Source organism: Kogia breviceps, chromosome X (assembly GCF_026419965.1).
Source record: "Kogia breviceps isolate mKogBre1 chromosome X, mKogBre1 haplotype 1, whole genome shotgun sequence".
Lineage (NCBI taxonomy): Eukaryota > Metazoa > Chordata > Mammalia > Artiodactyla > Physeteridae > Kogia > Kogia breviceps.
In genome coordinates, this window is record NC_081330.1 from 89,243,601 (window position 1) to 89,381,090 (window position 137,490).

Below are 137,490 nucleotides of genomic sequence, written 5' to 3' on the forward strand. Positions count from 1 at the left end.
TTCCTCCCTTCCCTTGTGGCATGGGCTCACTATCCATGTAGTCACACTGGAAGTCAGAGAGGCTTCCAAGACAGACTGAACCCTACTCCTCCACCACCAAATCCTTATAGACGTCGGACTCTGAGCTCAGCTCTCTGATGCCACTTGATGACTCCTCCCTGCTTTCTTATTAGGCCTTTATACCTTTCCTGTTATTGTTTTCTGGAATATGGGTGAGGCTTTACTGATACTTCGGGACATCTCTTCCATCAATGATGTCCTTTTTTGTCCCAGATCCCCACCACTCCTCTGGGCTCTCCTGGCACTCTGCATTTACCGCTGTCCTCTGACCCTGCACTCCCCAGCTAGTCCTTCACAATCGCTTACTCAGGTCATGCTGTGCAAAAGAATGGATTTGTCCTGGGCTTTCTGCACATCCCTGTTTCTGCTCTCTTATACAGGTATATAGTGTTTGAAGGAGAAGAAGGGCAGGATGCTGGAGGGCTCCTGCGGGAGTGGTATATGATCATCTCTCGGGAGATGTTTAATCCTATGTATGCCTTGTTCCGTACCTCACCTGGTGATCGGGTCACATACACCATCAATCCATCTTCCCACTGCAACCCCAACCACCTTAGCTACTTCAAGTTTGTCGGACGCATCGTGGCCAAAGCTGTATATGACAACCGCCTCCTGGAGTGCTACTTTACTCGGTCCTTCTACAAACACATCTTGGGCAAGTCTGTCAGGTGAGGATGTGGCACAAACCTGGGACTGTCTTCAGTCCTGGAAATCTGGTCCCTTTTCTTGTGTCCCATCACTAGGCTGCCTCTTCTCCACCCCAACCCATGGCCCTAATTTTGTTTATCTAGATATACTGATATGGAGAGCGAAGATTACCACTTCTACCAGGGCCTGGTTTATCTGCTGGAAAATGATGTCTCCACACTAGGCTACGACCTCACCTTCAGCACTGAGGTAGGTCAGGAGATCCTGACCATGGCATATCGCAGCTAGTCTAGGAAACCCATTATGGGGTTGTCCTTGAACTGGCATTGGATAACCTGTAATGCTTCTAAGGAAGTATCTTGATGTCTTAAGTCCCATTCCCTGTTCCCCATCTGGCAGAGAGCAGTGGATATTTGCATGAGATGGCACAAACAGAAAAACCAGAATTTGTAAAACAATCCAGGCTGTTTCCTAGTTTCCTCTATATTTTGAAAAAATGCTCTAGTACATTATTCTTCATTCCCAGAAGCAGTTCACTCTAGAAAAATTATACAAATTGACATAAATGAAAAACAAAAAAAATTCAAGATTACTCTTCCCCCAAATTGCTTTCCATAAAGATTCTGTTGTGTTACATTATGTATGTTATCCATGCTCTTTTTCCCTTTTACTGTTGATAGTTTTTGTATGTTTTAGGACCAAACCCTTGGCCTTTCCCTATTAGGGATTTATGAGCTCATGAGAAAAGTCACTGTTTTTTATGACCTTGCTTCATCTCCTTGCCCAGGATACAGCAAAGAGTTTAGGGTGTGTTTCCAGGTATCTATGTAAGTTCCATCCTAGACCAAGCCTGATTCATATTATTGGTTTTGGGTATCCTAGGTCCAAGAGTTTGGAGTGTGTGAAGTTCGTGACCTCAAACCCAACGGGGCCAACATCTTGGTAACAGAGGAGAATAAGAAGGAGTATGTACACCTGGTGTGCCAGATGAGAATGACAGGTAGGGGAAATGTCGGTTAGACCCCCTAGTTGCTCAGTATGGGGCAAGGTCAGGCGTCACTCATTTCACAGACATTGTTTCTTCTCTTCCCCTATGCCAGCCACAAATGCCTTGCATAAAAGGAGTCCAAAAACCTGACCAAAAAATATTTCCCTTCATCCACCCTCATATGGGGGCCTAGAAACAGAGTGGTAGGTGAGGTAGGCAGATCAGTCAGCATCCTGCCAGATTGGGGATCTCTGACCTCTAACAGTTGTATGAGTTCAGATGCCACGTGGCTTGTTGGTTCTCTCCCCAGGAGCCATCCGAAAACAGCTGGCGGCTTTCTTAGAAGGTTTCTATGAGATCATTCCAAAGCGCCTCATTTCCATCTTCACTGAGCAGGAGTTAGAGCTGCTCATATCAGGACTGCCCACAATTGACATTGACGATTTGAAATCCAACACTGAATACCACAAGTACCAGTCCAACTCTATTCAGGTGAGCTGCTGCTGGCATTCCTCCCTGTATCCTTAAGCAGTGTTAGTTTATATGACACCAAATAAAGTACTCTTAGGGGAAGGGAGTTTTGAGTGACAGCTTACCTGTACCTAACTCTTCACTCTTTTGGAGTTTCAGTTTTCAGGTGATCTTGCTCATCTTGTGAATGGAGGAACTGAAACCTGTCTCACAGAAGGGACTTGCCTAACATTCCAAATCCCATCCCCCTTTCTTCCAAAAGCTCTCTACCTAACACTGGCTTCTTGTGTTCATTCCTGTAGATCCAGTGGTTCTGGAGAGCATTGCGTTCTTTCGATCAAGCTGACCGTGCCAAGTTCCTCCAGTTTGTCACGGGTACTTCCAAGGTGCCCCTGCAAGGTTTTGCTGCCCTTGAAGGCATGAATGGCATTCAGAAGTTTCAGATCCATCGAGATGACAGGTCCACAGACCGCCTGCCTTCAGCTCACACATGGTAAGAGGAAGGGTTTGTTCTCCTTTTCAGCATTTAGATTGAATTTGCGTATTTCCTACTTCTAGGCCCCTACCCGTGGTCAGGAGCTCAAATCTAGCCCCGGGTACCCTGGACCTGGGGTAACTCACAATTTGGTGGTTTTTGTGGAGAAGATGATATTTGAAATGAGAAGCTGGCCCAGACTCACAGTGGGGCTGGGGTGACATTGCAGGTGAACACTGCCATGTGAGAACAAGGTGTATTCCTTGGAATACACCTTGGACTCAACATAGCCAGAGCAAGGAGTTGCAGGGAGCAGAATGCTAAAGAACTCGGCAGGGGTGACCAGTGACCCTGAATGCCTCCTTGGAGCTTTCATGTAGGGCCGTGGTGTTTAAGGAGGAGTGACAGAGTCAGATTATGTTTTAGGTGCCTGGTGGCCAGTATTGGGGCCAGATTAGAGGAGGGCAGACAAGGCTAGGACAGGATTGGGAGTCTACGAGCAGAAGTCAAGTGGGCACCATGGGAACACAGATTTGGTTATCATCTTTTGTCACTAATTGATCTTTTTTCTTTCCCTAGTTTTAATCAGCTGGACCTGCCTGCCTATGAGAGCTTTGAGAAGCTCCGCCACATGCTACTATTGGCCATCCAGGAGTGCTCTGAAGGCTTTGGGCTGGCCTAATAAGGCCCCGCCCACCACTGTGGGGTTTTTCTACCATTGTTGGACCTGGGAAGGGGGGAAATGAAAACAAAAAAGAACCAGAAAGAAAATGTCAAAAACCAGTAAATGAAAACCCACCAACTCACCATGTGTGTGTCCCAGCTGCCCCATCTTCCCCAGCGCATACCCGTTCCCCCTTTCCTGCTCATTCTCTCTCCCCGCTCCCTTTTCCTCACCTCCTCTCCCCGTTCCATGCCGTCCATGATCCCTCACCCCGTGTATTAAAAAGGCAATAGCCTTTACAGGGACCCGTTTGTCCCAACTGTTTGAACAGTGTGCTCCTCAGATTCTGTGTTCAGAAGGATTTGCTGCATTGAGACTTGAAACCTTTGGATAGGGGAAAAAATTATATATATATATATTTTTTTGTTCTGTTTGCATTTCTTAATTTGTGCTTGGAATGTGTTGATGTGCACAGCTAATGATTCAATGCGAGACAAGATTGGCGTCTGTGTTGTGGAGGTTTCAAATAAAGAGCACTCTTCATAACTCACTTTTCACAGTGGAGTTTTTTTCAAGTTTAAAAAGAAATAAACACCTCTTGAGCACATGCTAGATGGCTAGAGAAGAAATCCAAATGGACTCTCCAGAAAGCCATCTCTCACCACACGGGTGCATCCTCCTCCTTCAGAGTCATCAGGAACTGGGGGGATCTTTTTCAGAATGGAATCTGGATTGGGGGTGGTGATGGTGTTAGAGATTGTAGCCAAGGACAAAGCATCGCCTTGCTCTAGGGGAACAAACCAGCAGGTTGTAAGAGAATTCACTCAACCCAACCGAAGGTTCTATTTCCTGAGCCTTTATAACAGTTTCAAGCCTGGAGCTCAGTTTAAAATTTTGATTTCATTTATTAATGTTTTAGTTTATTTCTAACAAATTTTAATAAGCAAATAATTTGACTAGCTCCCCAGAACAGTCTTTCCATCCTTTTTGGTTTTGTTTTGTCATCTGCTTGTTTGCCAGTCTGTTCACAGATCGCCCAACAGTCTTTTGTGGTTTTTTTTTTACTCCATCCAGCACTTAAAGTTGATCGAAGGACTTTGATGGGTCCAGCCTTCAAAGAAAAAAGTAATAAAAGTTTAGTTAGAAAAATAACCTCAAGTGGTACTTGCTTTGTGTGGTTTTTCTCATTCTCCGAGGCTCTACTTCTTAGAGGCTTTCCCCTTGACCATGTCCCAAAGTGTGGATCTAGGAAAGCAGTGGTGTGTCTGTCCTTAACCTAATCCCTTGGTCCTGATGGAAATGGCTGCTAATCATTTTTTTTTCTTCCAATGTTCACACTTGTCTGTTCCTGGCCCTCCTGACCACTGAGAAGACAGATGAATCAACCCTGTCCCTCCTATTGAGCTTCTAGTCAAGGGGTGGAGACAGATCAGTTCTATGACCAGGTGTAGGAAGGGGGTCTGGGTGCCCAGCAGAAGTACCTGGTATAGCCTGGGAGATCAGGAAAGGCTTTCTATCGTCAGTGGCATTTGGGTTGAATCATAAGGCTGTGTGAGAGTGAAGATTAAGAACAGGATAATCTAGCTCAAGGCAGCAAGAGGCCAGTTGATAGGGCAAGGCTTGAGCAAAGGATAGTGGCCTGAGATGAGGCTGGGAGTCCACCAGGGCTTTAAAATAAGTATGGGCTTCCCTGGTGGCGCAGTGGTTGAGAGTCCGCCTGCCGATGCACGGGACACAGGTTCGTGCCCCGGTCCAGGAGGATCCCACGTGCCGCAGAGCGGCTGGGCCCATGAGCCATGGCCGCTGGGCCTACGCGTCCAGAGCCTGTGCTCCGCCACGGGAGAGGCCACAACAGTGAGAGGCCCGCGTACTGCAAAAAAATAATAAAAGGAACAAATAAGCAGAAATATAGTAGAATTGACCAATACACTTAAGAACTGGTTCTTTGAAAAAGTAGAATAAAGCTCTGACCATTTAAATTTGAAAGGGGTGCAAGGGTTGGGAGTCGGGTGTGGGCTTGTGGAAGTTCCGAGTACAGATGGAATAATCCTGAAGGAAATAAATGAATCTAACTCAATGGCATACCACAAAAACCTAATGTGACTGAGTATGATTTGCCTTTGGGATACTCATCACCTCGATGTCAAAAGAGAAAAACCTTTTGACAGTAGATGCAAGGCATTTGCCAACTAACTATTCCTGGTAACTTGTAAAGATACTACCTTGATAAGGTAGCATCAGACCAACAGTCAACATCACACTGCAAGCATAAAGTGGTCAGTTACCACTGTTCTGCAAGTTTTAGCCATTTCCATAAAGCAGGAAACAAGGTATAGCTGTTGAAGAGAAACTATTTTGCTAAACCAAGAGAATCAGAAGTTATTAGAACTTAAGTGAGTCCAGCAAGAGGCCTGTTATAATGAACAAAACATTCGTGTAAACGTTGTCCAACACGTATAATTTGATAAATTAATATAAAGAAATCCTATACAATAGTAAAAATATCCATTGCATATATCAACATACACAATCTCAAAGATAAGCAAAAATGTATGAGACCTGCCTGTTTAAAAATTGCAAAACAATACTACATATGTGTATACCAAGAACATGAAAAACCACATCCACATGTATGAAGAGTGGAAGCCCATGCATAAGTATGACAGTACTGCACGATGTTCAGGATAAGCTATGGGGGACAAAAGGGGATGCAGTTGGGAAGAGGTACATTACCCAGAGGGCTTAAATTAAATGTTTTATTTCTTAAGCTGGGTGGTGCTGGGTACATAAGTATTTCTTATAATACTATAATACTTTATAACTTTTCTACACCTGAGATATTTCAAAATAAGTTTTTTGAGATGGACAATTTAATAGTTCCAAATGCATTTGAGGCAGGTATCAGGGAAGTCAATAACAGGCCTATTTCTACGTGAAGGCTAGTTAATAGATGCTTTCATTATATGATTAAACGTCTCTTTTTGCCTCCTAATAATTCCCTCCACTGATGTGTGTGTTACAGTTACTACTGGTTATCTCCTTATTAAAATAGTCCCCTTTTCTTATAATTAGGGTGACCATATAACTTATCATTCAAAGTTGGGCAAATTTAAAAATAAAAAGGGTGTTATTAATTATGCTGTGGGACTTCCCTGGTAGTCCAGTGGTTAGTACTCCATGCTTCCATTGCAGGGGGCGTGGGTTCAATCCCTGGTCAGGGAACTAAGATTCCTACATGCCACATGGCACAGCTACCAAAAATAATAAATTATGCTGGGCCACAAGTGCAAACAAACCCAGATAAACTGGGATGTATGGATCTATACTTATGAAACATAATATGTCTTGGCTGGAGAAACAGTTATTACCCAACATAAACATTTTTACTAAGTGCTTACCATGTACTGACAACACTGAGAAGTCACTGCTTTCCAAAAACTCACCGAAGGGAAGGGGGTTAGGTGTTGGGAAAGTTCAGGGAGCAATGCATACACAAAGACTCGATAGGCAGGGGTAGCAGGATTAAACATTTTCTCAAATACAAGCAAAGACCAGTTAGAAAACAACAGGAAATAGATTCCCTTCACAACAGTAACAAAATACCTAGGAATAAGCTTAAGAAGCAGTGTTTGGGATCCATGTGAAGAAGGATGCTGCAAAACTTGTGAGAAGCACAAAAAGAGGCAAATAAATGAACAGGCTTACCGTCTTCATTTGCAAGTATAGCTGTCCTTGAGACTTTGGGAAACAGACATGCTAAGCAAGGTGGAAGCTGAAATGAGCAGACCTGACAGAATGGCTTCAAGCCGTGACTCTTCAGTGTGCTATGGTCTACTGTAAAGAAAATGAAGCACCAAGAGCCAGTTGGGGAAGGAATAGCTTTGTCAGTGTTAAGTTTGGGAAACTTGCCTAAGTATTGGAAGGGGGAGAAATAGAAAGTTTGCTCTGCAATTCACACTAAATAAATTCCAAATGGAAGATTCAAGTGTGAAAAACGTGAACTTATTTTGGGGGGCAAATAACAAGTGATCTGGGATATGGAAAATCTAACACTAAAAACTACAAAAGACATTGTAATGGAAAAGACTGATGTATTTGACTACTAAAACATTGGCAACACCATGAGAAGAATTAAAAAGCAATGGCAATCTAGGAAAAAATACATCTCTAATGGGCAATGGGTTAATCCTTACTGTGTGTGTGTATATATATATATATATATATATATATATATATATATATATATATATATATATTTACAAATCACTAACAAACTCCCCAACAGAAAAACATCCAAGGACATGAAAAGGCAATTCAGAAAAGAAGAAACACAAATAACAGATGGCCAACAAACACATGAAAAGATGCTCAACATCACTATTACAGAAATGCAAATCAAAACTACCAGGAGGAATCACCTAACACCAGTCAGAATGGCCATCATTAAAAAATCTACAGGAACTTCCCTTGGTGGTTCACTGGTTAAGAATCTTCCAGCCAATGCACGGGACACGGGTTCGATCCCTGCTCTGGGAAGATCCCACATGCCGTGGAGCAATGAAGCCTGTGGCCACAACTACTGAGCCTGCGCTCTAGAGCCTGCAAGGCACAACTACTGAGCCTGTGTGCCACAACTACTGAAGCCCGCGTGCCTAGACCCCGTGCTCTGCAACAAGAGAAGCCACCACAATGAGAAGCCTGTGCACCACAACAAAGAGTAGTCCCCACTCACCACAATTAGAGAAAGCCTGCACACAGCAACGAAGACCCAACGCAGCCAGAAATAAATAAATAAATTTATTAAAATTAATAAATAAATAATTAAAAATCTACAAACAGGGACTTCCCTGGTGGTCTAGTGGTAAAGAATTTACCTTGCAATGCAGGGGATGCGGGTTCAATCCCTGTTCAGGGAACTAAGATCCAACGTGCCTCACGGCTACTAAGCCCACCCACCACAACTACTGAGCTCGTGAGCCTCAACTAAAGAGCGTGCGTGCCACAAACTACAGAGCCCACACGATCTGGAGCCTGCACGCCACAACTAGAGAAGAAAACCTGTACACCGCAACTAGAGAGAAGATTGCACGCCACAACGAAAGATCCCGCGTGCCTCAACGAAGATCCTGCATGCCGCAACTAAGACCTGATGCAGCCAAAACTAAATAAACAAAAAAGTTTTGTTTAAATCTACAAACAATAAATGCTGGAGAGGGTGTGGAGAAAAGCGAACCTTCTTGCACTGTTGGTGGGAATGTAAATTGATACAGCTACTATAGAGAACAGTATGGAGGTTCCTTAAAAAACTAAAAATAGAACTACCATATAACCCACAAATCCCACTACTGGGCATGTACCCAGAGAAAACCATAATTCAAAAGGATACATGCACCCCAGTGTTCATTGCAGCACTATTTACAATAGCCAGGACAAGGAAGAAACCTAAATGTCCATCAACAGATAAATGGATAAAGAAGATGTGGCACATATATACAATGGAATACTACTCAGCCATAAAAAGAACAAAATAACACCATTTGCAGCAACATTGATGGATGGACCTAGAGGGTATTATGCTAAGTGAAATAAATCAGAGAGAAAGGCAAATATCATGTGATTTCACTTATATGTAGAATCTCAAAAACAAAACAGACAAGCAAAACAAAACAGAAACAGGGACTTCTCTGGTGGTCCAGTGGTTAAGACACCATGCTTCCACTGCAGGGGGCACAGGTTCGATCCCTAGTCAGGGAACTAAGATCCTGCGTGCCCCACAGCGTAGTCAAAAAATAGGAAAACAAAAACAAAAAACAGAAACAGACTTACAGACACAGAGAGCAAACTGGACAGCTACATGGAAAAGAATGAAATTAGAACACTCCCTAACACCATACACAAAAATAAACTCCAGGGCTTCCCTGGTGGCGCGGTGGTTGAGAGTCCGCCTGCCGATGCAAGGGACGCAGGTTCGTGCCCCGGTCCGGGAAGATCCCACATGCCGCGGAGCGGCTGGGCCCGTGAGCCATGGCCGCTGAGCCGGCGCGTCCGGAGCCTATGCTCCGCAACGGGAGAGGCCACAACAGTGAGAGGCCCGCGTACCGCAAAAAGGAAAAAAAAAAAAAAAAAAAAACTCCACATGGATTGAAGGCCTAAATGTAAGGCCAGACACTATCAAACTCTTAGAGGAAAACATAGGCAGAACACTCTATGGCATCAATCACAGCAAGATCCTTTTTGACCCACCTCCTAGAGAAATGGAAGTAAAAACAAAAATAAACAAATGGGACCTAATGAAACTTTAAAACTTTTGCACAGCAAAGGAAAACATAAACAAGATGAAAAGACAACCTTCAGAATGGGAGAAAATATTTGCAAATGAAGCAACTGACAAAGGATTAATCTCCAAAATTAACAATCAGCTCATGCAGCTCAATATCAAAAAAGACAAACAACCCAATCCAAAAATGGACAGAAGACCTAAATAGACATTTCTCCAAAGAAGATATACAGATTGCCAACAAACACATGAAAGAATGCTCAACATCATTAATCATTAGAGAAATGCAAATCAAAACTTCAATGAATTGGCCATCATCAAAAACTCTAGAAACAATAAATGCTGGAGAGGGTGTGGAGAAAAGGGAACACTCTTGCACTGCTGGTGGGAATGTAAATTGATACAGCCACTATGGAGAACAGTATGGAGGTTCCTTAAAAAACTACAAATAGAACTACCATATGACCCCACAATCCCACTACTAGGCATATACCCTGAGGAAACCATAATTCAAAAAGTCATGTACCAAAATGTTTATTGCAGCTCTATTTACGATAGCCAGGACATGGAATCAACCTAAATGTCCATCAACAGATGAATGGATAAAGAAGATGTGGCACATATATACAATGGAATATTACTCAGCCATAAAAAGAAATGAAACTGAGTTATTTGTAATGAGGTGGATAGACCTGGAGTCTGTCATACAGAGTGAAGTAAGTCAGAAGGAGAAAAACAAATACCGTATGCTAACACATATATATGGAATCTAAGAAAAAAAAATGTCATGAAGAGATTAGTGGTAGGATGGAAATAAAACACAGACCTACTAGAGCATGGACTTGAGGATATGGGGAGGGGGAAGGGTAAGCAGTGACGATGTGAGAGAGTGGCAGGGACATATACACACTACCAAATGTAAATTAGATAGCTAGTGGGAAGCTGCTGCATAGCACAGGGAGTTCACCTCTGTGCTTTGTGACCACCTAGAGGGGTGGGATAGGGAGGGTGGGAGGGAGGGTGATGCAAGAGGGAAGAGATATGGGAACATATGTATATGTATAACTGATTCACTTTGTTGTAAAGGAGAAACTAACACACTATTGTAAAACAGTTATACTCAAATAAAGATGTTATAAATAAATAAATAAATAAATAAATAAAAACTTCAATGAGGTATCACCTCACACTGGTCAGAATGGCCATCATCAAAAAACCTACAAACAATAAATGCCGGAGAGGGTGTGGAGAAAAGGGAACCCTCTTGCACTGTTGGTGGGGATGTAAATTGATACAGCCACTATGGAGAACAGCATGGAGGTTCCTTAAAAAACTACAAATATAACTACCATATGATCCAGCAATCCCACTACTGGGCATATACCCAGAGAAAACCATAATTCAAAAAGACACATGCAGGGCTTCCCTGGTGGCGCAGTGGTTGGGAGTCCGCCTGCCGATGCAGGGGACACGTGTTCGTGCCCTGGTCCGGGAGGATCCCACATGCCGCGGAGCGGCTGAGCCCGTGAGCCATGGCCGCTGAGCCTGCGCGTCCGGAGCCTGTGCTCCGCAACGGGAGGGGCCACAACAGTGAGAGGCCCGCATACCGCAAAAAAAAAAAAAAAAAAAAAAAAAAGACACATGCACCCCAATGCTCACTGCAACACTATTTACAATAGCCAGGTCATGGAAACAACCTAAGTGTCCTTTGACAGATGAATGGATAAAGAAGATGTGGCACATATATACAATGGAATATTACTCAGCCATAAAAAGAAACGAAATCGAGTTATTTGTAGTGAGGTGGATGGATCTAGAGACTGTCATACAGAGTGAAGTAAGTCAGAAAGAGAAAAACAAATATCGTATGCTCACACATATATATGGAATCTAAAAAAAAAAGGGTTCTGACTAACCTTGGGGCAGGACAGGAATAAAGATGTAGACGTAGAGAATGGACTTGAGGATACAGGGAGGGGGAAGGGTAAGGTGGGACGAAGTGAGAGAGTGGCATGGACATATATACACTACCAAATGTAAAATAGACAGCTAGTGGGAAGCAGCCACATAGCACAGGGAGATCAGCTCGGTGCTTTGTGACCACCTAGAGGTGTGGGATAGGGAAGGTGGGAGGGAGATGCAAGAGGGAAAAGATATGAGAATATATGTATATGTATAGCTGATTCACTTTGTTATAAAGCAGAAACTAACACACCATTGTAAAGCAATTATACTCCAATAAAGATGTTAAAAATATCTAAAACATCACATATACCACTGTTTTCGGTGTAGCTTTAGATATTTGGGAAGAGGAAAATTCAAATCTGTTATCAGTGTTTTTCTCTTCCCCTTCAACTTCTACATTTTCTGGTTTTTAGATTAAAAAAAATAAATACCTTTCAGAAGCAATGAAGATCATATTCTTGAAATTTTTATAAATATGTATAAAAATTCTTAGTTTTGGGGGTGAGGTTTTGCCAATTTTGTTTACAGAATGAAATGTAAATATTAACAATAAAGGTGATGTTTGCATTTTCTACAGAATTGAATACCTATTCTAGAAAAATTGTAGAATAAACTTGTGACCCATCTTAAAAAAAAAGATGTTAAAAATATATAAATAAATATAAATAAATAAATAAACAGCCTCAGGACTTCCCTGGTGGTCCAGTGGTAAAGAATCCGCCTTGCAATGCAAGGGATGCGGGTTCGATCCCTGGTCGGGGAACTAAGATCCCACATGCCACGGGGCAACTAAGCCCACAGGCGACTACTGAGCTCGCGCGCCTCAACTAGAGGCTGCGTGCCGCAAACTACAGAGCCCACGCACCCTGGAGCCTGCACACCACAACTAGAGAGAGACAACCTGCATGCCACAACTAGAGAGAAGCTTGCGCTCCACAATGAAGAGCCCTTGTGCCCCAATGAAAGATCTCACATGCCTCAAAGAAAATCCCACATGCTGCAACTAAGACCCGATGCAGCCCAAAATAAATAAATTAAAATAAATAATAAATAAATCTTTTAAAAAAATATACAGCCTAGGGAATTCCCTGGCGGTCCAGTGGTTACGACTTGGTGCTCTCTCTGCAGCGGCCCAGGTTCGATCCCCGGTCAGGGAACTAAGACCTCGCAGCCTAACCTACAAGGACCTACTGTATAACACAAGGAACTCTGCTCAATATTCTGTAATAACCTAAATGGGAAAAGAATTTGAAAAAAAAATAGATACATGTATATGTATAACTGAATCACTTTGCTGTACACCTGAAACTAACACAACACTATTAATCAACTATACTCCAATACAGTATAAAATTAAAATTAAACAGCCTACCACCTAGTGAGAGAGCAGTCTGAGGTCTTGGCCCCGTGGACTCGGCCAGAGCCGCAGCCCCAGGTAAGCAGGCATCAGCAAGGGACGGAGGGAAGGAGGGAAGGAAGGAAAGAAGGGAGGGAGGGAGGAAGAGAGGAAGGAAGGAAGGATTAAAGCATCCCATCCATATGATATTACTTATAGGTGGAATCTAAAATATGACACAGGGCTTCCCTGGTGGCGCAGTGGTTGAGTCCGCCTGCTGATGCAGGGGACACGGGTTCGTGCCCCAGTCTGGGAAGATCCCACATGCCGCGGAGCGGTTGGGCCCGTGAGCCACGGCCGCTGAGCCTGCGCGTCTGGAGCCTGTGCTCCGCAACGGGAGAGGCCACAACAGTGAAAGGCCTGCGTACCGCAAAAAAAGTAAAAATAAAAAATAAAATAAAATATGACACAAATGAACTTATCTATAAAACAGAAACAGGCTTACAGACATAGAGAACAGACTTGTGGTTGCCAAGGTGGGGGGATGGATTGGGAGTTTGGGATTAGCAGATGCAAACTATTATATATAGAATGGATAAACAAGGTCCTACTGTATAGCCTAGAGAACTGTATTCAATATTCTGTGATAAACCATGATGGAAGAGAATATTTTAAAAAGAATATATATATATATATATATATATATATATATATATATAACTGAATCACTTTGCTGTACAACAGAAATTAACACAACATTGTAAATCAACTATATTTCAATTTAAAAAAGAATGAGGGGGCTTCCCTGGTGGCGCAGTGGTTGAGAATCCGCCTGCCGATGCAGGAGACACGGGTTCGTGCCCTGGTCCGGGAAGATCCCACATGCCGCGGAGCAGCTAGGCCCGTGAGCCATGGCCGCTAGGCCTGCGTGTCCGGAGCCTGTGCTCCGCAACGGGAGAGGCCACAACAGTGAGAGGCCCGCATACCGCAAAAAAAAAAAAAAAAAAAAAAAAAAAAAAAAAAAAAAAAAAAAAAAAAAAAGAATGAGGGAGTTCCCTGGTGGTCCAGTGGTTAGGACTCGGCGCTTTCACTGCCGTGGCCCCAAGTTTAATCCCTGGTCAGGGAACTAAGATCCTGCAAGCCACGCGGCGTGGCCAAAAAAAAAAAAAAAATGAATGAAATTAGCTATAGTTTTTGTGTAGGTGCCCTTTATCAGATTAAAGAAGTCCCCAAATTCCTAAATTTCTAAGAGATTGTTTATTGCTTCTTTTTTATTTTATTTTATCAGAAATGGATGTTGGATTTTGTCAAATGCTTTACTGGCATCAATCAAGATGATCATATGGTTTTTCTTTATTAGTTCATTAATACGGTGAATTACATTGATTGGTTTTCAAGTGCTAAACCAACCTTGTATTCTGGGGATTAAAACCCACTTGGTCATTATGTATTATTTTTTCATATATTGTGTTGGATTTGATTTGCTCAAATTTTGTTAAAAACTGATGTATCTGTGGGTTTTTTTCAGCTTTATTGAGGTATAATTGACAAATAAAATTGTAATGTATTTAAAGTGTACAATATGATGATTTTATATCTATATACATTGTGAAAGGATCCCCACAACTGTCTACTCTCTTTTTTTTTTGAAGTAACATTGGTTTATAACGTTATATAATTTTCATGTGTACAACATTACAATTTGACTTCTGTATACCCTAGAGCATGCTCACCACCAAAAGTCTAGGTTCTATCCATCACCATACAATTGACCTCCATTACCCATTTCTCCCTCTCCCCACACCTGTTCCCCTCTGGTAACCACCAGTCTGTTCTCTGTATCTATGAGTTTGTTCTTGTTTTGTTTGTTCATTTATTTTGTTTTTTAAATATTCCACATATGAGTGAAATCATACAGTGTATGTCTTTCTCTGACTTATTTCACTTAGCATAATACCCTCATCCATGTTGTCACAAATGGAAAGATTTCATTCTTTTTTAAGGCTGAGTAGTATTCCATTGTAAATATATATACCACATCTTTTTTTATCCATACATTTGTGTATCTATGTTTATGAGGGATATTGATCTGTAGTTTTCTTTGATTTTTTAATAGACTTTACTTTTAAAGCAGTTTTAGATTCATAGCAAAATTGAGAGGAAGGTACAGAGATTTCCCATATACCCCCTGCCCCCACACATGCATAGCCTCCCCCATTAACAACATTCTGCACCAGAGGGGTACATTTGTTACCATTGATGAACCTACATTAGCACTTCATAATCACTCAAAGTCCATAGCTTACATTAGAGTTCACTCTTCGTGCTGTACACTCTGTGGGTTTGGACAAATATGTAATGACATGTATCCATTACAGTATCATACAAAGTATATTCACTTCACAAAATCCTCTGTGCTCTGCCTCTTTATCCCTCACTCCTTCCCCCTAGCCCCTGGCAACCACTGATCTTTTTACTGTCTCCATAGTTTTGCCTTTTCCAGAATGTCATATAGTTGGAATCATACCTTTTCAGATCAGCTTCTTTAACTTAGTAATACACATTTAAAGTTCCTCCATATCTTTTCATGGCTTGATAGCTCATTTCTATTTAGCACTGAATAGTATTTCATTGTCTGGATGTACCACAGTTTATAAATCCATTCACCCACTGAAGGACATCTTGGTTGCTTCCAAGTTTTGGTAATTTCCATGTGCAGTTTTTTGTATGGACATAAGTTTTCAATCCCTTTGGGTGAATACCAAGGAGTGTGATTGCCAGATGATGTGGTAAGAGTATCTTTAGCTTTGTAAGAAACTAACAAACTGTCTTCCAAAGTTGTTGTACCATTTTCCATTCCCACCAGGAATGAATGAGAGTTCCTATTGCTCCGCATCTTAGCCAGCATTTGGTGTTGTCAACATTCTGGATTTGGGCCATTCTGATAGGTGGTAGTGACATCTCATTACTGTTTTCATTTGCATTTCCCTAATGACATAGGATGTGGATCATCTTTTCATATGCTTATTTGCCATTTGTATGTCTTCTTTGGTGAGGTGTCTGTTAAGGTTTTTGGCTCATTTTTTAATTGGGTTGTTCATTTTCTTACTGTTGAGTTTTAAGAATTATTTGTGTATTTAATATAATAGCCCTTTACCAGATATCTCTTTTTCAAATATTTTCTCCCAGTTTGTGACTGTTTTTTTCATTCTCCTGACAGTGTCTTTCACAGAGCAGAAGTTTTTAATTTTAATGAAGTCCAGCTTGTAAATTTTTTCTTACATGGATCATGCATTTGGTGTTGTATCTAAAAAGTCATTGCCAAACCCAAAGTCGTCTAGATTTTTCTCCTATGGTATCTTCTAGGAGTTCTATAGTTTTGCATTTTACATTTTGGTCTGAGTTAATTTTTGTGAACGGTGTAAGTTCTGTGTCTAGATTACTTTTTTGGCATGTGAATGCCCAGTTGTTTCAGCACAATTTATTTTATTGTGATAAGAACTCTTTTACATGAGATCTACCCCATTAACAAATTTTTAAGTGTACAAATTATTATTGCTGACTATATAGGTACAAAGTTGCACAGTAGCTCTCTAAAGATTATTCATCTTGTTTGACTGAAACTTTACACCCATTGATTAGTAACTCTCATTGCCCCCTCACCCCAGCCCTTGACAACCACCATTCCATTCCTTGATTCTATGAATTTGACTACTTAAGATACCTCATATGAGTAGATTCATGTAGTATTTGTCTTACTGTGACTGGCTTATTTCACTTAGCATAATGTCCTCAGAGTTCATCCATGTTGTTGCATATTGCAGTTGTTGCATATTGCCATATGATCCAGCAATCCCACTCTTGGGCATATACCCAGACAAAACTATAATTCAAAAGGATATATGCACCACTATGTTCACAGCAGCACTATTTACAATAGCCAAGACATGAAAACAACTTAAATGTCCACTAACAGATGAATGGATAAAGGAGATGTGGTACATATATACAATGGACTATTACTCAGCCATCAAAAAGAATGAAATAATGCCATTTGCATCAACATGGATGGACCTAGAGATTATCATACTAAGTGAAGTGAGTCAGAAAGAGAAAGACAAATACCATATGATATCACTTATATGTAGAATTTAAAATACGATACAAATCAACATATCTATAAAACAAAAACAGAGTCACAGATATAGAGAACATACTTGTGGCTGCCAGGGCAGGGGGGGCGGTAGGGGAGGGAAGGAATGGGAGTTTGGGATTAGCAGAGGCAAACTATTATATATAGGATGGATAAACAACAAGGTCATTCTGTATAGCACAGGGGAACTATATTCAATATTCTGTGACAAACCATAATGGAAAAGAATATATACATATATATATATATATATATATATATATATATATATATATATAAAACTGAGTCACTTTGCTGTACACAACAAATTAACACAACATTGTAAATCAACTATACTTCAAGAAAAATTTAAAAATAAATAACATCCCTTTATTATTATCTTAATTTCTGTAGGATCTGTAGTGTTGTCCAAAATCTCATTCCTAATATTAGGCATTTGGGTCTTCTCTCCTTTTTCCCTCATCAATCTGGCTAGAGGTTTATCAGTTTTATTGGTCTTCCCAAAGAGCCAGCTATTGGTTTCTTTGCTTTTCTCCATTTTTTTTTTTGTTTTCTACTTCAGTGATTTCTGCTCTTGATTATTTTCTTTCTTCTGCTTATTTTAGCTTTGATTTCCTCTTTTTATCATAATTTCTTAAGGTAGAAGCTGAGGTCATTGGTCTGAGACTACTCTTCTAATATAAGCATTTAATGCTATAATTTTCTTTCTAAGCACTGCTTTTGCTGCATTCCATATATTTTGATGCATTATATTTTCATTTAAATTTCATTCAAAATACTTTCTAATTTTTCTTAGGATTTCTTGTTTGACCCATGGTGTGCTGGTTATCGATTTATTGCCTCTCAGCTTCAAATTCACCCTTTCTGCCTATTCTGTGATAATGAAGCAATTTTAACTATTTTTCCTTTGACAGCTGGCACTGAAACTTTCTCAGTAGAGGGTGCTAGAGAGATATTGCAAGAGGAAAAGAGGTTTCCTTCCTGACTCCTGCATGTTCGCTTGACAGGCTCCTTCTGCATGGCTTTTTCTAGAATCAGACTCCTGCAGTGCTCACAACTCTTCCAGTGCCTGATTTCTACCGTGCATGGTGGTCAGTAGTACCCAGTGATCGGCAGCTTTCCTCTCCCTCCAGAACTCACCCTCAGGAAGTTTGGTAGCAAGCAGAATGCTTCTGGATCTTGATGCACTCACAGCTTCCCCAGGGCCTGGCTCTTGTGGTGCACAGAGGCCAGCAGCACTCAGTGAACAGCTTTCTCCTGCCTCCCAGCAGGCAGACTTTCCACCAGTGCAGCACCACAATGACTTCTCTGCCCTGCAGTGAACTACAGTCATGCCTCTTCAACAAGATCTGTATCTCAGCCCCAGGGGCATTCTATGGCAGCCTAGGGATAGTGACTAATTCCTTTGCCACACTGCATAGCTTATTGGATCTTAGTTCCCTGACCAAGGATCGAACCCAGCCCTTGGCAGTGAAACTGCCGAGTCCTAACCACTGGATCACCAGGGAATTCCCTTGTGACTACTTCTTATATCTGCTATTTCTATATTCTTTCGAATTCTCTTCACATCTCACTAACCAATCCCTCATTATTCCAATCCCCTGTTATAGGCAATTCCTTATATTAACTTTCCCTGTTCAAATTACTGTGTTACTCTTCTCTCCAGATAGGACTCAGACTGATACAGAATTGTTACCAGGAGTGGTGCCAGGAAAGAGATCTGCAGAGATGGAACTTTGAGATTGATTTGTTCACACCTCTGGCTTATGCACAGTGCTGAACTCCTTGCCAATGAGAGATGGATGCTAGTAATCCATGGCATGACGTTGCATCACAATTAATCAACCTGTGGTTGATTGTGATGAAGTGCCAACTGAAGCACATTCCCTGGAAGCCGAAATGGCTGCTGCAGTTGACTATTATGGCCATGATCATGACTATGAAGACCGTGATGGAGGATAGATTATTTTGAATGCACTTGAGCACTTACAAAGAGAAAAATAACAAGCTTGGGTCTGTTAATTTCTCAGCTCAAGTCACAGCCTAAGAACCAGAGAACTTTCATGATGCCTAGCGACAGGGCTAATATTGATGAACATCAAACACAACATTTAATCGTATAACTTGTTGAATTACAACGACAGTTGAATTCACAGTCTTGACAATTTTCCATGTGAAAGTTATGGTATTGACTGTTAAAGAATGAGATCCTGAAACTTGGAATGGGGACATCTGTTTGGTCCCAAATGAAACTCACAGTCTTGAACTACCAAGTCACTCTGAGCCTTCCTTACTAATGGAAGTAGCTTGCCCTTCAGTGTCCAAAACTAACCTTTCTCTCCTTGAAAATGCTGTGATAAACTCACCTGGTCCAGGTGCCTTGAAAAGGGATACTCATTCTCCTCAAGACCCACCACAACCACCCCTACTGCTGATAGACCCATGACTGAGGTCAAATCTCAGCATGGTCCAGGAGAAAAAGTGCACACTATGACCAAGTTGGAAATTGCTTATACACCAAAATAATTGCAAGATTTTGCTAATATATATTGGCAGAAATCTGGGGAATATATGCAGAAGAGGACTCTAAGGGTGTTAGATGAAGGAGGGCAGAATATAACTCTAGATTAGGCAGAATTCGTTGATATAGGGACACTTACTAGAGATTCTGGATTTAATGCGTCAGCACATGCTCTAGGGGTTTACTTGGTTGGCTGACTGAAACTGAGACTCAATTGTGGCCTACAATTAATGAGGTTGAGATGCCAGAGGTGTCCTGGAGTGATATGGAGGAGGGAATCCAAAGGCTTTGGGCGATGGGAACGTTGGACAGAACTTATCATGTATGACTTGAATGCAACCCCCAACTATGTTCCATGACAAGGCTCAGAAGACACTACTTTCACTGAGACATTGAGAAAGCATTAGTGAGAAGCGCACCTGCAACCTTGGAAAGCTCTGTGGTTGCTCTCTTCTGTAGGCCAGGAATAATGTAGGGGAAGAATGACCCTGAAGACAATCCAGAGAGCATCAGGGCTGCTCTTCTGATCACAGGCCCACAGTGCAAGGGCCCTGGGGGCAGAGTAATTTCAAAGGAGGAGCCACTGGCACACTGCCCAGCACCGCCTCACATGGTGGTGGGTTCTGCTACTGCACTCAGCACTGGGCTCCCCAACTGCCCCAGGTGCAGCTCCAGTGGCCTGGGGTGGTATGGGCTACATCCAGCAGAACCAAGGGGACATGGTGCCTCCACCTTGATTTCAAAGGACTGGGCCTCCTGGCAGAGCTGCAGGCCCAGGACTCCAGATGCAAGACCCATGGTGCCGTGGCAGAGAACAACCTGGGAGCTGGCTGTCTGAAGCCTTGGGGGCCCAGCCCTTGCCCAGCAAAGCCACACCATTGTGCTTCACCCCAGTGTATCTGGAAGGTGGGCCTCCACCCCAGTGGGCCTGGAGAGCAGAGCACCTGGACAAAGAGGACTTGCTCAGGCCCTTGTCACTCCTTTCTTCTCTCCTATTTCTCCATTTTGGAATAGGAATGTCTACCCTATGCCTGTCCTAACATCATATTTTGGAAGCATGTAACTTGTTGGATTCACAGCTGGAGGGCAATTTTCCTCACGATGAACTGTACTTTGAGTCTCACCCATATCTGATTTAGATGATATTTAGATGAGACTTTGGAATTTAGACTTTAGAGTTGATGCTGGAATGAATTAAGACTTTTCAGGCTGTTGGGATGGAATGAATGTATTTTGCATGTGAGAAGGATGTGAATTTGGAGGGGCCAGGGGAAGAATGTTATATACTGAATATGTCTCCCCCCCAGTTCATATGCTGAAACCTAATCCCCAATGTGATAGTATTTGGAGATGGAGGCCTTTGGAAGGTGATTAGGTCATGAGAGTGGAGCCCTCATGAATGGGATTAGTGCCCTTATAAAAGAGGCTCCAGAGAGATCTCTAGCCCTTTCCACCATGTGAGGACACAGGAAGAAGACAACCATCTATGAACGAGGAAGCTGGCCCTCACTGAATCTGCCAGTGCTTTTATCTTGGACTTCCCGGCCTCCAAAACTATGAGAAGTAAATTTCTGTTGTTAATAAGCCACCAGTCTATGAAATTCTGTTATAGCAGCCAGAACAGGCTAAGGTAGGCTTCCTGGCTTCAATGGTGATGATGGAAACCCAGAGAAGCAGAGGCCAAGTAGCAGCACTTAACTGCCAAAGACAAAGTGGGCACATCTGTAAAGGGCAGCATGGATGTACAGGCAAATTGATCATGATGTCCCTAGCAATAAAATAGATGAATAGCCTACTAGAATATCACTCAATCTATATGATAGGAGAAGTTCTAGATCTAGTAGCTAAAAATCTGACTCAAGTCACCACAGTGGAGAGTCAGCCTCTCACTGTTTTCAGAAGTCAGTTCACTGACCCAGAGCCCCTTGATTGAAGGAGATGCCAGGTCCACTCGAGGAAGGAGCCTGTACCATTGCTGTAAGAACATACTATAAATCTTCCTCCAAGCCTTTCCCAGAGGGCCCTGTGGCCATTTAATAGAGTGAGTGAGCATTGGGGAAAAGGAAATACCCAGACCTTATGAGGATTACTAGATAGTGGCTCTGATTTGACACTAATTCCTGGGGACCTGAAATGCTACTGTGGCCCAACAGCGAAAGTGGGGGGATTTACGATGGTCAGGTGATTGAGTCTTAGCTCAGATCCAATTCCCATTGAGCCCAGTTGGTCCATTAACCCACCTTGTAGTTATTTCTCCAATTCCTGAATTTATCCCTGGAATAAACATACTTAGAAACTGGCATAATCCCCACATCAGTTTGCTGATAAGAATGAGAGCCATTATGGTAAGAAGAGCTAAATGGAAGTGAATTTCCACTCCCTTCAAAGTTAGTAAACCAGAAATGATAACGCATCCCTAGGGGAATGCAGAGCTTAATGGCTCTGTAGAAGAAGTTAAAGAAGTAGATGTGCTGACACCTCCCACATCTCCATTTAACTCACCAGTTTGGCCTGTGTAGAAGTCAGATGAATCTTGCATAATGACCATAGACTATGATAAATTTAATCAGATGGTGACTCCAATTGTAGCTGCTGTTCCAGCTATAGTATATTTACTGGAACAACTCAACATAACCCCTGGAACTCGGTATGCAGGTATTGGCCTGGCTAATGACTCTTCCTCCATACCAATTTTCAAGGACTTCCAGAAACCATTTGCTTTTACCTGATAAGAACAACAGTATAACTTTAAGGTGTTGCCTCAGGGCTATGTCAAATCTCTCGATCTCTGCCATAATACAGTCTGCAGAGATCTCCATAACATTGACACTCAACAAAACATCACGCTGGGCTACTACATTGATGACATGTTGATTGGATCTGGTGAGCAGGAAGTAACAAGTACTTTAGATGCCTTAGTAAGAATGAAAGTGTTGGGTGATGGTTAACCTTAAGGGTCAATATGGCTGGGCCAGTGCCCAGATATTTGGCCCAACATTATTCTGGATGTTTCTGTGAAGGTGATTTTTTTGGATGACATTAACATTTAAATCGGTGGGGAGTTCCCTGGTGGTCCAGTGGTTAGGACTCCGTGCTTCCACCACAGGGGGCATGGGTTCGATCCCTGGTGGGGGAACTAAGATCCCGCATGCCGCGTGGCGTGGCCAAAATAAACAATTGGTTGACTTTTAATAAAACAGATCATCCTCCATAATGTGGGTGGACATCATCCAATCAGCTGAAGAACTAACCTTCCTGAGCTAGAAGGAATTCTGCCAGCAGATGGCCTTCATACTTGAACTTTAACATTGGTTTTTCCCTGGGTCTCCAGCCTGACAGTCCACCCTGCAGATTTTAGACTTGGTAGCCTCCATAATCATATGAGTCAATTCCTCATGATAAAGCTCTGTCTAATATATACACATCCTATTTGTTCTGTTTTCCTGGAGAAGCCTGATGAATACAGTTGTATATAAAACCTGCAAAAATTCAGGGGCCTGCTGCCTCAATGAAGTCTCTAGGAATAAATGGTCTAGAGCATGTTGAAAAATTCCCTCCAAGGGGAAAGACAAGCTGCCACACTTCAAACCTTCTACCACAAAGAGGTATAATTCTTGTGCTATAGTCTGAATGTTTGTGTCCCCCCCAAAATTTGTATGTTGAAATGCTAATTCCCAGTGTGACAGTATTAGGAGGTGCTTTGGAAGGTACTTAGGTCATGAGGATGGAGCCCTCATGAATGGGACTAGTGCTCTTATGAAAATAAGACCCCACAGAGCTCCCTCACTCCTTCTACCATGTGAGGTTACAGTGAGAAGATGGCTGTCAACGACGAAGCGGGCTGTTACCAGACACTGAATCTGCCAGCGCCATGATCTTGGACTTCTGGCCTCCAGAACTGTGAGAAATAAGTGTATGTTCTTTTTTTTAATATAAATTTATTTATTTTACTTTTGGCTGCATTGGGTCTTCGTTGATGCACGGGGGCTTTCTTAGTTGTGGAGAGCGGGGGCTACTCTTCGTTGCTGTGCATGGACTTCTCATTGTGGTGGCTTCTCTTGTTGCAGAGGACAGGCTCTAGGCAGGCGGGCTTCAGTAGCTGTGGCAGGTGGGCTCAGTAGTTGTGGCTTGCAGGCTCTAGAGCACAGGCTCAGTAGTTGTGGCGCACGGGCTAAGTTGCTCCGCAGCATGTGGGATCTTCCCGGACAAGGGCTTGAACCCGTGTCCCCTGAATTGGCAGGTGGGTTCTTAACCACTGCGCCACCAGGGAAGCCCCTAAGTGTTTGTTCTTTATAAGCCACCCAAGCTGTGGTATTTTGTTATAGCAGCCTGAACGGACTAAGATACTTTTGCAGGCTTCTTTGGATTTTGGAAGCAACATTTGAGTGTGTTACTTTGAACCTATCTACAGAGTTGCCCACAAGCTTTCCAGTTTTGAATGGGACCAGAACAAGCTAAAGCTCTGCAGTTCAGGCTGCAGGACAAGCTGCTCTTCAAGTTGGACCTTATGATCCAGCAGATCCAATGATACTCAAAGTGTCTATGACAAAAGAGAATGCCATATGACATTTCTGGTAAGCACTAATGAAAGAATCACAGCGTTAGCCTCCAGGATTTTAGAGCAATTTGAGCCCTCTTTTGCAGATAACTATTCTCCTTTTGAGAAACAGCTGCTGGCTTAGTACTGGACCTTGGTAGAGACTGAACACCTAACCATGAGATAGCAGGTAACCATACAGCCTAAGATCCCCACGTAGGTGTCTTGTGTGAACCACACAGCCATAGGGCCATAATAAGCCATGTGTAGCAGCAATCTAATATCAAATGAAAATGGTATAGAAGAGACCAAGTTGGGCAGGTCCAGAAGGTCCAAGTAAGTTGCCTGAGCAAGTGGCTCAGACTATTTTGACACCAACTCCTGTTGTATTGCCTCCTCTCCTTCAGTTGATGTCTATGGTGTCATGGGGTGTTCCTTAGGGCCAGTTAACTGAAGATGAAAAGACTCAAGCCTGACTTACATACGCATCTGCATGATATGCTTGTACCATCTGAAAATGGACAGATGCACATCACAGCTCTACTCGGGTGACCCTGAATGACCGTAGTGAAGGAAAATCCTCTCCAGTGAGCAGAACACAGAGCAATATATTCACTGTCCACTGTGTCTAGAGTGAGAGATGGCCAAAAGTACAGATTTGTGCTGATGTGTGGTCAGGGACTTGGAAGGAACAGGACTGGAATATTAGTGACAAGGAAGTCTAGTGAGGAGAGAGGTGAATGGACCTCTGAATGGACACAGACAGTGGAGATATTTGTGTCCCATGCGAATGCCCACCAAAAGGCACACACTGCAGAGGAGACTCAATAATTGGGTGGATAAAATGATATGCTCTCTGCCTATCAATCAGCCACTTTCACCATCCTCTCCAGTGTTTGGTAAAAGAAACAATGGGCCCATGTATATTCAGGCGACCATAACAGAAGTACCATAGATGGGGTGGCTTAAACATCAGAAACATATTTCTCATAGTTCTGGAGGCTGGGAAGTTCCACCATCTGGGTGCAGGCTGATTTGGTTTGTGGTGAGATCCCTCTTCCTGACTTACAGGTAACCATCTCCTTGCTGTGTCTTCACATAGTGGACAGAAAGAGCTCTCTCATGTCTCTTCTTATAAAGACACTAATCTCATCATGAGGGCTCCACCCTCATGACTTAATTACCTTCCAAAGGCCCCATCTCCAAAAACCATCACATTGGGGTTTAGGGTTTCAACATATGATTTTGAGGAACACAATTCAGTCCATAAAAGCCCATGAACAAAGTGGCAGCGATGGAAACTATGCCCAGGCTCAACAACACGGTCTTCATGTTACTGAGGGTGGTATGGTTAATGCTACTACAGAGTGACTAATCTGCCATCAATGGAAAACAAAGTTGAGTCCCAAATATGGCACTATTCTGTGTGGGGACCAGCCAGCCACCTGGTGGCAGGTTAATTATATTGGACCTTTTCAGCAAGAGGGGGACAGAGACTCATCTTCACAGGAATAGACACATTTTCTGGATACGGTTTTCCTTTCCCCACCCATAATGCTTGTGCCAGCACCACCACCTGTGGACTCTTCTGCACAGCACTGCATTTAATCCAGAAACTCAGTTCACAGCAAAGGACGTGTAGCAAAGTGTTCATGCCTATGGAATTAACTGGTCTTACCACATGCAACACCATCTAGAACCAGCTAGCCTAATTGAGAGGTGGAATGGCTTTGAAGACTCAGTTATGATGCTAGTTGGGAAACAACACCCTAAAAGGATGGGATTCTGTTTTATAGGATGCAGTATATACTTTGAATCAAAGACCATTATATGGTGCTGTCTCCCCCCATAGCCAGTTATAAATGGGTCCTGAAATCAAGGGGTAGAATTAGGAGTGGTCCCTCTAAGTAGTAAACTTAATAACTCACTCACAGAATTTTTGTTTCCCATCTTGGCAAATTTGATCTCTGCTAGTTTCTATATCTAAGTCCCTCTGATTTTTTTAAAACATTTTTATTGGAGTATAATTGCTTTACAATGGTGTGCTAGTTTCTGCTTTATAACAAAGTGAATCAGTTATACATATACATATACATATATCCCCATATCTCTACCCTCTTGCGTCTCCCTCCCTCCCACCCTCCCTATCCCACTCTTCTAGCTGGTCACAAAGCACCAAGCTGATCTCCCTGTGCTTTGCGACTGCTTCCCACTGGCTATCTATTTTACATTTGGTAGTGTATATATGTCCATATATACACTACCACTCTCTCACTTTGTCCCAGCTTACCCTTCCTCCTCCCTGTGTCCTCAAGTCCATTCTCTAGTAGTTCTGCGTCTTTATTCCCGTGTTCTCCCTAGGTTCTTCATGACCATATTTTTTTTAGCTTCCATATATATGTGTTAGCATATGGTATTTGTTTTTCTCTTTCTGACTTACTTCATTCTGTATGACAGACTCTAGGTCCATCCACCTCACTACAAATAACTCAATTACGTTTCTTTTTATGGCTGAGCAATATTCCATTGTATATATGTGCCACATCTTCTTTATCCAATCATTGTCGATGGACACTTAGGCTGCTTTCAAGTCCTGGCTATTGTAAACAGAGCTGCAATGAACATTGTGGTACATGATTCTTTTTGAATTATGGTTTTCTCAGGGTATATGCCTAGTAGTGGGATTGTGGGGTCATATGGTAGTTCTATTTGTAGTTTTTTAAGGAACCTCCATACTGCTCTCCATAGTGGCTGTATTAATTGACATTCCCACCAACAGTGCAGGAGGGTTCCTTTCCTCCACACCCTCTCCAGCATTTATTGTTTCTATATTTTTGGATGATGGCCATTCTGACTGGTGTGAGATGATATCGCATTGTAGTTTTGGGGTTTTTTTAAACATCTTTATTGGAGTATAATTGCTTTACAATGGTGTGTTAGTTTCTGCTTTACAACAAAGCAAATCAGCTATACATACACATATGTTCCCATATCTCTTCCCTCTTGCGTCTCCCTCCCCTCCACCCTCCCTATCCCACCCCTCTAGGTGGTCACAAAGCACTGAGCTGATCTCCCTGTGCCACGCGGCTGCTTCCCACTCGCTATCCACCCTACCTTTGGTAGTGTATATATGACCATGCCACTCTCTCACTTCGTCACAGCTTACCCTTTCCCCTCCCCATATCCTCAAGTCCATGCTCTAGTAGGTCTGTGTTTTATTCCTGTCCTACCCCAGGTCTCTTCATGACATTTTTTTTCTTAGATTCCATATATATGTGTTAGCATATGGTATTAGTTTTTCTCCTTCTGACTTACTTCACTTCGTATGAAAGACTCCAGGTCCATCCACCTCACTACAAATAACTCAGTTTCATTTCTTTTTATGGCTGAGTAATATTCCATTGTATATATGTGCCACATCTTCATTATCCATTCATCTGTTGATGGACACTTAGGTTGATTCCATGTCCTGGCTATTGTAAATAGAGCTGCAATGAACATTTTGGTACATGACTCTTTTTGAATTATGGTTTTCTCAGGGTGTATGCCCAGTAGTAGGATTGCTGGGTCGTATGGTAGTTCTATTTGTAGTTTTTTAAGGAACCTCCATACTGTTCTCCATAGTGGCTGTATCAATTTACATTCTCACCAGCAGTGCAAGAGGGTTCCCTTTTCTCCACACCCTCTCCAGCACTTATTGTTTCTAGATTTTTGGATGATAGCCATTCTGACCAGTGTGGGATGATATGTCATTGTAGTTTTGTTTTATTTTTTTTGTGGTAGGCGGGCCTCTCACTGTTGTGGCCTCTCCCGCTGAGGAGCACAGGCTCCGCACGCGCAGGCTCAGCGGCCGTGGCTCACGGGCCCAGCCACTCCGCGGCAGGTGGGATCCTCCCAGACTGGGGCATGAACTCGTGTCCCCTGAACCGGCAGGTGGACTCTCAACCACTGTGCCACCAGGGAAGCCCTCATTGTAGTTTTGATATGCATTTCTCTAATGATTAATGATGTTGAGCATTCTTTCATGTGTTTGTTGGCAATCTGTATATCTTCTTTGGAGAAATGTCTATTTAGGTCTTCTGCCCATTTTTGGATTGGGTTGTTTGTCTTTTTTGATATTGAGCTGCATGAGCTGATTGTTAATTTTGGAGATTAATCCTTTGTCAGTTGCTTCATTTGCAAATATTTTCTCCCATTCTGAAGGTTGTCTTTTCGTCTTGTTTATGTTTTCCTTTGCTGTGCAAAAGTTTTAAAGTTTCATTAGGTCCCATTTGTTTATTTTTGTTTTTATTTCCATTTCTCTAGGAGGTGGGTCAAAAAGGATCTTGCTGTGATTTATGTCATAGAGTGTTCTGCCTATGTTTTCCTCTAAGAATTTGATAGTGTCTGGCCTTACATTTAGGCCTTTAATCCATTTGGAGTTTATTTTTGTGTATGGTGTTAGGGAGTGTTCTAATTTCATTCTTTTCCATGTAGCTGTCCAGTTTTCCCAGCACCACTTATTGAAGAGGCTGTCTTTTCTCCATTGTATATTCTTGCCTCCTTTATCAAAGATAAGGTGACCATATGTGTGTGGGTTTATCTCTGGGCTTTCTATCCTGTTCCACTGATCTATATTTCTGTTTTTGTGCCAGTACCTTACTGTCTTGATTACTGTAGCTTTGTAGTATAGTCTGAAGTCAGGGAGCCTGATTCCTCCACCTCCGTTTTTCTTTCTCAAGATTGCTTTGGCTATTCGGCATCTTTTGTGTTTCCATACAAATTGTGAAATTTTTGGTTCTAGTTCTGTGAAAAATGCCAGTGGTAGTTTGATAGGGATTGCATTGAATCTGTAGATTGCTTTGGGCAGTAGAGTCATTTTCACAATGTTGATTCTTCCAATCCAAGAACATGGTATATCTCTCCATCTATTTGTATCATCTTTAATTTCTTTCATCAGTGTCTTATAATTTTCTGCATACAGGTCTTTTGTCTCCTTAGGTAGGTTTATTCCTAGGTATTTTATTCTTTTTGTTGCAATGGTAAATGGGACTGTTTTCTTAATTTCACTTTCAAGTCCCTCTGATTTTTATGTGTCAACTTGACAGGGCCATGGAGTGCCCAGGTAGTTGGTTAAATATTATTCTGTGTATGCCTTTGAGACTGTTTCTGGATGAGATTAACATTTGACTTGGTAGACTGAGTAAAGCAGGTTGCCCTCCCCAATGTGAGCTGGCCTCATCCAATCAACTGAAATCTTGACTAGAACCAGAAGGCTGAGTGATGGAGAATTCAATCCCTCACTGCCTGACTATCTTTGAGCTGGAATCAGTCTTCTTCTGAAAAATCAAATGCAGAATCTCCTCCTGTGACTGGCTGAATTACAATGCAAGTTGAACTCCTAGCCTTGCAGGGTGTCTACTATTAAACTGGAGGCACTGATGGGGAAGGAATAGGATCCTGTAAGATAGAATGGGTACATGTGGGAAGACCCTAACGAAGCTGGGGGCATTGTGCCCTGAATTCTGATGAGTCTTCTCTGCCAGTGGGAGAGGCCTCTACCAGGAGGCACATCAATGGGTCCACTGAATGGGAAGGTGAGACATTTTAGGCTCTATGCCAATGAAACTAGAAGCAAAAATAATGGGAGGAGGTAGAGTTAATTTACTGGCTGGAATGATTGATCTTCATTACCAAGGGGAAATTGGTTTGCTGCTACACAACACAGGCAAGGAGGACTATGCCTGCAACCCAGAGGATTATTTAGGGTGCCTCTTAGTACTTCCATGCCCAATAATAAAAAGTAATAGAGAACTACAGCAACTAAAAACTGGCAGGATGATTGACGACTCAGGAATAAAAGTTTGAGTCACTCCATCAGGTGAAAAAGCATCTGAGGTTCTGGAAGAAGGCAGGGGGAAATACAGAATGGATAGTGGAAGAAAGAAGAAGGAAGCCATCGATGGCAATTATAGCCTCATGATCAAATACAGAAATGAGTACTATTGTAGCTTTGCCAATTTTCTTTTTGCTTGTTATATTTATGTATTTATTTTTATATGCTAGCCATTTTCTTTTTCTCTCTCCTTCCCATTTTTATTTTATATACAAATAGTTGTTGGAAGTTAATTTTACAATTTAGCCTTTAGATAATAGAATATCAGTGGAACTGTGACTAAATTTGAGGAAAAATTAACAGCCAGTAATGGATACAATGACTTTTGGAACTGTGTGGTGTCTCCTCATTTGGGGGAGAGAGTGATAACTTCCTCTCTTACGAGAAGAATAGTTATATCTTGTTAGGAAGAAATAAAATTGTTTTGTTGTGCAAGAATTCAAAACGGGTGCACACAGAAGCTGAGTAGTCAAAGGGGTGGACTGTGCCACTTACTGGTTTTTGCATCTTGGCTTCAAATCCACTCTTTATGCCTGCTCTGCGCAAATGGATCTGGTCCATTTAAATATCTTTTCCTTTGCCAGCCCGTACTGAAGCTTTGCCAGTAGAGGGCGCTAGAGAGGCATTGCAAGGTGGAAAATGGTTTTGCTTACTTGTTCTGGGGTGTCCATTCAGCAGGGTCCTGCAGCACACACAGCTTTCTCCAGCACCAGGGGCCTGAAGCACCCACACATTTTCCAGTGCCTGGCTCCTGCAGTGTGCGGTGACCACCAGCACCCAGTGGCCAGCAGCTCCTCCCTGGAATTCCCCATCAGCCAGCTCACTAGCAGTTTGCCTCTGGCTTCTGAAGCACTCACACAGTATCTTCATTCTCCAGTTCTTGCAACGCGCACGCGTAACAGCCAGAAGTGCCCGGAGGCCGGCCACTCCCTCCACCACCACCACCACCCCCGCACCCTCCCTCAGGTAGTTTTGTAGCAGAGTGCCTCTGATGACACACCTCCCCATGAACAACCTTCTTTGGCACCCTAGAGGGTGGATTTCTGCCAAGTTCCAGAAAGCAGATTTCCAGCAAGTTCCACCATTCAGAGAACCACGACCATATTCTCTCCAACAAGGACTGGATCTCAGTTTGGGAGAAGCAGGAGCAGAGTAAGGTCTTCCTTGGGTGCTGTATTTCAGCCCTGCTCACACTCTCCGCTACCTTCTTGAACGTATGGATTATATTTGTGATAGCTGTTTTAATGTCCTTTTGTCTATTGCTTCTCTCATCTGGGTCATTTTCTATGAATTCTTTATCTCCTCATTATGGGTGTATTTTCCTGCTTCTTTTTTTTATTGGGTGCCTGACATTGTAAATTTTACCTTGCTGAGTGCTTTTTAAAAATTTTTGGTACTTAAAAAATTGGGGGACGGGGGTGGGCTTTGTTCTAGGACACAGTTAATCAATTTAATCCTTTGGAGGCTTGCTTTTAAGTTTTTTTAGGCAGGACCTGAATAGCCTTTAGTCCAGGGCTAATTTGACTGTTAGTCTAGAGCTACTTTAGTACTGAGGCAATACGTTTCTGAGGAGGTTTTTCCACTCAGGCTGATTTGGAAATGAACTATTCCTGCCTCTGAGGATGTTCCTCCTGATCCTTTTCAGTGGCCTTTCCTTGGCCTCAGGCAGTTTTATCACATATGCGTGCTGATCGGTACTTGGTTGAAGACTTGAAGGGAATCGTCTGTTAAGTCTCCACAGCTTTCTCTCTGTGTGCAGCTCTCTCTTCCATAGCACTCTGACCTGTCCTGCAAATTCTAGCTGCTGTGACCTCCACAAACTCTTAACTGTGTCTTCTAAACTCAGGGAGACCACCAGGCTCCTTCTGAGTCCTCCCCGCCACATCCTTGCACTGCACATGGAAATTCTCTCCAGGTAATCATATGGTTTATTTGTGTTTCCCTTCTCTGAGGAAACATTGTCCCATGTTTCCTGTTGTCTAATATCTATAAGCCATCATTCCATATATTTGATCTGGTTTTTTAGTTGTTTAAGGCAAGAAACTAACTCTAGTCCCTGTTCCTGCATCATGGCTGGAAACAGAAGTCCCCAAACTCTCTTTTCTGACCCGTCTCTTGAGATGTTCCCTTCTGGAACTCACACTTAGTCATCAGCAGAATCCCTCCATCCTCAACCTCTTCTCTGAAGGTTGAGTTTGCCTTCTCACTCCAGTGGGAACATGAATCTTCCTGGACCATAGTGCAGCCCTCTTGAGCAGTGAATTCGCTCCCACAGCTCTCAGACCACCGATCTAGGAGGCATAAATGTCCTTGCACTTCACACACAGCCCCCAGATCATGTTCCCTTCCTACTCAGGAAGTCCTCCAGCTCCTCCTCCAGAATGAGGCACAAGAGCATCAGTCTACAAGGCCTTCTCTGCATCTTTGTTACAGTCATCTACCACACCCCTCATCACTCTTCTTTAGGTTTTGAGGGGTTTTTTTCCCTGGTTCACTGTCACTCTCTCCAGTTCCTCTCTTGTTCAGAACCTTGGTGATTTCAAAATCCACATGATGGTGGATTCAAAATACACATTCCAAACCTCTGGCCTCTCTGTTCCATGAGCTCTTCTTCTCCATTAATATTGTGCCCACCCTCCTTCAGCCACCCACTCCCATCATTATACCCTAACCTGTATGGATAACATTAAGTGCAGCCTCTCTACAATATCAATTTCAAGGTTCTCACTCTTTGGGACTTCCCTGGCAGTCCAGTGGTAAAGAATCCACCTTACAGTGCAGGGGACGTGGGTTCGATCCCTGGTCGGGGAACTAAGATCCCACATGCCACGGGGCAATTAAGCCCGCACGCCACAACTACTGGGCTTGTGCACCTCAACTAGAGAAGAGAAAACCTGCACGCCACAACTAGAGAGAAGCTTGCGCACCACAATGAAGAGCCAGCGCACCGCAACAAAAGATTCCACATGCTTCAACGAAGATCCTGCATGCGTGTCGCAAATAAGACCTGACGCAGCCATAAGTAAATAAATAAATAAACAAACAATAAATCTTAAAAGAAAAAAGGCTCTCATTCTTTGACCACCACCTCTTCTTCCAACTCACTTTCATTTTGTATTAGTCAGCGTTCTCCAGAGAAACAGAACCGATAGGATTTATATAGAGGGATTTATGATAAGGAATTGGTCTATGCAATTATGGAGGCTGACAAGTCCCAAGATCTTCACGGTGGTGACTCAGCAATCTGGAGAGCCAGGGGAGCCAATAGTGTAGTTCCAGTACAACCTTGAAGTCCTGAGAACCAGGAGAACTGTTGGTGTAGTTCCAGTTCAAAGGCCAGCAAGCTCAAGACCCAGGAAGAGTAGATATTTCAGTTCACAGCCAGAGGCAGGGAAAGGTGATGTCCCACTTCAAAGGCAGTCAGGCAGGAGGATTTCTTTTTTACCTGTGGGGAGAGTCAGCCTTTTTGTTCTATTCAGGCCTTCAATGTATTAGATGAGGCCCACTCACATCAGAGAGGGCAATCTGCTTTACTCAGTGTACCGATTTAAATATTAATCTCATCCAAAAACACCCTCACAGAAACCTAGAATAAAGTGTCACTAAATATCTGGGTACCCCATGGCCCAGTCGAATTGACATATAAAATTAACCATCACAAGTCCACCCCTTGTCAACTTGACACACATACACATCTCCTTAAGTCATACTTAACCTCCAAATGAAGGTAATAACAAGGTTATCCTTCTACCTAACATGATTCAGCTATCCTGCGTACACCAAAAATGCACTAACTCCTTCCCCAAAAGAGGAGGTAAAGTCCTTGGGTGATGTTTAATCTTCTCCTTGATATCCCATAACTTAAATACTATGATATAAAGTTAACGATACTTAAATACTATGATAGAAAATGAATACATCTTATGTTCCATGATAAAAGAATACGAGCGGGAAGAAAAGGATATTTCACACACACACACACACACACACACACACACATACACATTCATAACAAAATGTCTTATTCCATTTGGGCTGCTATAACAAAAATACCATAGCCTGGGTGGTTTACAAACAATATTTACTTCTTACAGTTCTGGAGGCTGGGAGGTCCAAGATGAAGGTGCTGGTAGATTCAGTGTCCAGTGAGGACCTGCTTCCTGGTTTATAGATGTTCATCTTCTCACTGTGTCCTCACATGGTGGAAGGGGCAAGGGAGCTCTCTGGAGTTTCTTTTATAAGGCCATTTATCCCATTCCCTTTACAAGGGCTCCACCCTCATGACCTAATTGCCTCCCAAAGGCCCCACATCCAAAGTCCAACACACTGGGGAGAACGAACTTATGGTTACCAGTGGGGAAGGGTGGGGGGGAGGGATAGATTGGGGGTTTGGGACTGACATGTACACACTGCTGTACTTAAAATAGATAACCAACAAGGACCTACTGTATAGCACAGGAAACTCTACTCAGTACTCTGTAATAACCTAAATGGGAAAAGAATTTGAAAAAGAATAGATACATGTATATGTATAAGTAAATCACTTTGCTGTACACCTGAAACTAACACAACATTGTTAATCAGCTATATTCCAATATAAAATTTAAAAATTATTTTAAAAATAAATAAAATAAAATTTCAAAAAAAAAGTCCAACACATTGGGGATTAGGGTTGCAACATATGAATTTTGAGGGGTACAAAAATTCAGTACAGCACAAAATAAGGAGGAAGTACTCACAATTACAGTCGTCATTTCTGTAACTGGTCATGCGCTTGTAGCTGGTATTCATAACCACCTTCTTCCACAGCCCATCCCATATTCCTTTTGCTTTTAGCAAGAACCTCAGCTTGTTGTGGTTCTTTACCTTCATTCTTGAAGGATCTGGGCCATTAGTGGCCCTGCCTGAATTGGGTTGTTGTAGTTTTCCATTGTCCTCAATCGCAGGGCATGGTAATACTAAGGGATCACCTGTATTCCAGACATACTCTTTCTTACCTCCATTGTGAAGTAGTGGTCCAATGTCCCCTTGGTAGTGAGGATTCACTCCAGCCAGCACAGTAATTCCCTTCTTTGACTGTTGATTCAGAGACACAAAAGGACCAAAGAGGTGGGGCAGCAGTATTAACTTTCATTTTAATGGAATTACTGTTGCATCTCCTTGTGGAAGCATTCCTCCCTTTTGAGCTAAGGCCTCTGGGCCAGCAGAGCACACGGTGTGGGAACAGGAAGCACCCCATGGTCCAGTCAAGTTGACACATAAAATGAACCATCGCACCCTTCAACCCCATTAGGACCCAGAATTTATTGATGCCACTACCTTTTCACTGTTCCAGACCTCTCTCATGTCCTCACTTTCCTCCTTACCCAGCTTAAATTCTATGGTCCATAATTATGTTTGATTGTACCTCTCTTACTTCATTGGATTCACTACAGCAGTGATCACTAATGATTGCCACATCCCAAAAAGAGACATACTGGATATCACCAGATGTGAAAACTATATTCCATTCTGTGTACCTGTGTCTGACAGTGTGTTTTAGGAGAATTTCTATGGCTGCTTCTGGGTGTGTGTGACCCCAGTCTGCATGCCCCTTTGTTTCTCAGCACCTTTGCTTGTGTATGTACCTGTGTGACTGTGTCTGTATAGGTCTGGTTTGGCATTGCTGTGCGTTAGCCTGCATGGGCTCTGCTCATACCTGTGCTCACAGGCTGTGTGTCCACATGGCATGTGAGTCTCTATGGGATTTGTGTCTCTTTGTGAGTGACTAATGGTCACTATACTGCGTGTCTCTGGGTGACTGTATCTGCAGGTGTCTGTGTTTGCTGTTGCCATGTGTCAGAGTGTGTGTGCCTATGTCTGGGTGTGTGTGCCGTGGGTGTGTGAGTAACTCATGGTCACTGTACGTGGGTGTGTCTGGGTTACTCAGGGGGCTGTGTCTGTACCTCTGACCGAAAGAGAGAGATAGCAAGAAGACTGTGATCTAGAATTTTCTCCCCTCCCACTCCCATAGGCCAAGGCATGCACTGCAAGAGTCAGGTGATCCACTAGTGGGAAGCACCTGCCACCTGTGATAAACCATAATGGAAAAGAATATGAAAAAGAATGTATAGGGAGTTCCCTGGTTGCCTAGTGGTTAGGATTCTGGGCTTTCACTTCCATGGCCCGGGTTCAATCCCTGGTCGGGGAAGATCCTGCAAGCTGCGTGGTGCGGCCAAAAAAACCCCCAAAACAAAAAGTATATAAATATCTTAATCATTTTGCTGTACAGCAGAAATTAACATGTAAATCAACTATACTTCAATGAAAAAATTTTTTTAAAAAGAAAATGAATTCTTAGGTATAACACCAAAATTACAGAAAACAAAAGAAAAAATAGATGAATTGGGTTTCATAAACATTAAAAACTTTTGTGGATCAAAGACCATTATCAAGAAAGTGAGGGCTTCCCTGGTGGCGCAGTGGTTGAGAGTCCGCCTGCCGATGCGGGGGGCACGGGTTCGTGCCCCGGTCTGGGAAGATCCCACATGCCGCGGAGCGGCTGGGCCCGTGAGCCATGGCCGCTGAGCCTGCGCGTCCGGAGCCTGTGCTCCGCAACGGGAGAGGCCACAGCAGTGAGAGGCCCGCATACCGCAGGAAAAAAAAAAAAGTGAGAAGACAACCTATGGAAAGTGTTTGCAAATCATATGTCTGATAAGGGTCTAATATCCAGAATATATTTTGTAAAAGTTTTACAACTCAAGAACAACAAAAAGAAAATCTGATTTTTAAAATGGGCAAAGGACTTGAATAGACATTTCTCCAAAGAAGATATTCAAATGGCTAGAAAGCACACGAAAAGATGCTCAACATCATTCATCATTAGGAAAATGCAAATCAAACCCACAATGAGGTACCATTCCCAATAGGACTGCTATAATTTTAAAAAAACAAACAAAGAAAACCAAAACGGAAAATAAATGTTGGTGAGGATGTGGAGAAATTGGAACCCCTGTACACTGCTAGTGGAAATGTAAAATGGTTCAGCCACGGTGGAAACAGTTTGGCGGTTCCTCAAAAAGCTAAACAAACAAACAAAAAAGCTAAATATAGAATTACCACCTGATCCAGCAATTCCACTTCTAGGTAGACACACAAAAGAACTGAAAACTCGTACTCAACAAATAGATATGCATACATGTTAATAGCATAATTATTCACACCCAAAATATGGAAACAGCCCATATGTTCACCAACAGATGAATGGATAAACAAAATGTGGTATATACATACAAAGGAATATTATTCAGTCATAAAAAGTTATGAAGTACATACTATATATGTTACAACGTGGATGAATCTTGAAAACATTATGCTATGTGAAAGAAGCCAGACATAAAAGGTCACATATTGTATGATTCTAGAATGGGTAAATACACAGAGATAGAACACAGACTGGTGGTTGTCAGGGGCTGGGAGGGTAGCAGGGATTGAATGGGGAGCAATGGCTTAATGTGTACAAAGTTTCCTTATGAGGGTGATGAAAATGTTTTGGAACTAGATAGAGGTAGTGGCTGCATAATATTGTGAATATACTAGTTGTCACTGAATTGCTCACTTTATAATAGTTAATTTTATGTTATGTGAACTTCACCTCAATTTTAAAAAGAAAGCAAAAAAAGGGGGGAAGGAGGAGGAGGAGGAAAGAAGGGGAAGGAGGAGAGAATCTAACTCTCTGATGGGGCCTGGGGGAGTGGGTTTTCCTTCAGACATTTTTTCCAGCTTTATTGAGATGTAACTGACATACAATATTGTGTAAGTTTAAGAAGTACAATGTGATGGTTTGATACACTTATATATTATGAAATGCTTATCACAGTAAGGTTAGTTAATGCATCCTTTATCTCACATGATGACCATTTTGTTGTTGTTATGGTGAGAACATAAAAACTACTCTCATAGCAACTTTCAAGTATACAGTACAGTACTGTTAACTATAGTCATTTTGCTGTACATTATATCCCCAGAATTTACTCATAAGTGAAATTTTGTACCTTTGACCTTCAGACATTTTCATCACAGTAATTCATGAGCATGGGAATAAGTCCCACAGTCCTGAGGGACTTTTGGTGAAAAACAAGGTTTCTGCGTGACCCTCCTCACCCCATATTTCAGGCCCAGAGACAACCATTTATACCTCTTCAACCTCTTTCTGGCTTTAGTTCTTCCAGTGCTTTCTTCCATAACTCTAGAGCAGCACTGTCCAATAAAACATTCTGAATGATGAAAGTGTTCTATTTTTACACTGTCCAATATGGCAGCCACTAGCCATATATGGCTTTTGAGGACTTAAATGTGGCAAGTGTGACTGAGGAACTGAATTCTTACTTTAATTTTTTTTATTGTGGTAAAATATATAAAATTTACCATCTTAACCATTTTTAAGTATACAGTTGAGTAGTATGAAGTACATTCACATTGCTGTGCAACCATCACTACCATCCGTCTCCTGAACTCTTTTCCTCTTGCAAAACTGAAACTCTGTACCTATTAAACAATCACTCCCCATTATCTTCTCCCCCAGCCCCTGGCAACCATCATTCTACTTTCTGTCTCTATAAATTTGACCACTCTAGGTACTTCATATAAGTGGAATCATACAGTATTTGTCCTTTTGTGACTGACTTATTGCACTTAGCATAATTTCCTCAAGATTCATCCATGTTGTAGCATGTGTCAAATACTTTTAATTAATTTATTTGCAAATAGACACATGTAGCTAGTGGCTACCATATTAGACAGTGCAGCTCTAGATAATATGCTTCCATCACTTTGTCTCAAACTTGATATAAACTGTTCTAGAGTAGAGAAAAAGGAAATTCCCAATGGACTCGTTGTGGTTCAAGTAACTCTATGTACTAGGAATTCACCTAAAGAATGTTGATAGAATTTTTTAAAATTTAATCCAAATCATTTATTTAATCCAAAATTAAATTGGTGGTAAGGAAATAGACGGTTACATGACACAAGATAAAAAGCCTAATTCTATATTTTTTTAAAAAATCAAACCTTGGGAAGTCCCTGGCGGTCCAGTGGTTAGGACTGGGTTCAATCCCTGGCTGGGGAGCTGAGATCCCACAAGCCGCTGGGTGCAACAACAACAACAAAAATCAAACCTTTTAATAGTATTGAAAATTACCATCACCTCGTGTTGTGTGCATGAGCACCACAGGGTCAGGGATGCAGCAGCTGTCAGGTGGGCAGGGAGGAGGCCGAGGCCTCAGCTTGAGGGACACCGCAGCCCCTCTGTGCCTATGTCTGGCAGAGCCGGTGTGAGATGAAGAGGCAACCCTTCCCAGCAGCCCAGGTAATCAAGAGTTTGGGCCGGACCTTTGAGCACACACCAAGATAGTGAGGAGGAGCCAGACGAAAAGCACAGACTATGGTGCTGAAATGAATTAATAAGGAACTTAGTGATTTGGCCCATGACCCTCCGGCACAATGTTCTGTAGGCCCAGTTGGGGATGATGTTTCATTGACAAGTCACAATTATGGGACCTAATGACAACCCATGTCAATGTGGTGTATTCTTTTTGACGATTCATCTTCCTACAGACTACCCCTTCAAACCAGGTTGCATTTACCATAAGAATTTATCATCCAAATATCAACAGGAATGGCTACATTTGTCTCAATATTCTAAGATCACAGGGGTCACCTGCTTTAACTATTTTTTTTTAGGCTTAACAGAGAATTCTTTATTTTGTCCAAAACAGCAGAATAAAAACATCCTCAACAATACACAAACCTATGTATAAAATATAGAATATCTCCAGTATATCTCCTTTTCATGGGATCATGCCAAGTATAGGCAAGAGAAAACTGATTTAGGCAATGACCTAATTAGCCAGGCATTAACATTCAAAGACCAGGTAAACAATAATTTTATCCAGAAAAGCAGTATGAATGAGTTCCTATGAAGCCGAGATTCACATACTATATTCTCTGTTCCTGGTCATTTCATGCACAAGTTGACTATCCTTAACCGTGGTTCTTCGCCTTCTTTCACAGAAGAATGATTATTTGGAGGAGTGGTACTATAAGGGTACAGGGAATACCTATCCCAATACCAAATTTTCACCATGAAAAATTATAGTGACAAAGCTTAAAAAAACCACACACAAACAAAACACGTGGGATTTCAGAAGTATATACCCTAATAATTTTTAAGAAAGTTCACCATAAATACTTCCAAAAACAACAGGCTTTACAAAAGACTGTACAATATCCTGTGTATAGGAGTAAACATCTATTCAGGCCATTTGCCAGATTCGTTCAGTAATATGTTTCTGGTGTATGCTTTCATTTCAGGAAGGTCAATAATCATCTGATTTCTTCTTGACCTAATGATCTGTTGTTAGCCTACTCCTGATAATGGAAGAGGAAACTGATACAAGTTGTAAGTCAGCTGGTTCTCCTTAAGTCTCAAGGTTTCTATTATATTTCAACACCATGTTATTGTGCACTTACAGAAGCAATCTCTCAGTCATGAAAAATAAAACATCAGTTGCAGAACTTACAAAGTAAAAAGGGAAATTCTTTCCCAAACTCTTTTTTGCTTAAAAAGTTAAATTAAATTCAAATGTATAAGACCAAGCACAGGCACTTTCCAAAAATCAAAAATGAAGCCAAACCATGAAATTTCTCAATAGTTACAGAAGACAGCTCTGATTTTGGAGGGTCCTCTCTGGTTGCCTCGGCACAAGCACTGGTCTTTGGCTGCCCTGGCATTTCCTCCTCTTTTTCTGTCAGCCCACCAAGAGACCCCAAGGGAAAAGTGCTTTCACAATTCTGGGTCGAGGAGACCTGTGACATTACAGGCATCTGAACAGAAGAGCTGTTTTCAAAACTGTGTTCTCCAAGATCATATTGAACAAGGGTCTCTTCTTGCTCCTGGTTTAAGTAGTCCGGTACTACGAAATCACTTCATGCTTTACGCGATGCATCTTTAGCGAGTAAGCCCTGGTGAATTTTTTCCCACAGCTGTCACACTGAAATGGTTTAATTCCTGAGTGGATGAGCATGTGCTGTTTCAGGTTCTGAATACCGGTGAATCGCACCCCACATGTTGGACACTGAAAAGGTCTATCTGGACCATTTGGACTTGGCCGTTCTGTGCTGCGATCATCATCATCTGCGTGAGCACTGGTGCTAGAAGTGCTCTGAAGTGTAGGTAACCCTTCAGTGACGCCTTCATCTACTCAACCTGCGGGCGGCGGTGCCAGGGCGCGGAGGCCTGCTCTTCCTCCTCCCCGCCAGACTGAGGCGGCGAGGGGGTGGTGGCGGCGGGGGTGGTGGCGGCGGCAGCCCGGGGGGAGGGGGCGGAGCGCGCTGCCAGCTCCCTCTCTCCTCCCCCGCGAGGCGGAGGAGACGCTATCCCGGGCCGCCGCGCCTAGGCCGGTGGACAGCCTGCGGGTTGGGAGGGAGCCGCCGCCGCGGGCGTGCGGGCCGGCGCCGCCGCAGTTGCTGCTCCGCTCACTCCAGCCTGTTTCTGCTTTAACTATTTTTAAAGTTGTTGATAGAATTTTATTCCACACCTACCCCCACTCCAGGAAAAGAGAAGCAGAAGTTATATTTATTGTGTTTGGATTGAGGAAGTATGTTTTATGACAAAGGTACAATAGCCTTTGAAGTTGAGCTGTGAGCCCACATCTGCCTTAACATCCTTGGGGTGGGGAGAAGGGCCTTCTGATGGACAGAAAGCAGGTGGGAGAATTATCATGAGCGCTGAGCTGGGCTAGAACTACTGCTCTGATGCTCTGCCAGATCCATTCATTCACGCATGCATGTACTCCACAGATGCTTATGCATTGCTTAACTCTGTACCCGGCCATGTTCTGGCTGCTGGGGACACACAACACAGCAACCAGACAAAGCCCCTGCCTTCATAAATGTCACTTTCTCACAAGACAGAGACAAATAATAAATGAGCAATAAAAATAAGAAACTCAGATGATGATACTGAGTGCAAATCAGAGCAAAGGGAAAGGGAGTGCCAGGTCGTTGAGATAGGGAGGGCTTGTTATTTTATATGACATGGTCAGGGCAGATCTCACTGAGGAAGTGACATTCAAGCAGAGACCTGAAGGAAGCCTGGATTATTAGGCTGACTGCTTCCTATCGTCTAGTTTAACATGTTCTTCTGACGCCTGGAGATCTATAAACTGGTAGTTGGATCTAGAAATTGACCTTCTACACATTCAGTTTTGAGGCAAGAATCCTTCATAGGTGATGCTGTGAGGTCTTCCATCAGGAGGCATGTACGTCCGGTTCTCTCTTGTGACTCTGTGGCCCTAGATAGCCATTGCCTGGATCCACTGTTTCATTAGTGGTGTGCAAAGTGATGAGAGTCCATCATTCCTTCTTCAGTATAAGAGGGGTTTTTTTGTTTTGTTTTGTTTTGTTTTTTGCGGTACACGGACCTCTCACTGTCGTCGCCTCTCCCGCTGCAGAGCACAGGTTCCGGACACGGATGCGCAGGCTCAGAGGCCATGGCTCACGGGCCCAGCCACTCCGCGGCATGTGGGATCTTCCCGGACCGGGGCACGAACACGTGTCCCCTGCATCGGCAGGCGGACTCTCAACCACTGCACCACCAGGGAAGCCCCCAAATCAGTTTTTGAATGAAACTTAAATCAACCTTTGCCTTGCAAATGTCTACTAAATAACCCATTAGAGCCTATCAGGTGACTGGGTCAGCTTATAGTGTATTGTCAAAACCAGGAAACCAACTGGCACAACGCAATTAACTAGACTACAGATCTTAACTCATATTTTACCAGTTGTTGCATGCAATCATTTATTTTGTATGCTTGTGGATCATTCAATGACATTTTATCACATGTATATATTTGTATAACCACCACCACAATCAAGATGTGTTCCGTCACCACAAAGATCTCCCTCATGCTACCCCTTTATGGTCACAATTTTTATGGGGGCACATACTCAGCCTTCTCCTCCATTCTTGGCTTTATCTGGTTGTAGGTGCTAAGCAGTGCCTTTGTTGACTACCTGTCTATTTTGCCTCCTAAGCATGCCATGTTCACCATCTCCACAACACCCTACATCGCAAGCCCCCTTGGCTCCTCTTCTGACTTAAAGATATTGTCAGTCATTATGGTGACTGCAGCCTCCTGGCTTCTGGCAGTTAATTGCTGCCGCCTGGCTCTGTTAATTCAAGGCTCCATGATTCCCATGGACATTAATGAGCAGTAACCACCTCTCCTACCCTCAGCCCTAGCCAGCAAGTGAGAGCCACCCCTGAGCTTCTTAGTGATGCTGGTGCCCCTCTCACCAGTACATTCCTGATGGCCTTGGTGAATACTGAGTTTTCTTGGACCCCCATGGAACATAATCTTCTGGTAGTATTTCTGACCTCACAACGTCTGTCCACTGCAACATGTTCAATTCCTTCAGCCTCTCTATTCCTTCCTCTACCATCCTCCAGGTAACACAGGCATTTCCACTTCATCTAGCATGAGCCTTTGTCTACTCAAGGCTTCTAAGAGCCACCCCAGCAGTGACTTTGCCCCATCCCTGGGGTGCCTGCCAGGGTGTTAAATCAACCTCCTAAGAAAGTAGCCTCAAATTGATAAATTCTTGCTTCTTCAATGTTATGTTCCAGCTACCTTATGTTCCAGCTACCGCCAGCAGCTCAAAATCTAGTCCCAGTGGTAGTCACTGAGTAAGTACTCACTAAGTACTCAGGGGTACTTAAACTGGCTCATGCCAATCTGTGTTAGCTAATTCTTCCAGCTCCTTCAGTATACAATCTATTTCCTTCTTTATCAGGCCCAGCATATCTCCAGTTGGGTTATGCTGGGATTTAACACAGATTATTATCTTGGCAGCCAGGAGAAAAGATTGGGGCAGCTCCTGAAAGGGAAACCATTTGTTTTGTGGGGTGAGGACTTGTTGACATCTTCTAGCATGAGAGATGTGCTAGTTCTTACTAGGGAAGGGTGAGCTACCTCTGCAGTTTCTGAGAGTTCAGTTTCTACAGAGCCAACATCTTAGAAGTATCCATCCAGATGTCTCCATCCTACTTTTCAGGTCCCAGATTTTTCCAACCAGGGCTCTGACTTTATAGCATGACAGACTTGCCTGGGATAGGCATTTAATCATCTTGAGGCTTTTGCTATCAAGTCTAGAGTCTGCTCCTCTGATGTGTCTGCTTGGTACTGAGTCCACACTCTTACCGCTCACCGCACAGCAGGCCAATAAATCAAGAGACAAGTTGTTGGGGCAAGGGATAGCGACTTTATTCTGAAAGTCAGCAGACCAAGAAGATGGTGCACTGGTGTCCCAAAGTACCATCTTGCCTGGGTTTGGATGCTAGTTTCTTTTACAGAGGAAAGGGGTGGGGGGAGGTGAGGAGGTAAAGTAAGAAAGGCAATAAGTTGTTGTAACTATTTCCTGGTTCCAGCCAGACTGGGGAGGGGATGTGTTAATTTCATCTTTCCTGCAGCCATTCACAGGTGGCCCCGGGTCAGGATGTTTCTTGTGAGCTTAAACAAAGGTATTTCAGCTTAACACTCAGGCATGGGAAGGCAGTGTTCTGGGAGATGCACATTATGTATACTTTAAGCTATAGGCAACATTCCTTTAGTGATTAACTTGTAGCAAAAGCAATAGAATACAAAGGTTAAAGTAAAGGAAACAGATCCAATATGGAGTCGTTTTGTTTTGTTTTTGCAGTACGTGGGCCTCTCACTGTCGTAGCCTCTCCTGCTTGCGGAGCACAGGCTCTGGACGCGCAGGCTCAGCAGCCATGGCTCACGGGCCCAGCTGCTCCACGGCATGTGGGATCTTCCCGGACCGGGGCACGAACCCGTGTCCCCTGCATCAGCAGGCGGACTCTCAACCACTGCGCCACGAGAGAAGCCCAAGAGTTATTTTTTAAATCCTTGTTACACAGAGATTACTTTCAAACAATTCTGCCTCCCTTTGTCCTAAAGCCCCTCAGTTCAAAAAAAAATTTTTTTATTGAATGAAAGATTCTTTAAATTCTATAGTGCTTTATAATTTTCAAAAGTTTCACACAGGGACTTCCCTGGTGGCGCAGTGGTTAAGAATCCACCTGCCAATGCAGGGGACACGGATTCGATCCCTGGTCCGGGAGGATCCCACATGCCACGGAGCAACTAAGTCCATGCGCCACAATTACTAAGCCTGCATTCTAGAGCCTGCAAGCCACAACTACTGAAGCCCGCGCACCTAGAGCCCACGCACTGCAACAAAGAGTAGCCCCCGCTTGCCACAACTAGAGAAAGCCTGCATGCAGCAAAAAAGACCCAATGCAGCCAAAAATAAAAATAAATAAATAAATTTATATAAAAAGATGTTTCACAGACATAATTTCCTATAATCCCATAATAACCCTTTTTTCCCCTACCCCTATATTATCCCTCCCCCCAAAGCCCCTCAGTTTCAATCCTCATGTTACAAGAGTCCCAATTTGGTCAAAGTCATCTACCAACTCTTATTTCTCTGGAATTTTAGCTCCTAGATTGCTATGCCTCTCTCCAATATCACCCCTCCCTTGAACCTTACTGATTTCATTTCCACTTAAATGACCCTTCCATTTCCACACAGAGACCTGGCCTCCCTTCCTTGACTTTCTCTCCTCCAGAGATCTTCTCAGTCACTCACTCCCACAGAAATAACCTTGACATCATCACCCAAACTGGAAAATGTACAATATTAAGTTCATGCATCCCACTCTCAGACAACTTCTTCCCATTGCTTCAGCCCATTCCCTCTAGTACCCCAACCAATCACGCTAAAAAACAGACACCAAAACATCTTAAAGACTTGGCACCCATGGATACAGACACCTAGGCATATCAGAGACAAGTCACCATGAAAACATTCCCCCAAATCTTTATGACTTCAAATCCTGACAAAGATCCATGAAAATCTCAGAAACCTCCCACATGGACTGAACCCCCAAAATTCATAACCCCCTAATCCCCCAGTGCCTCACACCCTGGGACCAAGACCCCCCCCCCCGAAAAAGTACAGGAATTTCACAACCTGGAGTACAGACCACCAATAGCACAGACCTCATCCTCCAAAACACACCAGCAAACAACTTAGATACCTCATACATTAGACACATAGTCCCCAAGAGTCCTGAGACCTCCAATCCTGACACAAGCCTGCCTGTTTAAACCTCTGAGGCCCCAATTACCTCTGACACCTCACACATCAGACACAAATCCTCAGAGAGCTCAGAGGTATCTCACACCAGTGATCTTCTCAGTTGGTGATCTATCCCAAACACCTTAGAAACTACACACCCTGAAACACAGATCCACCAAAAGCTCATAGGCCACATATGGTGGGCACAGACCCCCAAAAGCCTACACATCTCATACCATGGACACAGAATCCCAAACACATTTGAGACCTTACGCCTTGGGACACAGAAACCCTGAAAGAACACAAACATCAGATCCTAAGACAGAAAACTTAAATCAGTTCAAAGATCCTCATTACGTGGCCCATCTCCACAAAAGCATCATAGAGAACTTAACGCCCAGAGACACAGCCCTAGAAAGAGTTCAGACAGCACATCCTGGAAACAGATCTCAAACAGAGGAGAGACATCTCATTCTACGACAAAATCCCCCAAACAACTGTAGATGCCACACATCCAAGGATACAGACCCACAAACTGCTTGGGCACTATGATCTTGAACAGAAACCCAGACAGCTGAGTGACCTCACATTCTGGACATAGGTACTAAATCAGCACAGCTCAGAGGCCTGAAACATACCTCTGAACAGGAGCCAGGAGTGAAAACCTTAAAATCAGAGCCTACATACTCAGGGACACAGACCCACAGAATATCAAAACCTCACCATCAGGGAGAGTCTCACAAAAGTTTAGAGTCCCCACACCCTGGATAGCAAAAGCACAAAGGGCTCAGAGGCCTCAAACCCAGGTAGAAAATGGACAAATCAGCTTGAAGAATTCACAACCTAGAAAACAGGACACCAGGGATTCCCTGGCTGTCCAGTGGTTAAGACTCTGTGCTTCCAGTGCAGGGGGCACGGGTTCTAACCCTGATCGGGGAACTAAGATCCTGCGTGCTGCTCAGTGTGGCCAAGAAAAGAGAAAAAAAATAGAAAACAGGACACCAAACAACGTAGAGACCTCATACTTAGGACACAGATCCCCAAAAAGCCCAGAGACCTCACACCATGGGACACAGAAGAGCTCAGAGATTTCACTCTGTGGAACGAAGACCCAAGTAACTCAGATACCACACACCATGGTATTGAGACTCTACATATCAAACTATAGATTAAGGACTTCCCTGGTGGTCCAGTGGCTAAGACTTCGTGCTCCCAATGCAGGGAGTCCGGGTTCGATCTCTGATCAGGGAACTAGATCCCACATGCCACAACTAAGAGTTCACATGCCACACTAAGAGTTCACATGCTGCAACTAAAGATCCTGCATGCCACGACTGAAGATCCCACACGCGGCAACGAAGATCTCGCATGCCACAACTAAGACCCAGCACAGCCAAATAAATAAATAAATATTTTAAAAATAAAATAAACTACAGATTAAAGATATCATGATGTAGACGAAGGCCCTCAAGCAGCTCACACCCTGGGACACAGAGCCCCTAAACACCTAGTATCACTGTATGATAAAATGCCCCCATCAGCATTTGAGATTTCACAACTTGGAAGACAGACTCCCAAAATTACTTGTACATTTAACATCCTGCAGAGAGACTAAAAAGCTTATTGACCTCACATTTTGGACATAATTGCTAAATCAGCTCAGAAACCTGACACATGGCTAAACGCCACCTTAGAACAGCAACGTGGCCTCAAATTCAAGGAGAGAACCTCAAAAATTCAGAGATGTTTATAGTCAGGAATGCCAACCCTCAAAATATCAAACACCTCACAACCATGGAAATGGACCCATAAAGACTTCATAAACTCATGCCATGGTCAAAAACAAATCAGCTCAGAGATTGCACATGCTAGGAAGTGTGAGATGTCACACGTTGAGAAGTAGAACCCCAAAGGGTTCAGAGGCCTCACAGCCTGAGATACAACCTAGAGACCTCACACTCCCAGACACAGACCCCCAGACATCCCAAGGAATTCACAGCCTGAGACAAAGAAACACAAATATCTCAGTGACCTCACATCCTGTGACAATGACTCCCAAACATCTCAGAACCTCAGACTGTGGGTCAGTAACCCCCAAATACTTCAGAGGGCTCATACCCTGGACACATAGACCAAAGTACTCAAAGTCTTCACATACTGAGAAGCAGAGCCCGAAACAGTTCATGGACCCCACGCCCTAGGACACAGATCCCCAAAGAACTAAGAGATCTCACACCTGGGACACTGCCCCTTAGCCAGTCTAGAACCTTACTCTTCCCCCTGCAGGTAAGGGGACAGTGTAGGTGGTCTGGTGTTGTGGCTGCTGTCTCCCTCCTCCCGCCATGGGGCCAGGGAGGGAACTTTCTCCAGATTATCCCTTATCCTTCCTGTGAGAGTTTGGTGGGGTTCCTGAGGTTAAAACCTGCACTGCAGCCCCCAGAAGCTTCACACTCTGTCCCTAGCCTGCACTCAGCCTCCAGCAATCTGTCAAAATTTCTGGTTTAATGTTCCTCTCAGCTTATATAGCTTCCAGTGGCTTCTGCCCCAGGTGAGCAAATGCTCTGGTCCTGTGTCTCCCTGCAGGCACTAGTTTCTCTCCAGATTTCAGGATGACCATCTGTCTTGTGGTCTCAGTTCTCTGATAAGTTCACACTGTTGTTAATTTTCTCTCTGTCCAACTTATTTCTTGTTGTAAGGACGGGAGCTTCTTTTCTTCAGTTCCTTTAATGTCCAAGTTGAAACCAGAAGTCTTTTCATTTATTTATTTATTTTACTTTTGGCTGCGTTAGGTCTTTGTTGCTATGCACAGGCTTTCTCTAGTTGTGGCGAGGGGGGCTACTCTTCATTGCAATGGGCGGGCTTCTCATTGCGGTGGCCTCTCCTGTTGGTGGAACACGGGCTCCAGGCACACGGGCTTCAGGAGTTGTGGTGCATGGGCTTAGCTGCTCTGTGGCATGTGGGTTCTTCCCGGACCAGGGCTCGAACCCATGTCCCCTGCATTGGCAGGTGGATTCTTACCCACTGAGCCACCAGGGAAGTCCCTTTTTCATTTATTTTTTATCTTAACAGCATTCCTCTTTTTCATCTATTTCTCTTAAGCCATTATCTGTTGTGTTTATTTGTTCTTATATTCCTTCTAGTTTAGTCGTTTCTGAAATGAGTTTTTGTTTTGTTTCTAATTCTTTAATTCTATTACTTCATTTATGAATTTTTCTCTTTTTTAAAATTTATTTATTTATTTATTTTTGGCTGCATTGGGTCTTCATTGCTGCACGCGGGCTCTCTCTAGTTGCCGCAAGTGGGGGCTACTCTTCATTGTGGTAGCTTCTTTTGTTGTGGAGCATGGGTTCTAGGTACGCAGGCTTCAGTAGTTGTGGCACACAGGCTCAGCAGCTGTGGCTCGTGGGCTCTAGAGAACAGGCTCAGTAGTTGTGGCACACGGGCTTAGTTGCTCTGTGCCATGTGGGATCTTCCCGGACCAGGGCTCAAGCCCATGTCCCCTGCATTGGCAGGCAGATTCTTTTTTTTTTTTTTTTCCAGTAAGCAGGCCTCTCACTGTTGTGGCCTCTCCCGCTGCGGAGCACAGGCTCCAACGCGCAGGCTTAGCGGCCATGGCTCACGGGCCCAGCTGCTCCGCGGCATGTGGGATTCTTCCAGACCGGGGCACGAACCCATGTCCCCTGCATCGGCAGGCGGACTCCCAACCACTGCGCCACCAGGGAAGCCCTGGCAGGCGGATTCTTAACCACTGCACCACCAGGGAAGTCCGATTTCTGGATTTTTCTCATTCTGATTTATGCTGCTTTTTCATATCTTGTATCACTTGTTAATCTCTTAGCTCATTTGGAAATACCAGTATGGAATTTTCATTGGTTTCGTAGGCATGTCTTTCTGGCATTCTCTCATTATCCATAGGGATGTTATCCTGCTCCTTATCCTCTGTTTTCTTATAATAACATTATATGGGATTTGACCTCCTTTCTTTCATATGAAATCAATTTTCTTGAATGTTTAGAAGGGAAGCATGGTTCAGGATGGCTTTCTTAACTTCATGGCTCTATAGCTCCCTCTTCTATTTTTTGTGAAGAGCTCAAAACTATGGGTACTTGCTCTCTGAGATATTGGGCTTTCTGTTATCCTCCCTCACTTTTATCTGGACCTTCTTTTTCCTTTAACACTATGTTCCTCCTACTCACATTGGATTCTATTCCCAGTGTTTCCAGTGTGGTTGTTTTGACAGTTCATAGGACTCAGACTGTTCCTCCTTTTCAGAACTATTATTTATCTTTGTGTATGTATGAAAAGTTCTATTAATAAATTTTTAAAAAATCCCTATGAGAGAGAGAGAGAGTTGGGGCGGGGGGTGTGTGTGGTGAGAGAATGAAAACATTAGAATATTATTAATAAAGAATAATGTTAGGGAATACCCTGGTGGTCCAGTGGTTAGGACTCCGCACTCTCAGTGCCAAGGGTCCAGGTTCAATCCCTGGTCAGGGAATTAAGATCCCACAAGCCTTGTGGCAAAAAAAAAGAATAATGTTAATGTTGGGGAAGGTGGACGTTGGGTAGATGGACAGTGATGGCAGGAAGTTTTCCACTGCACACCATTTTTTTTTTTTTTTGCCATACTGTGTGGCATACAGGATCTTAGTTCCCTGACCAGGGATCAAACCCGTGCCCCCTGCATTGGAAGCACAGAGTCTTAACCACTGGACCACCAGGGAAGTCTGTCCACTGCACACCTTTTAATCTTCATTTTTGAAGTAAATGCATATCACCTATTCCAAATTTAAGTAATTCTTTAAATTGTGCCTACAAAAAAAAAAAGACCTCAACCCATAAGGACAAAAAGAATTATACAAGAAAATTCTGGAATGTATTTTGGTATGTGGGAGGCATATGGATGAGTGGTAATAGATATAGCAGACCAGAGAAAGCAAAATTATATACTAGCAGTTGGGAGGGTAAAAATCAGCATAATATTGAAAGTGGAATCCCCAAAAGACTCCAAAATTAACAGTATCAGGTACCTCTGGAAGTAGGAGTGCATCCAAAAACACGAAAAGGTGCTCAACATTGTTAATCGTTAGAGACATGCAAATCAAAACCACAATGAGATTTCACCTCATACCTGTCAGAATGTCTATCATCAAGAACAGACCACAAATAACAAATGTTGGTTAGGATGTAGAGAAAAGGGAAACCTTGTACACTGTTGTTGGGAATATAAATTGGTGCAGCCATTATGGAAAACAGCATGGAGGTTTCTCAAAAAAACAAAAATAGAACTATCACATGACCCAGAAATTCCACTCCTGGGTATTTAACTGAAAAAAAAGCAAAAACACTAATTAGAAAAGATACATGCGCCCCAATGTTCATAGCAGCATTATTTGCAATAGCCAAGACATGGAAGCAATCTAAGTGTCCATCAACAGATGAATGGATAAAGAAGATGTGGTACGTATATATAATGAAATACTACTCAGCCATAAAAAAGAATGAAATTCTGCCATTTGCAACAACATGGAGAGACTTGGAGGGTATGATGAAGTGGAATGTCAGACAAAGAAAGACAAATACTGTATGATATCACTTACATGTGGAATCTAAAAAATAAAACAACTAGTGAATATAACAAAAAAGAAACAGACTCACAGATACAGAGAACAAACTAGTGGTTACCAGTGGAGAGAGGGAAGGGGTGGCAAGAGAGGGGTAGGGGATTAAGAGGTAGAAACTACTATGTATAAAATAAATAAGCTACAAGGATATATTGTACAGCACAAGGAATATAGCCAATATTTTATAGTAACTATAAATGGGGTATAACCTTTAAAATTTTTGAATCACTATGTTGTACACCTGAAACTTACATTATACATTAACCATACTTCAATATAAAAAATAAGAACTTAGACCCAAACATCTCCAGTTCCACTCCATGAATCTGGAAGGATATAAAATATCTGAACAACTATTAATAATTGACATAGGGACTTCCCTGATGGCACAGTGGTTAAGAATCTGCCTGCCAATGCAGGGGACACAGCGGAGCAGCTAAGCCCGTGCACCACAACTACTGAGCCTGCGCTGTAGCGCCCGCGAGCCACAACTACTAAGCCCACATGCCACAACTACTGAAGCCCGTGTGCCCTAGATCCCTCGTGCCACAACTACTGAGCCCATGCACCACAACTACTGAAGCCCATGAGCCTAGGGCCCGTGGTCCATAGCAAGAGAAGCCACCACTCGCCTCAACTAGAGAAAGCCCACATGCAGCAATGAAGACCCAACACAGCCAAAAAATAAATAAAATTAAAAGAAGAAAAACACCCACCTTTTTTAAAAAAATTGACATATACAGGACACCAAAGCCAATGAAGACAGAATAAACTTTTTGAAATGCATATAGAACATTTACCAAAATTAGCCATATCCAGAGCTATAGAGTAAGCTTAATAAATTTCAAAGTATTGAAATAATTCAGAGCACATTCTCTGATCATAGTAGAAATATGTGGTATCATAAATAACAATATGATAACTAGAAAATCCAGAACTGCTGGGAAATTAAGTAGTACATCGCTAAATAACAGAAGGGTCAATGTAGAAATCAAATGAGAAATTAGAAAACCAAGGCAGTAGCAAAAAAAAAAAAAAGGAAGTACAGAAAACAAACACATAGAAAACAAATGTACACAAAATATATATTAATAACCAAGAGTTGGTTGTTAGAAAACGTATTTTTAAAATTGATAAGGGCTTCCCTAGTGGTGCAGTGGTTAAGAGTCCACCTACCAGTGCAGGCGACACAGGTTCAAGCCCTGGTCCAGGAAGATCCCACATGCCGGAGAGCAACTAAGCCCGTGCGCCGCAACTACTGCCCCTGTGCTCTAGAGCCCGCATGCCACAACTACTGAAGCCTGGGTGCCTAGAGCCCGTGCTCCACAACAAGAGAAGCCACTGCAATGAGAAGCCCGTGTACCTCAAGGAAGAGTAGCCCCTGCTCGCCGCAACTAGAGAAAGCCCGCGCAAAGCAACAAAGACCCAACACAGCCAAAAATTAAAAAAATTTAAAAATTAAAAAAATGGATAAACACCTAGAAAAACTAATCAAGAATAAAGAGAGAAGATATTAATAACAAATATTGGGAATAAAAAGGACATCCCTACAGGGGACCGCCCTGGCAGTCCAGTGGTTAAAACTCCATGCTTCCAGTGCAGGGGGCACAGGTTCAATCCCTGGTCAGAGAGCTAAGACCCTGCATGCCATGCAGTGTGGCCAAAAAAAAATAGATAAATAATTTTTTTTTTAAAAGGACATCACTACAGATCTTATAGACATTGCAAGTATGAAAACATGGTTATGAAAAATTTTATGCAAATAAATTTCACAATTTAGATTAAAATAGATAAATTCCTTGAAAAACACAGCTCTCCAAATGAACATGAGAAGATATAGACAATCAAGTTTTGGTCACAGTAAGCTGAAATAAAATGAGGTAAGTAAGATATATCCCCTTATTCTCCATTTTCTGTAAATAACCATGTAGGATTGATATTTCCTCCTTAAATGTTAGATAGCATTCACTGGTGAAGCCATCTGGGCCTAGAGTTTTTTGTGGGGGAATGTTGTTGAATCCAATTTCTTTAACAGTTATAGAACAATTAAGAGTTTCTGTTTCTTCTAATGTCAATCTTAGTCATTTTATTTTTGGGGGACTTGCCCATTTTATGTAAGATATCAAATTGTTCAAGTTGTTTATTGTATTTACTTATTATCCTTCATATATCTGTAGGATATGTAGTGATATCCTAATTTTTATAGCTGGTGTTAGTAATTTGAATTCTCACTTTTTTCTCTTGATCAGTCCTGCTAGAAATTTTTCAATTTTTTTGACCTTTGAAATGATTAGTAAAACTTATTTCATGAAAAAAAATGTGCCTACATACTGTCAGGTATGTAGGTATGCCTACCTACATTGCAGGTAGGAATGCAAAATAATACAGGACCTATGGAGAAAAACTTGGCAGTATTCATTGAAATTACAAATGCACATATACCCCTTGACCCAGCAATTTCATTTCTGGAAATGTACAAAACAATGCATATGTGATTATTCATGACAGCATTTTGATAGTTAGAAACAGAGGACAACTCAAGAATAAGTAAATTATCGTACATACACACAAACAAATGCTCAGGAACTGTAAAAAAAGAATGAGAAAGTTCTCTATGTATTGATTTGTAAAGATTTCCAGGATATATGGTTAATAAAGCAATATGCAAAACAGTATATCTAGTATGCTAACTTTTGTGTAAGAAAGGGGGGAATATGTATTCATACTTGCTTGTACATGCATAAAGGTATTCTGGACAGATACACACTAAACTAATAAAGATGGTTACAGAAGAAAACCCAAGCTCTTTGGCCTGGACTACAAATCCTTCTAGGATATGCTTTGAAGCCAGATTGCCTGCCACTTACTTTGGTCAAATTACTCTTTCTTCACGTGCAACACAGGATAATAGTACCTATCCTCATAGGGTTATGAGGATAAAATGGACTAATGGAGTGTCTGGTGCATAGTTAACATTCAATAAACGTTAGCTCATTTATCATCACAAGTGTCTGGCTCTAGCCTACCTTCCCACCCACGTCCTCAACAATTTCCCTACAGCTGTGGCTTTCAAGCCCAACTGCGTATTAGGATCACAGGGATTTTTTTAAAAAATACTGAGGCCTGGACCCCACCCCCACCCCAGACCATATTAATCAGAATCTCTAGGGAAGTGGGTTAGTGGAGCCCAGGCATTGACATTTTCAAACAGCACCCCAGATGATTTTGATCATGCCTACCAGATTATGGATTCCCTCAATGCACCTGACACATGTCAGGCTCATTCCTGCCTCCACACCTTTTCTCACACTATTCCCCATCCCACTCCCACCCCGGCTTGGAAAACCTTCTTCTCCATCCCACATCCCTGCCTGTTGAATTTCTGCTCATATTCCAAGACCTAATTTAGATGCCCTCGCCTCCGTAAGGACCTTGCTTTTCTCTGCACACTCCTCCATTTGATGATTTCCTGCTGCCTACAGGATAAAGTTCTCCCCCGCCACATATTTATTCCCTGTGCTTGTACCATACCAAACTATTTGCCCTTCTGCAGCCTCACTTATGCCTCAGCCTTTGCACATGCTCTTCCAAACCCCCAGCCTCAACCATACACTTAACCAACTCCTACTCATCCTTCAAGACCCAGCTCATGCAGCACTCCTGTGAAGCCAACTCTGAGCCCCTCTGCTAGTCTCCCTGAGGTAGAGTTAGGTATTCTCTGCCCTCTGTTCCCTCGCACTTTGGACTTATTTCTAACACTCAGCACATTGTGTTAATTGTCGTATATTTGTCTGGGTTGCCAGTTAGTCTGAGCTTCTGGAGGGCAAGGATTGTGATTTTTCCATCTCTCTTACTTCCCTATAGCACAGACCCTGCACAAAGGAAGTACTTGGAGAATGTTTGACGAATTCTATTACTCTGTGGGGGTTTACTGGTATTCATTCTGAAAACTGCTGGTCTTCCCTTCAAGTTAAAGCCCTGATAACTGAACAAAATAATCTAAGACTAGTATGAACATCACTGAGGAAACCAGTTTATATCACCAATTTCATTTTAGCCCATTTCTGTCCATAGACTCTAGGGCTAAGATCTCAATACCTTATTTACATTGTATTATCAAGCCAGGTTTTGAGGTCTAAGATCTTATTAAGTTTAACAAGCCAGCCTTTCAGTACCACCCCCTCAACTAATTCACTGCCTGACAAATTGCTTTGCTTGGTCAATTGTCCTCACCTAGGCTATACATTAAAAAATCAGCTGGGGAGCTTTTCAACATCCTGCTGCTCAGGAGGCCTGGCAGGCCGGTTTCATTAGAATCTCAGGGGGAGAGTCCCAAGCATCAGTGTTTCTTGAAGCTCCCCAGGCGATCCCAAAGAGTGGTCAAGGATGAGAGCCACTGGTAGATTTAAAGCCATACAGCTCCCGCCACCGGCTCTGCCCTTTAATTTTTTTCCTCCTTCCTACCACGCTTCCTTCCTTCTCCATGCTCCTCTCCGCTCCCTCTCACTGGTTTGTTCTCCAGTCGTTCATACTTATTGCGTTGATACCACCCGCATGGCAACTGAGTAGTGGAAACCACACTGAGCTGGGAAAGCCTGCAGCGAGCCTGGACCTCTGCTCCTTTGTGGTCTTGGCCCTTCACTCTGGATCTTTGTTTACTCTTGAGTCGAATGGGGGATCATAACACTTGTTCTGCCTTCTTAAGAGTCTTGTGTGAGGAGCACAGGAGATATTGGATCCTAAAGTTCTTTGGGTGCTGGAGAGCTCTGTGGAGATGTAGGGACTATCTAGAGCTGCACGACCAGCATAGGGGCCACACAGTGTTAATACCACTCATGCGAAACAAGACTATATCAGGAACTCTCTGGTGATCTAGTGGTTAGGATTCTGAGCTTCCACTACAGGGGGCACAGGTTCGATCCCTGTTCGGGGAACTAAGATCCTACAAGCTGCGCAGTGCAGCCAAAAAAAAAAAAAGAAAGAAAGAAAGACTGTATCATATTTGCAAAATAATGAGACATGCATGGACATGAAAAATTCCAAATTCAGGACAGTGGTCACTGGGGGAGGAAGGGGATGCGCCTGGGGAATTGCCAAGGGGGATTCAACTGTACTGTTAATGCTCTCTTTAAAAAACCAAATCTGGGGAGTTCCCTGGCGGTCCAGTGGTTAGGATTCGGCGCTTTCACTGCCGTTCAATCCCTGGTCGGGGAACTGAGATCACGCAAGCCGAGGGGCGCGGCCAAAAGGAAAAATAATAAAATTAAATAAATAGAAAATGAAAAGCCAAATCTGAAGTAACTATGACAAAATGTGAAGGTTTGATAAAACTGGGGGTGTTTTCTACCAAATGTAAAATAGCTAGTGGGAAGCAGCCACATAGCACAGGGAGATCAGCTCAGTGCTTTGTGACCACCTAGAGGGGTGGGATAGGGAGGGTGGGAGGGAGATGCAAGAGGGAGGGGATATGGGGATATATGTATACGTAATGTATAGCTGATTCACTTTGTTATACAGCAGAAACTAACACACCATTGTAAAGCAATTATACTGCAATAAAGATGTTAAAAAACATTGGGGGTGTTTTATACTATTCTCTACTTTTCTGCACACTTGAAAAAGAAGATAATAAAATAACTATACAACAGAAAGATATAAACATTTTTAAAATAAAATACATTTTCTCAACTGGAGAAAGCCCGTGCACAGCAACGAAGACCGAACGCATCCAAAATAAATAAATAAACAAATAAATAATAAAAATAAAAAACTATTTAAAAAAAGAAGCCACTTTATCACACCAGTCAGAATGGCCATTGTTAAAAGGTCTACAAATAACCAGCTTTTACTTTTATTGATCTTTGCTATTGTTTCCTTCATTTCTTTTTCATTTATTTCTGATCTGATCTTTATGATTTCTTTCCTTCTGCTAAATTTGGGGGTTTTTTTGTTCTTCCTTCTCTAATTGCTTTAGGTGCAAAGTTAGGTTGTTTATTCGAGATGCTTCTTAAGGTATGATTGTATTGCTATAAACTTCCCTCTTAGAACTGCTTTTGCTGTATCCCATAGGTTTTGGGTCGTCGTGTCTCCATTGTCATTTGTTTCTAAGTACTTTTTGATTTCCTCTTTGATTTCTTCAGTGATCACTTCGTTATTAAGTAGTGTATTGTTTAGCCTCCATGTGTTTGTATTTTTTACAGATCTTTTCCTGTAGTTGATATCTAGTCTCATAGCGTTGTGGTCAGAAAAGATACTTGATACGATTTCAATTTTCTTAAATTTGCCAAGGCTAGATTTGTGACCCAAGATATGATCTATCCGAATGGATAAGGAAGATGTGGCACATATATACAATGGAATATTACTCAGCCATAAAAAGAAATGAAACTGAGTTATTTGTAATGAGGTGGATAGACCTGGAGTCTGTCATACAGAGTGAAGTAAGTCAGAAGGATAAAAACAAATACCGTATGCTAACACATATATATGGAATCTAAAATTAAAAAATGTCATGAAGAGATTAGTGGTAGGATGGGAATAAAACACAGACCTACTAGAGCATGGACTTGAGGATATGGGGAGGGGGAAGGGTAAGCGGTGATGATGTGAGAGAGTGGCAGGGACATATACACACTACCAAATGTAAATTAGATAGCTAGTGGGAAGCTGCCGCATAGCACAGGGAGATTACCTCTGTGCTTTGTGACCACCTAGAGGGGTGGGATAGGGAGGGTGGGAGGGAGGGTGATGCAAGAGGGAAGAGATATGGGAACATATGTATATGTATAACTGATTCACTTTGTTGTAAAAGAGAAACTAACACACTATTGTAAAACAGTTATACTCAAATAAAGATGTTAAAAAAAAAGGTCTACAGATAACAAATGCTGAAGAGGGTGGAGAAAAGGGAACCCTCTTATTCTTTTTTTTTTTTTTTTTGTGATATGCGGGCCTCTCACTGTTGTGGCCTCTCCCGTTGCGGAGCACAGGCTCCGGACGCGCAGGCTCAGCGGCCATGGCCCACGGGCCCAGCCGCTCCGCGGCATGTGGGATCCTCCCGGACCGGGGCACGAACCCACGTTCCCTGCATCGGCAGGCGGACTCTCAACCACTGCACCACCAGGGAAGCCCGGGAACCCTCTTACACTGCTGGTGGGAATGTAAATTTGTGCAGCCACTATTGAAAGTATGGAGGTTCCTTAAAAAACTAAAATGAGCTCTTGCCTTCTGAGATGGCCTACTCTGTCTATGGAGTATGTATTTCCCTGAATAAATCTGCTTTCACTCGTAAAAAACAAAAACTAAAAAGAGATGCCATATGATCCAGTAATCCCACTCCTGGACATATATTCAGAGAAACAGCAGCACTATTTACTATTGCCAAGACATGGAAGCAACATAAATGTCCATCAACAGATGAATGGACAAAAAAGATGTGGTACATGTATGCAATGGAATATTACGCAGCCATAAAAAGAATGAAATAATGCCATTTGCAGCAACATGGATGGACCTAGAGATTATCATACTAAGTGAAGTAAATCAAGAAAGAGAAAGACAGGGAATTCCCTGGCAGTCCAGTGGTTAGGACTGGCACTTTCACTGCCGAGGGCCCAGTTTCAATCCCTAGCCGGGGAATTAAGATCCCTTGAGCCATGCAGCATGCCAAAAAAAAAAAAAAGAGAGAGAGAGAGAGAGAAAGACAAATACCATATGCTATCACTTATATGTGGAATCTAAAATATGACACAAATGAACTTACCTACGAAACAGAAACGGAATCACAGACATAGAGAACAGACTCGTGGTTGCCAAGGGGGAGAGGTGGTGGGGGAGGAATGGATTGGGAGTTTGGAGTTAGCAGATGCAAAGCATTATATGCAGAATGGATCAACAACAAGGTCCTACTGTAGAGCACAGGGAACTATATTCAATATCCTGTGAGAAACCATAATGGAAAAGAATATGAAAAAATATATATGTATGTATAACTGAATCACTTTGCTGTACACCGGAAACTAACACAACATTGTAAATCAACTATACTTCAATTAAAAAAAGAGAGAAGCCATTTTAGGCCTAAACCATTTTGTGATCTAAGCCTAGCCACAATGCTTGCCCTTGAACAAGTTTCAGTAATAATGATCTTAAGGGAACAAAAGAACAAACTGTTGTCAGGCAAGAGAAGTAATAATAGCAAAGATAATAAATCAGTCGTGGACTCCCAGTTCTGTTTCAAGCGTAAAGATTAGCCTGAAGTACTTTCTTGAGCTGTTTTGCAGAATTCAAACCCCCTTCGAGTGCTCAACCACCAGATCAACTGGAACCTAAAGGATGATGATGCTGAACTTTGCTGAAGTCATGACTTCAACTACAGCTTGGACCCTGACGACCTTTGCCCCAATTCTATGCTGAATTCTCCTCTGCTCAAGCCCCTCCATGTATATGCATACACCGCCCAATCCCCTTCATGAATATGCATGCACCCTTAGCTTAAAACTTCCCCATTTTTGCTGTTCGGGGAGATACCGCTTTGGGAAAAATCCCCAGTGTTCTCCTTATTTGCTGCAAGTAATAAATCCTTCCTTCTCCTGCTCTTTGACTTGGTTGTATCTTTTGGCTTGACATCCACCAAGAGGCGAACCTAGTTTTTGAGCAACATAATTGCTCTTACACTGACCAACCCTCTTACTTGCTTTCTGTAATTTTTCACTTCCCTCACTCTACTTGAGCCCCTGCTTGCTCCTCCTCCCTCCTCTCTCATTCTCCCTTTAAAACACCCTGCACAAATTGGAACGGAGCTCAGCTCTTTCCGCTACTGTCAGTAGTTACTGAACAAAATCTGTTTTCACTGCTTTAACTAAAGTCCAGCTTTGTTGATCTTTGACACTCTCCACCGTCACCCTCTCTCAGAAACTCAGGGACAGAGACCACGTCTGTTTTGTTCACTGCTGAATCCTAAGTGTCTCCAAGAATGACAGGCAGAACAAACATTTGCTGAATGAACAAATAAATGTTTGTTAAAATGCATATAGTAAAAAGACCCTGTTGGGCTGCACCCCGCAGGCCTATAAGCCCTGTGCTTGCCCAGCTTCAAGACTGAAGAAAGAGCCCAGAGTCTGAGACAGAGACATCACTGGTTTAATGGATGGGGGGATCTTACATGTCTGAAGCAAGGTCCTGGAGTGACATCCCACCGTGTGCTGCGGATGGCGGGCAGGACATAGCTATGGCGGACAGGACATAGCTGCAATCTTTGCTCCGGGGGAAGGGGAGATTGCCAGTTATAGGGGGAATTGACGTCAGCTTGGCTCATCAGTTACCAGGGAAACTAGCAGAGGAGCATGCCCCTCATTGCCCCACTGATAAGAACATTCGTCAGTAGCTGGGGCCTGGGGCAAATATGTAGGAAGGTCAGTCATGTGAGTAGGGGATAGGTGAAGCAGGCACTGGTCGAGCAGGGAACGCACAGAGAGCAAGAGAACAGCCATCTTCAGTGGTCTGACCATACAGACCCCAAGATTGTGAGACAGGAGACCTAGATTTTAGTCTCATCATTTGTCTTGGTTAACTTGTTACCTGAATCAAGTTGCTTCATCAGGACTTCCCTGGTGGTGCAGTGGTTAAGAATCTGCCTGCCAATGCAGCGGACACAGGTTTGAGCCCTGGTCCAGGAAGATCCCACGTGCCGTGGAGCAACTAAGCCCGTGAGCCACAACTACTGAGCCCACGTGCCACAACTACTGAAGCCCAAGCAGCCCGTGCTCCGCAACAAGAGAAGCCACCACGAGAAGCCTGTGCACTGCAACAAAGAGTAGCCTCCGCTTGCTGCAACTGGAAGAAAGCCCGCGCACAGCAATGAAGACCCAACACAGCCATAAGTTAATTAATTAATTAAAGAAAGAAAGAAAGAATCTGCCTGCCATTTCAGGGGACACGGGTTTGATCCCTGGTCCAGGAAGATCCCACATGCCATGGAGCAACTAAGCCTGTGAGCCACAACTACTGAGCCCACATGCCACAACTACTGAAGCCCGCGTGCCCAGAGCCCATGCTCCACAAGAGAAGCCACTGCAATGAGAAGCCCGCGCACCACAACAAAGAGTCGCCCCCGCTTGACGCAACTAGAGAAAGCCCACACACAGCAACAAAGACCCAATGCAACCAAAAATATGTAAAAAAATATGTAAATAAATAAATAAATGAAAAGGTGTTTTATTTAAAAAAAAGTTGCTTCATCAACTTGGTCCAACTACTATCTGTGTAATCTAGGGCAGAACCTCTCTTTTTCTCTGTTACCAAGCAATTCCTTCTTCACAGGATTGTTGGGAAGACTGAAATGGTGTGAGAGACACACAATAGTGTGAGAGAAGGTGCTCAGGAAATGAGTTCCAAGCTTGACCTTTTACTGGGTCTCTCTTATCTGGCCTCTTACCCAGAGCCTATAGCATGTGCTCTTAGGAGTGCAGACTCTGGAGCCAGACTGCCTTGAGACTTATGTGACTTTGGAAAGTGGTTTAACTTCTCAGCACTCACTTTCTTTATCTGTAAACTGGGGATGATTGTAATCCCTACCTCAAAGCGTTGTCATGAGGACTAACAAAGTAAATACACTCACTTTGAGTGTATTTACTTTGTTAGTCCTCACGACAACGTCATATATAACATCATATATAAGTGTTAAATAGTGGGACTGGGCCTAGGGATCCCCATTCATAAGAAGCATCAGGCTTCAAGGTCCCTGGAGCCTCGGTGACTTCACACCTGCAGCCGGAGCAGCCAAAGGCTTCCTTCCCTTTCCTTACAGGGGTCTGGGGGGTCAGAAGTCAGAGTCATTAATCCAGTCTCCCACTGGGCCAGTTCACATCTCCTTCAGTCTTCACTGCCTGATCGGTGTTCTGAAGTCACTCCTCTGGGCACTGGCTGGTCATGTCTGGGATCTTCCTCGACCTCAGTGGCCAGTGAGGAAGCAGCAGTTTTCCTATGCCACAGAGACGACTCCACAGCAATTCTTTCAACCCTGCCCTACCCCCTTTTCGGCTCAAGAGTCCCCCAGAGGGTGGTGTGAGCCCCTGGAATTGACCGAAAGACTGGGGGTGGGGTCCAGCGTGGTTACTGTCCAAATTTAGCTTTTCTTCGGGGGGATGATCAGGGGTCCACTGGACCTAAGATTGAGTCCCTTCTAGGGCATGGAGATGTGAGGACGGGATCGAGAGGGCTTTCCTCTGGGTCTAACACACCCATCCCCCTCCGTCTTCTGGTTTTCTGCCTCCCCAGGGGCCCGCAAATTGCAATCCGGGAGAAAGGAGCAACCACTAGTGCCTGTCTTAAGGGCTCTGCGCCTGCCTAAACCGCCCCGAGCGGCCGCACTTCTCCTCCTCTCTCTGTGACCTGTCGCTGTCACACTCCGCTTTGTCCACATCTCCTAACAGCCACGCCCTATGAGTTGGGCCGCAATCCTCCCCTCAATCGCACCTCCAGCTCCTCAAAGGGCTCTCCGACCCCACTAGCAGCGCAACACAGCGGGCTGCGCATGCGCGGACAGCACCTCCACGGAGGCCAGCTCGACCCAGCTGGTGGGCCAGGGGATGGCGCATGCGCAGATGCTGTGCACCACTCCAGAACGGAAGATGGGCTGAGTGGGTGGGTGGTGGCGAAGCTATACTTGTCCATCTCCGAGCCCTCTGCCGCCCTCCTTCCTCTCCCTGGGTCCGGTCTTCCCACACCCAGTCAGGACTATAGGACAGCCCCGTATTGGAATCTTAGTGTGAATCCTTCCGTTTAGCTAGCAACCCCTCTAATAAAGAAAAAGAATGAGTGAGTAACAAGCATATTGAACCTGTTGACTTGCTTAGAGTGTGTGCAGCCTGTACATCGCCATCCAATACTTAGTTCCAGAGCAGGCGACTCTTCTTCCCCACCTGGGAGTGTCGGAAATAAAAGGGGAACTTGCCCCCTACCGATCCCCTTCGCTGGACTCTTTGGGTTCCCTCCTAACGAGCCCCTTCGCCAATCTCTTTGAGGGACTGAGCCACCTTTGGGCTACCTGTGCCAACGGATCAGGCTCTCCCCCATTGTGTCCCATATCCCCGCCAATGGGACAGTCTCACATGGCGCAGGTGGCCTAGGGTGGAGGGCATAAGCACTAAGCACGACAGTTACTACTGACTGACCAACTTTTATACCAGACATGATACACTAGGATAAAGCGAGTATTGTATTCCCACTTGATTGCGGAGGAAACTGAGGCCGGAAGAAGACGAAGACTCGACCCAGGACCCACAGCCGCCAGCTGCCTCTTCAGTGGCTGCATGGTCAAGACTTATCACAGACAGGGCCTCTAAAGCCTCGCACCCTTAATAGGTACCCCTGCCCCCGCGGGCCCCCCACTTCTGGGTGTCGCCCAGTCACACTGGCGGGGGTTTCACTGGCACTGCCGCCCGCCCGGGCTGACTCATCTCCCTCACACCCATTTATTCTGTTCCGAGTCTTTCCCAACTCGACCCGGGCGGGCGCAGAGGGGATTTGGGAGCCGGCAGAGTTGTTGGAGAAACTAGTCTAAGTCCTTGGCTGGAGAGCTGGGAGGCCCCGAGAGGGCCAGCCCCTGTGTCCGCCTCTGACCAGGAGCGGGGCGGCGGTGTTCCGCGCCGCCTGGAGGAGGGGTGATGAGGAGCCCGGAGGGAAAAGAATGCTTCCACCCGCATTGCCGGGGCCTCGCTCCTCCCGGCTCCCGCCCCCTGAGGGCGGTGGCTGTCACTGCTCGCACCGGCGCCAGCTGGCTCCTGGTTCTCCGCCTTCATTGCGTACCTGCTAGCTTTCCTTCCTTCCCACCGACTGTCCACATCCCTTTCCTTTCCTTCCCCACTTCCTCCCGTCCTCTTTGCCTTCCTCGACCTCCATATTGCCAGAATACTGTTGTCTCCCTCCCACTCCTCCCCTCCAAACGAACAAACAAAAAACAAACCCAACTGGTCATGTAATGGCTTCACTAAGCCTGCAGATGACTCCCAGCTCGCCTGCTGGGTGTATATGTAAACCATGAGGTAATTCTTCCACGTCTGTGAAGGGAAGGTAGCTACAAGTGGAACTGACGCTGTGTACTGATCACAACACATCGATTCCACCAAATGATGCAGGTTTATTGAGATGTCACACATATGCATTCATTCACTCAGCAAACTGCCGTCTGTTCTGCGCCAGACCCTGTATGGCAAATGAAGGATAAAGAGATCAGAATACATCCCTGATCTCTCAGGAGGGTAAGTATTGGTTCAGAGGTGGGCATAGAGAGCCATGGGAGCCTGAAGAGGAATATCTCACCATCCTGGAGGTTATCTGTGGGGTAGGGGTGCCATATTTAGCAACTAAAAATAGAGGATTCCCACTCAGATATGAATTTCAGATAAATAACAAATAATTTTAATTATTAACAAATAATATTAGTATAAGTATATCCCAAATATTGCATGGGAGATACTTATGCAAAAAATTATTTGTTGTTTATGTGAAATTCAAATTTTATTACTGAGCATCTTGTACCTCATCTGGCAGCACTACTGTGGGGTGTATCAAGTCACTCATCGTTGCTGGAAAGTATAGTGTTATACAGGCTGAAGTCAGACAGTCAGAATGCAGCAACTTACGGAGAGCCCTAAAAGTGGGGGAGAACCACTCAAAGGGTTTAAAGCAAGGAGGGGGTAACATAATAAAATTTTAGTTTTAGGAAGAGGTTTCTACTGGCTTCTTGGAGGATCCTTTTAAGAGGGACAACAGTGGAATCTCACTAGTTATAATAGAACAGGCAAGAGATTTTGGATAGTGATAGTAGGAAGATGGGAGAGAGGAAGTGCCAGATTTAAGACGTATGTAGGAGTTAGATCAACAGGATTTGGCAATTGATTAGATGGGAGTGAAGAGGGCATCATTCCCAGCGTCCAGCTTTGGAGTCTGGAAAGATGGTATTGCTAACAACTGAGATAGAACAGATGTTGGAGGCAATGACTGAGTTTAGTTTAGGACATGTGTTGGAGGTGCCTAAGGGACATCTGGTGTAGGGGGCCAGTAAATGATTGGCTATGTCATTCTGAAATTCGGTGGAGAAGGTAAGCCTGGAGATTAGGAAGTCTTCAGCAGAGAGGCAATATTGAAACCAGGAGATGGATGAGCTCCCCAGAAGAGGAACTCAGGCAGAAGGCAAGAAGAAGCAGAGAAGCAGGAGGAACCAGGAAAGTGAGGTGTCATGGAAGCCAAGGGGTGGTTTCTAGGAGGGGGAAGTGATCAACCATGTCAGAAGCAGCCAGAAAGTCCTGATTACACAAAGGTTGAACAATGACCATTGATTTGGGCAAAGGTAAAGTCATCATGACCTTAGGTTGGCATCAAACAGGCTCATTTAGACATCAGTCCCATTTATTCAAATGATAAACACTCAGCTAGCATGCGTCCGCAGCATGCTCTCAGATAAACATCACAGTCATTCTCACATCCCACACACTCCTTCAGAATTTAAACCATTCATTTGAATTGTGCTCCAACTCACTCAGAAATTACAGGCACACCTTAAGATGCTCTCCATACTCATCAGCTGGGGGCCTTTATATTTGCCAGTGTCACCTCAGAGTCGGAGCTAGTGCAGCTCTGCCTTTGCAGGGATAACTGCAGGCACCCACGAGGGTTAAATGGGTTATCCTGTGGTTTTTATCTCCCAGGAGTGAAGACCACGTTTGTTCTTCGCTCACCTCCTGGTAGAGCTAATACCCCCTGGGTAATGCTGGATGTTGCTGGTTCTGGTATCCCTGACATGACTCTTTGCTCACCTCTGGCCCTCATGCACCCTAACTGATGAGTGTGTGCAAAAGTTGAGTTTGCTCTGTTCCTTTTTTTTTTTTTTTTTTGGCGGCGCCAAGTGGTGTGGCACGTGGGATCTTAGCTCCCCGACCAGGGATCGAACCCGTGCCCCTGCAGTAGAAGCGTGGAGTCTTAACCACTGGACCACCAGGGAAGTCCTGTTCCCTATTTTCTAATTATCTTCAGACAGAGGCGCGAACAATAAGAGAGGGGATGCTCAATGGCACAAATCCCCAAGGAAGTGGGAGGGGTTGGGATCCAGAGCCCAGTGGGAAGGGAAGCCTCAAACAGGACCTCTCTTCTCTGAGACCCAAGGAAAGGAGAGTGTGGGTAGAGACAAGGTTGGAGGTGAAAAGAGAGGAAGTGTTCACCCAATAGCCTCTGTTTGCTTTAAATGCAGTAGTTCTTAACCCAGGGTCCACAGCCCTTTCAGAGTCTGTAGAGAGAATTCAAGGAGCCCATGGACTTGGAGGTGGGGGTGGGAATTGCATCTTTACTTTCACTATCGCCAACAGATATGTAGCATGTCCTTCCAGGGGATGTGGTTAACAAACTACAGTAGTATTAGCAGTACCTGTGGCTTTGTCACCAATAAAAATCAGATTTTCATAGCATATCATGGTTGTTGCAGATCTCTCAAAATTACATCACTATTTGAAATCATGGTAGTCACTAGACCTGTTGATAGAGTTTGGTATTTAACGTATTAATAAAGAAGCACTTATATAACTACATTACAGATGTCTTTCTTATTTTGGTAATAGTATTTCTTTTGTAATCTTTATTTATCTCATGGATGCATTATTCTGGGAAGGGGTTCCTTAGACTTCACCAGATTGCCCGAAGTGTTCTTAGCATAAAAAAGGCTAAGAGACACTGCTCCGAAGAGTAACAGTAGCTAACATTTACATAGCTCTTCCTAAAGGCCAGGTACTGTTCTAAGTACCTTTTTCTTTTCCTTATGTAGTTGTTAACTCATTTATTCCTAATAACCCTACAAGGAAGGTGCTTTGATTACACCCATTTTATGGAAGAGGATAATGAGGCACAACAGTAAAGTAGCTTGCCCAAGGTCATCCAGCTAGTAAATGATGAAGCTGAGATTCAAACCCAGACCTCTGGCTTCAGAGTCTTTGTTGAAAAGTCAAGGAGGTGAATTGGTAGAATGCCAAGGAGTAAATGGGTTGAGGGCACTGGTGAGAATGGTAAAGAGAGAGGAGGAATGAGAGAGAGTCTACACTGTCCAGAAGAAAAGTAGGAAGAGGCTGCTGGGCTGGAGAAAATAGAAAGGCCCACACATCAACAGGGTTCAAGGAGATAAAAGAAGTGGTGGAGAGGAGAAGACCTGAGGTGACTGGGAGAACACGGTCAGAGTGAGAGACAGTGGTGTGTAGATGTGGGGGAGTCATTCCAGGGCATGACAAGGTTAATAATGCAGTTTAGACAGAGGTGGTTAAAGTAGAGAGGAGGTGAAGGTCCCTGGAGCTGAGCAGATGAAAGAATCATGAAGCTGGGCCAGCAAATTCTTCCAAGATTGGCTGATCGATTGATTGATTCATTCCTTCATTCGTATTGAGTGTCTAGTACACGCTAGGCAGTGTTCTTGGCATTAGGTAGCCAAGAGGTAAACCAGCAGGACAAGACCCAGCTGCCATGGGGTTTACCTTCCAGCACAGGGAGAACAACACAAATACACACACAAACAAGGCCAGGTTAGACAAGACTCAAAAGCCTTGAGGCCCGATACCACACTGCCAAAAGTTCTGAAAAGTATAGGTTGTTTTTTCATACTTTGGAGCCCAAACTCATTAGGTGACAAAACCTGATCTGAAGTAGCATGAGGTTATTTGTAGTCTTAATTCACTCAGTGTGAATTTTCATACTTTTGACTCTAGAAATTAATGTTTAATTATAAGTGATGCTCCAGACCTCTCTAAGTAGTTATGTAATATAGAGTATATGCAGTATATAGAGTTATGTAATATAGGGTACAATGTCTTCCTTTCTAAAATTGAAAAAATTCTGAATTCCAAAGCATATCTGGCCCCAAGTTTGGAAAAAAGATGATGGACCTGTAAGTGCTATGCAGAGAATTCAAACATGCACTGTGTTGATTCAAAAACTGGCCCCTGAACAGGGAGGGCAAGGAGAAACTGAAGAAAGAGGCAGATCACTCCGCATTGGTAGGTGGCAGATTTAATGAGAAAGGGAACTTCCAAGGTTTGTTTTGGGTGGCTGAAAGGCGAGTAGATCTCCGCACCCACCTGCCAGAATCTTAAAAGTTTATATAGAGGCGTTAAGGGGGTTCAGTCATGTATTCAGTCCATATGGTCTCAACACCTTACTCTTTCAAGGCTGCGTCCTTAAAACAGCTCCACCTGTGGGAACGGTGGATCTATTCCAAGGACAGAGGAGGGGGTAAGGAGCCTCCCAATGCCTGTCTGTGGTCAACCAGAGGTCATGTCCTCTTGATGATATCTTCCACGCCAATGGGATAGTAACTAGGTGGCTTACAGCTTGAGAGTTCCGGGAGGGGAGGTGACATTTAAGCTTAGTTCTGAATGACCAAACAACAACAACAACAACAGCAGCAACAAATACAGTCATTCAAAGATCGGGGGAGAGCATTTCAAACAGAGGGAATAGCTAATTCAAAGATAACACAGGGGGGAGGGATAAATTGGGAGATTGGGATTAACATATACACACTACTATATATAAAATAGATAACTAATAAGAACCTACTGTATAGCACAGGGAACTCTACTCAATACTCTGTAATGGCCAATATGGGAAAAGAATCTAAAAAAACAGTGGATATATGTATATGCATAACTGATTCAATTTGCTGTACACCTGAAACTAATGCAACATTGTAAATCAACTGTACTCCAATAAAAATTAAAAAACAAAACAAAACAAAGAAGAACACAAAGAGGGCACTGTGGTTGGAGCATATTGGGCTCAGTGAAGAGTGCTATAGACTGCTGGGGGGCTTCATGTTGTCAGAAAGATTGTGAATCTGGTATTAAATCCTTTGATGAATATGGTGCATGAGTGTGGCAGTGGTCAACATTTAGGAGGCCCAGAGGGAAGTCTTCCTGGATGGGAAAACACAAAGGGAGATACTTCAGATAGATTAAACATACAACCGAATGAGACTGAAAATGTAGACTAAGGTTATGGTCTGAAGACCTTGGTTTGGGGAAAAGTATACTTCCATAGAAAGAAGTCAGATTAGGTAGATTAGGTGGGCTCAGGATTCTAATTGGGATACTGGCTAAAAGATGTTCTAGGATGCTCTGGGTCTTAAATGACAGTCTCTTGTTGAGGTCCAATCTGAAATGTTTCCAATCTGATCTGGGCTTTGGGGTTTAAAATAGGTTAGACAAAGAAGACAGTAGCAAAAGCTGACCTGATGAAAGATGTTTTTGGCTTCTCTGTTTATGCCTCTTTGGGTTTGTGCTTCTCAGCAGCTGTCTCAGAATGTCTGTCTCCTAGCTTCTCTCTTAATGGCTCTCCACATCCATATCTCTAAGAATCCGTCGGTCATCTCTGTTCCTCTCAATCTCTTCCTCGACATATTTCGCTGTACATGGCTCTCAGAATTTCCATCTTTGGATATCCATGTCTGGGTTCTAGAATCTGGTTCTTTGTCCCTTCCTTCCTCTGTCTCTGTACTGTAATTATCTCTTTTTCCAATTGAACTTTTTCCAACTTCCCTCTCGTAAGGCATGAACCTTTTTATTATTCCTCTGGTTATCCCCAGTGCCCCGCACAGAGCCTGGCATATAGAAGTCTCTCAGATATAAACATATGAATGTTGAATGGAGGCTTTTTCCGAGGAGTAAGGTACACACTCTCAATCTCCTGTCCCCCTCCCCCCAGCGGAGCTGTCCGTCTGCCCAAAGGCCGGAGGTTGTGGTGGTGCGATGCTGCTACCCGTTGTTTTCTCCCCCGGGTGAAATAACTCTCGGTCGGGACCTTGCCCGAGCCTGCTCTCGGGTCTTGGACGCTAGCCGCCGACACTCGCCGTTTGTCATTAGCCGCGGACAGCCAGCCTCGCCGGCCCCGCCCCGCGGCTCTGCATCGGCCAACCAGCGAGCGCCCGGCAGTCCTGCTTGTAGAGAGGCCAGCGCAAGATGGCTGCTGCGTGTCGGAGCGTGAAGGTAACCGGGTCTTCGTCCCTGCTTCTTGCCCCGCTGCACCCGCTGGGACGGCGAGGCCGTAGAACTAGGGGGGAGAGATCGGTGCTGGGAGAAAGGGTTACTCTTATCGAGGCCTGCTATTGCGGCGGCTGGCCTCGGGAGGTGAAGGTCAACTCTCTGGGGCACGTGCATGCGGGGTGTCTGGATGGGCTATTTGGGGGATGAGACACCCAGAGGTCCCATCGTTAAAGTGAGGAGGCACATCTGGGTCAAACCGCAGGGGTGACTGGGAGCCTCCCTCACAGAAGCCTGGAAAATGGGCAGATGCAAGGGTGGGGGTGGTCTGTACAGTATAGTTGTTGACCGTGCCCCTCTTCACAGGGTCTGGTCGCCGTAATAACCGGTGGAGCCTCGGGCCTAGGCTTGGCCACGGCGGAGCGACTGGTGGGGCAGGGGGCCACTGCTGTACTTCTGGACCTGCCCAACTCGGATGGGGAGGCCCAGGCCAAGAAGTTAGGGAAGAACTGCGCCTTTGCCCCAGCGGACGTAAGTGGGATTATCTCACCTCTCCTATGGGGTCCCTTTTCATAAGGGTATGTCTGTGTGGGCAGTGGACCCATCTCCTTTTCCCTTTTGGCCTGAGCCGTTTTCAAACGCCTGCGGTAAGGAATTTCTGAAGCTGGGTTTCACAACGCGGGGGTTGGGAATTGGCCATATCAGAATCTCCTCAAGGAAGTATGTATAGTTTGAAAATGCATATTGTGCCCTGTAATTTTGTATTTACAAAGTCAAAATACTTTTCATGAAACAAACTACAGAAAGTAAAGCTTGACGAAATTATCTTAGCAGGTACAGGTACAAAAAAGCTAGTTTATCTTCATATCAATAATTCTCAAAACTGCTCTGATCCACAGCAGTTGAGAATCTCCAGGGGTATGTGAATTTATCAGAAGAGGGTATGGATTTCAAAAATGTTTTGAAACACTGCTCTGTATTACCTAACATTTTCACCTTTGTCCCACTCTCGAGTTTTCTTTCTCCTGGCCTCTCCCTTGCTTACACAATTCTCTTGTCACTCAGAGAGTGAACCTGCCTTGCCCTCCCCTCCTCAAGATTTAGTGGTATGTGTGTGATGGGAGATGAATACCTTCTCCACTTCTCCCTTTGAAGGTGACCTCAGAGAAGGACGTGCAAGCAGCCCTGACTCTAGCAAAAGAAAAGTTTGGCCGTGTGGATGTGGCAGTCAACTGTGCAGGCATTGCAGTGGCCAGCAAGACATACAACTTAAAGAAGAGCCAGGCCCATACCTTGGAGGACTTTCAGCGAGTTCTCAATGTAAGGCCTTAGAGGTTCTCCAGGGGTAGTAGTAAGAAGTATCTGGCTGTGGGTGTCCCCAAAGCTTTTAGGGGACAAAAGACTGCTTCTGCTTTAGGTCCTACACCATGTCTCTACTGGTCCTCCAGGTGAATCTCATAGGCACCTTCAATGTGATCCGCCTGGTGGCTGGTGAGATGGGCCAGAATGAACCAGACCAGGGAGGCCAACGTGGGGTCATCATCAACACAGCCAGTGTAGCTGCCTTTGAGGGCCAGGTGTGTGAGTAGGGGTAAGGCTTGTGCCTTGGTGACTTGTTGGGGCCCTTCCCCCTATGACCTCCACTCCTTCTCCAGGTTGGACAAGCTGCATACTCTGCTTCCAAGGGGGGCATAGTGGGCATGACACTGCCCATTGCTCGGGATCTGGCTCCCATGGGCATCCGGGTGATGACCATTGCTCCAGGTAGACATATTCCCTCCCTGCCACACCTGGGATTGGATGGGATCTGTGGGCAATTGAGAGGGGAAGGTATTTACCATCTAAACAGCAGCAGCCTTCTATCTCTGGGCATAGGGAAGCACCACAAGTAGGGTTAAGTTGAGGAGGGACCAGGTAAATATGAAAGCGAGGGTGGGTCTCTGACTCTGGTTGTCTTGTCTAGGCCTATTTGGCACTCCGCTGTTGACCACCCTCCCAGATAAAGTGCGCAACTTCCTGGCCAGCCAGGTGCCCTTCCCCAGCCGACTGGGTGACCCTGCTGAGTATGCTCATCTGGTACAGGCCATCATCGAGAACCCATTCCTCAATGGAGAGGTCATCCGGCTGGATGGGGCCATCCGCATGCAGCCTTGAAGGGGGAAGGCAGAGCAAACAGAGGCTCCTCTGTCCCTCCTCTTCCTGGAGTACTCTACTCTAGCTTGGGAGGAAGCCCAGTAGCCATTTTGTAACCTCTGCCCACCAGTCCCCCTTCGTGCCTAATAAAGTCTGTTTCTCACGGGGGAGTGGGCAGCACTGTGTGCTGGGGGAACTGGCATGGGGAAGAAAGGTGAATGGGTGAAGACTCTGACAGGGTTGGGTGCTCAGAGTGCAGGGGTGGGGTGGGAAAGGCAGTACCTCACACCTTTTGTGTCCTGTTACAACACGTGGCCTTGATTTTAGTGAATAACTTTATTACCTAAGGTCAAAGGTCGGAGCACTGGCTTAGCTGTCCCACTGGGAAATGGATTGGTGGAGGGGGTCTGCATCATCTTCCTCTTGACTCAGCCTCTGTGAGCTGGATGGGGGACAAGGGAGAGATGACCATCCTGAGCTCAGCGGCTGCTGGTGTTGAATTGCAAGTGATATTGGGCTGTAGGTTGATTTGTGTAGATTAATGAATTCAGATAGAAATCCAGAGGCCTCAGGTGATGGGCTTTCCCTCTCTCCCTGGCCCTTGCCGTCCGTCTCCACCCCCCCCCCTTGGCATTCATCCCTGCTGCCACCCCCTAGAACTCACTGGTCTTTTTGCTCCTTAGCCAGCTGCTAGTTGAAGGAGCTTAGTGCCCTCCAAAATTTGGTACACAGCTCCCTCTCCTGCTCTTCTAGCTCCACTGCTGCCTGGGCCACGTACACGGGCTGGCTTTCCCTTTTGGTATCCAGTGCTTGTTTGGTCTGGCGCTGTGTCTCCTTTTCATGGTGTTGCACCTCCTGTACTTTCCTGATGGTAGCTCTCTGCTCTGGAGTCATGCCCTTCCAGGGATAGGGCAGGACCCTGTGGGGAGCCATAGGGTTTGGGGCGACCTGGGGATTATCAGTCAGTAGGTCACTTGTGGTCGGGTTTTGGATCTCCATGACGTTGGCCTCCTGTTGGTGCTGATGCTCACAGTGCTGCTGCTGCTTAGCCATCTTAGCTGCCTGTTGGGGCCCCCAAGTGTGAGCATTTGGATGCCCAACCTCAGGGAACTCTCAGTCGCAGGGGAGGGGGAGACATGGCCCTACTCTCCTCCATCTCAGGGAGAGAAGGAGTGGATACTGCATGGCCTTTGAGTGACTTAAGGTGGGGGAAGGGGTGGAATGGGCAGGGAACTGCCCTGCCCTCTGGAAGCCCTTAGACTAAGAGGCTGGGGAAGGGAGGGCAGTGTTCTGTTCTCAGGTCATCCTGAGTCTGGAGGTGGGGAAGGGGACCTTCTGCCCTAAGAGGGCCCTTAGGTGAAGGGGGAAATCCTCAAGTAGATGAGAGGGCTGGTGTTGATTCGAGAAGGGTTGTGAGGGGAAAGATGTGGCTGAGGTTCCCCAGGACTTTGTTCAGGGGACTGGGGAGAGCCAGGTGCGCTGGATGGCTCTGGCCATACGTACCTGGGCCTTGTTGGCTTTGGCCGTGGCATACATTATGGCCTTGCGGCAGCACTCCTCCAGCTTGGCCAGCTGGGTGGCCTGCAAGTCCGCGGCTAGGCGCAGCTGTTCACTGAGCGTATCTACACAGAGAAATATGGTCAGGGCACTGTACTGGCTTGCTGCATTCCTGGTTCACTCAGCCATTTGTTCAGCGAGCTTTGTGGATGTATGTGTATGTATGTTTGGAAAGGGGGTAATGTCCTCATTGGAGGGATGTGTGGAAGGAGCTACTCTCTGGGGCCAGGGATAACCAAAGTGACAGCAACAAGAATTTCTCAGGTGCCTCACTGAAAGATGCCTCCAATGGACCTGAGTCTCAATGCAACTCTGTTGCTTTTGGGCTGTGTGACCTTGGGGAAATCATTTCATCTCTGAGCCTCAGTCTAAGGGCCATGTGTTGGGTTCTGAGGATACCAACGAATTAGATCCTGTCCTCAGAGAGTTCCTTGTCTAATGGAGGAGATGGATCAAATGTAGATCATCATACCACAATGTGATAAGGGCAATGACAGAGATGTGTGTAGGGCATTAAGAGAGCTTTGGGTGAGAGGGAGGCTTCCAGGAGGTGATCCTTGAAATACATGTCGTATATAGTCAGAAAGGGCAAAGGGCTTTCCAGGCTGCAAGCACAGAATGAGCAAATGTATTGAAACTTTGCTTCAATCCAGCCACACCAGTCTCCTTGCTGTTTCTAGAACATGCCAGACATTCCTGCCTCAGGGATTTGCAGTAAATGTAGCTTTTGTCTCATGCTCTTTTGCCTCCCTCAGGTCTTTGCTCAAATGTTACCGCCTCAGTGAGGCCTTCTGTCTCTCCTACCTAAAATTGCCACCTGCCTGCCTCCAACATTTATCCTCCTTCTCTGATTTATTTTTCTCCCTAGCATTTGTCACCATCCAATATACCCTACATTTTACTTAATTATTTTTGTCTATTGCCTGTCTCTCTCCTCACTAGAAGGTAGCCCTTGTGAAGGCAGGGATTTTTGTCTGTTTTATCCACTACCATGCCCTAGCACCAGCATCAGAGCCTGGCACATAGTGGGTGCTCAGTAAATATTTATCAAATGAATGAAGGAAGTCAAGAAACAGCATGGTCTGTATCTTAAATTACAAATAGTCTGCTCTTCCTAGAGCATAAAATCCAAGTGACTAGGGAGCTCTACAGGGGCCAGACTAAGGACTAAAAACTTGACCCTGAAGGTGGTGGGGAACATGGAAGGATTTTAAGTAAGGGGGTGACACAGATTTGCATTTTAGAAAGCTCCTTTTGGTGGCCAGTATAGAGGACAGTCAGGCTGGTGGGAGACAGTTGAGGTAGGGGAGCCATCTTGGAGGCTAAGGCAGTAGGCCAGTTGGGAGGGCTCAAACCAGGCCAGTGATGGAAAGGATGGAGGGGAAATACATGGAGGTTACATCAGCAGTACTTGATGGATTGGATGAGGGAGTAAGGGAGAAGAAAGACTTGGATGCTTTCCAGGGTCCTGGCTGGGATGACTCCATGCATTGTGTGGCCACCACTGGAACTAGAGGATACAGAATTCAGAGCAGGTTAGGGAGCACTGATGAATTGTTTAGGAAGCTGAGTTGGAGGTGGTCCACAGGCACCTGGATATCTGATTCTGCTGGTATAGAGTCCTCAGCACAGAGGTGGCGACATTTTAGCTGAAACCAGAATGAGGACCGAGGGCGCCTGAGGCAAGTATGTAGGGTAAGGAGTGCGCCAGGGACAGTCTCAAGAAGGAAGAGGTAGAAGGAAGAGGAATCCATAAAGGGCAGACAGAGGAGGAATGATCGGAGAGCTACAAGCAGAATGTGCTGTCACAGAAGCCAAGGAAGAGAGAGGTTCAAGAAGGAAGATGTGATCAGAGTCAGGTGTAGCAAGAAAGTCCCAGTCAAGGAGAAAAGACTGAACAGAGCCTCTTGTACCTGATAACACAAAGGGCACTGATGACTTTAGTAAGAGTAGTGTCAGTGAAGTTATGTGGGGAGAAATGAGATCTCGGGTTGAGGTGTGACTGGACAGTTTGGAAGGAAAGAGCAAGTGGAAGCAGATTTTTCAGAAAATATGGCTGTAAAGGAAAACAGCTAGCTCACAGCATCTAGAGGAATCACAGAGTGGAGGGAGACTTTTGTTTTTTTCTTAAGAAGGGTTAGACACAAGCATGCTTACAGCCTTCACAGAAGGGGCCAGTGGAAGGGCAAGTGTTGAGAACCCAGTGGGGAGTACCTAAGGGAGCACAGCCTGTGTGGGAGGCAGGGGGAATGGGGTCCAGAGCATAAGTTGAGGGGTTCGGGAGAAGGGAGGATAGGGGTGCCTTGTTTCATTTCACTCTTCATAGCAACCCAGAGAGGAAAGATCAGCTCCATTTTTCAGGTGAGGTCCAGAGGTGAAGTAAAATGCCCAAGGTTACACAGCCAGCAAGTAGTAAGTTGGGATTTGAATCCACATCTCTCGAGGAATCAGCCCATGCTCCATCCATGACACTACACAGACTCTCTCCCAGCGTTCTGCTGTCCCTGTTGCCTTGCTCTACCTTCTCATACACCTGCCTGCTGCCATTGGGCAAACTGTTCTGACAAAAATCATCAAATATGCCTAATTTCCAAAGCTCATTTTCCAAATCTCGTTTGCAAGTCTCATTCTTTTCCTATCTGAACTTCTCTGGGGCATGTGACGTTATTGATGACTCCCTCTCTGAAACTTCTCCCGTGGCCTCTGAGTCCCCAGTTTCTCATGGTGACTGACAGCAAGTGTGGCGTAGCGGTCAAGAGTGCAGGCTCTGGAGCCAGCCTGCCTGAGTTCACTTCCTGCCTCCATCACCCACTAGCTGTGTGATTTTGGGCAAGTTATTTAACATCTCTGTTCTTCAGTTTCCTCCACCAAAGACAGGGATACTACTAGTACTTGCCTCATAGGGTGGTTGTGAGGATAAAATGAGTTAAGACATGGTAGAAAGCTTGGCACAGTGTCTGGTACACAGTAAGTGCTCAGCAAAGGTTAGCTCTTCCTTTTGCTACCCGCTTTGCCTAGAATGACCTTTTCTCATTCCCACTCTCTGCCTTGCCGAAATTGTACCCAACTTTCCAAAACTGGTTCCTGACAGTAGGCCTGTGCCAACCCCCTACCCTGCCTCCTTTCCCTTGTGAGAACTGACCACTCCCATATTGATGTTCTCTCCATGTCCTATATATACTTCTATCACAGTACCTCTCATAGTACTTATAGATATGTGCTGGTAAATGACTTGTGCATGTATCTTTTCCTCTTACTCTACACTGATTTTCTGGAAGGCATGGTTCTGTGGGTTCCTGGAGGTAGGGTGCCTTTCTTGTTTACTTTGGTCTTCAATTGTTCATTCAACAATGATTTATTGAGCTCCGGACACTGTGGCAGACAATATACTAGGCAACTGGGATATAGGGGTGGAAATGAGATATGTGGTTCATCTTCAGTGAGCTGACATTTTGGGGAGAAGACAGACATTCCACAAATACTTTCAGATACTTAGTTACCTCCATGATAAGCGGTATAACAGAACAGGGTGCTATAACAGGGGTGGTTTTAAAGGTGAGCAGCGTGAGTAGATAAGAGATGGTCCTTGCCCGTGAAAGGCTTACTCTAATGGAAGAGGGGGACATGGCCACAGATGTCATAGTGATATTGATAGTAGCTACTGGTTATTGAGCACTGACGCTTGTGCTTTACTTATAGTATCTCATTTCCTTCTCATATGAGCTCTATGTGGTATGGATTCATTTCCTCATTTTAAAGATAAGGACACTAAAGCACAGAGAGGAAAATTCATTTGCCCAAACCAGCTAGTAAGCAGCAGAGCCATTAGGTTTGTTTTCACTCTGCTGCCTCCAGGTAATGGAGTGCCAGGCTGATTGAGGATCAGTGGCTAGACTGTCAGTTGATGAAGGAAGTCAGGGAGGTTGGGGCCTGCTCAGTCTAACCTTTCAGCATCAGCCCCTATGGGTAACTGGACCTCCCCACACAGTTCTGGTCTTCTGGGCGCTGTATCCAGCTCAGGATGACTCCCCACTAGGCCTCAGGTCACAGCCTGGAGGGCCCCGCTGCTTACCTGCATGGTTCTCCTCAACTCTGGCTTGCTGTTGCTTTTGCAGTGGCCTCTCCAAGCTGTGCATGAACTCCTCCTGCTGCATTCTCAGGCATGTGGTCCTCTCCAAATCTTCCTCAGAGAAGCACTGCAGGCTGGCTGGGCCCCAGTAGGGAACATTGTCACCAAGAAGAGCTGGAAACTCCCTCTGGAATTGGTCTGAATTCCAAAAGTGAAGTTCATGCCTTTTCTTGAGCTGCTGCTTCTGCTTCCGAAACTCTTGCATTTTCTTGGCCAGCCGACGTGTCCGTTCTGCCTGTTCCTTCTCTAGCATCTTAGCCACCATATCATACCGCACCTGGTTGGTACCTGGGAGTGGTGGGCAGGGGCATGGAGAAGGCCCCACGGGAGGGACAGAGCCCACTCAGCAGAGCCACTGTTCCCAAAGGCCAATCTGGTTTGTCTTACCACACCCCAGGCCTCAGGCCCCACTCCGAAGCAGAACTGCCCTGCCTTATCCCACTCAGGCCCTTGCTTTTCCCCTTTGGTTGGCCCCTGGCCTTGGGCTTTTACCATAAGCTGCCATCTTGCTCTGCTTTTTTGCCTTCCGAAGCTTTTCCTCTTCCACCTGGCTGTTCAGGGCTTTAACATCCACCTGATCCCAAAGAAATGAGTTAAATCAAGGTACGGGCCCAGCAGTGGGCCTTGAATGCTCTAACATAGACTGCTGAGAATTTACCTGCTTCAAAATCCTCCTATAGGATCCCCAGTACCTACTGGATAATGTTCTACCATCTCAGCATGGTTTGTAAGTCACTCAGTGGTCTAGCCTCTTCCTCTGTCTCCAGCCTCATCTCACCCTCTTCCCCTCTCCCACCCTCAGGAGCTCTGCTTACAGTTCCCTGCACATCTTAGGCTGTTTCATACTGATAGCCTTTGCTCCAGCATCTCCCTCCACTTGGAACACTCTTTCCTCCCCTCTTTACCCAAACTCCTATTCATCCCTTAAGACCAGCTCAGACTTCACTTTCCTGACCCCTCCACCAGGTGCTACTCCCATAGAATCTAGGGTCCACTGCCCACACTATAGTGAAGTTTGCCTCTATTGATTATTTCCTACACCAGACTGTGAGCCTGTTAAAGGCAGAGATTGGGCTTTGGTCAGCTTTGTATCCCTACTGCCCAACCCAGTGCTTGGCACAGAGCAGGCCCTGAGGAAACGCTTGCCAACTAGATCTCAGTCACACCACTCATCCACCCAGCCAGCAATCTATTTTTTCTTAAACTGTCAATATTTTCTGTTTATTTTGATTATAATTCATTTAAAATGTTTCAAAATAGTGCAAAAGGGAATACAGTTTAGTGAAGAGTAAGTGTCCCTCCCATCTCTGTCCCTCAGGCTGGTTAACAGTTTCTTTTTTTAAAATATATTTATTTATTTTATTATTTGTTTGGCTGCACTGGGTCTTAGTTGCAGCATGAAGGATCTTCGTTGCAGTATATGGGATCTTTTAGTTGTGGCATGTGGGATCTAGTTCCCTGACCAGGGATCGAACCTGGGCCCCCTGCATTGGGAGCGTGGAGTCTTAGCCACTGGACCACCAGGGAACAGTTAACAGTTTCTTACGTAGCCTTCCAGAAAGAGTTTAGGCATATGCATGCAATACCAAATATTCTTTTTTCTTTTTAAATAAATTTATTTATTTATTTTTGGCTGAGTTGGGTCTGTTGCTGGGCGTGGGCTTTCTCTAGTTATGGCGAGTGGGGGCTACTCTTCATTGCACCTTGTTGTGGAGCACGGGCTCTAGAGCACAGGCTCAGTAGTTGTGGCGCACGGGCTTAATTGCTCCGCAGCATGTGGGATCTTCCTGGATCAGGACTCAAACCGGTGTCCCCTGCATTGGCAGGCAGATTCTTAACCACTACACTACCAGGGAAGCCCCCAAATATTCTTTATAGACTTCTTTCGGCTCCATTTGCCTGTCTCTTGAGAACCAGGCTGACTGGAGAAGTCAGCTGTCACTGGCTCCTCTTCCCCCAGTCTCTTCCCCTGCACCCCCAGTCCCCTTTCCCAGGCCCTTCCCACACATGGGGGTGGGTACCTTTTCACCCTCCTCCTTCCTTTCTAGCCCTACAGTCTGCCTGAATCAGGGAGGGGCTGTGATTGGCACTGCTATGTTCCTCTCCAGGTGCAAGAATGAGGTGGCCTCTGGTCCAGAGAAAGTCCCCGCTGCCCACTCACCTGCATTCCTCTGGTCCACACAGTGTAGAATCGGCTCTGTTGCTCCATTTCTTGAGTTCTTCTAGACTTTAAGGCTGTCACCTCCTTGGGATCTGGTGCTGGGTCTACCTTATCCATCTGGAGCAAGGGTGAGGTGAATGGCCAATCAGTGCTAACCATCCTCCTTGACTACGCCCCCACCCCCATTCCTTTCTCCCCACAGTATCTTACCAGTTATTGATTCCTACTGATTTTACTTCCTGCCATATTTCATATCTGTGTTCTCCATCTCTGCTGTCACCACCCTAATTCAGGCCTCACAAACTGGTGCCAGACAGTATTCCCAGGAGCCTCACTGGCCTCCCTTGCTCCAGTGTTATGCTCTCTACCCCTTTCTCTGCCTTGGCTACCAAAGTGATTTTTCTGAAAGCAAATCTGACCATGGCATGCCTCAGCTTAAAACCTTTAAAAGCAGCTTTAAAGCAAATGGTTCCCCAGTGTTTACAAGATCAAGTCCAACCCCCTTTGCCAGATTTATGAGTCTTCATGATCTGACCCCTGCTCGCCTTTCCAAGTCTCAAACTCATTTACAACATCCCTTTTGCACTATGTTCTATTTAGTTTTCCCCGTTTCAGTAAATGCCACCACCATTCCCCCTTTATTTTTATTACTTATTCTCCAGTCAAATGAAAGGCTAGAGAGCTTAAATTTGCCTGTGTTCCTTCATATTTTGGGAGGCCCACTTTGGGCACGTGAGCCAGCCAAAGCCACAGCCGAAACGACTTCTGCTAACTTAAATCTGATCATGTCTTGTACCTGCTTAAAATCCTCCACTGGCTTCCTACTGCACTTAGAATCAGATCCAAACTCCTTACTGTGGGCTTTCAAGATCTGGTTCCTGCACACCTCTCCAGTTCATCTCATGCCTCCCTATCCCTTGCTTACGGTGCTCCAGGCACACTGGCTTCCTATCAATCCTCCAGCACTACAACTGTTCCTACCTCTCTCTCTCTCTCTCTCTCTCTCTCTCTCTCTCCCTCCCTCCCTCCCTCCCTCCCTCCCTCTCTCTCTCTCTCTCTCTCTCCCTCCCTCCCTCTCCCTCTCTCTCTCTCTCTCTCTCCCTCCCTCCCTCTCCCTCTCTCTCTCTCTCTCTCTCTCTCCCTCCCTCCCTCCCTCTGTTCCTCCCTCCCTCCCTCCCTCTCTCTCTCTCTCTCTCCCTCCCTCCCTTCCTCCCTCCCTCCCCCATTTGTAATTAAAATATTTGATGCATACAGGAGAATATATATAAGCCATATGTAAGTTAGGAAGCATGGTAAAAGAGACCCATGAACCAACTCCCCAACTTAAGAAATAGTGAATGGGGGATTCCCTGGTGGCACAGTGGTTGAGAATCCGCCTGCTAATGCAGGGGACATGGGTTTGTGCCCTGTTCCGGGAGGATCCCACATGCCGTGGGGTGGCTGGGCCCATGAGCCATGGCCACTGAGCCTGCACTCCGCAATGGGAGAGGCCACAGCAGTGAAAGGCCCGCATACCGGAAAAAAAAAAGAAATAGTGAATGATCAATACTATTGAGGGGTCTTATGTCTCTCCTCCCTCATCCTTACCCTAAGAGATAACCACTATCCAAAATGTTACCATTCTTGGGACTTCCCTGGTGGCGTAGTGGTTGAGAATCTGCCTGCGAATGCAGGGGACACGGGTTCGAGCCCTGGTCTGGGAAGATCCCACATGCCGCAGAGCAACTAGGCCCGTGAGCCACAACTACTGAGCCTGCGCGTCTGGAGCCTGTGCTCCACAACAAGAGAGGCCGCGATAGTGAGAGGCCCACGCACTGCGATGAAGAGTGGCCCCCCCGCTTGCCACAACTAGAGGAAAGCCCTTGCACAGAAACGAAGACCTAACACAGCCATAACTAAATAAATAAATTTTAAAAATGTTACCATTCCCTTACTAATATGCATTAATATACTGTGTGTGCGTAATTCCCTGAACAATATTTTAAAACATTTTCTTGTCTCAGAATTTTATGGAGTATCACACACACACAGTATGCATTCTTCTGCATCTTGCTTTTTTCACCCATGTTCATTCTATCATTTAACAAATATTTATGGAGTCCTACTGTCAGATGATCCTTTAAGCATTTGGGAGACATCATGGAGCAAAAGTGACAAAAATCTGAGTCCTTGTGAAAGTTACTTTTCTAGTGGGGACAGACAGACTATAGAGAGTACATTAAATAGTTTGTAAGAAGATGATAAATGCTTCAGGAAAAAATATAGAGCAGGATAAGGGGAATTGGAAGTGCCAAGGAAGTGGAGGGCGTGTTGCCATTTTAAATATGGAAGTCAGGGGAGGCATAACTGAGAAGGTAATATTTGAGCAAATACTTGAAGAAGGTGAGAGTCTCCTATGCAGATAACTAGGAGAGCACTGCAGGCGGAGGGAACAAGTGCAAAGGCCTTAAGGTGGACAGAAGAGGCACATGTTCAAGGGGACAGCAGGGAGGCAAAGAGGAGTGGGAAATGACATTAGAGAGATTGGGTGGGGGGGTGCCGAGCATGTAGGACTTTATAGACCCTTGGAAAGGCTGAGGCTTCTACTCTGAGAGAAATGGGCAGCCGTTGGAGGATTTTGAGCAGTGGGAGTGATGTGTCCTGTCTTTGATTTTTAAAGGATTGCTCTGGCTGCTCTGTTAAGAATAGACTGGAGGGGATGGGAGGCAAGGCTAGAGGCAGGGAGATCAGACAGGAGGCTATTGCAGTCGTTCAGGCAAGAGATGATGATGACTCACACCAGGTTGGTAGCAGCGGATGTAGCAAGAAGTGGTCAGATTCTGGATATATTTTGAAGGCAGAGCCAACAGGACTTCCTGATGGATTGGATGTGCTGTGAGAGAGCAGTGTTAAGAATGACTTTAAAGGATTTTGGCTGGGGCAATCAGGAGTTGCTATCAACTGAATAGTCTGTGTGGGGAGAACAGAATGGGATGAGGATCTGGAGATCAGTTTCAAAGTGTTGAGTTTGAGAGGTCGATTAGATACCCATTGATAGCATACATATAGTATGGTAAATTTTGTTATTGTTCAAAAAGATTTGCTGTTGGGAATTCCCTGGTGGTCCAGTGGTTAGGACTCTGCGCTTCCACTGCACGGGACACAGGTTAGATCTCTTGTTCCCTTGTTGGGGAATTAAGATCCCAGAAGCCCCATGTGGCCAAAAAAAAAAAAAATGCTGTTACTCCTTACAGAAGGATTCTATATCCTTATCTTATTGTCCTCAAGGTTAGCCACATGATCTGCTTTGCCCTCTGCAACGTGAGAATTGACATGTGCCATTCCCAAGCAGAACTAAGAGCCATTACATGATAGCCACTTTCTCTCTTCACTCTCTGCTGTGGGACCAGCAATGTCCCAGGTGAGCACTGCCCCTTCAGCCTCAGTCCTGGAGTGATGACAGAGCAGAGATGTAGCCAACCCACAGTGGACAAGAAGCAGGAGTGAGAAATCTTTGTTTTTATGAACTGCTGTGACTTAAAAAAAATTTTTTTAAGAGTTTATTTGAGCAAAAAACAAACCGGGCAGTGCCAAACCAGAAGTGGTTAAGAAGAGTTCAGGGAAAGATCTTTAAAGAGAAGAGGTGGAAAGCAAGGAAATTATTTGATTGGCTATAGCTGAAGCGCTTGCTTTATTTGAGAAAACCTAGGTGGCTGTTTGGATTGGTTGTCCTTAGGTTTTTTGTTTTTTTTAAACAGTTTTTTTAAAAAATAACTTTATTTTTCTTCTTCTGTATAGCAAGACCTTACCTAACTGGAATTTAGTTAACCAGCAACCTCACCCACCCATAACATAGCTTGAAACTAAAAATAAACAAAAATAGATCACTTAAACAAAAGCTCTTGCTCCTCATTTATAGAAGGCTTTCTCAGGGCCTCTGTCAGAAACAATTTGTTCTTATGTAGCACATATTTTTACTAAGCTTTATATAGCCTATGATTTTATTTTATTTTTTTTCTTTTTCTTTTTTTTATCATCACAGTTAACATTTACTGAGTATTTACTGTAAAGGTGCAATTATAAGCATGTTGTATTAGTAACTCATTTATTAGGTTGCACCATATGAAAACGCTGATATTTGACTATTTTTGACCTACTAGTATTCTTCTTAATATTTCTATGAAGTAGATATTATTTTTTTCACAACTCACAACACACACATTTAAACAGTTTTTTAAAGGTTGCTTTCCATTTAAAGTTATCACAAAATATTGGCTATATTCCCCATGTTGTACAATACATCCTTGAGCCTATCTTACACCCAATAGTTTGTACCTCCCACTCTCTCACCCCTATATTGCCCTTACCCCCTCACTGGTAACCACTAGTTTTTTCTCAATATCTGTAAGTCTGCTTCTTTTATGTCATATTTACTAGTTTGTTGTATTTATTAGCTTCCACATATAGCTGCAGAGATTTTGAGGTTGTTGGTCACCTCAGCATAATTTAGCCCATCCTGACTTATATAAGGAATTTAAAGCTATGAGGCAGTGAGAGATCTCTAAGGGACTGTAGATAGTTAAAAATGCCTCAGGGGAGACAGGGAGAGGAGGAGCCAGCACTGGAGGCTAAGGAGTGGCCAGTGAGGTGGGAGAAAAAACCAGAATGCTTGAGAAGCCAAGTGAAGAAAGTGCTTTTGGGAGGAGAGAGTGAGCAACCAATGATGGGTTAAGTAAGATGAAGACTGAGAACTGACTAATTTGAAGGGGAGGGTTGCTGATGACCTTGATTAGAACATTTTTGGTGGGGCCTGACTGAACTGGGTTCAAGAGAGACTAGGACTCTAGTCAAACAAGCCAGCAGCACAAACAACCCAGTTTATTTATTTTTAATTGCAAGAGGAAAAGAGGAGGGACTTGTAGATTAAAAGAGACATATATACAGGTGGAAAAGTTTCCCTAGCATATACCTAGGAGCGGAAGTGCTGGATCATAGGGCATAAGCCTATTTAAACTTTACGAGATAATGTTGTTTTCCAAGGAGATTGTACCAATTTATACTTTCACTATAGTGTATAAAAACTAGCCACTCCACATCCTCAGCAACACTGGATATTACAGACTTTTAAATTTTTGCCAACTTGTGGGTATAAAATTATAATTATCAGTTTTAATTGGAATTTTCCTTATTGCTAATGAGGTTGCAACATCTTTTCATGTGTTTTGTCCATTTTTCTTTCTCTTCTGTGAAGTGCCCGTTCATATCTTTTGCTCATTAAAAAAAATCAGTTTGTCCTTTTCCTATTAATTTTAGGAGTTCCTTATGTATTCTACACACTAATCATTTCTTAGTTTACCTGTGGCAAACATCTCCAATTTGTGGCTTGTCTTTTCACTTTATTATTATTGTATAATAATTTTATGGTAACAGTTGATACACACAAAAGAATATGGTTAACACATGTAAGTTATGAAGTATAACAACAAAATGAACACCTGTGAACCCTCCACAGAACCCAGAAAATAGAACAGTATCAATACTTTAGAAGCTGTGTGCACTTACCATCTTTTCACTTTATGTTGTAAGTTGGAGGAATTTGAATGTAGTCAAATTTTTCCTTTAAGCTCAAAAGTTTTTATTATTTAAGAAATCCCCTGAGGTCATAAAGATATTCTCCTATATATTCTTCTAAAATTTCTAAAGTTTTGCTTTTCTCATTTAAGTTTTTAATCTATTTGGGAATTGCATTTTGTATATGGTGTGAGAAGTAGGGATCCAGTTTGATTTTTTCCCCCCAAGCTCCATTTCATCTTAAATGGAACAGTAGTTCCTGTCAATTATATGAGATTGCTGTCCTTTGGTCATTTTATCCCCTCGGCCTGATCATGACTGTTTCTCCCAACTGAACTTCATTTACTAGATTGCATCAACCAAGCTTTCTCACTTTCCTGGACTTGTCCTAAGACTTTAAGACTCTTCCCAGCCTCCAGACATCATTTAAAAAATAGTTACAGGAAAGACTATGGCAGCCACCAGACCCTTTTCATGTCTAAGTCTAAGCACCGACTCCAGCCTACTCATTCCATCTGTCACCACAATATAAGGTCACACTGAAGGGGAAGATTCCACAGACAGCCTCTTGGACTGCTAAGGCCATGGCTTAGTAAAAAGCAGGTATAAGGTGATGGGGGATGAGGGGATGGAGGAGAGGGATAGAAAGATGGGAAACAGAGGGGAAGGGAACAGAAAGGGCAGAGTCAGGGGCAGAGGAAGAAAAGAGGAAGGAGGGCAACAGGGCGGTTGATAGTGGTGGAGGGCAGAGAGAGAAGAGGAAGGGAGGAAGCAAGGGAAGGCAGAGGGGGATGGAGAGTAGGGAATGGGATGGGGGTGAGGCATGGAGAGAGAGAGATGAAGGGGGAGAAGGGAAGAAGGATAGAGGTGAAGAGCACTGGCTTAGGGACCCTGACTCCCAGGGGTTCACACAAAATACCTTTCTCAGCAAGGAGTCCCAATTTTGAAGCTCCCAGGTTGGGTCTAGGATCAGGTCCAAGACTATAGCAGCTACAGCGGCAGTATCTGAACTCTGCTTGGAGAAACAGGAGGGAGGCAGGGGATAGGGACAGTACCTCTGGCCATACTTTTCCCCAGCCCGTATCCCAGTCGCTCCAGAGTACTCTTATCTCCATCCACGCCCCATCCCCCTTCACACCCCATCCCACCTATAACCCCACCCCACTCCACTTCCAACACTACTCCGCCCTCAGTAAGATCTGAACTCTAACACGGAATCTTCCCGCTGGCCCCTCTTTCTTGTACAGCCCTCCGCTCCCTGGGGTCCTTCCAATTACCGACCCCTTTCTTGTTTGAGCCTTCCCGCCGGCCAGGCAAAAGCCGCAGCCGAGCTCCCACCTTCCTCTTGCCGTGGAGGGCATAATCCTGTTGTGACTCCTGGCTTGTCTCCGCAAGGATCTGCTCCTTCAGACAGGTTCCGCCGTCCCAACAGCTGCAGCCTCCTCCCGACCCCGCCTGCCTCCTCCTAGGCTACGTTGAGTGTAGCGGCGGTTTGCGTTGCCATGCGACAAGAAAGGGGGGTGGGGCCCAAACGCCTGTCGTAATCTCACGCCCTGGCAATGGATCGAGAAAACCTTTACGTCAGCGCGAAGGCTCCGCCCGCGCCGGAAGCCGAAAATCCCGTTAGGCCTGGACTTATTCTCGCGAGGCTTGCCGTCCGCCCGGCCTGCACTGCGGTGTTTCCCGCGCGGGCTATCCCAGTTCGCGGGCGTACGACGCGGCCTTTCTAACAAGCCGCTGGCGCTGCCACGGTCATGGGTTTCCTGAAGCTGATTGAGATCGAGAACTTTAAGTCGTACAAGGGTCGGCAGATTATCGGACCATTTCAGAGGTTCACCGCCATCATTGGACCCAATGGCTCTGGTGAGATAAACCCGGCTGCGGCCCTGCTTAATGTCCCAGCCTGGACCCCCCCATCCGGCAGCACAGTAGTACAACCCAGCCTGTGCAGCCTGAAACGTCGCGAACCCTAGCAGGTTCCTTGCCCTCCTGAGGGGTTCGACCTGGACCTGCTTTTCCCGCTCGGGTGCTCGGATGCGAACCTCTTCCCCAGGTGTCAGTTGCCCGCTCTTTGCGCGGCCCCCTTCCCGGCCCGAGTGGTACGGGCCGAAGTGTAGGTTACCCCGCCCACTGCCCCCTGCAGCCAAAAGTGGCTCGTCCGGAGCCGGCTGCCAGTCGCTGGCCACGCAGTTCCTCCCCGGAGCAGCTGCATCCGGCCTCCACGCATTGTTTGAACCCCCGGCACATGTGGAACCGCTCGTGGCCCTCTCGTAGCCTCCGGGCCAAACGGTATACTTCTGCTTCATCCCAGCGCCCCCTCCCGCCTCGCGTTGGTACACTCCAATTCCTTTTTTTTTTTTTTAAATTCTTCTCTGGAGGCGGCACTTTTGAATTACGGACTCCGTGCTCGCGTCTCCGGAGTGCTTGGGGTCTCGACTCCCCGGCCTCAACTGAGAGGTGGGGATGCCTCGAATTAGAGGCATGCCTTTCCTACCACTGAAACCGTCAAAAGTCAGAACTCATTCGCTCGTCAAATTTATTGAATACCTACTGCTTTATAAGGAGTTATTCAGTCAAGGTGTTGTGGAAACAGCGGAGAACAGAGTAAGCCATGCTTTCGGAGAACTTACATTCCAGAGGGGAAAGACGATAATAAAAGAGGAAATAAATTATTTTTCGGCTGTGATAAGTGCTGTGCAGGATTGATGTGATACAGTGATGTGATAGAGTGACTTGGATGGCTTTTTAGGAAGAGTGGTCATTAGTTAACAATACTGTATTGTATATTTTGTATGTTTTTAAATAGATCTTTAAAAAGTCAAAAGAAAAAAATTAACTGTGAGGTGATGGATGTTAACTAAACTTATTGTGGCAACCATTTTGCAATATATCCAAATACGGAATCATGTTGTACACCTGAAAGTAATACAGTGTTGTATGTCAGTTATATCTTGTTAAAACTGGGAGAAAATATAAAAAGAAAGAAAAAGGAAGGAAAGGAAGAAAGAAAGGGTAGTCAGATAAGGCCTCTGTTTCATATCTAAATTTCTCATCTCTAAATTATACACCATGGGGTCTTCCCATCTACGGACATTAGAGGTCCGTTTGGAATCCTGCTGTGTACCTTCACCTCAGAGGTGTTCTAGCTAAATCACTTTCTAGCTTGAGGGGCTGCCCTTGCTGAAGTAGCTGTAACTGATGACCTTACCTGGAGTCTTGCCTAGGTATGGCTCTCTATTAAGCAGGGTTTCTCAACAGCAGCAGTATTGACATTTCCAGTGAGATAATGCTTTGCTGTGGGGTCCGTCCTTGTAGGATGTTTAGTGCCATCCTTGGCTTTTACCCACTAGGATGTTTAGTGGCATTGTAAGGTGTAGGATGTTTAGTGGCATCCTTGGCTTTTACCCACTAGGTGACAGTAGCAACCCCCCCACCCCCTCCAGGTGTGACAATCAAAAATGTGTACAGACATTACCAGATGTCCCCAGGGAGGAGGGGCAAAATCACTCCACCCTCCCCCTGCCTCATTTGAGAACTGCAGGCCTAGATGGCTAATGCTTGGGGTTCCACTGCAGTTTCTTAGGTTTTTGGTGTGGTGGCCCCTGTGGAAAGAGCTGAGATGCACCTCTTGGCATTCAGTCTCCTCAACATGGGTAAATTTGTATACCCAGGTATTCCGAAAAGGCCCTTGGTCTGACTGGCCCTCCCTTACCCCGTTCTTTTTTTTTTTTTTTCCTGACAGGCAAGAAGTAGATTTATAGGATGCTTGTGAGGGATACAAGTGGGAAGGCGAGGGAGCTCTGCTCCAAGGATTAAGTTGAGCTTCATTTTTATAATCAAAGGAAAGTGGGGGAGGGGGAAGAGACCACCTTCTTCCTCATTCTTCGAGTAGATGTCAGGCTTACATCTGACCCCATTCTTCAGTGCCCAGCTCCACAAGGCAGTCTTTGATTCCCCTCAGTGAATTCCTCTCTGCCACACAGTAGACACTTGCTACATGTTAACGTTTATTCTGTTTTGTATCTTCATCACTGGTCTATGGAGTGCCCCAAAGAAGACATTCCTTGAAACATTATATCATTGTTCAGGTCATAATGCATGTTATAAAAATGTTTACAATGTTGAATGATTGCGAGTAGGGAGGCCTTTGGTTGTGAGATGTTCTTGCCATCCTTGGAGAGCATGGGAGAAGCCCAAAAGTTGGAAATGGGTGCCTAAAAGGCTGACTCCTGGTCTGCATGATGTGCTAGTCCTGCTGTGATGAGGGAGACTAAGCTAAGAGTCTAGACCTGGTTAGGATAGGATTGCCATTTATTGAGCATTCACTGTGTGGCAAGTACTTTATTTATTAGGACACTTTACATTTAAATTCTCACAATGACCCTAGGAGGGAGATACCATTATTTTTGTTTTATAAATGAGAAGACCCAGGCACAAAGAGTTGTGATCACTTGCACACTTGATTCTCAGAGCCAGGATCAGAACCTGTGCCTGTCATACCTGTGCTCCTGCCACTCCCACAGAAAACTATGTGCCAACCATTGTTTTCCTTTTTTTTCCTTTCTTTTCTTTTCTTTTTTTTTTTTTTTTTGTGTGTGTGTGTGTGTGTGTGGTGCGCAGGCCTCTCACTGTTGTGGCCTCTCCCGTTGCGGAGCACAGGCTCCGGACGCACAGGCCCAGCGGCCATGGCTCACGGGCCCAACTGCTCCACGGCATGTGGGATCCTCCCAGACTGGGGCACGAACCCATGTCCCCTGCATCGGCAGGCGGATTCTCAATCAGTGCACCACCAGGGAAGCCCCCAACCATTGTTTTAGATGCTTTACCCATAAGTCATGGTTTTTCAGATTTTCCAGGTGAGGGAAAGGAAGGTCAGCTAAGAAGTGGTGAAACTAAGATTAGAACCTGGTCTGTTGGACTAGAACCCAAGCTCTTAATCACTGTCTTGTACTGCCTCTGTGGAAGGACCTGGGCTCTCATTTTTATAGCTGGGTAGAAGGGTTTTAGAAATCAGGTCCTCAGTTCAAGGTCAGATAGCATGTTGGGGGGAATCTTGAGATAGAATTTATAAGAGATTAAACTATTCCCTACCCCCAACCCCCAGTCTAAATTTTTTTAATATATTTTTTTCTGAGTCTGAAATAGAGAAAGTAAAAACTGTGACTCCATTACTGAAAAGATAGTCACTCTTAATGTTAAAAATCTTATTTATTTATTTGAATAGTGAATATATGCACATGGTATAAAATTCAGAAAATCCCAAAGGATATACAGTAAAAAAGAAGATTCTCTCCCTTCCCTGACTTGTTACCTATTTTCTTTCCCAGAAATGACCACTGTTATACTGTTTATATTTTTATGCCTTTCCCTCTCCCCAAGTTTTTTTCTTTTTTTTTTTAAATTTGGCTGCATTGGGTCTTAGTTGTGGCATGCAGGATCTTTCGTTGCAGTGCGTAGGCTCTTCGTTGCGGTGAGTGGGCTTCTCTCTAGTTGTGGCACATGGGCTTATTAGTTGCAGTGCGTGGGCTCTCTAGTTGTGGCATGCGGGCTTAGTTGCCCTGCGACCTGTGGGATCTTAGTTCCCCTACCAGGGATTGAACTGGTGTCCCCTGCATTGCAAGATGGATTCTTAACCACTGGACCACCAGGGAAGTCCTCCCAAGTTTTGATTATGAAACTTTTCAAACTTACACCTGTGTTTTACTTAATCATTTGAAAGTAATTTGCAGACATAATGACGTTTCACCCCTAAAGGATTCAGCATTCATCTACTAAGATCACCATTCTCCTGGTTACCAGTATACCATTATCACACTTGAGGGAATTAATTTCCTCATGTCATCAGTTATCCAGTTTATATTCAAGCTTCCCACATTGCTCCGCAAAATGTCTTTTTGGGATTTTTTTTGGAACCAGAATCCAATCAAAGTTTGTGTGCTGCCTTTGCTTATGTCTCAGTAATCTCTGGATCCTGGAATGCTTCTCCCCAAAAGACATTGACTTTTTGAAAAGACCAGACCAGTTGTCTTGCAGAATATCCCACATTCTGTGTCTTAAGGTTTCTTCATGGTGTCATTTACCATGTTTCTCTAACTGCTGTATTTCCTATAAACTGGAAGGTAGGTCTAAAGGTTTGTTTAGATTCAGGTCAGATATTTTTGGTAAGATACTTCATAGGTGATGCTGTGTGCTTCATGTTGTATCACTATAGGAATATGCCTTTTTAAAAAAATTATGTTAAAATACACAACATAAAATTTACCATTTTAACTATTTTTGAGTGTACAGTTCAGTAGTGTTAAATATATTCACATTTTTGTGCAACCAATCTTCTGAACTTTTTCATCTTGCAAAACTGAGACTATACTCATCACATAACAACAGCTCTGCATTTTCCCCCTTCCCTCAGCCCCTGTGTGTTTTTTTGTTTTGTGTGGTTTTTTTTTAAACTTGGTTGAGATCAAACTATGTTGAGTTTTGTATCATGCTTGTTTCTCCTATTGTGGGTATTTCCCATGTCATCAAAGGTTGTAGAGGGACTTCCTGGCTAATACTCCACACTTCCAATGCAGGGGGCGTGGGTTCGATCCCTTGTTGGGGAACTAAGATCCCACATGCTGCGCGGCATGGCCAAAAAAAAAAAAAGTTGTACAACGATTTATTCTGTGAATATACCATTTCCTTAGATGGGGTTCTAGTTTTTGGCTGCTGTAAGTGGTAACTGCAGAGGAGCTGTTTTTCTAAGCCTTTGATCCAGGGCTTTGGTCAGGCCCAGCCTTTACAGGGGCAAAACAGTATTTTGTCCTCCTGTTAGTCTGTGCACTGAGTGATTAGGGAACATTTATGTTCTTGTCAATGTCTCTTTTATTCCTTTTCCTCTCCCCTTCTTCCTGACTTCCCCTCCTCTGCTTTGTCCTGTCCTCCCTTAGGTAAGTCAAATCTCATGGATGCCATCAGCTTTGTGTTGGGTGAGAAAACCAGCAACCTGCGGGTAAAGACCCTGAGGGACCTGATCCATGGAGCTCCTGTGGGCAAGCCAGCTGCCAACCGGGCCTTTGTCAGCATGGTCTACTCTGAGGAGGGTGCTGAGGACCGCACCTTTGCCCGTGTCATTGTTGGTGGGTGAGGCTGGCCAGAGGTTCTCCTTGGGTCCACGGGCATCGGGGGGTGGCTAGACTAGTTTGTTGGGGTAGGAGGGAGGCCTAACCCTCGGCTGACTCATGCATTGTCTTGTAGGGGGTTCTTCTGAGTACAAGATCAACAACAAAGTGGTCCAGCTACATGAGTACAGTGAGGAATTAGAGAAGTTGGGCATTCTTATCAAAGCTCGTAACTTCCTCGTCTTCCAGGTGGGCATTTTTAACAATTATTGGCTACCTGCTTTTTGTCCTATCCCCACTGGACCTGCTCCATCCCTGGCTTCATCATCTCTCCCCTGAACTAATGTAACAGCTTCATCACTGGGCTTCCCGACTCCAGTCTGGCCCCTTCCTGTTCATCCCCTAGGCCAGGATCATCTTATGGGAGCACAAATATGTTTCTTTCCCTCCTCTCCTTAAAACATTTCAGTGATTTCTCATTGCCTTCTGATGGCAGTTCTCAAATTGTAGTCTCCAGATCGGCATCCACTGGGGACATGTTAGAAATGAACATTCTCAGGCCCTACCCCAGACCTATAGGGGCAGAGACTATGGGGTGGGGCCCAGCAATTTGTGTTTTCCCAGGCTCTCCAGGTTATTATGATGCACACTAAAGTTTGAGAACCGTTGCCTTAGCATGAAATCCAACTCCTGTCATTCATGAAACACCACCCTTTGATTCTTGCTCACCTCACTAGCCTCATATGCCATTACTCTTCCCTTCTAGCCCTGCCCTCCAGCCTAATTAAGCCTTTTACAGTTCCCCAAATTCACCTGCTTTCTTTGGCCTGCAGGCCTTTGCAATATTAATTTTCCTCTACGTGGAATAATCTCGTCTCTCTTACTTTCTTGGTTAGTTTCTTCCCCATCTTCCAAACTCAGCTTAGATGTCACCTTTGGGAAACCTTCCTACATAGGTACCCCTACCAATCTCTTACCCTCAAGCTTCATTTAGTTCTTTTTCTGTGCTATTGCTGTCACTGCACGTAACACACGGTGTTGTCTCTGCTTCTATCTCTTCTGTTCCCCATGTACCTCAAAAGGCAGAGAATGTGTCCTCAAAGCTCAATGGTGAAATGTGGCACCCAGTGTGGGGAAGGGATCAGGGAACTTTTTCTGAATGATTGAGTGGGAGTGGGTAGCGGGAACTGGACTGGCTAGGGTCTAAGTGGGGAGAGTGTTTTGACCTTTACCAGGGCGCTGTGGAATCTATTGCCATGAAGAACCCCAAAGAGAGGACAGCTCTTTTTGAAGAGATCAGTCGCTCTGGGGAGCTGGCCCAGGAATATGACAAGCGAAAAAAGGAAATGGTGAAAGCTGAAGAGGACACGCAGTTTAATTACCATCGCAAAAAAAACATCGCAGCTGAACGCAAGGAGGCCAAACAAGAAAAAGAAGAGGTAGGTGGCTAGGTTGCCTCTGGGCTCTGAGAGGCCAGATTGAAGCCAGTGCCTTACTGATGCACCCCTGCCTCCACACCCCTATTTGCTTAGGCCGACCGCTACCAGCGCCTGAAGGATGAGGTGGTGCGAGCTCAGGTACAGTTGCAACTTTTCAAACTTTATCATAATGAAGTGGAAATTGAGAAGCTCAACAAAGAACTGGCCTCTAAGAACAAGGAGATCGAGAAGGACAAGAAGCGGATGGACAAGGTAGAGGATGAGCTGAAGGAGAAGAAGAAGGAGCTGGGCAAAATGATGCGGGAACAGCAGCAGATTGAGAAGGAGATCAAGTAAGTGGTAGGCCTGGGCATGTGACTTGTGGAAAGCCAAGAGGCTGTGCTGTTTCCTAGGGCCCCTCTGAGCCCAGAGCCCAGTGCCTGTACTAGTTTCTCTGTCTTCCCCTTGACTTGCTTTGGCTAAAATCAGGCACATTTGTTGACTTGCATTTTACACAAATAGAGTATTTAAGTACTCAGACTCCGGGTAGATAGGTACTTAGAAGAGGAGAACTTGAAAGGGGTGGTGGCTTTGCCAAGTGAGAGGAAGTGATGGGAAGCCACTCGTGGCTGGTAGTCTCTTCCTAGAAGAGGAAAACTGGAGCTTGAAGTTTAAAGGACAGAAATTTGAAAAGGGTAAGTCAGGTTACGTGAACACAGGTTACTCTTGGGAGTTGTTACTGAGGGGCCTGGCCTGGCTAAGGTTGAGGCAGGGGTGGTAGCTTTACCTTATAGAGTGGCTGGAATGCCAGGCCAAAGCCATCATTTCTAGGAAATAGCCCTTTTTGAGGATCTGTGGGACATCAGGCCCTTGTTCTTTTAGGCACTTCCCTGAGGCTTGGAGTTTAGGCCCCCTTTGGATTAAAAAGCCTTGGAACCCTCCCTTCTCCCACAGTGCTAACTGGTTTCCCCCCTCCCCTCTGGCAAAAGGGAGAAGGACTCAGAGCTGAACCAGAAGCGGCCTCAGTACATCAAAGCCAAGGAGAATACTTCCCACAAAATCAAGAAGCTGGAAGCAGCCAAGAAGTCCCTACAGAATGCTCAGAAGCATTACAAGAAGCGTAAAGGTGACATGGATGAGCTGGAAAAGGAGATGCTGTCAGTGGAGAAAGCCCGGCAGGAGTTTGAGGAACGGATGGAAGAGGAGAGTCAGAGTCAGGGCAGAGATTTGACCCTGGAGGAGAATCAGGTAAGCTCTTGTGGGGGTGGGGAGTAGAGAGATCACTGGGCTGACATGGACTGACTTGGTCATCCCTGTCCTCCTTCCCTGTCCCTGACACAGGTGAAGAAATACCACCGGTTGAAAGAAGAAGCCAGCAAGAGAGCAGCTACCCTGGCCCAGGAGCTAGAGAAGTTCAATCGAGACCAGAAGGCCGACCAGGACCGGCTGGATCTGGAAGAGCGGAAGAAAGTAGAGACAGAGGTGGGCATGCCGTACAAGATTAGGAATGATGGTCCAGAGAAAAGGAAGTAATGATAGTCTTAACAATAATGACAATAGCGAACATCTAACAAGCACTTACTGTGTGCTAGACACTGTTTTTTACATGTATGCAGTCATTTAATTCCTCATTTTCCAAATGAGGAAAGTACAGCACAGAGGTGAAGTAATTTGCCTAAGGTTATTAAGTGGCAGACCTGGGATGTGAACCTGGGCAGTCTAGCCCACACTTTTTTTTTTTTTTTTTTTTTGGCAGTACGCGGGCCTCACACTATTGTGGCCTCTCCCATTGTGGAGCACAGGCTCTGGACGTGCAGGCTCAGTGGCCATGGCTCACGGGCCCAGCCACTCTGCAGCATGTGGGATCTTCCTGGACCGGGGCACGAACCTGTGTCCCCTGTATTGGCAGGCGGACTCTCAACCACTGCACCACCAGGGAAACTTTTTTTTTTTTTTTTTTTGGCCGCACCTTGCGGCATGCGGGATCCTAGTTCTCCGACCAGTGAGTGATCAAATCTGCGCCTCCTTCAGTGGAAGCACAGAGTCCTAACCACTGGACCTTCAGGGAAGTCCCTAAAGCCCACGCTTTCAAGTATATTTCACTTACTGTTTTCCTAATAACAATAATAGTAAAATAATAAGAATGATAGAAAGTTATTATAGTACCCCAAGAGCCTACAATGTTCCAGATATTATGCTAAGTACTTTTAAATATTTAAAAGAAAGGGCTTCCCTGGTGGTACAGTGGTTGAGAATCTGCCTGCCGAGGCAGGGGACACGGGTTCATGACCCGTTCCAGGAGGATCCCACATGCCGCGGAGCGGCTGGGCCCATGAGCCATGGCCGCTGAGCCTGCGCGTCCGGAGCCTGTGCTCCGCAACGGGAGAGGCCACAACAGTGAGAGGCCCGTGTACCGCAAAAAAAAAAAAAATTTGAAAGAAGGTGTTAGGCATTAGTATTAACAACTAATGTATGTTAAGCACTTAATGGATATCCTATGAAGTGGAGGTTACCTGCATTTTACAGATGAGAAAACAGGTGCAGAAAGGCCCAGAAAACTTTACTTTGTTTTGGTTCGAGCCTCTCTTGATTGGTGAGGAAGTTAGCCCAGGCTGGGTAAAACACCTATGAGAGGGTTTCATAGGGCCCAGGGTGACCCCATCAGTTAGCAGAGCCACATTGAATGCCATCTGTGTGTCTGCTTTTTTTTTTTTTTTTTTAAGATTTAATTTGATTTATTTTTGGCTGCTATGGGTCTTCTTTGCTGCATACGGGCTTTCTCTTTTTGTGGCTAGCGGGAGCTACTCTTTGTTGTGGTGTGCCGGCTTCTCCTTGTGATGGCTTCTCTTGTTGTGGAGCACGAGCACTACGGTGCTCGGGCTTCAGTAGTTGTGGCGCACGGGCTTAGCTGCTCTGCGGCATGTGGGATCTTCCTGAACCAGGGCTCGAACCCGTGTCCCCTGCATTGGTAGGCAGATTCCTATCCACTGCACCACCAGGGAAGTCCCTGTGTGTCTGCTTTATAATGGGCCTCCTGCACTAGTGACCCGTTGTCTGTGACTTTTGGGCTCTTGGATGAGCAGGCACATGGTGGGGGGAGCTGAGCCAGGGCCCCATGGTCTTGGAGTTAACTTACTCAGCCTATGGTGATGTAGTGTATTTGTCTTTCTCCCAGGCCAAGATCAAGCAAAAGCTGAGGGAGATTGAGGAGAATCAGAAGCGGATTGAGAAACTGGAGGAATACATCACAACTAGCAAGTATGTGGCCTTGTAACCTTCCCTCTTACTTCCAGGCCTGTTCTTGTAACCCTTCCTGTCCTGCCCCTCTCCAGGCAGGACCCACAGAGTCCCTCTCGGACAGGAATATTTTCTGGCCAGCCAGGGTAACCCTTGTGTTTCCTTACTTTGTAGGCAGTCCCTCGAGGAGCAGAAGAAGCTAGAGGGGGAGCTGACAGAGGAGGTGGAGATGGCCAAGCGGCGGATTGATGAGATCAATAAGGAGCTGAACCAGGTGATGGAGCAGCTGGGGGATGCACGCATTGACCGCCAGGAGAGCAGCCGCCAACAGCGAAAGGCAGAAATTATGGAAAGCATCAAGCGCCTGTACCCTGGCTCTGTGGTAAGAGTGGAGAGGGAACTCATTTCCTGAGCACTTACTTTCACACTCACTGTCAGATAATTTTCATAGCAGCCCTGTGAGGACAGGATTGCTAATCCCATTTTTACAGCTAGGGAAACTGAAGGTCAGAGAGGTTAAATGACTTGCTCAAAACAGCATAGCTTATAAGTATAAGAACTGCAATTCAGGGACTTCCCTGGTGGGGCAGTGGTTAAGAATCCGCCTGCCCGTGCAGGGGACACAGGTTCGATCCCTGGTCTGGGAAGATCCCACATGCCTCAGAGCAACTAAGCCCGTGTGCCACAACTATTGAGCCTGCGCTCTAGAGCCCGCTTGCCACAACTCCTGAAGCCCGCGTCCTTAGAGCCTGTGCTCTGCAACAAAAGCCACTGCAGTGAGAACCCTGCGCGCCACAACAAAGAGTAGCCCCTGCTCACCGCAGCTAGAGAAAGCCTGCGTGCAGCAACGAAGACCCAACACAGCCAAAATAAATAAATAAATAAAATTTTAAAAAAGAAAAAAACCTGCAGTTCAGACCCAACTTGTTCTGATTCTTAACCTTGTGTTCTTTTCATCACACCAGTTGTATCTTTCTGAAAGTTTTGTCTTGCTTGTGTCCACTCCTCTGTGGGAGGTGGGGAAACTGAAGAGGGCTTTGGGAAGGGAAGGGGCCACAGGGCAGGAATTAGCTCCCAGGAAGTAGCTCTGTGCAGGCTTCACAGTATGAGCTTCTTTGGCATGTAACAACCAGCTCATTCACTAGGCTTTATCAGATCTCTTGGCCTCTTAAACCAAATCCTGAGTCCCCAGATTCCCTGAATATTATTCCTCTATTGCTGTAATTCCATCCCTGGGTTCAACTTAATTGGGTTCTACAACTATTTCCTGATCTTTCCTATAGACACTGCTGGGGAGTTGATAAGAAGGAGTTAGGCTCAGTTACTGCCCTTAAAGACCTTACCCTTTATCTGATAGTTCTTAGGGAACCATGGTTGATTTGGGGGGCATGGGGGAAGTGAACTGAACAAAGAGATTTACTTTGCTGGGTGTTTGTGAGAATTTGGTATAATGCATATAGGGTCTCTGGCATAATGCCTGGGGTGGCAGTGGTCTGTGAAATGGTAAAAGTGAGGTTTAGAAAGATGATTTTTTTCTTTTTTTTTTTTGGTGGTACACGGGCCTCTCCTGTTGCGGAGCACAGGCTCCGGACGTGCAGGCTCAGCGGCCATGGCTCACAGGCCCAGCCACTCCGCGGCATGTGGGATCTTCCCGGACCGGGGCACGAACTCACGTCCCCTGCATCAGCAGGCGGATTCTCAACCACTGCGCCACCAGGGAAGCCCTAGAAAGATGATTTTTGGATTCAGACATGACTGTCTGAAGTTGTTGCTTTGGGGCCAGAGTAGGTTTTTCTTCATAGCGTGGGGGCTATGTTCCTGATAGAAATTCTGACCTGCTCCCACCCCTTTCCAAGCTGGGAATTGGGGTTCCCAAGCCAGCTCCCAAAAGCCTCATGCTTCACTTTTCTCTTCTGACTTTCCCTAGTACGGCCGCCTCATTGACCTCTGCCAGCCCACACAAAAGAAGTATCAGATTGCAGTAACCAAGGTTTTGGGTAAGAACATGGATGCCATTATCGTGGACTCAGAGAAGACAGGCCGGGACTGTATTCAGTATATCAAGGAGCAGCGTGGGGAGCCTGAGACCTTCTTGCCTCTTGATTACCTGGAGGTGAAGCTGGTGGTGATGGGGTCACAGCAGTGTGAGAGGGCTGCTCCTCCTAGCCCTCCGTGTTCTGCCACTTAACTGAGCTTCTTCTCACAGGTGAAACCTACAGATGAGAAACTCCGGGAGCTGAAGGGGGCCAAGCTGGTGATTGATGTTATTCGCTATGAGCCACCTCACATCAAAAAGGCCCTGCAGTACGCTTGTGGCAATGCCCTTGTCTGTGACAATGTGGAGGATGCCCGCCGCATTGCCTTTGGAGGCCACCAGCGCCACAAGGTATGGATTCCCGTGCCCAAATTGGAGCTGGACAGGCTTAGTACTGGCGATTCCTCTGTTTAGCTTCTCCCCTCTCCTCTCTTCTCCCTGCTGTATGTAGACAGTGGCACTGGATGGGACCCTGTTCCAGAAGTCAGGGGTGATCTCTGGCGGGGCTAGTGATCTGAAGGCCAAGGCCCGGCGCTGGGATGAGAAAGCAGTAGACAAGTTGAAAGAGAAGAAAGAGCGGTTGACAGAAGAGCTGAAGGTAAGCCATAGGCAGGGCTGTCCCTAGGAATGGGGGTCCCCAGCCCAGGCCAGCCGGCCACCTTCTTATCACCTAGCCCCTCTCTCTTGTCCACTTTAGGAGCAGATGAAGGCAAAGCGGAAAGAGGCAGAACTACGTCAGGTGCAGTCTCAGGCTCATGGACTGCAGATGCGGCTCAAGTACTCACAGAGTGACCTAGAACAGACTAAGACACGACATCTGGCCCTGAATCTGCAGGTGGGCCCTGGCCTTCAGCCCTGTTTGCCAAAGGCCATCCTCACATTCCTGGCCTAGGTTTTTCTGGGGGTAGGGAACTTGTCCCACTTCCTTTGGGGAACTGCTTTGGGGAACCAGACATAGCAGAGTCAGACAAGCAGGGGTTCAGATCTTGGCTCTGTATGACATTAGGCAAGTTACTAAACCTCTGTGTTGTATCTGTTCAAATCTTTTGCTCATTTTTGTATTGCTTTGTTTTTTGAAAAATATATTCCAGAAACAATATCTTTGTCAAACATATGTATTGCAGATACTCAAAAAACAAAACAGGAAAAAAACAAAGTAAACCTCTCAGTGTCAATTTTTTCATCTTAATCTGTAAAGTGGGAGTTAGAATTATAGGGTCCTTACAAAGATTGAATGAGTTAATATACGTGAAGTATTTAGACTGATTCCTCATAGCCAGTGAATGTTCAGTAAATGTTAGGTGCTATTAACATAACTAATTCATTCAACAAATATTTGAGTTTCTTCTGAGTTTTCAAAGTGAGCTACAGATATTTAAGTCTCTGTGGATGGGGGTACTTTTATAGATATATTAATGTGTTTGATTATGGGTGCTTCCCCAGCTCACCCTGGAGGTGTTATGTAATATGTAGTATATGTATCATTTTTCTAAAATCAAAAAGTTCCAAAACATATGTGGCCCCAGGGGTAATTGATGAGGGAGTGTGGACCTGTAAGTAATGATGTTTACTGTGTGCCCAGCCTTTTGGATTGAAGCTGGCTGACTGGAGGCCAGGGAGGAAGCCATGTGATGGTCCAAGTGAGAGAAGATGCAGACTTGACAGCAGTGCTAAGTCAGGTTCTCTCAGCATGTGGCGAGTTACCTTTTTGTCCATGGGGCCAGTATACTTAGGGTGGCTCTTTCTCTCCAAGGATTCTGGTCTCTTTTGTCCTCTCAACCCCATTTCTTTCAGGAAAAGTCCAAGCTGGAGAGTGAGCTAGCCAACTTTGGGCCTCGAATCAATGATATCAAGAGGATCATCCAGAGTCGAGAGAGGGAAATGAAAGACTTGAAGGAGAAGATGAATCAGGTTGGTAGAGGATGAGCCATGCCAGCATGTGCATCAGGGCAGGACTGAGGCTGGAAGCAGCACTCTGACCCAGAGGGCCTTTTCTCTCCCTTGCTTCTCCCCTCAGGTAGAGGATGAGGTATTTGAAGAGTTTTGTCGGGAGATTGGTGTGCGCAACATCCGGGAGTTTGAGGAAGAGAAGGTGAAGCGGCAGAATGAAATCGCCAAGAAGCGGTAGGTGGAAGTATGGTTAAAAGGGGAGACTGGGGTGCCCTTGAGCCCCTAGCCTGACATCTGGGAAGTCAAATGCCATCATAAGGCAGGGAGCAGCTTTTACAATGATGCGCATTTATGGTAGGTCAGCCTTAAAGAACAGGGACATCAGGGAAGCATGTGGCACAGTATAGGGATTAAGAGTACCAGCTTTAAACGTGGTTTACCTGGGTTAAAATCCCAGCTCCATGGTTCATTTATCTTGGGCAGTGACTTGACCTCTCTAAGCCCCAGTTTCCTTATGCGTCAGGTGGGATAACTGTGATACCTATCTCATAGAATTGTTGGGGTGGATCAGAGGTTGGGCTTAATCCTTATAAAGTATTTAGCATGATACTTTGCACCTAGTAAGAGCAATAGATATTAGCTTTTTTTTTTTTTGGTCGAGCCATGTGGCTTGCAGGATCTCAGTTTCCCAACCAGGGATTGAACTTGGGCCATGGCAGTGAAAGCACTGAATCCTAACCACTAGACCACCAGGGAACTCCCAGTAGATCTTAGCTTTTATTATTGTCATTGTCCTGATGGGTGATGTGGGAGAGGAGGACCAAAGTTCTAGGTTGGAAGAATAGTAAGAACAAAGCAAGTTTCTCCTTTCTTTCCCACTTTAGTTTATTCATTTGTTCAACAAACCTTGTTTGAATACCTACTTGTGCCAAGTTGTCGTGTGCTAGGTATTGGAGAGGGTGGGGAGATGAGGGTAAGATAGATGAACGCGACACAGTCTCTCTGAAGGAGGTCACCCCCTGGACCCAGGGCTTTAGTCAGCAGTTCGTCTAGCCCATCACCGATACAGTAACTGTTCATTGCTCTCCTACCCCCAAGTCAGGCTCAAGGGATATAGAATTGAATCAGAGACTGTCCCTGTCCTCAGGGAGTTATGGAATAATGAGGGAGACAGACAAGTAGATCAGCAGTTTCAGAATGATGCTGTACTTGAGGTAGATAGAAAATACAGAGGAAAATGTTCAAAGAGCTGCAAATCAACAAAAGGAAAGATAAAAACCTAGAGACCCAGTAGAATAATGGAGAGAGGATGTAGTTAACATTTCATGGAAAGAGAAGCTCAAATGGCTAATAACTGTGAATTGATGTTCCATCTCATTCCTAATTAGAGAAATTAAAACAATGTAGCAGTATCTGGTGAAAATAAGCCTACACGAGCCCAATGACTTAGCAAAGCCACTCCTGAGTCTATATCCCAGAGAGAGTTTTGGCCACAGGGTGACAAACAGACACATTCAAAGTTGTTCATCTTGGCATAATTTGTAATAGTGGGACATTGGTGGCAATGTAGACGGCCATCACTGCAGAGAAGTATAAGTTAAATGTGATGACTATACAGACTATGGAATACTGTGTAGCAGTTCAGATAAGAACTAGATTTACAGGCAGTAACAGGATAAATTTATAACACTGTACATGTGTATAAATTTAAAAACAAAACAACAGGGCTTCCCTGGTGGCGCAGTGGTTGAGAGTCCGCCTGCCGATGCAGGGGACGCGGGTTCGTGCCCCGGTCCGGGATGATCCCACATGCCGTGGAGTGGCTAGGCCTGTGAGCCATGGCCGCTGAGCCTGCGCGTCCGGAGCCTGTGCTCTGCAACGGGAGAGGCCACAACAGTGAGAGAGGCCCACGTACCGCAAACAAAACAAAACAACATTTTACAAGGATATGCATTTTTAAGGTTATATATGTACGTATGTATGTGTGTGTATATATGTCACTTTGGTGTACATGCTCACTGTAGGGAAGATAATAGGAGTAGAAATCAGATTGAACCAAAGGAGACAAGGGAAAGGTCTTGTACAGACAGCGATCATAAGTGTTTTATGGACTATGGGGTATGATTACACCAAAAAGGGAGGAAGCCAGCAAAGTGTAATAGAAACTAAGAACCTGCTCACAATCGTCAGGAAAGGTTTTACAGACCAAGGAGTCATGAACTGGAGACCTGTAGAGTGAGTAGGATTTAGCCAACCAGGCAGTAGACAGAAGAAGGGTTCCAAGCAGTGAGAACAGCATGCTCAGAGGTGTGAGAGAGCATACCTTGTTCTGCAAACTAAGTATTGAATGTCTGGAGCAGAAAAATGGGGTCAGGAGAAAGGCGGAGGTGTTGGAGAGGTCAGCAGGGGCCAGATCACAGAAAGCTTTGTGAGTCATGCTTAGGAGATTGAACTTAAAATTGCATAGCTCAAAATTATAGAGTTAATTACATTCCATTTGGATTATAGTGACTAATAGGTTTAAGCTGCTAGCATGACATCTGGCAGCATCTGTCACACCATACTGGGGGGGGTGGAGGGACAGTTGGAAGTTAGACCTGCTTGTCCTGCTAGTATCTGCATATGCTGCTTACATACTCGAGTTTCTATAGAGATGGGGAGGAGGGAACTAGCAGGAATCTGTTTTCTCCATTTTTTTTTTTTTAACTACCCAAGCTCTGCCCCTTTAGAGATTCTGGAATGTTGGGGCAGAGGTGTATGCGGGGTTTTGGGGGTAGTTGGAAAGAGTCAAAGCCCATGAACTGAATATGAACTGAATACAGCCAGTATACCTGGAGATGGTGATGATAACTAAAATTTGTTGAGTACTTACTGTGTACCAGGCATGGTTCTAAGGACTTTATACATATTAACTCCCAATAACTCTGAGGTAAGTACTATTATTATTTCCATGTTTCCGGTGAAGAAACAGGCATAGAGAGTATGACTAACTTGTCTGAGATTCATTACTAGTAAATGGCAGAGTTGGAATACCAGTCCCCTTATCCCACCACATTATATTGCAAGGATGCCATAGGAGAAGAAACCCAGGTTTTGGTGTTTACACCTGGGATCTAATCTCACTTTGCCAGCTCTGTGGCCTTGGGCAAGGTCTTTTACCTCTTGGCCCAAGTTTCCTCATTTGTAAGATTAGGATAATAATGCCTTCTTGTGGAGCTGTTCATTAGAGGATTAGAGGTAATGTATGTAAATTACATAGAAGCTTAATAAATAGGAATTATCATAGCTGGTGGGTTGAGGTGGACCTTTTTGTGCCTCCTTCTAGGAACTTGGAATGGGGGCTCCAGTGTTTAAAGGAGGATTCATGGAGTTGGGCCCAGTCTCCTCTGCCTTGTGCCATATCTACAAAGCTAGGCCAAGGAACTTAGTCCTGTAACTTCAGGAGATGGTTTTATGTGGATGAGCTGAGTGGTGACTAAAATTCAGCAGTAACTGAGTCCCTGTGCCTTAGGCCTAGTTCTCCTTTCTCTCCACAGTTTGGAGTTCGAGAATCAGAAGACTCGCTTGGGCATCCAGTTGGATTTTGAAAAGAACCAACTGAAGGAGGACCAGGATAAAGTACACATGTGGGAGCAGACAGTGAAAAAAGATGAAAATGAGATAGAAAAGCTCAAGAAGGTAAGGAAGGAGACCATGAAAAACTAAACTAAAAGCTAAGAGGAAAAATTGGAAGAGATAATATCCGTAATTTATAAAGCCCTCTTCTAAATAAGAAAAACACTAAGACCTAAATAGGGAGAAAAAATGAGTAAGTGGCACAGTCAGTTCAAGAAGAGATTCAAATAACCCATAAACATGTATATATAATTTAGCCTTAGTAAAAATCAAAGGAATGCAAATTAAAACAATTACATGTAATTTGTTTCCTATCACATCACCCAAGATTTTTTTTTTTTTAAAGGATACTGGCCATGATGCACAAAACCAGCATTCTTAGGCCATATGGCACCATCCATTGAGAGTCTTCAGAATACATTTCTCCTCAGTAATACATGAGGAAATCCAAATTGCTGGCACATAGGTTGATGTTTTTGTTTTTTGTTTTGTTATTTATTTATTTGGTTGTGCTGGGTCTTAGTTGCAGCAGGCGGGCTCCTGAGTTCTGGCATGTGAACTCTTAGTTGCAGCATGCATGTAGGATCTAGTTCCCTGACCAGGGATTGAACCCAGACCCCCTGCATTGGGAGTGCGGAGTCTTATCCACTGCGCCACCAGGGAGGTCCTCCAGGTTGTTTATTTTTAAATTTTTAAAAAATTATTTTTTTAAAATATTTTGGCTGCTTTGGGTCTTCATTGCTGTGCATGGGCTTTCTCTAGTTGTGGCAAGCAGGGGCTACTCTTCGTTGCGGTGCGCGGGCTTCTCATTGTGGTGGCTTCTCTTGTTGTGGAGCACAGGCTCTAGGCATGCGGGCTTCAGTAGTTGTGGCACACAGGCTCAGTAGTTGTGGCTTCTGGGCTCTAGAGCACAGGCTCAGTACTTGTGGCACATGGGCTTAGTTGCTCTGTGGCATGTGGGACCTTCCCGGACCAGGGCTTAAACCCGTGTGCCTTGCATTGGCAGGTGGACTCTTAACCACTGCGCCACCACGGAAGCCCTGCATATTATTTCTTATGAGCCATTTGAGAGAAAGTTGCAGATATGTCCCCTTCTGTGACTTTCAGATCAAAATGAAAACATTCTCCTTTAAAAAAAATCAGAACATAATAGGTAAGATGACAATCCCCTTTGACTGACCACTCTCAATCCCAGTCCCCTTACTCTTCCTGGGGCTAATCTCATGTAGGGCGTATTCTTCCAGACCTTATAGGCATTTACTTAAATACTTTTGCATTCATATATATGTACTCATGGAAAGTACACAGTATTGTTTTTGTGGGTGTTTTAAAAACATTGATGTTATTGCTCATGACAGTAGTCTTGGTGTAGAAAAGATGCTTAAATAACATTAAATCAGAATATAGACTTTTAATTACAATCTAGTCTCAACTACGTAGAGCTGTCTGTAAGTAATGCTGAGGGGAAATAGGCTAAATGTTAATTGGTTCTCTCTGGCTGGTGGAATTACAAGTAATTTCTTTTTTTCCTCCTACTTCATACTTTTCCTACACTTTGAACTTTTCTACAGCAGGCAACTTGTATAATTGGGGTAAGGGGGAGGTCAACAAAATAATTTGGAAAAAGGTAAAAGAACTCAGGGGTGATGGGGGTTTGTAAAAGCAGAGCTCATTGGAGACAGATTCCAGCAAACTGTCTGGTGGAAAGGGTGGGGACAGTGGGAGAAGATCCCAAGGTGAGCTGGGGAAAGCCTTCACTTCTTGTCCTGTTCACCATGCTGGGACCAGGAGGAACAAAGACACATGAAGATCATAGATGAGACCATGGCCCAACTACAAGACCTGAAGAATCAGCACCTGGCCAAGAAGTCAGAGGTGAATGACAAGAACCATGAGATGGAGGAGATTCGTAAGAAACTGGGGGGCGCCAACAAGTGAGTGGGTTCAGGCCTGGGCCTGGGGGACGTACATAGTATGGGCAGCTTGCTGGATTTGGGTCTCACCTATTTCCCTGGATCTTCTTAGGGAAATGACCCATTTACAGAAGGAGGTGACAGCCATTGAGACCAAGCTTGAACAGAAACGTAGTGACCGCCACAACCTGCTACAGGCCTGCAAGATGCAGGATATCAAGTTGCCACTGTCTAAGGGCACCATGGACGATATTAGTCAGGAAGAGGTGAGTATTAAGGCTGGTGGTGGGTGTGGGCTGTGAATAACATAACCAGGAATGGGGGGTGAAGGTGGCTAGGGCGGGCAGGTGAGAGAGAGAGAGAGAAAAAAGGATGGTGGGTGCACGTGGTGAGAGACTAAAAGGAGGGATGCAGGGGAGATGAGGCAGGGTGAGAGGCTGTGAAGGCAGGTGAGGTGAAAGGTAATAGCCTTGGTGTGAGAGGGAAGTTGTTGGGGGTAGGGCTGCATGTCAGTAGGTAAGCCAGGAGAAGAGGAAGTCATTCATTAACCTTAGGGACTTGAGCTAGGATAGTTCTAGCAGGTGATGGGTATTGGTAGGAGTGGGAATTGAGGGACATTAGCCAAGAGCAAAGGAAGACGGAATTGAGGGACCTGAGGGATGGTAACTTAGCTGCAGTGAGGGAGGTTGGCCAGGAGAGAGTTGGGTAAGGGACATCAGCGATGCAGAGGTGATGAAGCTTAGTTATGGGAAAGGGAGGGACACCAGCCAATAGAAGAGCCAAGGCATTTTATCCACTGGAAGTGAAGCTTGGTAGCAAGGGGGTGGGAATGGTAACTGAGAGAAGGTTTGCAGATATCTTGTCTTTGACCTGAACATGTATTTCAGTCCCACATGTTTTTCTCCCTCCTTTCTTCCCAAATAGCATTTCCATTTAATTCAGCAAAATATTTTGAACACTGGCAGTGTGCCAGGCATCATGGTAGCATGTGATATAATTACTCTTAATCCTAAGCACAGCCCTGCCAGGCAGGCATCGTCCCGTGTTACAGATGAGGGTTTGTGTGTTTAAATGAGGATTCAAGCAACAGCATGGCTTGCCCAGGGTCACACGGTTAGTTGGCGGTAGAGCCCAATTTTGAACTCAGATCTTTCTGCTGTCAGAGCTGCTCTTCCTTTTGCCACAAGTACTTTCTAGCAAGGTGCTTCTCAAAGACATCAAAGGCTACAAAGGAGCCCCTCAGCCCCCTCTAGAGGAGCAAGTTCTCTTATGGCCATTCGGTTCCGTTTGACTCTCCCTCTTGCCATTGCAGGGTAGCTCCCAGGGGGAGGATTCAGTGAGTGGCTCCCAACGAACTTCCAATATCTATGCACGAGAGGCCCTCATCGAGATTGACTACGGCGACCTGTGTGAGGATCTGAAGGTGAGGCTCAGCCTCGGGGAGTGGGTACATCCTCCCAGCTGTCCAGAGAGAGGGCGGCCCTGTGGAGACAGACCATGTTTGGAAAGAAGGGCGAGCTGGCAAGGCGGGGGGTGTGGAGTTGTGATCCATGGGTTCCCCCCATATGCAGACACAGACACAGGCACATCTTCCACCTCCACCCCCAGCTGCCCCCATCCCTGCCTGTTGCCAGTCTTCCCCTTCCACCTGTGTATACATCTCAGCCCAGATACATGGAGAACAGGCTCCTGTACAGTGAACAGCTAGACCTCGGGAGTTCCTCAGGGCTCCGTCCCAGGCATCCTTTCCTTCTCATTTGGCGTTGTCTCGTCCTGGGTATCTCCTCTACTCCCCTGGCTTCAGCTGCCATCTCTATGCTAGGGCCCACAGGTACCTCATACCCCAGCCTTCCTCCTCAAATCGGCCTCTTCTCTTCAGTGCCAGCCCCAGGTTCAAACCAGAAATCTGAGCCTTGTCCTTAACTCTCTCTCTCACTTTGCATATTCAGTGAATTACCAAGCCCTGTCAATTTTACCTTCCAGATATCTACTGAATTCTACTTTTCTCTGTTTCCACTGTCTCTCTAGTTCAGGCTGCTGTCACCACTCACATGGACTACTGTAGGAGCCTTCTAAATAGTTTCTGATGCTTTTCAATCTTTCCTTATAGCCAGGCAGGGGGACTTGATTTTTTTTAACCTTTTCATTATGGAAAATTTCAAACAGATACAGAAGTAGAGAGAATAATATGATGAACCCCAGGTACCCATCATCCAGCTTCAATAATTAGCAACATATGGTCAGTCCTGTTCTTTATACCCTTCCCCCTCCTGATTGGCACATTTTAAATCAAATTCTAGATATTCCATTCATAATTACCTCAGTATATATCTCTAGGACTCCTTTTTTAAAAATGTAACCATGATATTATACCAAAAAATTAGCACTAACTTTGTAATGTCACCTGATATTCAATAAATGTTTAGATTTCCATGAATGTCCCATAAATATCTTTTTTAAAAATATTGTTTCTGTGTTTAAATCAGGATTCAAGTGAGGTCCATGTTTTAAAATTGGTCTCTTATGGTCTATAACATTTTTTTATCCCTTTTTATTTTTTTCTTGCTATTTATGGAAGAAACTGGGTCATTGGTCTTGTACAATTTTCTATACTCTGAATTTGGCTGATTGTGTCCCATGATGTTTTTTAACATGTTCTTCCATCTTTGTGTTTCCTATAAACTGGTAGTTAAATCTGTGGTTTGATTGGATTCAGATTCATTTTTTATTTTTGGCAAGAATATATCATACGTGGTACTGTGTACTCATGAACTTCCTTTTGCATCGCATCAGTAGATACTGAATGTCAGTTCTCTCTATCTTTGTAATGATAAGATTGATGAATGCTCAACACTACCTATGAAATATTCTTGCCAAAAACTCAAACAAGGATCTGATTAAGCTTTTATGTCCACCAATTATATGAAACACTGGTGCCAGAGGAACATGTTAAATAAAAGCACAGGGATGCAGTTAACTAAATCCAGACTGTGGAAAACTCTAAAGGACAAAAGACCTGGTCTCTTCCATAAGTAGATGGGAAGAAAGAAATAAACAGAAAGGGAGAACTTTTATAAGGCTTATGAGACAAATCAACCAATTACAATGTGTGGCCTTCCCTTGAATCCATTGCAAAGAAAAGAGAGGCAGGGGAATTTATAGATTAAGTGAGATTTAAGAGACATATCAGCCAATTGTAATGTGGGCACCTTATTTGGAACCTGCTTTGAAAAAAACCTGTAAAAAATTTTTTATGTAACACAGTTGGGATAATTTGAACACTGACCAGATAGTTTATGATGTTCAGGAATTGCTGTTAATATTTTTAGGTGATAATGGTATTGTGGTTTTATTTTTAAAATGTCCTTACCTTTTACAGCAGTGCTTCTCAATGGGTGGGGTGGATTTTGCCTCCCCAGGGGACATTTGGTGATGTCTGGAGATACTCTTGTCACACCCAGTTGTCACAACTGGGGCAGAGGTTGCTACCAGTATCTAATGGGTAGACAGCAGGGATGCTGCTAAACATCCTACAGTGCACAAAGGACAGCCCCCACAACAACAAATTATTTGGCTCAAAATATCATTAGTGCTGAGATTCAGAAACCCTGTTTTAGAGGTACATACTGAAGTATTTATGGATGAAACATTTGAGATTTGGTTTAAAATAGTTGAATATAGAAAGAAATTGGGTATAGATGGCAGAGTATTGGCCATGAGTTGATAATTATTGAAGCTGGGTATTATTGTATTATTCTCTGCATTTCTGTAAATGTTTAAAAATTTACGTAATGTAAAGTTAAAAAAGGAAAAACAATCATGATCACCATGTTCAGGTGTTGTTAGCCCCATCAATCTTATAAAGTTCCCTATCAGCCTTTCACAGCTGGTTTTAGCAGCTATTAACGAACGATCATTGCCTACATCTATTAAGGGCTGCAAAATGGTAATTTTTTGATTCTTTCATTCCTCCTACATTTATTAATTGGATTTCTAAAAAAGAACTTTCTCACATCAACTGTTTAGTTCCCTTGAAATTCAGCTAGTACAGAAAAGGTAGAATAAATACTTAGTTCTTTGCCTTTATTTACCAGCTTTCAGAATGAGTTGGTTGCCCTTGTAACCTTTAAAGTTAGTGACCAGTGAGGTTTCTAATTTATATTTATTATAAACTTAAGTGTTTAAATGTCTTTTGGTATGTTTCAGTCTATTTGGAGTCATTTTTCTTTTTGATATTCAAATTGTCCCATTCTTGGTCAGCGGGAGCCACTTCAGGTTGATTTTTGCTATTGTTCTTATTAGATTTTTATTATGGAAAATTTCATATGCAGAAGTAAAATAGTACAGTGCTGTCTCATGTGGCCATCACCAGTTTCAGCAGTTATCAACTCATGGCCAAACTTGTTTCATATGCACCCCCACACACTCCATCCTCCCCTTCCCACCCCCAGGTTATTAAAAAAATTCTGGACACCATGTCATTTCATTTGTAAATATTTCAGAATGTATCTCTATAAGAGAAAATTCTTAAAAATATTTAGAATCATTATCATACAAAAAACCCAATTACTTAACATTGGAGTTATATATTATTATATAATTCCTTAATAATAATATTATGATTAGTATTCACATTTCCCTGATTGTTATACACACACACACTCATAGTTTGCTTGCTTGAACTGGGAGTCAAGTAAGATGAAAGAGAGATAGATGATTGATATAGTGATTGGTTGATGATGTCTCCTAAGTCTCATTTAATCCAAAAGTTCCCCCTCTGTCTGTTTTTATTTTTCTCTGCAATATTTATTGTTGTTGAAGAAATTCACTCATTTCTCCTGAAGGATTTTCTACATTCTGTACATTGTTGATTGTATCCTGTGGTTTTTAAAATGTTCCCCCAGAACGAAGCAAAAAAAATAAGTTCTGCTGTCCCCCATAGTTCCTGTAAGTGGGTAGTTAGATGTAGATCAGTGCTGTTCAATAGAGACAGTATCACCCACATGCGTAACTTTTAAAACGTGAAATTAATTTTAATACTATATTTTGTTTAACTGAGTATATCCAAAAGAATGATCATTTCAATGCATAAACAGTATAAAAATTATTGATGAGAAATTTAACCATCTCTTTGTACTAAGTCTTCAAAATTCATTATCTATTTTAAGCTTCCAGCACCACTCAATTTGGATGCTAAATTTTACTCAGAAATACTTGATCTGTATTTAGATATCCTAAAATTTACAATTGAAAAAGGAGAACCACATACCCAAGTTGTTCCAAATATACTTAGAAGTTTTGTAGTAACTGAATTGAGTATCAGTTTTTAAATTTAAATTAGCTAGCATTCAATAAAATTAAAACTTTAGTTCCTCAGTCACACTAGCTGCATTTTTCATGCTCAGTAGTGACATGTGGCTTGTGGCTACTGTATTGGACAGCTCAGATCTAGAGGTTTGATTAGATTCAAGTTTGGGGGTTTATTTTGGTCAAGACTACTTCATATGATATCATTACTTCCATCAGGAGGTTTATAATGTCTGGTCATTGGCTCTTTTTGTGTGGCTTGCAGCCATGATGATTATTGCCTAGATCCATTACATAATTTGTCAGGGGTTGCAAAATGGTCATCTTATTCTATCATTTCTTTATTAGCTGGAATACTATAAAGAGATTTCCTCTCATCAATTATTTGGTTACCCTGAGGTAATTTGTATAGGAAAGGCAGGATATATGTGCTTGATTCTTTCCCTTTATTTACCAGCTTATAAAATAATGAGTTGGTTCTTTGGCATTCTCAAGATTTGTCCACTGAGTTGTTTTCATGTTATTATGAACTTAAGGATTTAAACACATTTGATGTGTTGCACTCTGTTGTGGTTATTATCCTTCTCACTGCATCAAGGTGTTGTATCTTTGGCCAGTGGGAACTCGTTCAAGTTGGCTTCTGAATAATTTTGACACAGCTCTTGTAGTTTTTTTTTTTTTGGCTGTGCTGCGTGGCATGTGGGATTTTAGTTCCCCGACCAGGGATTGAACCCACCCCCTCGTATTGGAAGGCAGATTCTTAACCACTGGACCACCAGGGAAGTCCCTTCTTATAGTCTTTGATATCTTCCTTGCTTTCTGGTATGTCCAGTCTCATCCTTTACGTTTCCCACCCCAGATCTGGAATTAGCCATTTCTCTGAGAAGCTCTGACTTCTTTTAGTAGGGAATGCTATTATTTAGCAACTACCATCTGGACACTGGAATGTTCATGACTGCTGGGTTGCTCAGTGCTTCTAGAACTTTTCAGTAGACTGGGCTACAAAATGCGTTTTTTATTTTGAGGGAAAAATGTATCATGAGTTCATATTGATACTTCCAATTGAAATTGTAATTTTCATAGTTTAACGTTGATTTTATGTTTGAGTTTCCAATTATTGCTAAAAATCTGGTTTCTAGCAAGTATTCAATAGTATATTTACTTTAGCCTATCATATATATAGAAAATCATAATAAGATATTATTAGTAACAATTCAGTTATTGAATGCTATTTAAGATTTCCTTGATGCTAATGGCTCATTAAGCTAATGGCTCATTGGGCATGGATAGTTGTGTTCCTATGTTTTAAAGTGATTTGAAAGAATCTTCTGAGTGTTTAACCAGCTTAATATATAGTCAGATTTCTTTCGTTTAGTTTTCAGTTTTTTTTTTTTTTTTTTTTTGCGGTTCGCGGGCCTCTCACTGTCGTGGCCTCTCCCGTTGCGGAGCGCAGGCTCCGGACGCGCAGGCTCAGGGGCCACGGCTCACGGAGCCAGCAGCTCCGCGGCACGTGGGATCTTCCCGGACCGGGGCACGAACCCGTGTCCCCTGCATCGGCAGGCGGACTCTCAACCACTGCGCCACCAGGGAAGCCCTAGTTTTCAGTTTTTAAAGGATTTTGCTTTTTAGTATTCTCCTTTTTTTTCCAAGTTTAATTTTGAAACTTTTCAAACCTACAAGAAAAACTGAAAGAATAGTACAGTTGAACACCCATATGCCTTTCACCTTAGATTGACCAATGAACATTTTCCCAGTTTGCTTTCTCTCTTATCTCTCTTAACTCTCTCCCTCCCTCTGCACTGCACACTCTTTGTTTTTGCTGAACCTTTTGAAGGAAGTTGTAGACTTCAACTCTAAATTCTTCAGCATGATGGAACAAGGGATTCTCCTCCATAACCACAGTTCAATTTTATGCCTAAGAAAATTAATAATTTTATGTCTAATATTCCACCCATATTCAAATTTCCCTAGTTGTTACAAAGTGTCTTTTGTAGTAGTTTGTTTTTTTTAAAGCTGCGATCCAGTCAAATTCATGCATTGCTTTTGGTTGTTCTGTCTCTTTAGTTTCTTTTATTTAGTTAGTTAGTTTCTTTTAATGTGGAGCAGTCCCCTCACCTTTTTTCATAGCATTGATCTTTTGAACAGTCTACATGTTGTTTTGAAGAACAGGATATGTTATGGGTACATTATGGATCTGTTAGTTTCCTTTCATTACTCTGTTTAATTTGTTCTACCTAATCTTGTATTTCCTATGAATTGGAAGTTTGAACTATTTTAGAGGCTTGATAGATTTGGGTTAAGTAATTTTTTGGCAAAAACATTTCACTATGTACTCCCCCTCCACGGCAGCTGCGCAGTGTGGCTGGCAGCATCTTAGTTCCCCAAGCAGAGATTGAACCCAGGCCATGGTAGTGAAAGCACCAAGTCCTAATCACTGGACCGCCAGGGAACTCCCCACTGTGTACTTTATATTGCATCACGCCAAGAGGCACATAGTGTTAGGGTGTCCCACTATTCATGATGCTAGGTTTGATCCTCAGTTAAGGTATCAATTGCCAGATCTCAATGCTAAGCATACACTTTTACCTTTGTAAGTAATAAGGAATCTTTAGGGTGATTCTTTGGCATCTCGTCAGTATCTTGTTCCCCAACAGTTTTTTTACCCAGTGGCTTTCACATTTTGATTCAATTTAATTTTGTTTTATAATTATGTAAATTCTTCATTTGATTCTAAAACCAGAAGTATAATACAATACAAGATATATGAAGAGAAGTTTATCTTCCTTTCTTTTTTTTTTTTTTTTTTTTTTTTTTTTTTTTTTTTTTGTGGTACGTGGGCCTCTCACTGTTGTGGCCTCTCCTGTTGCAGAGCATGGGATCCGGATGCACAGGCTCAGCGGCCATGGCTCACGGGCCCAGCCGCTCCGCAGCATGTGGGATCTTCCCGGACCGGGGCACGAACCCGTGTCCCCTGCATCGGCAGGTGGATTCTCAACCATTGCGCCACCAGGGAAGCCCTAGCTTCCTTTCTTGTCCAACTTTACCCCCCTTCCTGTATGTGTGACCATTTTAATTTTTGGATTATCTTTTTGTTGTTGTTATATTTTTAAAATACAAATATATTTGTTTGTAAATTATTTACATTTCCTCTTTTAGATAAAAGATAGCATTCTATTGTGTACCTTTCATATTTTACTTATACTGTATCCACGAATCACTCCATACATACATATATATAGAAAGATGTTCAGAAAGGCTTTTCTGAAATATATATATATATTCATGTCCTTCCTGTGCTTGAAGTCATTCAGTGGTACCTCACCTCCCTTGGGATAAAATCCAGATTTCTTAAAAGGCCCATTATCATTGGGCTTCTTCATGTGTCTCCAGCTTTGTCTCTTTGCCTAGCGCACAGGCACGCGTGTGCTTACACACACACACACACACACACACACACACACACACACACACACACACACACACACACACACACACACAGTTGCTCCTATTGCCATGTTGAATTTTGTTTGGCTTTTTTTTTTTCTGCTGTGCTGTGTGGCTTGTGGGGTCTTAGTTCCCTGATCAAGGATTGAACCTGGGCCCTGGCAGTGAAACCGCTGAGTCGTAACCACTGGACGGCCAGGGAATTCCCGTTTGGCTTTTGAAGTTCATTAAAGTTGATTACTTTTTTGAATTGCTTTGATTTCCTTGAATGAACCGTGAATAAACCCTGGTTTTGCATGTGATACTCCTGTCTGCATAGAAGACTGTTCCTCCTCTCTGTCCTCACCATTCATCCTACAGGCCTGAGCTTAAAAACATTCCTGGAAGCCTTCCCTAGCCCCATTGTCTGAGTTGGGTGCCCTTCTTGTGTGCTGACCCATCACCATCTGTTTATCATTGTTTGGGTATTCACCATACGATGTTCTGATTGTTTGCTTATATGCATTCCTCTGTTAGTCCATGAGCTCTATGAACACAGGAGCCATGACTCACAGGATATGAGTGGCCAGTGCCTGGCATTGGAAGGCATTCAGTAAATATTTATTGACTAAAAGTGGCAGAAAGGCACAAGCCCAGACATGCATCACAATATCCATAAGACCTAAAACCAAGTTCAAATGGAATTTGCTCAGGTGTGGTGATCTGAGCAGAAAACGTGAGTTGCCTTATTCATTGTAGAGCTGTAAGTGGAGTCCAGACCAGCCTGTGTGGGAGCCTCTAGGTCACCCTGGGATTGTGCTGGCTCATGGCCTGGGCTGAGAGCCAGAGAGGGGCACCACCAGCTGCTCCTCCTGAGAGATGGAGAGGTTGACAGGGCCTGGGGGAAGGGCTAGAGATGAGAAAAGCGATGTCAGCCTGTAATTTCTAGGGATGGTGGGAATGGTTACTGTTGGCAGGACCTGATGAGAGGAGCAGGGTAAGGGAAAAAGAACCTGCCTTCTGCGTGGGAGTAGGTCCCCAGGCCCCCGCTCGGATCAGGTATCTCTGTAGGGGCCTGGCCCTTCTTGATGTTGCTGGGCCTGGGATTTGCAGGATGCCCAGGCCGAGGAGGAGATCAAGCAGGAGATGAACACACTGCAGCAGAAGCTGAATGAGCAGCAGAGTGTGCTCCAGCGTATTGCTGCCCCCAACATGAAAGCCATGGAAAAGCTGGAAAGTGTCCGAGACAAGTTCCAGGAAACCTCAGACGGTAAGGGTTTCCTCTTCTTCTTGGTTCTAAGATGAAGGCAGGAGACTAGAGGTATGGCAAGGGCCTGTTACACATCACCACAGCTCCTGTTTTTATGTGCTTTCTTACTCGAAACTCCCAAGAGCCCTAAACAGTAGGGATTATCACACCTGTTTTATAGAGTAGAAAACTGCTGAGGTTTAGAGAGAATGAGTGACCTGCCTGAGGTCACACAGCTCGTTGCTGGTAGAGCCCAGGGAAGAATCCATGTTATGTGGCTGCAAGCCCATGTTTCTTCCTTTGCACTATGTGGCTGGCCCACTAGATACAGGTGATCGTGGAACTGTCTTCCTGGGCCTCTCCGCAGGCATTCCTTTTCCTGTGGGATATCCCTGCTCTGTGGATTGTCAGTTGTAGGTCATTTTTGCCAGGGCATGGTCTCAGCCTTGGCAGAACCTGGGTACTGAGGGGTCACCTGTCTTTCCCTTGTGGCAGAGTTTGAGGCAGCCCGAAAGCGAGCCAAGAAGGCCAAGCAGGCATTTGAACAGATCAAGAAGGAGCGCTTTGACCGCTTCAATGCCTGTTTTGAATCAGTGGCCACCAACATTGATGAGATCTACAAGGCCCTGTCCCGTAACAGCAGTGCCCAGGTAGGCTGGAGCCCCTTACCCAACTAGCCCCTACCCATCCTCATTTGCCCTTCCCTCTAGGCTTCCTGTCCTCATCCCCATCTAGACCCAGACCCTTGACCCATCTTCTTTCCCCCTAGGCATTCCTGGGCCCTGAGAACCCTGAGGAGCCCTACTTGGATGGCATTAACTACAACTGTGTGGCTCCTGGCAAACGCTTCCGGCCCATGGACAACTTGTCAGGGGGCGAAAAAACAGTGGCAGCTCTGGCCCTGCTCTTTGCCATCCACAGGTATGGCTGTGCCCCACCCACCCACCCACCCAGGGCAGTTGGTGGAGACTGTACTGAGGCCACTGGAGGTTCTGGGGTCCAAGGATATGCAGAGTTATGCCAAGGTGAAGATGATCTGGTGGACTCTGGATTGAATCCCTGTTTCCCTACCTACTACAGCATATCTGGCCTTGGTTTCCTGGACCTGTCTTCCCAATCCAGCCTCATCCACTCAGCACGCCCTCCCCTGCATGTATTCAGTCCCACCTCCAGGCTTTTGCTCACATGGTTGCTGGCTCATGCAAAGATTTGCTTTTCATGCGAATCTAGCTTGGCCATCGCCTTCCACCCCTTCACATCTCATTCTCTTCCTCCTGTTCCTCTAGGAAGCCTGCTTTGACCACTGTGGCATACCCTGACCTCCCCCTCCTGAATGCCAACAGTACTTGAATCTGAGTCCCCCCCCCACAACTTAGTGCTTGATTGTACAGCATCATTCAGTGAGCATTTATTGAGGGCTGCTCTCTACCAGACCTTGTTGAGGGATTAGGGACACAGATGAGTCAGACATGGTTTTTGTCTTCAAGGAGCTCATGGTCTAGTGGGAGCCAGATGTGTAAACAGACAGTGAGCTAAATGTTGTAACCGGGTGAGCGTGTGAGCTGTGGATGCACAGAGGAGAGCCACCAACCCAGTCTGGGAGGGTGTGGGTAGCCAGGAAAGCCTTTCAAGGGCGGCTAACACTTGAGCAGGAAATGCAAAGGATAAGTAGAAGTTAGCCAGGGAGAGTAGTAGGCATTCCAAGGCAGAGGGTACAGCATGTGCAGAGGCAGGGAGACATGGTGTGAGTGGGTGGGATAGACCTCCAGGTAGCTTGGTCAATATGGCCAGAGCCTAGGACAGCTTTATCTCCCCAGCCAACCTGGACATTCCAGAGAGGACCATGTCTTCTGTTCTGTGGGATCCTGGAGTGCAGGGCTGGATGCAAAGGAGGACTCAGTTGGTATATTGGCCTTTAGGGGCTCAGGCAACATTCAGACCTGGGTTTTTTAATCTCTGAAGAAATGGAAGGGGGTGCTGGCCTGTATGATGGGCTCTGGGGCTGTCATGCCCCGCCCCTGCCCCCATCAGTGTCAGCTCACCTACTGGTTCCTTCCCAGCTACAAGCCAGCCCCCTTCTTCGTCCTGGATGAGATCGATGCTGCCCTGGATAACACCAACATTGGCAAGGTGGGTGCAAGGAAAGTGGGGCCTGGGAGGGAGGCCCCGAGGTCGGGGCTGGGTTTCAGGGAACAACTCCTGAGTGCGCCCTAGCCATTCCTGCAGCCTGTTCTCTGTGCCTGGGAGGCTGGGCCCAGGGTCATCTGCACTGTGCTAGTCAGTGGCCTCCTTTCAGCCTCTCTTCCCCCAACCCTCCACCCCCTACCCCACCCCATCTGCCTCTGGTCCTGACTGGATAAGACAAGGAGTGTGAGGGCTTCAGCACTGCTAAGTGCTCCACGGCCCCTCCCACAGGTAGCAAATTACATCAAGGAGCAGTCGACTTGCAACTTCCAGGCCATCGTCATTTCTCTCAAGGAGGAGTTCTACACCAAGGCTGAGAGCCTCATTGGAGTCTACCCCGAGGTAGGGCGGGTCTGGCTCAGGAGCCAGCCCCACTCCCTGCCTGACTCCCCAGGACAGGAAGGGAAGGCTGCAGTGGAGGGGCAGGGGGGTGGGGGAGCATAGGGACTCAGGTCCTGAATGGCCATCTGGGCTTGTTGGAGCCCTGCCCTGGAGGCTTAGCCAGCTCAGCTGGGCAGGGCTATTTCATTTGGGGACAGGTGGAAAGGCAAGGCAGAGGCAGCCAGACAGCAGAGAAAAGGAGGAGAGTGCAGACAGAGATAGGCAGGAAAAGAAGGCACATGGGACTGAGCACATCCTCTCATACCCAGAGAACCATTGCCTGGGCTTTGGGCAGCTATATAGGGAGGAGGGTTTGAGGCCCCACAATCCTGGGGCACTTGACCCCTCTTAATTCTCTCCTTACAATTTTATTTTTCTTTTTCTCTCTCCTCCTTCAGCAAGGGGACTGTGTGATCAGCAAAGTCCTGACCTTCGACCTCACCAAGTACCCAGATGCCAACCCCAACCCCAATGAGCAGTAGCAGTAGTTCTGCCCTCCTGCCTTGTCTGGATCCCTAAGTTACGCCTCTCCCAATCTCTGGATATTTGGCTCCCAGCCTTCCCCTATCTCCTGTCCCTGTTTGGTATCATGGGATTTAGGCACTGCTATCAAGCATGAAGAGGAACAGAGGTGATGTTAGTTCTGGAGCAAAAATTCCTGAGCTTCAGGGAGCATCCTGGCTCTGGAAGGAGGTGCTGAGCTGAATAGGGCCATCTGTCCATCCCCTCTTCCACCACCCTGGACCTTACTCCGTCACCCATAATCATGGGTTCCTTGGGCCCCCTGCATTTCGCTTGTGTGTGGATATGTACGTGTGTGTATATGTGTCCACATGTGCGCATGTGGGTGTGTTTGCAAAATAATAAAGATATTGGAGACCCATTTTAGAAGGAGCCTAGGCTGAATTTGATTCCAAGAGAGCTTAGTATGACAGCACCCCGGCGCTGGGCATAGGTATTCCAGACCTCAGGATTCAGGCAGTTACGTGAAACCACCCTCATTCACTCATTAATGTTTTCATTCATTTCGTGTGTTCATCAAGTACATACTGAACACCCTCTTTGTCAGACTCTATGCTAGGAATACAGAACTTAATCAGACATGATCTCTACCCTCCTACTAAGGAGATGCTAGTGGGTTCATGAGTTCCCGTGGTTAGCTGAATCATTAGGTGCTTTGAATTGAGAAGAGGATGATCAGCTCCAGGCTTCCTGGAGGTCACATTTGAGCTAGACCTTGACAAGTTGGTAGGATTTGGTTGGGTGCTAGGAGCAGAGCCTGGGCTCTGGGGACAGGTCTAGTCCCATTTTTTTTTTATCACTTACTAGTTTGACACTGGGCAAGTCCTTTGACCTTTCTGTGCCTGTTTCCTCAACTGTAAAATGGGGCTAAACAGTATTTACCTACCTCATAGGATTTAATGATGTCAAACTCCTCACTGGAGGCCTTATCCCTGCTTGGAGCCCACTAGGTGCCAACCCCTCAGAATACAAGCCTTCTCATGCCTAACCCCTGAGGGCTTCTGATCCCAGTTGTTAGGGACAGAAGGAGCCTCCAAATCTGGGATATGCTGAATACCCTGGTTATTGGGAAAGTTCCAGGGCATTGATGGGGTTTACCTGGTAAGTGGAGGACCTAAGGAACCCTATCGCTTCAATCATGTATGATAACTAGGTGCCTAGGCCCCAACCTGGGTTGTGAGGAAGTAGGGGAGAGGTAGCCTGGGCCGCATCCTGGTTGAATGCATATAATGTTCCTTCTGGGAACTAACTGCATTAGTTGCAGGCACTGTGCAGAGGCAGTGCAGTCTGCTGCCATGAGGTCAGTCTTTGCTTGTTCATGTATACTGTCAGACCGTCACCTTGTCTGATCTGTATACTACATTTTTTCTTTTTAAAAGTTAAATCAGTTCTGATTACCCAAGTAATGCATGAATCCATTTTCTTTTTAAGAAATTAGATTGTTGCAAATAAAGCTAGCTTCATTTGACTACCATTCCCCCTCCCCCTCTTAATTGCTATAATGTCTGTTGTACATCCACCTTGACTTTGTTTTAAGACTTTTACATATGAGTTCATTGAAAATACTGTGTTTAATGCAGATGGTATATTGAATCATTCTGCAGTTTTCTTTCTTTGCTTAGAAATGTTTTTGAGATCTATGCATGTTGCTAAATGTAGATGCAGTCCATCCTTAGTAATTGTTATATAGATTGCCATGATGTGACTGCCATATTTTATTTACCCATTTCTCGTGTGATAGACAGTAAACTCTTCTGGTTTTGCTGTTATAAGGATACTACGCAGGAGCATCGTGTGTGCGTGTGTGAAAATTTACCTAGGGTTGATTCCTACAAGTTGAATTACAGAATCGTAGGTTATTTGTATTTTTGTTTTTAATAGATACTTCCAAATTGCCTTTCTGTACTGTTTACTCAGTATTTTTCTTGAGGTTGTCTTAGGTCAAATATCGTTATCTACTTCATTTCATCCTGAGTAGTGATAACCGTGAAACCATGGGTTTGATGTGCTAATAAGTATGTATTTTCTAATACATATCAAAAGGGATAGCTATCAAAACAAAATAAATTTGTCTGTGTTCAACCAAAGAAGTCACATACCACTAGTGGTATGTGTGCTGTAATTTGGGAAATGCTGGCATATGTGGAAGAGCACAACTGGGGAGTCACCCTCGTTCAAATACTAGCTGTAGAAACTTGAACCTGTTAGTTCACCTCTTTGAGCCTCAGTTTCCTAATGTAGGAAAGGAGATAATATACACTTATCTTGCAGCGGTGTAAGGAAGATGAAATGAAATACATCTGAAGCAATTTGGCTGGCATGTAGATTATCACAGGACTTTAAAGGTAGCGATTGCTATTCTTCCCACTTTGCAGATGAGGAGACTGAGGCCCAGCAAGGTTAAATCACCCAGCTACCAGATAAACAGTGAGGGTTTGAACCCACACCCTCCAATTCAGTCTTGAGGTTTCTCAAGGGTGGTTATCAACCTTACCTGCGAAGCTTTTTCCTTTTTTTTTTTTTTTGGTTGCACCACACAGCTAGCAGTATCTCAGTTCCCCGACCAGAGATTGAACCTGGGCCATGGTAGTGAAAGCCCAGAATCCTAACCACTAGGCCACCAGGGAACTCCCTCTTCCTTTTTAAAAATCAAAGCAATATATACACCAGTTAGAAAATAAAATAGTACAGAAGGGCTTATAATGAAAAGCAGCAGTTCCCTGCTGCACCCCCATGTCCAAAGGATGTGGAGCTCCTTGCTCTGGTGCTACCCCTGGAAATCTAATTCAGTAGGTGTGGATGATTATCTGGGTAACTAATCCCTACCTCACAAGGTAGAAAGCATTACATGAGATGTCTTAGGAGAAGACCCTGGCACATATGAACACAAGTGCTACAAAAGATTTAAATCCTGAGGATCAGAGAGGTCAGATAACTTGTCTGGGATTCCAGTGGTTCGCTGGCAGAGCCTAGACTTCCACTGGGATCTCTGTGCTTGCCCAGTGCTTTCCCTTGTGCCACACCACCTCCTATCATCACAAGGCAACACGTGCTCAGTGCAGGCTGTGCCCAGAGAAGAGCAGACACCATGGTGTGTTTCCAAGAGCCAGCTGGATCTGAGTAGAATCCCTAGGGCTAGTTGGAGGACACTAGGTTGACTCCCTTATGTTCTGGACCCGGTAGCCTTAGTCTCGGGACACAAACATGAGTCAAATCTTCCTCCTGTCTTTGAGGAACTCACTGTCTAGTTGGGGAGGCAATTCATAAAGCAGTGTGATCAGTGCTCTGACAGGAGCATGGGTAAAGGAGGGGCATCTAGCTTAGGTAGAGGTTCAGGGAAGACGTCCTCTAGTCTAGGAAATGACACCTGAGCTGACTCTTGGGGGACTGGCAGGAATTAGCCAGTTGAGGAAGTGGAAGGAGTTTCCAGTTAGAACAGTATGCACGAAGACCTGAAGGCAAGAAACATCCTAGCAATTCAGAAATACTGAAGCATAAGGTTTCCTGGGCTAGGGAAAAGCAGCAAGAAATGAAGCTAGAGAGGTAGTCAGGAACCAGATTTGAAGAGGGTCATAAGAGCCTGGCTACAGAGCAGATTTACCTCGTAGGACAGTGTGGTTCCCAAACTGGCTATGTGCCAGAAACACTTGGGGCATCCTGGGCCCCAACCTCTAAAAATTCCATTTCCATAACTGGAGTGGGGGCCTTAGGATCTGGAGTGCTTATAAAGGTCTGCACACAACTCCAGGGTGCAGCCAGGTTTGGGAATTGCGGGCTGGAGACAGCAGGGGGGACTCCAGAGAAGATGTGATTTTAACAAACCCCTTCCTGGCCAGCCAGTGTGGAAATAGATTAGGTTAGATTCTCAAGCTGTATGCTCCCATGCCTGTAGTTTCCTTGTTGTTCAATTCTCACACTGTTTTATATTTGCTTGTTTTGTTTCTCTGAATAAGCTGTAAGCACCACAAGGGTCAGCCTGGGGTTATCCTGTTACTGGTATATCCCCAGCAAAAAGCACAGTGCGTGACCCCAAGCAGGCACCTAATAAATAGTTTTTGAATAAATGAATGCATGAATGAATGCATTTGTGAGGGAGAGAGTGGAGACAGATTAGTTAGAGAACAGTTGAAAATACTAGGCCCACTCAAGGGCAAAGGCAGTGGGGATGGATTGGAGATAAGCTGTTAAAGGAAGATGATGAAGCAGACTTGGTGACTGATTATTGGATGTGGAGGGTGACTTGAGAGGATAGAATGAATACTCGTTAATAGCCAAGATTCCTACCCTATCTCAGTCATTCTCCTTCCTTATCCATCTGACTCAGAATCTCCTTCCAGCCTCCTCAGCAACTGGAATTCCTCAAGTTAGGTAAACATTCTCTGTGTGCTGTGTGGTCTCCCCCTCCCCCCGGCCATTGATTCATTCATCAAGTTCAATACATCTTGGCTAAGCACCTCCTGTGCTTTTCCAAGCCAGGACTTTGACTTCCTCTTTCCTACTTCAGATGTTTTTGTGGGCTTCCCCAGATAAGACTTACATCCCTTATACAGTAACCTAAAGGGAGATACCCAGATGTCAGACCTGTAAGGGAACTTAGGGATTCTGTCTAACCCCTTCCTGAGGCTCTCAGAGGGGAGGGAACTTGCCCAAGGCCCCTCTAGTAGATACTAGGAAGTGTTCGAGCCAGAACTGGAACCCAAGTTCCCTTTCTACATTGCCCCTAGAGCCTTGATTTCTCCCATTGCAGATCAGGAGAGGGAGAGGAGGCCATGGAGAAGGTGGGACTTAGGTTGGCCTTGAAGGTCGATGTACTGGACAGCCCAAGAAGCAGCTTGCCAATTACACTGCCCCCTTCTGGAAGCCCTCAGCCGACCTGCCATGCCCACAGTCCCTTCTAGGGTTGTTTTTTTTTTTTTTTTTTTTTTTTTTCCGGTATGCGGGCCTCCCACTGCTGTGGCCTCTCCCGTTGCGGAGCACAGGCACCGGACGCGCAGGCTCAGCGGCCATGGCTCACGGGCCCAGCCTCTCCGCGGCATGCGGGATTCTCCCGGGCCGGGGCACGAACCCGCGTCTCCTGCATCGGCAGGCGGACTCTCAACCACTGCGCCACCAGGGAAGCCCTCTAGGGGGTTTTTTAAGCACGAGTTGCCATGTTCTGAACCATGTGACCTCACAGTCCTGGCCACAGGTGGTTAAGTTGGGGTAGTATCTTACTCAAGGACAGCCAGTCTGTAAGCTGGCCAGTGGCCTACTAGGTGGACTGATGTAAGAACCCTGCCTCCTAGTGATGGGCTGTATCGGATGGCAAATATATGAAACAATCAGATGCTTTTTCAGGGAGGTTGAATGTGAGGCATTCAGAAGAAGTGAACAGTTAATTAGAATTTATCAAGGCAGGAGTGGTGGTGGATGAAGGGTGTCAGAAACTGAACAGTGAAAGCAAGGAGAAAGCTGCAGAAATAATGAGACATCTTAGAATGTGGGGCCACAGGTAGCAGAAGCCATGAAGCAGCAAGACAATGGGTCAAAAGGACACAAGCCATGAAGCAATAGGAGCCACGATGTAGCAGTAGCCATGAGGAACAGAAATCATGAGACAGAACCCTGAATCTGTGAGATTCACGAAGCAGCATACGGCTTGAACAGACAAGATCCATGAGGCAGCAGAAGCGATGAGACTGCAAGAGCCACAAGGTAGCTGCAACTGCGTGGCAGCAAGGCAACAGGAATCAAAGAGGCAGCGGGATAGACAAGGCAAGCAGAAATTACAGCACACACAAGCCCTGGATTAGTTGGAACTGAAACCCCAGAAGCCAGGAAGCTGCAGGAGCCAGGAGGCCCAGAAGCTCTGAGGCTCCGAAGGCCATGGGCTAGGGAGGAGGGGAGCAGAGAAAAGGTAGTCAGTAGCAGTAGGAGGAGTATAAATACTGCCAGAAAGAAGTTGAGTCACCATTTTGGGAAGCACTAGAGAAGGGAGCAACAGATGCCTGCAGCTGAGGGGGTGACAAGATAAGCCAGGCTCTAGAGCTGCTTTGGATCATGAACCATTTTCAAGTTTCTGTTCTGTGAGACTGCCTGTGTAGCTGTTTTTGTCTTCCTTATTTCCCTGTGAATGCTTCAATAAATCTCCATCACTAACCTGAGTGTGTCTGTTCCTTGTAATCTAAAAGAGGTTAACACGGTGGCGTGCACTTTAGATGGGTGAAGAGCGGGGCAGAAGGTATTCCAGGTGGGTTTGAACCGAGACACAGAGGTGGGAATTCATTCATTCTTCTCTCATACCCTCACTGGCACAGGCACTTTTCAATCATTTACTCACTGGCTTCTTTTTCTCATTCATTTGTGTGGTCATCATTCATTTATTCACTTATTTATAACTCATTCATTCACTTATTAACTTATTCATTCATGCATTAATATAAGCATTTGCTCGTTTGTTCTTTCCAGTATTCACTCAGTCATAACTTTTCCATCCATTTGTTCAGCAAGCGTACATTGAGTTCCTGCTGCATGTCAGTCCCTGTGCTTGGTCCTGGAGATGAGATATACTCCCTGAACTCCAGGAAGTCACAGTTTACCTGGAGACTCAGATAAGTAAGCAGATAAGTGCACTGTGACAAATGATCTAACAGAAGTCTAGATGAGGCAGAGTAGAGAATATAAGACCATTGGATTGTTCTTCCTGGGGTGGGGTGGGGATGGAGGGAGTAATCAGGAAAGCCTTTATAGAGAAGGGGGTACTTGAACCGAGTCTTGAAGGAAGAGCTGCTGTTTACCATGTAGAAATGGGGGAAAGAATATTCCAAGCAGAAGAGCTGCCTAAGCAAAATTACATAAAGAGTTTGAAAGCACATGGATTTTGGGGGGAGCAGTGGAAGAAATGGTGGAAGCCAGGGAGTCAAGCTTAGCTTTGATTCTATGGGCAATGGGAAGCCATAGAAGGGTTTGAAGCAGGGAAGTGACAGAGTCAGATTGGTATTTTAGGAAGATCACTCTGATAGCTGCTTTGAAGGATGGTGGGGGCATGAAACATTGACCTGAATAACATACCTGAAGAAATAACATGTTAAGTATCATAACTAGAGGCATGAAGGAAGACTCGGGAGTCACCGAGGAGGAAGGAAGTTCTGCCAGGGGACTAAGGAAGACTTTTCGGAGGAGGTGGAATTTGAGCTGAGCCTTGAAGAATAAGGAAGATTCCAACTAGTGGAGATAAGGAGTAATTTTTTTTCCAGGCAAGGAGATGAGCATAAGTATGGCAAGCTTGGGCTAACGAATATTCCAGTTTGACTGCAGTAGAGCTGCATTTAAGGGAGAGGCAGGAAGGGAGACTGCAAGGTTTCTCAAAGATTTGTATATTCTGCCATTAGATCTGCAGGGACATGGGAATTTGTGGGGAGGGAGTAAGTGATGGGGAGGAGTGTCCTTTTTCTGTTTTTAAAAATTAATTTTAAATACACGTTCATTTTAAAATAGAAGTAATGCATGCACGTTCAGAAAACAAATCAATAAACTCAAATGAGTACAAAAGGAAATGAAAAGAGTCTACTGACCCACACATCCCCACCACCGTTCTACCACCTTTAGTTATTAGCAACCACTTTTAGTTATTTCTTCTGATTGTTATCTCCATATCTAAATACTATGCCATGTGATTTGTCTTTTATCAATTTCAGGCATTACCCATTGGTGTCCTGCTATGACAGATGAGGATTTAGATAATTTACACCAAGTTCAACTCTTGTCCTTCCTGCTTCTAATATAATTTAGTTTCTCTATTAGATACTTTTCTGAATTTAAGCAACATTGTGATTCCTTGTTCCATGAGACAAGTTTTGTTGACCAGAATTTTGTTAGCTGAGAATATCTTTTTGCTTTCTTCCCCACAGTTCAACCTCTCAACTTCTGTCATCTCGTCTTTTATGTGTCAAAGTTGGTAACATTGAATTCTGTTCTGTAAACATGATTAAGGCTTTTTCTGTGTGTTTTGTCTACAGTTTAATAGTTTGATTCTAAAAGTTTAAAAGCAATAAGCAGTTATTATATTAATATGACTAATTGTTCATTGCAGAGCCAATTATGTACTTTTAAAAAATAAATTTTTATTTTTTATTTTTGGTTGCATTGGGTCTTCGTTGCTGCGCACGGGCTTTCTCTAGTTGTGGCGAGTGGGGACTACTCTTTGTTGTGGTGTGCAGGCTTCTCATTGCGGTGGCTTCTCTGGCTTCTCTTGTTGAGGAGCATGGGCTTTAGGTGCACAGGCTTCAGTAGTTGTGGTGCGTGGGCTTAGTTGCTCCGCGGCATATGGGATCTTCCCGGACCAGGGCTCAAACCCGTGTCCCCTGCATTGGCAGGTGGATTCTTAACCACTGCGCCACCAGGGAAGTCCCAATTATGTACTTTTATAATTTTTTCCTTGTAGCAGTTTTTCATTTTTCCTGAAGTTTCTAATTCTTTGTTTCTCTTTCACTATTTTACATTTTTTTTTTTTTTTTTTTTGTGATACGCGGGCCTCTCACTGTTGTGGCCTCTCTCATTGCGGAGCACAGGCTCCGGACGCACAGGCTCAGCGGCCATGGCTCACGGGCCCAGCCGCTCTGCGGCATGTGGGATCTTCCCGGATCGGGGCACGAACCCATGTCTCCTGCATCGGCAGGCGGATTCTCAACCACTGCGCCACCAGGGAAGCCCCTATTTTACTTTTTTATATATTCCAATTTTTTCTTTCCCCAAATCTCTATCACATTAAGTACATCAAGTTCACCCCCCCACCAAAAAAGAAAAAGACCTTCTTCTTGGAGCCCTCCATCTCCTTTCTCAAATCTGTACTAGTTGCTCTCTAGGCCTGATGCATGGCTGTCATTTTGAGACTGTCCTTCACAGCTTTCCTTGGTTATATCTACTATTTACTGGTTCCCAGGGTTTTTGTTTTGTTTATTTTTTCCATTGTTTTGATATACATCCTCAAGTAACTTTCTCAAAAAGGTTGTGTAGGGGGTAGACTTCCTGGGTCTTTGCATATCTGAAAATATCCATATTCCATTCTTATACTTGGCAGAAGTTTGATTTGTTTTGGGTTTTGTTTGTTTGTTTGTTTTTTGGGTTTTTTTGGCCATGCAGCATGCAGGATCATAGTTCCCTGACCAGGGATTGAACCCATGCCCTCTGCAGTGGAAGCGCAGAGTCTTAACCATTGGACCACCAGGGATGTCCCCCAAAGTTTGAGGTTCAACATCATTTTCCCATAGAACTTTGAAGGCGTTACTCCACTTTCCTCTAACATCCAATTTTGAGGATAAGAAGCCTAATATTAGTCTGAGTCTAATTGCTTTTACATAAATCTACCCATCTCTATTTCTTCTCTCCTGGGATCTCAGTGACATGAATGTTATATTTTTTCTTATAGTGTTGCAGGTCCCTGAGTCTCTGTTCACTTTTTTCCCAGTCTATTTTCTCTCTGTTTTCTAGATTGGGTAATTTCTATTGTTCTATATTCACGTTAACTGATTCTTTCCTCTGTCCCCTACATTTTGGTGTTAGCCCATCCATTGAGGTTTTTGTTTGGATTATTGTATTTTTCAGTTCTAAAATTTCCATTTGATTCTTCTTTATATCTTCTATTTTTTTGTTGACAGTTTCTGTTTTTCCACTTGTTTTAAGCATATTCCTAATTGTACATTGAGGCATTTTTATGATGACTCCTTAAAAACCCTTGTCAGATGATTTTTTAACATCTCTGTCATCTTGGTGTTAGAGTCTATTGAGTGTCTTTTCTCATTCACATTGAGATTTTCTTGGTTCTTGGTAACATAAGTGATTTTCTATTGAAACCTGGGCACTTTGGGTATGGTGTTAAATATGAGAATTTAAAAAAATAAATTTATTTATTTGTTTATTTTTGGCTGCATTGGGTCTTCGTTGCTGCACTCAGGCTTTCTCTAGTTGTGGCAATCGGGGGCTACTTTTCGTTGCGGTGCATGGGCTTCTCATTGCAGTGGCTTCTCTTGTTGTGGAGCACAGGCTCTAGGCACACGGGCTTCGGTAGTTGTGGCTCGCAGGTTCTAGAGCACAGGCTTAGTAGTTTGTGGCACATGGGCTTAGTTGCTCCATGGCATATGGGATCTTCCTGGACCAGGGATCAAAACCATGTCCCCTGCATTGGCATGCAGATTCTTAATCATTGTGCCACCAGAGAAGTCCAATATGAGGATTATTTAATTGTTTTAGCTTGTCTCCTTAGACACTGTTCCAGCAGTGAAAGAGGGGACGCTGCCTTGTTACTACCAGATGGGCATGGAAGTCCAGGATCCTCACTCAATCTCTATTCACACCCCAGAAGGAGGGTTTCCTCATGATTCTTGGGTGAGGGTGGTAGTTCTGGCTCCCCACACAGCCTTCTCTGACACCACCCCAGTGAGAAGGGGGAAGAGTTACTCTTTATAGCCAGCAAAGGTAGAAGTCTAGGCTCCCCACTTGGCCTTTGCTGGTGGGGCCACAGTTTTTTTCTGTGGTGTTTGGCTGGAGTAGAGTGGTTATTATCTAATTGCCATCTTCTCCAGCACCAAGTCTGGGATATGTGAGGCAAAAAGCAAACCAAGGGAACTCACTACCATGTCGCTCCTCTGCTACTGAGGTCCCCAGGAGGTTTGCCTTTTTCTCTCCACCTCTCAGTCTTCTTATGTTTATATGTAATACCCCAGGATTTTAGCTGTACTTGGGGAGAAGAATAGGGAAAAGTACTTTTACTCCATCCACACCCCCACACCTTTAAATAGCTATTTTTTTAAACTGTATTCTTGGTGTTCTAAAATTTCCTAATTATGTGTTTAAGTTTGGGGATTTGTCATTCATTGTGATAGTCATTGGTTAGGTCCCTTCATTTTGAAGTTCTTTAACTCTGGGAATTCTCTTATATTATTTCTTTGATACATCCCTCTTTTCTGTTTTTCTTTTTGTTATTGTTTTCTCTCCTGGAACTCCTTAAAGTTGGAAGTTAGACCTTCTAAATTGATCTTTTGTATTTTTATCTGTTCTCTCAACTGCTGCCACACTTCCCCCCTCCCTCCCTCTCCCTTCCATTCCTAGTTCTCTCTCTCTCCCTTTTGTTTACTTTCTGGAAGAAGATTTAACTTTATTTTCCAAGTCTTCTATTAACGTTCCTTCTCACTTTGCCAATCACATTTAAAAATTTCCAAATATCCATTCATGTTATCTTTTCTTTTCTTATAGCATCCTGTTCTTGTTTAATGGATGCACTATTATCTTGAATCTTTCTGAGAATAATAGAGGTATTTTTATATTTCATTGTGTTCTTTGAAATATTTATTTCCTTTGGGATTTGTTTTGCCCCATTTGCGTATTTTAATCTCTTTCAATTTGTAGTCTTTTCTTAAATACCCAGTGATCTATAGTTGTTTACTCATATTCAAGAATGTAGCAATAAAATTTGATTGGAAGCTCTGTATATGGGGTACAGAGCTAAGTGACTGGTGGCTTACCTTTAGGATGATTGGAGAATAGTTGACTACTATGCTGTGCCAAAATGCAAAGATCTTTTCTCCAAGGTTGTTCAGTTTCCTTAGATAAGAAACCTCTGGTTTTGCCTAATGGGTAGATACCTGGCTGCTGTGAATTGTACACAGGGTGGTGGGTTAACAGTTTGATATACAACCTTCCAATAAATCTCCCTGTTTTCAGCCCCACATCTCACTCCCACTCTATACCATACCTGGCATTGTTAAGACCCAAGGCACTCCAGGCTTCTGCAGAGAAAGATCAACTCCTTCCTCGGTGGCATCAGCTCCATGCATACTCCAGGCTGTGGCTTCCTCCACCATGCTTCATTAGCCACCATTTCTCCATTTACTTCCTATCTTCCAGACATTTGTTGGAATCTCTCTTTTGCTGATGGACCTGTTCCTGATGGACATTCTCTTCATCATTGTGTTTTTATACTTTTAAAAAATTCCTTTACTATCATTTTAGCAAGGTTTCAGGTGGGAGTGGAGATAAACATGTGGTAAGTCTACTATCTTGTCTTGGAAATCTACTTATAACTACTTATTTTTTACTTTTCTGATAATAATCTTTATATCTCTAAATAATATACAACTTTTTCTATTTATTAACTTATCACTTTCCGACATTATCTGTTGACTTCCTGCTATTAATACCACCCAACTGCCCTCCTCCAATGCCCCAATATAAACATATCACTAGTTATATATCCTCTATTTCTTACCTTTGTACCTTTAAGTAATAGACTTATATTCCCTCTTTCAATCTCTCAACTTCTGTCATTTATACTTTTACTTTTATACTAATAAGATTAATAATATTTACATTCTGTTCTATAACCAAAATTAAGTCATCCATACTTTGCTGACAGGTCATTCTAAAAGCTTAAAGTCAATAAAGTGTTTATGTTATTATGATTATGTAAATGTTGTTCCTAATGCTCCAATCAATGTACTAGGATTACATTTCTTTTCTTATACAATTTTTTTCCCTAGAGTTTCTAATTGCCTTTCTCTTTTCCTTGCGTTGTCTGACTTTATCTCCTTCTTAAGTTGTTCCAAATTCTTAAGGAAAGTATAAAATCGTTTGGATCTCCTTTTTTTCCCAGATACCTCCCTCCTGGAGCCCTCCGTCTTCCTGCTCCAATTTGGACTGATTGCTCTATAGGCCTGCAGCACAACTGTCATCCTGGGACATCCCTTCATTACTCTTCTGGGTTGGACCCAATCTTTCCTGGACCCCATATCTTCCTCTTTCTTAATTTACTCCTTTGTAGTTGTTCTCAAACATCCATTCCTCTCCTCCCCCATTGTACAACAACTATGCAATTTGAGTGGGACTGACCCCATTGCCAGCTCTAGGTATAGAACTTCATGGATAATTTCTCTCTCCCCTTTGCCACAGTGATGACTGGTTCAGAGATGATCCAATCACACTGAAGCTTTTGTTCAGTTTTTGAGGGGAGAGGTAGCCTGTCTTCCCTTGGACATGAACAAAGAAGCATGTAGCCGGGTCGCTGCTGTTAACCATCTTGTGAACATGTGGAAGGCCTACCTGAGGATGGAGCTGACAAATGGAGAAGGCACAGCCAAGAGAATTACAGGGAAATGGAACCATATTCCTGATCACACCAGGCCTCAAGTCTTCCCTGCCTATGGACTTGTCGGTTAAGCGAGCCAATAAATTGCTTGTGTTATTCAAGCCAGTTTGAGTTGGGTTTTATATCACCTGCACCAGAAGGCATTATAACTTATACTTGTTGGTCTCACCCTTCAGAGAAGGAATGAGTGCATTTTTTGTTTATATGAGGCACTACATTGTGAAAGCATTTTTTTAGAGTAAGTCTGGGAAGAAGGGTATACGTGGATGTTGGACAACCAAAGGAGTGAACTCTGTTGGCTGCCTAGTATCTAAATCTCCATCCTGTTTGCAGGGATTCCCCATCGTGTGAGTCTCGGTGGAAGGCAGGCCCCCACTTCCTCTGTGGAAACTGAAGGTGGTCAGATTTCCTTTCCCTGCCCACCAGGCAGCAAGGGCTGAATACTCTGTTCATGGCTTTGAATCCAGAGTAAGCAACACATAGGAGACAGAAATATACAATATTAACAGGTGGATGATAGATTAGGAGAATATATTTGCAATGAGCAAAAGTGATAAGCAAACTGATATATTCATAAGATGGAATATATAAAACAATAAAAACAAAATAGCTAAATTTACATATAGTTACATAGATAGGTCTCCAAAACCTAGTGTTGAATGGAAAAGGTGAAAAAGAGAATGAGATTTACAGCATAAAACCATCTATATAAATGTAAAACAACACTGTATAATATGATGGCTGTGCATATATCTAAGGAGATCTGTGGAAGATGGATTGGAAGTGTATATACATGACATACACTGGAGTTGCTCACTGAGGTGAGCAGGAGAGTGGGAGTTGGGGTGGGGTGGGGACTGACAGGGAAAAATAATACTACAATGAAATCAAGCAAAAGAGGGGCCTTTAATGGACTGATGAAAATAATGTGCCATGGACTGAAGAGCATGATTAACACAATGCTGAAGGTGACCACAAATAAATGAGAACAGACAGAAAGAGGATTAGAGTTCATCTTCAGTGGCATGTGATGCTAGGGGTCATGTCCAGGGATCACAGCAGTGGGGCTAGCAGTGCCAGTAGCAGCATTCAAACCCAGCTGTCCCCCCAGCGTGGCCTTAGTTGTGGCTTCTCCTGCCCGATTCTCCAGACTTCTGTGAGCTATAATAAAGACCTTGCAATAAATCCCTTTTCTGCTCTAGTTAACTAGAGTCCGCTTCTCTTACTTGCATCCAACAATCCTGACTGATACGTCACATATTTTGTTGGAGAACATCCTCCAGTAACTTCCTAAGAAGGTAAATTTTGGGGTCTTTGCACGTCTGAAAATGTATGAAAATGTAGCATTATTTTACCTTTATATCTGAATGATAGTTTGTCTTTAGAATTCTATGTTAAAAGTATTTTTCCTCTGAATGTTGCACATATTGCTTTTAGCATGTAGTGTTGCTGATTAGAAGTCAGGTTTTAATTTTTTGTTGGCGACCTGTTTTCCCTACCTCTGGAAGCTTACATTTTTTCCCCTTCATACTTAAGTGTTTTGAAATATCACAATGATGAGCCCAAAGGTGTGTTTTTTCCCCATCTGTTTTACTGGGCACCTGGTAGTTGGGCCTTTTCAATCTGAAGACTCAGGTCCGCCTCCTCTAAGAAATCACTGTTTTATTTCTTTGCAAATTTTCTCTCTTCTATTTTCTCTGTTCCCTTTCTAGACCTCTTGTTAGTTGGATTTTGACCTCCTGGGTGATTGTCTTTTTATTTTCTCTCATATTTTCCATATCTTTGCTTTTTTTGTTCTGCATTCTGGGACATTTTCTTGACTTTATCTTCTATTGAAGATGTTTATTTTTGGCAGTCATTTAAAATTTCTAAGCACTCTTTCTTATTCTCCAAAGATGCCTTTTTCATAGCATCGTTTTGTTTTGTTTTGTTTTTTAATGGATGCAATATCTTCTCTGTATGTGTGCTTAATAGAACTTTACAGGAGTCTTGGGGATAACAGATGATAATTACCAGGCCAGAAAGGAAAACTGTAAATGGATACCAGATATTACCTCTCCACAAGAATGTCACCCACGCTCCTCTGAAAGGGACCGCTTATTGGCTGTCCCTCTCTTTAGCCCCCTAGCCTGATATCATGTGTGGGAAAGATTATTATCCACCAACTGGATGGGTTTTGGCCATATGCTCCCTACCTGGAGGCCAGATCTCCAGCTCTCACCTTGACATCAGAGAGAGGAGGTGACTGTTCTGTTCCCCACTCCCAGGCCAACTGTATTTCCTGTGCCAGCACGACACTGCCCATATCCATTTTCTTTCTGGGATATTCTCACACCTATTTCCCACGGTGGTGACCTGGTCCCTGTGTCCTACACAAGGCCATCACAGTAGTCAGCAGCACATTTCACAGGGTGGATTGTCTTTAATGTTAAATAGCAATATATGTTGTGGAAACAATAATCCAAACTAGTTCCTTTTTACAGTCCGTCCTCCAATAGCAGCCAACAGCAATCCAAGACTGCCCATTTTTTGATGGTCCAAACTGCGTATCTTCTGTGAGCAAAAGCCTGGGCAAAAATATTCACACACATCTCTCAGGAACAAAAAATAATTTTCAGGGACAGTTCAGTCCAAGCCCATGAATAGGACAAAAAAAAAAAAAGAAAAAGAAAAACGAACTCAGTAGAAGCATAATACTGTTGTAGTACACCCAAATTATGTCACTGCTCAGAAAGTTTAACGTTTGTATCGCAGTAGGTAACATTTGCTGAGTGCTTACTCTGAATCAGGCACTTGGATTACCTTCATTTCCTAAAGAAGGAAAGTGAGGCTCCCAGGTGTCAATTGCCCAGGGTCACAAAGCCAATGAACGGCAGACAGGGAATTGCACCAGGACTGTCTTACCACAGTCAACCCATGCAACTGCTACACAGTACTGTACTGGTTTCCAGTAGCCACATTCAGGTTAATAGTGATGGCACAATTTTATGTAAGATCAGTGGGTGGATACCCGAGATTCCTTAGTCCAATAAAGACCCAATTCTGGTTAGTTTGCTTCTAAGGTGAATGGATGTCCTTTTCTCTGGAAACAGAAAACTGCCACCAGTTTTCATTTTTAAAATGTTTTTCTTTCATAGAAGCCATAGCACTTTATTTCTAAGTTTTTACTTTTCATCGAAGTAAGACTTGCATATAGTTGAAAAATAGAAAAAGTTCTAAAGAGCTCATAATAAACCCCAGCAATATCCTGTCCCACTCCTTCCCACTGCAAGTTCTGCTCCCTAGAGGCAAGAACTTTATTTTACCAGTCTTTGGCTTTTTCTTCTGTCACCTACTACTCCAAAACCCCCTTCTCCTTTGCCATCTCCCACTCAGAGGCTGAAGAGCCAGATACTTTCTTAGCCCCCCTTGCAGCTAGAGATGGCTATGTGTTCCAGTTATGGCCCTGAGATGTTTGCTGGGGCCTTCTGAAAGGCTTTTGTTTTCCTGAGACACACATATCTGGCAATGTCCCCTTCCTTCTTCTTTCTGCCTTGAATATAGCTGTGCTGCCTGGAGCTGTGACAGAAATCTTGTGATCATGAGGGGATGAACATGAGGATGTAGACTCCACACATTAAGGAAGAAAAAGTTAGAAAGAGCCTGGATCCTTGATGGCATCATTGAGCAGCTGAACACATGCCACACTTTTGTAAATAATAAGTTAACTTCCTGAAAAATAAATAAATAAACAAATGAATAAATAATGCTGTATGTGTTGAAGCCACTGTCGGTTGGGTT

The 137,490-nt window shown here is 44.4% G+C and overlaps 4 protein-coding genes and 1 pseudogene across 18 annotated transcripts in view; 4 read left to right on the plus strand and 1 right to left on the minus strand.

Moving 5' to 3' along the window:
- HUWE1 (HECT, UBA and WWE domain containing E3 ubiquitin protein ligase 1) overlaps positions 1–3,856 on the plus strand; it is a 141,549-nt gene extending 137,693 nt beyond the window's left edge. For all 13 annotated transcript variants that reach the window (XM_059049730.2, XM_067023828.1, XM_067023823.1 and 10 more), the window contains 6 exons: positions 441–728; positions 852–957; positions 1,591–1,708; positions 2,007–2,188; positions 2,470–2,660; positions 3,222–3,856. In XM_059049730.2, coding sequence (XP_058905713.1) covers positions 441–728; positions 852–957; positions 1,591–1,708; positions 2,007–2,188; positions 2,470–2,660; positions 3,222–3,324 — 988 coding nt within the window. In that variant the 3' untranslated portion in view covers positions 3,325–3,856. The remainder of the gene's footprint in view (positions 1–440; positions 729–851; positions 958–1,590; positions 1,709–2,006; positions 2,189–2,469; positions 2,661–3,221) is intronic.
- Positions 3,857–25,334: 21,478 nt separating this feature from the next.
- LOC136793384 (uncharacterized) lies at positions 25,335–26,082 on the plus strand (annotated as a pseudogene).
- A 44,641-nt stretch (positions 26,083–70,723) lies between these two features.
- On the plus strand, positions 70,724–73,092 carry HSD17B10 (hydroxysteroid 17-beta dehydrogenase 10). Its single transcript, XM_059049796.2, has 6 exons — positions 70,724–70,795; positions 71,156–71,320; positions 71,945–72,109; positions 72,238–72,366; positions 72,445–72,553; positions 72,753–73,092. Exons 1-6 carry the CDS (start codon positions 70,769–70,771, stop codon positions 72,941–72,943), a joined length of 786 nt encoding a protein of 261 aa, XP_058905779.1. The 5' UTR covers positions 70,724–70,768; the 3' UTR covers positions 72,944–73,092.
- Positions 73,093–73,612: 520 nt separating this feature from the next.
- RIBC1 (RIB43A domain with coiled-coils 1) lies at positions 73,613–87,782 on the minus strand. 2 transcript variants are annotated; one of them, XM_059049792.2, is made up of 7 exons: positions 87,658–87,782; positions 87,239–87,331; positions 80,770–80,886; positions 79,101–79,182; positions 78,552–78,896; positions 74,426–74,544; positions 73,613–73,984 (listed from the first exon to the last, which is right to left on the minus strand). In XM_059049792.2, the coding sequence occupies exons 3-7, from the start codon at positions 80,884–80,886 to the stop codon at positions 73,613–73,615; spliced, it is 1,035 nt and encodes a 344-aa protein (XP_058905775.1). In that variant the 5' UTR covers positions 87,239–87,331; positions 87,658–87,782. The 2 variants fall into 2 exon arrangements, with proteins under 2 accessions (XP_058905775.1, XP_066879785.1); XM_067023684.1 differs by having other exon boundaries at positions 87,601–87,782.
- A 170-nt stretch (positions 87,783–87,952) lies between these two features.
- On the plus strand, positions 87,953–120,962 carry SMC1A (structural maintenance of chromosomes 1A). Of its 2 annotated transcripts, XM_059049736.2 has the most exons (25): positions 87,953–88,182; positions 93,249–93,437; positions 93,556–93,668; positions 94,655–94,858; positions 94,952–95,190; positions 95,827–96,085; positions 96,179–96,319; positions 98,013–98,095; positions 98,249–98,456; positions 100,002–100,187; positions 100,281–100,460; positions 100,561–100,707; positions 100,807–100,944; positions 101,904–102,020; positions 102,127–102,233; positions 105,536–105,677; positions 107,403–107,548; positions 107,640–107,793; positions 108,840–108,950; positions 117,371–117,527; positions 118,002–118,156; positions 118,276–118,427; positions 119,567–119,636; positions 119,922–120,032; positions 120,470–120,962. In XM_059049736.2, exons 1-25 carry the CDS (start codon positions 88,074–88,076, stop codon positions 120,551–120,553), a joined length of 3,702 nt encoding a protein of 1,233 aa, XP_058905719.1. In that variant the 5' UTR covers positions 87,953–88,073; the 3' UTR covers positions 120,554–120,962. The 2 variants fall into 2 exon arrangements, with proteins under 2 accessions (XP_058905719.1, XP_066879784.1); XM_067023683.1 differs by lacking the exon at positions 93,249–93,437 and having other exon boundaries at positions 87,973–88,182.
- The last annotated feature ends 16,528 nt before the right edge of the window (positions 120,963–137,490 follow it).

Excerpts from the sequence above, each read along its gene's own strand:
- SMC1A (XM_059049736.2), top strand. The coding sequence starts at position 88,074 with ATGGGTTTCCTGAAGCTGATTGAGATCGAGAACTTTAAGTCGTACAAG. Across the intron at positions 102,021-102,126 it reads TGAAGGAGAAGATGAATCAG|GTAGAGGATGAGGTATTTGA; the intron begins GTTGGTAGAGGA and ends TTCTCCCCTCAG. Across the intron at positions 119,637-119,921 it reads ATAACACCAACATTGGCAAG|GTAGCAAATTACATCAAGGA; the intron begins GTGGGTGCAAGG and ends CCCCTCCCACAG.
- RIBC1 (XM_059049792.2), bottom strand. The coding sequence starts at position 80,886 with ATGGATAAGGTAGACCCAGCACCAGATCCCAAGGAGGTGACAGCCTTA. Across the intron at positions 79,183-80,769 it reads TGTGGACCAGAGGAATGCAG|GTGGATGTTAAAGCCCTGAA; the intron begins GTGAGTGGGCAG and ends CTTTGGGATCAG. Across the intron at positions 74,545-78,551 it reads AGTTGAGGAGAACCATGCAG|ATACGCTCAGTGAACAGCTG; the intron begins GTAAGCAGCGGG and ends TTCTCTGTGTAG.
- HSD17B10 (XM_059049796.2), top strand. The coding sequence starts at position 70,769 with ATGGCTGCTGCGTGTCGGAGCGTGAAG. Across the intron at positions 72,110-72,237 it reads ACTTTCAGCGAGTTCTCAAT|GTGAATCTCATAGGCACCTT; the intron begins GTAAGGCCTTAG and ends CTGGTCCTCCAG. Across the intron at positions 72,367-72,444 it reads TAGCTGCCTTTGAGGGCCAG|GTTGGACAAGCTGCATACTC; the intron begins GTGTGTGAGTAG and ends CTCCTTCTCCAG.